At 42.4% G+C, this 131,247-nt stretch overlaps 5 protein-coding genes across 10 annotated transcripts in view; 3 read left to right on the forward strand and 2 right to left on the reverse strand.

Moving 5' to 3' along the window:
- Positions 1–28,345: 28,345 nt before the first annotated feature.
- Spink4 (serine peptidase inhibitor Kazal type 4) lies at positions 28,346–36,313 on the forward strand. Its single transcript, XM_090330107.1, has 4 exons — positions 28,346–28,452; positions 33,372–33,412; positions 33,960–34,072; positions 35,694–36,313. The coding sequence occupies exons 1-4, from the start codon at positions 28,392–28,394 to the stop codon at positions 35,737–35,739; spliced, it is 261 nt and encodes an 86-aa protein (XP_090186233.1). The 5' UTR covers positions 28,346–28,391; the 3' UTR covers positions 35,740–36,313.
- A 1,579-nt stretch (positions 36,314–37,892) lies between these two features.
- On the reverse strand, positions 37,893–52,093 carry Bag1 (BAG cochaperone 1). The gene is made up of 8 exons (XM_090329371.1): positions 52,012–52,093; positions 51,078–51,929; positions 48,156–48,284; positions 46,847–46,929; positions 46,335–46,448; positions 40,744–40,851; positions 39,619–39,681; positions 37,893–38,863 (listed from the first exon to the last, which is right to left on the reverse strand). Exons 1-8 carry the CDS (start codon positions 52,091–52,093, stop codon positions 38,774–38,776), a joined length of 1,521 nt encoding a protein of 506 aa, XP_090185497.1. The 3' UTR covers positions 37,893–38,773.
- Positions 52,094–52,096: 3 nt separating this feature from the next.
- On the forward strand, positions 52,097–69,734 carry Chmp5 (charged multivesicular body protein 5). The gene is made up of 8 exons (XM_090330108.1): positions 52,097–52,401; positions 53,395–53,499; positions 55,266–55,312; positions 59,394–59,487; positions 59,596–59,667; positions 62,848–62,956; positions 64,897–65,009; positions 68,804–69,734. The coding sequence occupies exons 1-8, from the start codon at positions 52,243–52,245 to the stop codon at positions 68,852–68,854; spliced, it is 750 nt and encodes a 249-aa protein (XP_090186234.1). The 5' UTR covers positions 52,097–52,242; the 3' UTR covers positions 68,855–69,734.
- Positions 69,735–71,330: 1,596 nt separating this feature from the next.
- Nfx1 (nuclear transcription factor, X-box binding 1) lies at positions 71,331–118,694 on the forward strand. 5 transcript variants are annotated; one of them, XM_090330111.1, is made up of 24 exons: positions 71,331–71,500; positions 74,758–75,756; positions 78,979–79,137; positions 81,518–81,595; positions 83,483–83,588; positions 88,058–88,129; positions 90,605–90,744; positions 91,149–91,248; positions 91,327–91,544; positions 93,916–94,013; positions 96,531–96,561; positions 99,856–99,938; positions 101,367–101,475; positions 103,955–104,074; positions 104,869–104,948; positions 107,565–107,795; positions 107,980–108,053; positions 109,635–109,736; positions 110,586–110,627; positions 112,889–112,987; positions 113,521–113,587; positions 114,901–115,046; positions 115,765–115,869; positions 118,193–118,694. In XM_090330111.1, exons 1-24 carry the CDS (start codon positions 71,476–71,478, stop codon positions 118,263–118,265), a joined length of 3,357 nt encoding a protein of 1,118 aa, XP_090186237.1. In that variant the 5' UTR covers positions 71,331–71,475; the 3' UTR covers positions 118,266–118,694. The 5 variants fall into 5 exon arrangements, with proteins under 5 accessions (XP_090186237.1, XP_090186238.1, XP_090186239.1 ...); XM_090330112.1 differs by having other exon boundaries at positions 99,859–99,938; XM_090330109.1 differs by lacking the exon at positions 71,331–71,500 and adding an exon at positions 74,573–74,662.
- An 11,597-nt stretch (positions 118,695–130,291) lies between these two features.
- Positions 130,292–131,247, reverse strand: part of Aqp7 (aquaporin 7) — a 12,015-nt gene continuing 11,059 nt past the window's right edge. For both annotated transcript variants that reach the window (XM_090330115.1, XM_090330114.1), the window contains exon 8: positions 130,292–131,031. In XM_090330115.1, the coding sequence (XP_090186241.1) occupies positions 130,764–131,031 (268 nt within the window). In that variant the 3' untranslated portion in view covers positions 130,292–130,763. The remainder of the gene's footprint in view (positions 131,032–131,247) is intronic.

A 131,247-nucleotide genomic window follows, 5' to 3' on the forward strand; every position in this document is an offset into this window, starting at 1 on the left:
CTCTCCACTGCATTTCCTCAGCCCTACTGTCATCTAAGCAGAGCAGCACTCCTCTTTGTTACCTGTGCTCAGTTGGGTGACTCTTCCTTCCTTTCACATCCCTTGGATCATCCTCTGAACACATTCATTGCTTACATTCTCTCTCTCTCTCTCCCTTTCTGCCTCTGTCTTTCTTTCTCCAGTCTCTCTCTGTCTCTGTCTCTGTCTGTCTGGCTCTTTCTCTGTCTCTTTCTGTCTCTCTGTCTCTCTCTGTGCCTCTTTCTGTGCCTGTCTCTGTCTGTACTGGTCCTGGGGCTTGAACTCAGAGCTTGGGTACTGTCCTTTAGTTTTTTCACTCAAGACTGGCACTCTACCACTTAAGCTACACCTCCATTTCCAGTTTTTTGCTAGTTAAATGGAGATACGAGTCTCAGAGACTTTCCTGCCCTGTCTGGCTTTGAACTGCAATCCTCAGATTGCAGCTTCTTGAGAGCTAGGATTACAGGTGGAAGCCACCAGACCCAGCCCACCTCTTTCTCTTTAACTTTCTGCCCTTTCTGATACAATTGCCTTGTTAGGCCTTTGCCTGATTTACTGTACTGAAAATCCTCCCATCTCCCCAAGGTGGTGAAATTACACAGAGGCTGCTCACACATGAGAAAGTGAAGAAGGAACTGGCTCGGATTTATACCAGAGCTACAGGAATACAATGGCAGGCTACGCCTGTTGCAAAAGATATCCCTCCAAAGGCCAACTGTTTGTGTGGACACAAAGTGCCCCATTTATCTCCTATCATAAAAGGAAGTGAGGGTCCTATTGGAGCCTGGCACTTGTCAGTTAGCTAATCACTAGACCAAATCATGAGGTTTTGAGCTTCACAGAGGTCTTAGGCATTCTTGGAGACAGAACAGGGATCCCATATGGGAGTCTGAATGGCCTTTGCTTTCACCTCAGCTGCTTGCAAGGCGCAGGACAATATTGATATAAATCAAAAGCAGCCTCCAGAGAGGAGACTGGACTTCATGGCGAAAACATGTTGCTGGGGGTGGAGCTCAGTGATGACAGCTTGCTCAGCCTGTGGAAAGCCCTGGATTCCTTCCCCAGGATCATAAGAAAATAAGAATTGGGGGGGGGGGGTAAATAAGCAAATTCTCATCTGTGAAAAGTACCCACAGAACTTACAAACATCCCGCCATTATACCTTTCGCTCCCAAACACCATTAAAACCCAACTTGAAATGTTTGAAAACAAAACGCAATGCCACAGAAAGCCTTTAGGTAGTTAAAAGCTGAACCAAGTATATTCATATACTGGTAGGCCTGCTTTCCTAGAGTAGCCTCCTCCAGCTTCTCAACCAATATGTCCCTGTTGAGAGGGTATAACTTAGCACAAAGAGCAAGCTTCCCTCTGGAAATGTAGTGTTTAGAAAAATCAAATGCCCACCCTGAAGACGGAAAGATCTGCATGTTAGTCTTTTCCCTGACACACTTTAGCCTATCTTTTCTCTACTTTCTCAATTTTAAAGTAAGAAGTATAATTCCTTTTACATATAGTTGTTCAAAATTAAATGAAGTCATGTGTGTGCATGGTTCTGGGTGTTGATCGAATTATGAATCCACCTGAAAAGGGGCCTTAAAATAACGTCTTGCTGCCTATCTTCAGTCACTCCTCTCTCTCTCTGGGCTCAACTTACCTTACTCTACACTCATTATTTCCTTCCTTAGTCCAAGGTCTCCTAGGTTCCTGCCACTCAAAATGTGTAAGCACACAGTATCACCCTGGGCTCGGTTTAGAAATGCAGAGGGAGGGAGGAAAGGGGAAAGACAGGGAGGAGAAAGAAGGGAAGGAAGAAAAACAAAGGACAAGCAAGGCAAAGCAAAACAAAAAGAAAAGAAAAGTTGGATCTCAGGTCCAATCCTTTGAATAGGAATCTGAATTTTGTATGGGTGTGTGAGAGAGAAACAGGTGGTCCTAGAGCTTGAACTCACCTCGGCAGTAGTATTGGCCTTAGACTGAAGGATCCAGCCAAGGTAAATAAATATCCAATCTCCCTTTCTTCCCCTACTTCATCTTTTGTCAGGGCTCTCATTGGCCAAATCCAACAGGAAACCACAGAGCATGCACGTGATTGGTGGATGAGGTTCCTAGGTGAGAGCTGAGCAGAAAAGGAGCATGTATGTGGAAAGGCAACAAAACATAATAGTAGCTTGGTACCGGTGGCTCATACCTGAAATCCTAGCTACTCAGGAGGTTGAGATCTGAGGATGGCAGTTCAAAGCCAGCACAGAAGTCCAAGAGACACTTATCTCCAATTAACCACCAGAAAACCGGAAGTGGTGCTGTGGCTCAAGGGGTAAAGTGCCAATCTTGAGCATGAAGAGGCTCAAAAACAGTGCCCAGGCCCAGAGTTGAAGCCCCACAACCCACCAAAACCAAAAACATGACAGTACATGATGTAAAACTAGGGGACAATATACTACTTTAGTTTGCACTTTAGAAGGACAATTCTTCCCCGCAGAAAATCATCATCAAATGGCAATAGTAAACCAGGTGGTTTAGACTGGTGACTAGTGGCTCATGCCTGTAATCCCAACAGCTGAGTAGCTTCAGCTCAGTTTTGAAGCCAGTAGGATTGAACTCTTGTCTATAATTAACCAGAAAAAAAAAGTTGTGGCTCAAGTGGTATTGCACCAACCTTGAGCAGAAGAGCCAGGCAATGTGAGGTCCTGAGTTCAAGCTCCAAAACTGGAACAAAAAGAAAAAGGCAATAGTAATTAGACCAACTGTGTATCAGTCTGCATTTGCAACTGTTCTACACTCAGAAGGATTCTGTGTAAGGTGTAAGGTCATGACATCTCCCACGGGGATCTGAACACTTACACATGGATGTAAGCTGGTACTATAAATTACTTTCTGTTTCTTTTTTTATAGTAATTGTAACTTTTTTTTGTCTTTTCTTTGTTGGAGCTGGGGATGGATTCAGGGCATTGCACTTGCTTGGGAAAGCTATTTGCCACTGAGCTACATCCCAGCCAATTGTACCATTTTATGGTTTTATTTTTATGAGGAAGTGATGGGGATTGGTTACGTTATCTATGAATGCTGAAGATAGTGCTGCTAAATATTTATTATAAGAAAGGGGCACTGAGTTACACAATGGTGAAAACTACAGGTGTCCATGAGTCATATAGTGCCAGCATTCTATGTGCTCAGTCAATAGCACCTATTGTTATTAAGGCTGTTATCACAAACACACACCCCACTTCCAGGGAGTAAAGTTGTAGGTTATAAATCCTGGAGACCAGTCCTGCAGTATGCCACACTAGTGGAGAGGATTCAGGCCAGAGCCAGTTTCTCTGTGGGAGGTGACAATGAGTGACGCAAGTCTGGGTCCAGAGAAACCTGGGCTCTGACGCCATTGCCCTGTCTCTCAAAGTCCCCAAGGTCAGGAATTATCTGTAGAGCTCAAGAAGTCCCAAATGAACTTCCCTAGGTATACCTGCTAGGTTCACTTGGAACCCCAGCATCCTGAGCTTTCCCCTAGGTGGCCAGCCAGACTCCAAATCTGAAAAACAGACATGCACAGGCTGAGCTGACACTGATTGGTCTACCAGGTGTGGGAGGAGTGGGCCTGGCCAGGAGCCAGGCTGTCTCACCCATAGAGGGAAGAAGAAGACAGAAGGAAGAGAAGATAAAAGGAGGTAAAGAAGGCAGAGTTGGAGAAGGGATTCCAGTGGAAGCCAGACTCAGTTCTGGAGGGCCATAGCCATAGGGAGAAGGAGTGGAATGCATGTATCTTTCCTGCTTAACACATGTCACTCAAAAACATGGATTTCCATCTCTTGAGACTCTTCCCCTGGAACTACTTCGATCTAGATCTCCTCAAAGGACAGGTTAAGCTGGATACTGATGGCTCACGCCTGTAAGCCTAGCTACTCAGGAGGCTGAGATCTTAGGATCATTGTTCAAAGCTAGTCAAGACAAGAAAGTCCATGAGACTCTTATATCCAATTAACTACTCAAAAAAAAAAAGCCAGAAGTGGAGTTGTGGCTCAAGTGGTAGAGTGCTAGTCTTAAGCTCCAATACTTGCAAACACACACACACACACACACACACACTCATACACCTCCGGGCCTTTGCCTATATAGTTCTCAGCCTGGATTGCTTTAATATAATTTAGCTAGCTAGGAATTTCTTAGAAAAATATTACCTTTTCCATGAAATATTCCCCAACTCATACAGAATTATGATTGCCTCTGTGTTAAAATCTACAAGTATCTAAGATACAATATATGGCCATTTATTAATTTACTACAGTGTTCTTTATCTTTGGTGTGTACTGAACCATTAAAATGCTTGTGAAAGCAACTTTGCTGACATCCATCTCAGAGTTTCTGATCCTGGTCTAAAGTGAGGTCAACAAATTTTAGCAAATTCCCATATGTGGATCCTGTTGATCCCAGACCACTAATTTCAAGCAAGAGATTACTCTTCCTGTGTATGTGCAATTAGTTCATTCAACAATTGACTCCTGAGGTAAGACATGGACCAGGTGTTACGTATTCAGTAATAAGAACTTAGACATAGAATTTGTCCTCTGTGAGTCAGGCACCAGTGGCTCACGCCTATAATCCTAGCTACTCAGGAGGCTGAGATCTGAGAATCATGTTTCAAAGCCAGCCCAGGCACACAAGTCTGTGAGACTCCAATTAACCACCAAAAAACTGGAAGTGGCACTGTGGCTCTAGTGGTAGAGCAGTAGCCTTGAGCTGAAGAGCTCAGGGCCAGAGTTCAAGCCCCATGACGGACAAAAAAATAAAAAGTCCTCAGCCCACCCCCTGAAGTATCCAATCATCTGAAGAAGCAATGTTAAGAAAATTAACATACCATTCAGTATATAATGACAAATGGTGATCAATGCCGTGAAATGAAATAAAAATGATATTGTGGAGAAGAAGAATCAATTCCAGATTAGTTGGTTAGGGAAGTATGACCTTTAGAGAAGGGACACTGCTACATTTATACAGGTATGTATTGTATATGTTGTTGTTTGTTGTTTGAGTCAAGGTCCCATTATGTTGCAATACTGGCCTTCAACCCCTGGACTCAAGTGATCATCCTACCTCAGCCTAATTTACCTCAGGGTAAATTTGATCAAGGTATTATTATAGTCATGTTATAAATACCATAATGAAATCCCTTTGTGCAATTTATGCTAATATTTTTATTAAAGAATTTATTAACATTGATTTTTATATCATATTTCAAATGACGTATTTAACAAACAAGTATTCAAGAAAGGAATCTATATACAATCATAGGCACTTAGTTTTTAGAACATAATCAAAATTAGGCTACGGGTTTGTATATCATAGATACATATTAATCAATGTAATAATGAATAATCAGGACCGGGAGTTTGGCCTAGTGGTTAAAGTGCTTGCCTAGCATGCATGAAGACCCGGGTTCGATTCCTCGGTACCACATACATAGAAAAAAGCCGGAAGTGGTGCTGAGGCTCAAGTGGTAGAGCTCTAGCCTTGAGAAAGTCCAAGGACAATGCTCAGGCCCTGAGCTCAAGCCCAGGACTGGCAAAAAAAAAAAAAAAAAAAAAAAAAAAAGTTCACCTTAAAAAAAAAATGAATAATCAATGTCTATGGAGTCATAAGTTTTTATGTCCATGTAGTTATGTTTATATTTTCCGTACCATATCCATATCATTGGGTATGCAGATATTGAGTCCTTGCTCTTGCACTGTTTGGATCTAATAGCCACATATTAAGTTATGGGACTTGGATCTGGGCCTAAGCACTATCCCTGAGCATTCCAGCTCAAGGATACAGCCCTACCCCTGGAGCCACAGTGTCACTTCCTATGCTAATATTTTTTTAAAGACTCAATTTGAGTAACAAAGAATAGAAAACTAGGGTTGCTCTAGAGTGTTAATAGAGAGGAATTGGAATAGATCAAATGGTAGAGTAGCTGCTTAGCAAGCAAATGGCCCTGAGTTCAAATTCCAGTAGGAGGAGGAAGAGGAGCAGGGGGAAGAGGAGGTGGCCAGGGCAGCGGAGGAGAAGGAGAAGAAGAAGATTGCACAGACTTCTTCCTTGAAATAATCTACCTAAGGATGAAAGCTCATCTGATTGGTTGCTTCAGACTCCCATATACTTGTTTCCAGTTTCCTTCAAGCTTGAGCTACCCAAATCCAGACCTCCTATGACTTCCTCGGACTCAGTAGGGAATTTCCCAATTTAGAGGTAAGGGCAGAGCCCCTTCCACCCAAGAGAAGCAAAATAAAGAATCTAGGCCATGAAATTCCCCTAGAGATTGAAATAAAATACTTCTTAATTGTGAAGGACCTGAATAGAAGATCCTCAAAAGAAGACTAGAGAGTTAACAAATGTAGACAAATGAATGTCTATCCTCAACGGACTAGAGAAATGCAAATAAAGATTTCACATCCGCATCTCATCTGTGCGCTCTCTCTCTCTCTCTCTCTCTCTCTCTCTCTCTCTCTCTCTCTCTCTCTCTCTCTCTCTCTCATATACACACACACCCCCACACACACATAGATAATTCACTGTATATGCCAGAATATCATGAAATTCTGGATTGAATTGTTGCTACAAGTCTTCTATCATCATTGAACAATGGCTTCATTGGTCTATAAAATGTATTTTTTCCCCGTAAAAAGGGGTAGAGACCTATAATCTCTTCATTTTATTCCAAATCCTGATCACCTACAATGAAATACAAAACAGACAACACAATAGCACAGAAAACACTATTCACCAACACTAGCCACAAAGATGTTATATAATAGCACAAAACCATGTGCAGTACTGAAATAGCCTAAAAGTACACCAAACAGCTAATGGTTAGAGGTTAGACAATTATAAAACAAACAGTATGCCCAATTATGTGTTCTGCAGGGTTCTTCCTTGGGGAATGTGTTAACCATGATGTTGTCTAGGGTGCAGGCTCCAGACTTCTCAGGGGAATACTTCGATTGAGTCCCTTGAGTCCAAAGTCTACTTGTCAGCTTCTCAGGGTCAGAACTGGTTTTGCTAGCACACCAAATAAATGTGATCTTAAGCCCAGAGTTGGTGACGTTCATCTAGAATTCAAATGTTTAGTATTATAGTCCCAAGAAGATTGTAGTCCCAGGGGCCAGCCCAGACAAAACGAAGCTACTATATGAATAACTAAATAACTAAAGGAAAGGGAGCTGGTGGCATGGTTCAAGAGGAAGCAAGCGCAAGGTCCTAAGTTCAAACAACTAAAGGAAAGGGAGCTGGTGGCATGGTTCAAGAGGAAGCAAGCGCAAGGTCCTAAGTTCAAACAACTAAAGGAAAGGGAGCTGGTGGCATGGTTCAAGAGGAAGCAAGCGCAAGGTCCTAAGTTCAAACTTCAGTAGTGGAAGAAAAACAACAACATGGTCTTTTGGGGACAGACTTATTCAGTTGATACAACTACAGACTGGTTTATCAATTCACAATAGGTGACATCCCTTTCCAGACAGATGAACATGTTCATGTCATGTCCAAGTCCTGTCTTCCAGCAGGTGAGTGGCATGTTTAAAGAGAAGGAAATGAGCCGGGTGCTGGTGGCTCCTGCTTGTAATCCTAGCTACTCAGGAGGCTGAGATCTGAGGATCTCGGTTCAAAGCCAGCCAGGGCACAAAAGTCCATGAGACTCTTATCTCCAATTAACCACTAGAAAACTGGAAGTGGTGCTGTGGCTCAAGGGGTTGGGTGGTAGCCTTGAGCTGAAGAGCTCAGGGACAGCACCCAGGCCCAGAGTTCAAGCCCCAAGACTGATACTCCCCACCCTCCGGCCCAAGAAAAAGAGAGAGAAGGAAATGAATAGATTTGAGGAATATTTTTCTTTTTCTTTTTCTTTTTCTTTTCTTTTCTTTTTCTTTTGTCCGTTGTGGTTAATTGGAGATAAGAGTCTCATGGACTGACTTTAGTACCCAGGCCGGCTTTGAACTACAATCCTCAGATCTCAGCCCCCTGAGTAGCTAAGATTACAGGCATGAGGCACCTCGCCTGTCTTGATTTGAGGAATATTTTTCAAACTATAGTTAGGCCCGGTGGAATGAAAGTCTCTGACCTATGAGAGGCAAGTTCCCTAATGACTGAACCTTGTCTCTCTTGACCCAGTGTTTCTCCTCACTGGGAGGAACAGGTGGGTGGTCAGTTAGCTTTTCTGCACCTGCTTTCCCATGCTCACTGCTTCTCTTTTGATGAATATAGTTTCAGTCCAGGAGTAGCAAACGATAGTCCAATCATAATTCCTTCTCTGGGCATATGGGTTTGGAATTATGCTAGTTATTAAACTACTGCCATTCAGTTCCAAAGTCAACCTGACTGCTCTAGAGAAATATTGTGGGAAGAAATATTCTCTCCTCCTTTCCTTCCTTCCTTCTGACATGCCCTGATCTGCAGTGTCCTGCAGCCCTTAGCCATCCTACAGCACAGACAACTTCTCCAATATCTAACTTCTACAATCTAAGCAACTTCATCAGCATTAAGTTTCTACAAGACAAGTGGCTTCTTCAATGTCTAATTCATAGAGCTTATTATGTCCAGTATCATCCAAAGGCCAATGGCTTCTTCTGGTACTCTTTCTACCTGAAAGAATGACTAGCAGACACCTCCTGAACACTTACAAGGTAGATTTCCATCAGCTCAATAGTGTTGTATGACAGTGACTTCCCTACCACCCAAAGAACGCAGACTCACCCTCTCCAGCAAGGTAAAGCCTTCAGTCATGGAGCTGGAGAAAAGTCTATTTTCTGCTTTTTTTTGTGCTCAGTCTCAGCCCTAGAGCTAGTAGCTGATTCTTATAGATGCTATTCCAATATTTTTTGTGGTTGTTGTTTTTTGTCAGTCCTGGGCTTGAGCTCAGAGCTTGAGCACTGTCCTTGGACTTTCTCAAGGCTAGAGCTCTACCACTTGAGCCTCAGCACCATTTCTGGCTTTTTCTGTGTATGTGGAACTGAGGAATCGAACCTAGGCCTTCGTGCATGCTAGGCAAGCGTTCTACCACTAGGTGAAACTCCCGGCCCCGTATTCCTATGTTTTAAAAATTAATTTGCCTTATAATTATTGTAGAGGTGATATACAATTACATGAGTCAGATAATGAGTTCAATGCTAATAATGGTTTTTTTTTTTTTAGTTTCTTTACTTCTTTGCTGGTCAATTCATCCTTATCCCAATCCTTGATGTAATTCATAGTTCTTTATGTGAAACCTTCTCTATTCAAATTACCGTGTGGACCCTGACTATAGAGGAACTGAAAGGTAAGATTTAGGCTTTCTGAGTAACTAAATTATTTGGTAGTAAACTTGAGAGTTGCAGGTGGGCACTTTTCCTGCTGTATAGAAGAAATTTAAGCTGGTCTTTAGAGTACATAGAAGAAATGCTCTCTGGTATCCTACTACCTGAATAATGTTCCTCACGCTCCTCAATTTAAGCTAGCTCTAGTGTGATTCTATTATGTGCGCATGCACACACACACACACACACACACACACACACACACACACACCCCAGTACAGACCTGGACAGTGTCCCTGAGTTTTTTCACTCAAGGCTAGAGTTCTATTACTTAAGTTGTAGCTCCACTTCCAGTTTTCTGGTGGTTAATTGGAGATGAGATTCTCATGGGCTTTCCTGACCTGGATGGCTTTGAACTGCAATCATCAGATCTCAGCCTCCTGAGTAGCTAGGAAGGATTACAGGCTTAACCTACAGATGCCCAGCTTGATTCTATCATTTTTAACCAAAAGAGACTCTGAGAAATACTGGGCTTCCTTTTAGTATCTATTCATTTAATTAAGATATAAAGAGTTAGAGAGATGTAGCCAGGGGCGGTGGCTCACGCCTGTAATCCTAGCTACGCAGGAGGCTGAGATCTGAGGATCAAAGTTCAAAGCTAGCCTGAGACTCGTATCTCCAATTAAACACCAGGAAACCAGAAGTGGCACTGTGGCTCAAGAGGTAGAGAAGTAGCCTCGAGCAGAAGAGCTCAGGAACAATGCCCAGGCCCAGAGTTCAAGCCCCATGACCAACGAAAAAAAAAAGAAAAAAAAAAGGAATTTAAGAAATGTTCCCGTGTGGGATAATATTTATAACAGTGAAAAGGAAAAATGACTTAAAAAGTCCAATGATGGGTAAGTAAAAATGGCATAATAATTCTGGAAATGCTTAATGTACTTGTTTCTTTTGTCTTTTCCTCTTCAGCAGTGTTAGGCAAAAATTACGGAAGGCAAATACACTTCACAGAGCTCCTACACTAGGTGCCAACAGACCAGACCAAAGCAAAGGGGAGTTGCTCATGTTAAATGCCACATACTCCAACTAAAGCTTTAAGGAATCACATGGTTCCCCAAACAGACCAGTCTTTCTTGAAACAGGATATCAGCATTTGCCTCACATGAGAGAGGCCCTGGATTTTATTCCTAACACCACAAATGGGGGAGGGCGGGGCGGGGGTGGGTGAACATTCCAGTCTACCTGAGTCTCCATTATGAGAAAGACCCCCCTCTGCTCTAATCCTTGTAAAGAAGTAAGCTCCACATATCCTGACATTAACCCATCTGGTTGTTGCTTTGTTTTGTTTTAATTCTTCTATTTCTTTGTCCCACCTTAGAAACTCTACTGTTCTGCTGTCATCCAGTGGGAACTCATCATTCCATTTGATAGAAAGGAGCTTTCCCCCAACTCATGAGTCACAACTAAAGGTTAATTAGGTCAGGCATCTGTGGCTACTCAGAAAGCTGATATCTGAGGATGAAGTTCAAAGCCCACCCTGGCAGAAAAAGACAGGAGACTTTTATCTTCGAATAAGTAACAAAAAGCTGGAAGTGGAGTGGAGGCATGTCTCAAGTTGGTGAAATGCCAGCCTTGCGCCAAAGTGCTAAGGGAGAGTGCCTTTGCCCTGAATTTGAGACCCAGTAAGAAAAAAAAGTCAATCAGATGTATAACTAAATGTGCTGACATTTTGTCTTTTTATTTTTGTGGGACTGGGGACCAAACTCAGGGCCTTGATCTTGCTAGACCAGCACTCTACTACTGAGCCCCAACCAGTAATCTAATAATTTTTTCTTTGGTGTAGACTCAAACTTGCTATCCGATGCTTTCCAATCATTGGCAGATGCTCTGCCTCACTTCTAATGCCAAGAAGTTTGATCTTTTGAAAATACAAATGCTACGAGACGATTGGTTTTCATTTGCTCCTTCAGATTCATCACTCACTCTTTTCCACATGCTGCTTTGTGTGTGCAGGGGGAAGTTGGAAAGAGAAGGACACTTAGCTCATCGAGCTGGTTGCCTTCCACTTCTCTTCTGCTAACGAGGGACATTGGGAGGAGATGTGAGGTCCAGATAGAGATGTCGAAGTTTTTGTTGTTCCTGCTTCTTCCCTATCACCCCAGGTGAGCAATGGTGAATTCCACCACCTAAATTCTGGTAGGGCATCCCTCCTCATAGCTACAGCTTTAGTTGTTCCTTCAAGAGGGTATCACCATCCCAGGATGCTGGTTCCCGAGTACTCCACCATTTCCCATTTGTTTGTTACTTTAGTCTTGCCAGCGCCGTTGCAAATAGACCCTTTCTAAAACTCTTCAATGATTCTATTAAACCAGCCTATTTCTCTGCTGAGCCAAGCTAATACAGCATCTATACAGAGGAGGGAGGCAAGGATTAGACTTTATGATGGAGAAAACACAAAGAGAAAGAATAAGGTTCCTCACATGCAAAATGGGAACATATAAAAAAGACCAAAAGAAAAAAAAAAAAAAGCCAGGTGCCAGTGGCTCACGCCTGTAATCCTAGCTATTCAGGAGGCTGAGATCTGAGGATCTCAGTTCAAATCCAGCCCTGGCACAAATGTCCATTGAGACTCATCTCCAATTAACCACCAGAAAAAGTGGAAGTGGTGCTGTGGCTCAAGTGGTAGAGCATTAATCTTGAGTTGAAGAGCTCAGGGACAGCACCCAGGCTGAGTTCAAGCCTGACAAGTAAATAAATAAATATAAATAAATAAGCACAAAACTTTTAAATTAGTCTTCAGAATATTCTTTCATTCAGTTCTTTTTAATTTTCCCTATTAGCTAAGGAATCTAGGGAGTGGGGCACCGCAAAGGAGACTGCATCAATCACAGATGAAAATTTAAGAAATTTCAGTTTCTCTTTGCATTGCTAAAATGTGATATGTTTGTACCCATCACAGGGATGTAGCTATTTAGTGCAGAGAACCATGGGATGGAATGCTAATTATGTTCACTGCAATTATAGCAAATGCTGACAAGACCTTATAATTTACTGCTAAGTGAAAAAGTACCACACAAAATGTGTGGCTGAGCTAGGCACCAGTGGCTCACACCTGTAACCCTAGCTACTCAGAAGGCTAAGATCTGAGAATTGCAGTTCAAGATTACCCTTCACATTAAAAGTCCATTAGACTCTTATCCCCAACAAACTACTTGAGCACAAAAAGGCTCTGGGGGGCTGGGAGTTTGGCCTAGTTCAAGCACTAGGACTGGCAAAAAAGAAAGAAAAAAAGAAAAAGGTTCAGGGACAGAACCGAGGCCCTGAGTACAAGCCTCAGGACCCAGAAAAAAAAAAAAAGGATGGTCAACATGGCCTCAAGTATGCTAAATATGAACAAATACACAAGAAAACAATGGTGAGAAATTTATAGAGGCTGCTTTTAGATGATGGGTTTAGAGGCAAGATTTTTTTTCTTTCATTTAAAAAAATGTTCTGAATTTTCTAAAAGAAATACAAGTTACTTTTTATTTTTTGCCAGTCCTGAGGCTTGGGCTCAGGGTCTGAGCACTGTCCTTGAGCTTTCTCAAGGCTGGAGCTCTACCACTTGAGCCATAGCACCATTTCTGGCTTTTTCTATATATGTGGTATCAAGGAATTGAACCTGGGTCTTCGTCCATGCTAGGCAAGCACTCTGCCACTAGGCTAAAGCCCCAGCCCACAAGTTACTTTTTTAAGCCAGGGTTCTGTAAGAGTACATAGTGCATGCTTGCTTTTTTTGTCAGGGACAAGACTGACCTTGACAAGTCTCAGCTAAGGAATCTGCCTCTACACCTACCTTAGCCTGGCTATTGGCAAGAAGCTGAGCAAACTTTCAGAGTTCACTTTTCAGAAAGGAGTAAGATGTGGTAGTACATACCTAAAATCCCAGTACTATGGAAGTTTGAGTCCAGCCTGGGCAGAAGGAGAAGGATGAGGAAGAGAAAGAATAAGAAGGGCAGGAGAATGGGGAGGAAGAGCAGAAAGAGAAGGACTAGGGTCATAAATCAGAGTGGTAGAACACTAGGCTATGTGTTCAACACCCGGTATCAAAAAAAAAAAAAGCCTGGGGCCGGGAGTTTGGCCTAGTGGTATAGTGCTTGCCTAGCATGCACGCAGACCCAGGTTCAACTCCTCAGTACCACATACATAGAAAAAAGCTGGAAGTGGTGCTGAGGCTCAAGTGGTAGAGCTCTAGCCTTGAGAAAGTCCAAGGACAGTGCTTAGGCCCTGAGCTCAAGCCCAGGACTGACCCCACCCCCCCAAAAAAAAGCCTACTGTGTGTGGTGTTTTAGTGAGTATTTACTCTGCCTGTCCAGTGAGGTCAGGCTGGGCTACACTCTGGGCTGCTTGGAACTCCAGAATAAGGCTGGTTCTTGAGAAGCAAACATGGCACTCTGTCACCAGCGATATCCACAGGGTATGATCAGTATTCCCCAGAAGTGGAAATGACAATAGGGCCAGCTTAATCAGGGCTGCACAGAGACAGGCACATTGATGTCCTTCTTTCTCTCCACGTGAATACTGTCTTGCCTTGGGGCTTTTGCCCGGGGTTATCCTCTACCTGTAATGCTATCACCCGATCCCATCTCAGTCTATGGTTAGATTCCTGCCCAACTTTCCTTTGGCATAGCTAGGTAGAATAGCAAGAAGAATACTTCCTGGTGGCTTCTGGAAATGGGGGCAGGGATCACCTCATCTATTCTGGCTGTCTGTCTGGAGGTGTTCTGAGAAGAAGTCTTACATCCTAGACCTAGCAGTTCCCTGCCTCTGCCACTATTATATTCAGAGAGAGAGAGAGAGAGGGAGAGAGAGAGAGAGAGAGAGAGCGAGCGCACATATCTATGTTTGTGTATATACACACAGTGGTTACTGACATATTTTTTCCATTTCTTTTTCCCTTACTCTCCTTCTGATCTAGTTGCTCTTTACCTATCACAGGCCTAAACTAGAGAAAAGAAACTTCCCCTGTGTCCCTCTCAGGACCCAACCTGAATCCCAGTCAGCCTACATACACACTCTCCCTGCACCTCCTCCATCACCAATGTCACTGATCAGGAGAAAGAAGTCAATTTTTTTTTCATTTAGAGTCCTGGGCTCTGTGGCTCTGTGGCTGGTCATTGCCTGACTCTCTGGAGGCAGCTAAAGGGAAGCAACCCTTTCCCCCTGAGCCCTGCCCATTTGGTTTTCTCCTAGTATCTAGGCAGAGAGAACACAGATTTGGCCAACATGTCTTACTTTGTCCTTGCTTCCTGCATATCTTTATGCCTAATGGCCTAACTTGCTGAAGCAGTCATATCTAGGCAAGGGCCATTTTAGGTAAAGGCACTACTACCATCATTCTTCCATGTCATTCCTGTTCCACCTACATGGCCTGACTCAGAAGCCCTTAGGGTTAGCCTTTGACCAAGAAACCATAGAGAATTACATTTTGGTCAGTTTCCATTCTTGTCAGATGACAGGCTATTTGAAGGCAGTACATTAAAGCACAAAAGGATCACCAGGAGGGCTTTTAAAATATAGGTTCTAGTCAGACATGGTGGTGCCTCCCCCTTGGGAAGCAGGCATGGAGGGATCACAATTTGATGTTAGCTTGGGCACAAAAGTTAATGAGATTCCATCTCAGTGAATCACAGTAGCATTGATGGACCCACTAACACACATGGACGCTTCATTCCAATGACAGGAAAAGCACAATGGCTGCCACACCCAGTGACATGGGGGAAGCATAAATAGAAGGATTGCAGTCCAGGCTGGCCATGGCATACAGTAAGATTCTACCCCTCAAATACAACCAATGCCAGCCCGGTACCAATTGCTCATGCCTGCAGTCTTAGCTACTGAGAAGGCTGGAATCTGAGGATGGCTGCTTGAAGCCAGCCTGGAGCAGGAATGTTTGTGAGACTGTTATTTCTGATAATTGCCAAAAAGCTAAAAATGGAGGACAAATGGTAGAATGCTTGCCTTAAACAATAGATGCTTGAGGACAGTGCCTAGTCCCTGAGTTCAGGCCTCAGCATTGGCGCACACACACACACACACACCATTGCCTGAGAGTCTGCATTTCTGACAAGCTCCTTAAGCTCCTTACTTCTAGGCTCTAGTGAGGAATTGCCTGTTTCATAAAGATTATCAAAACCCTGGTGTCAGAATTAATAATCCCATCTCACTGTTTCCCAAACATCTGGTTCAGACTTGCCATATATTGTCATGGCCCTTGCCACAGCTGGACTTTTCTGAGTCTTCCCACATCTGTCTTTCTGCTTGTCCGGGGGCCACCAAGACACTCTTTGCAGACGTCATCTCAGCATGGTAGATGTTCAATAGTTTGTTGGAGAAATGAATGAATGACGTTTGAAGGGACTTACAAAAAGGTGTAGGTTGTTAGTTTGTTAATATCTAAGACAGCATTTCCTAAATTGTTCCATAGGCCATCAGTTCTGAAGGTTGATAAATATTTGTTAAATGAAGGAAGGGGTAGGGGTAAAGTTCTATAATCACTCAATCTTGGAAACATTAGAAGAAATTGGACCCCTAAGAGCTACTCAAAGCCTTTCATAGACTGATGGTTCTTTGCTAGTGTCCAAGGGGCTCTACACAGAAAGGGCTATAGTGAGACCAGAAAAGAGTGAGCTGTCTCTCCCCTTGCAGGGTGCCATCAGACTTGAAAGCTCTTTTCCAGGCCACTGGGGGAAGACAGCAGGGAGAAATTCTCTCTTCCTCCTCTGACCAAGAGAGAGGCTAGGAAACCTAAAGAGAGAAGAATTTGGAGAACTATTTGAGGCTCGCATATGGGCAGATACCTCCAGGAAGAGCTTTATTCCAGCTCAGAAGCAGAAGACCACTTAATTCAAGTCACTGACATCAGGACTGAAATAAATGGATTAAAGAAAAGGAAAAGTCTACCCAAAAAAGGCCCCCAAAGAATTCCAAGCTTCATGTACTTTAAAATAGTCATTTCCTGGGGTTGGGAGAGTGGCCTAGTGGTGCCTAGCATGCACAAAACCCTGTGCTTGATTCCTCTGTACCACATACACAGAAAAGGCCAGAAGTGGTGTTGCGGGCTCAAGTGGTAGAGGGCTAGCCTTGAGAAAGCCCAAAGATAGTGCTCAGGTTCTAAAGTCATGCACCAGGACTGGCAAAAAAAAAAAGTCATTCCTAACTAGAGATGGTTTTGTTTCTACCTTGAGTGGATATTTGACAATGTTTGGGGACATTTTTCTTTTAGGACTAGGGATGGAATCTAGGCCAGTGTCTGGGCAAGTGTTTCACCACTGAACCATATCTCTATGGAGATGCTTTCGTTGTCATAACCAGGAGGCAGGGGTGCATTTGGCATTGGCTTGATATTAGCCAGGGATGCTGCTAAACATCTATGCTGTTCAGGAGTCCCCCCTACAACAAGGAACCATCAAGTCCCAAATACCAAGACTGTTGAGAAACCCTACCTTAAAATTGTTCCAGCTGAGCACCAGTGGTTCACACCTGTAATCTCAGCTGCTCAGGAGACTCATATCTGAAGACTGGGCAGGAAAATCCTTGAGATTCTTAGCTCCAATTAACCACCAGAAAACCACCAGAACTGTGGCTCAAAATGGTAGAATGCTAGCCTTGAGTAAAAAATAGCCTAGGAACAGCACTCAGGCCCTGAGTTCAAGCCCCACAACTATTAAAAAAAAAAAAGTTGTTCTGGCTGGGCACCAAAAAAAAAAAAAAAAAAAAGTTCTGTCTGGATGCAGTGGCTCATACCTGTAATTCCAGCTATTTGGGAAGATCAGCTGATGTATGTAAACATCACAATCTTTTCCTTTTTATGCAATTCTTTTTCTCTTAGAGAGAGTCTCATTATATAGTCCAAGCTGGCCTCAAACTTGAGAACCATTGCTCAGCTTCCACAGTGCAGGTATTACAGACCTGCACAACCACACTTGACCTCGCAATTTCCTACTGTGTCAGTAGTTCATTAAAAAAAAGCCCTGTGTTCCATTCCTCAGTACTACATAAATAGAAAAAGCTGGAAGTGGAGCTGTGGCTCACTTGGTAGAGAGCTAGCCTTGAGCAAAAGAAGTTCAGTAGCAGTGCCCAGGCTCTGAGTTCAAGCCCCAGGATTGAAGGAAACTATCTATCTATCTATCTATCTATCTATCTATCTATCTATCTATCTATCATATATATATATATATATATATCCAAAGATAGTGTCTGCTACTTTTAAGAACTCTCACAGAATGATTTACAAATCTTAGTCCTCACACAATTGAGCAATTTCATGAAGAAGGCACCACTGCCACCTAGTGGTAGCAGATCCAAATTGAGGCCGGACACTGTTTACTTGTTTGTTTTTGAACCAGACATAAAATACATACAATAAAATACACAGATCTTACCAGGAGTTTGGCCTAGTGGTAGAGTGCTTGCCTAGCATGCACAAAGACCCAGGTTCGATTCCTTGGTACCACATACATAGAAAAGCGCTGTGGCTCAAGTGGTACAGCTCTAGCCTTGAGAAAGCCCAAAGACAATGCTCAGGCCCTGAGTTCAGTCCCCAGGACTGGCAAAAACAAAAACAAAAACAAAAAACCGCTCAGATCTTAAACTTAGTTGTACATTACATAATGGTCAGGATATTACAAAATATATCCCACAAATGAGATGAAAAGAAAACAAAAACAGCAACAGCAACAAAAAGAAATGTATCGTTAGGTAAATTCAAAGTTGTGTGAATATCTCAGAGTGTACTTATACCCACCTAATGGAAGAGGTAATCATGAGATGTGGCCTTACGGATCAATCAAGACATGTAGTGGTACACAGTAAATACCCTGTCTAAGAACAGAGAAGGAGGAGACAGAGAAAACACTGCTTTACAGTAGACATTTTTTTCAGAGGTAAGACATTCTAAAATAACAAAAGCATAGAATTATAAGCTCACAAATCACTTACCACTATTATCAAGTACTACATCCTACTTGTATGTGCTACATACAAGTGTGCTGTATGCAAACCCACTGTGACCCATCACAGTGGCAAGGTCCCATCTCTAGGTGACAGGAAGTTTTCAGCTCCATTATGATTTTACAGGATCACCAGTAAACATGTTACTATTGTTGACTGAAATATTGTTATGCAACCTAAAACTACATTTTTGCAATGCCTGGGAGTGGAGTTAATTAGCCAAGTACTTGCTAAGCACGTGCAAGTCCAGACAAGTACTGTGCTACTGAGCTACACTCTCCAGCACTGATTTGATTATTTTTGCTAACTGTATACATCTGTGAAATCACTACTCAAAACAGCATATATATAATATTATATATATATATGTGTGTGTGTGTGTGTGTGTGTGTGTGTGTGTGTGTGTGTGTGTATGTGTGTGTGTGCGCATGCGCTAAGGTACTAGTGGTTCACACCTATAATCCTAGCTATTCAGGAGGCTAAGATTTAAGAACCGCAATTCAAAGCCAGCCCAGGCAGAAAATATTAAACTCATGTTCCATTAAGCACCAGAAAACCAGAAGTAGAACTGTAGCTCAAAGTCTTAGAGCACTAGTCTTTAGCAAAACAGCTCAGGAATAGGACCCAGACCCTGAGTTCAAGCCCATTGCCTGCTAAAAATAATAAAAATAGATATTATAAACATTATATGTGTATATATATGTATATCCATCATTCCAGAAAATTCTCTTTTGTCCCATGCCCTGAAAGCAAACACAGATCTATTCTCATCAACTAACATTGCATATTGGAGCCCTTCAAATACACAAAATCATGCAATATGAACCCTGTCTTTGCTTTCTTTTGGGAGTCATACTTTCAAAACTCAATTATGCAGCACATATCAATTATACACTCCTTTTTATTGCTGAGTAGTATACTCCAGTGTATTCGTGCACCCACACAGACATTTGGGTTGTTGCCACTTTTTGACTATTACAAATAAAGCTAATATGTTAGTCTTTCTGTGGACAAATTTTTCTTATCATGGGTGGAATTATTGAAACATTTCAGCAAACCACTTGTATCATTTAATATACCCATCATCAGGTAATTTACATCAACAGGAGAAATGAAGATAAATAATCCAATTTGCATACATGGGATAGGGGGAACTTAACAGACACTAGAAGAGATACAAATGGTGAAAAAAGTGTTCCACCTCATAAAATTAAATTGTGAGTTTGAGCCACACCCATTAGAATGTTGGGAATGTAGAGAAATTGGAGGAAGAGGAATCTCTCTCTCTCTCTCTCTCTCTCTCTCTCTCTCTCTCTCTCTCTCTCTCTCTCTCTCTCTCCCTCTCTCTCTCTCTCCCACGCACATACACACACACACACACACACACACACACACACACACACACACTCACTCCAACACCAAACCAACATGAGTAGCAGCTGCCTAAAGTTCACAACTCAATTCCTTTCTATTTTATTTATTTTATTTTGTTGTCAGGATAATATAGAGAGAGGGGTTACAGTTACATTAGTCAGGTAGTAGGTGCATTACTTTTCACACACTGTCTAATTTTTTTCCAGTTCTGGGGCCTGAACTTAGGGCCTGAGCACTATCTTTGGGCTTTCTCAAGAGCTCCACCACTTGAGCCACTGCACCACTTCCAGCTTTTTCCATGTATGTGGTACCATGGAATGGAACCCGGACCGCTGTACATGCTAAGTAAGCACTCTATCATTAAGCTAAACTCCAGGCCCCCACAGCTCAATTCCTTTCTAAAAACAAGATCTCCTGTGGGATTTGTGATTTTCCCATCATACAGTGGTGATGTCAATCACACATGGAAAGTTGAGAGGTCAGAAACAGAGCTGGTGTTTTCCATCAATTGATTGGTGCCACACTAAGTTGTCAGAGACTTAGGGGGAAGGTCCTATACTCATTCTTTTTCTTCATTTTCCCTGACCCTTCTAAGGGAGATAAGACTATCCTGAAGTCAAGGTGAATTAATAGAGTAGATATGGTTAGGTTTTCATGAGACCTGGAACTACCTACACTATGTATTCCTCTGTAACTCCTAGCTTCTTTTCTCTTCTTATTTGCTTTCTACTCTTCCTTCCCCCCCCCTCCTCCTCCTTCTTCTTCTTTGCCAGTCTTGGGCCTTGAACTCAGGGCCTGGGCACTGTCCTTGAGTTTTCTCAGGGCTAGTGCTCTGCCACTTGAGCCACAGCACCACTTCTGGCTTTTCTGTGTATGTGGTATGGAGGAAGGAACGTAGGGCTTCATGTATGCTAGGCAACACTCTACCACCAGGCCAAACTCCTGGCCCTCTTCCTTCTTTTTTATAACCACGTCATTTAAGTTTTTCCAGGGATCACAACATCTATCTATCTATTGATCAATCAATGGATGGATGGGTGGATAGATAGATAATACACACTTTTTCTAATACAATGCTTCAAGGTAGACATTATTCTTGTTTCACAGATGCAGGAATTTGGGGTTCAGAAACTTGTTTGAAGTTACATGGCAAGTGGTCTGCTTTCCCATTGCTCCTATAAGAAACTACCACAAGAGCTGGACTCTGGTGGCTCACACCTATTATCCTAGCTACTCAGGATGCTAAGCTCTGAGGAGTATGGTTTAAAACCAGACCAGACAGGAAAGTCCATGAGACTCTTATCTCCAATGAACCACCAGAAACCAGAAGTGGAGCTGTGGCTCAAAATGGTAGGGTACTATCCTTGAGCAAAAGAATTCAAGGGCAGCACCCAGGCCCAGAGTTTAAACCACAGGGACCGGCACACACACAAAAAGAACCAAAGACTGGACACACCAGGAGGAGAAGCTGATGTGAGAGCACGAGGACTCCTCTGAAAATCTGAGAAGGAAGTGGAAGGGAAGACCTTCAAGTGCTAGGCATTCATCAGATAGGAAGAGCAGCAGGGAGAGGGGTGGCCCGCAGGCCTGGGAGGAAGGATTTCTGGAGGAGAGGGAATTGTCAACACTTCAAAACACCATACACAAGAAGCATTTTACCTCTCTCCTTGAGGAAACCTCCAAAGGCTGCTAATGCTCCTAGCTTTCTAGAGACAGGGCTATGCTGTCTCTGATCTTGGCTACCATCAAGATTCTTCACCTGGGGCCGAGAATTTGGGTCGATTCCTAGGTACCACATACATAGAAAAAAACAGAAGTGTCTCAAGTAGCAGAGCATTAGCCTTGAGCAAAAAGTGTCCAAGGACAGTGCCCAGGTCTTCAGTTCAAGCCCCAGGACTGGCAAAAAACCAACCAATCAAAACAAACAAAACAATAACAACAACAACAACAAAAACCACAGGAAAAAAAAAGATTCTTCACCTGTTCCCAAGGGGAGATTTCATTGTCTCACCTGTAAAGTGAGGGCTAATTGTACCTTTTCATAGAAATTGAATGAGTTTGTCTGTGGAAAAGGCTTAGAACAGTGTTCAGGATAATGTTAAGTGCTACATAAACAGAGGAGAAGGCACAGGTGGCTCTGTTGGGAGCAGTCCTTGAGGACCTCATTATCTGAACATATTCCGGCTAGCAGTGGTGCATGTACTTGTACCTGGGAAGGTGTGATGCTGGAGTGGCATGGACCATGCATATTTAACCTGTCAATGCTGCAGACCACAAGGAGTGTCTCCTTTAACATTTTGCCTAAATGACTGGAGAGATTGATACCTCTGGAAAGGCCCTACTTTCAAAGATTAGATAAGACCTGATCAGGGCCCATGCCTTGCTATTTTCTGCAGCTTTCTGCCAACGCTGGTCCATAGAGATTTTCTAAAAAATTCACTTCAAATTGTGTAGCTCTTCCTGCCGCTGCCATTTCAGTGATTGGCTGAGCCAGTGGTGTGTACGTTTGAAGACCGATCTTCTATGTATAGGCACCTGGTAAGGATCTATGATTTTTTATTATAATTATTTTCTATGCCTATATTGGGGTTTGAATTCAGGGCCTGAGCATTATTCCTTAGCTTTAGCACTCAGGGCTAGAACCACAACTCCACTTCCAGATTTTTTTTTTTTTTGGTGACTAATTGGAGATGAGTCTCATGGACTTTGTTGCCAAGGATGGCTTGGAATTGTGGTCTTCAGATCTCATCTTGACATGAGCAGATAGTGCCCAACAAGGATCTAAGTTTTAAAGACTGCGCACAGTCCTGGAAATGGTGAACATGCCATTTAATATCTCTGAGCCTTAATTATCTTCTCTGTTGAGTACATATAAGCATTTACTTCATAAGGTTTTTCTATTATACATGTAAAGCTTTTAACATAGTGCATAGAGCATATATCAATAAACTCCCAGCATGTAATTATCATTTCTTTTTGTGTGTGGGGGGGTCATGGGGTTTGAGCTTGGCCTGGGTGCTGTTCCTGGGCTCTTCAGCTCAAGACTACTGCCCTACCCCTGGATCTGGGCGATGTCCATGAGCTCTTCAGCTCAAGGCTATCACCCTACCCTTGAGCCAAGCCCCACTTCCCATTTTCTAGAGGTTAATTGGAGATAAGGGTCTCAGGTCCTTTTGTGCCTGGGCTGGCTCTGAACCTTGATCCTCAAATCTGAGCCTCCTGAGTAGCTAGGATTAGAGGCATGAGCCACTGCACCAGCTAGGATTATCCTTCCTTTCCTTCCTTCCTTCCTTTCTTTCTTTCTTTCTTTCTTTCTTTCTTTCTTTCTTTCTTTCTTTCTTTCTTTCTTTCTTTCTTTCTTTCTTTTTGCCAGTCCTAGGGCTAGAACTCAGGGCCTGGGCACTGTCATTGGACACTTTTTGCTCAAGGCTAGTGCTCTGCCACTTGAGCCACACCGCCACTTCTGGCTCTTTCTGTATATATAGTACTGAGGAATCAAACCCAGGGCTTCGTGCATGCTAGGTGAGCATTCTACCACTAGACTATGCTCCTGACCCATGACTATCATTTATTCTGGTCAAATTGCATGATATGGTTTTCCCATATCATTCCAGTGACATCAAGTGAAAAGGTTTCAGTCATCTGTCCCCAGCTCTCACAGAGACAAGAAGGCCCCATGGGAGACCAAAAGTGTCCATTCCATGATGTCAAGTCTGGGAAGGAGGCCAGATGTACAACAATACGGGACAGGGTCTCTGCTACTAGATCGGAGAGCCTCATAGGCAAGACAACAAGGGGAAAAGAACAGATAACAAATGAACCCCAAATACCCCCAAGAACCTTTGAATGTCTCTGATGGCCCTAGTGTTTGGTCCCTTATGATTACAGAAACCTCTGGTGCCATGCCACGCAACCAAGATCCTTCTTTTGATCTGAGGACATTTCTCAGGCTTGGCAGGAGGTGGTGCCACAGAAAGTCAGAGAGGAGTTGTGATTTGTGACTGATATGACAAGATCCAAGGAGAAACTCAAGGTCTCTCCCTTCTCCCAATCAGCTCCACAAAACATGGTAACTGCTATGGTCACCATAAAGATGTGCTCTCAGTATGCCAGAAATGTGGTTACAGCACTTGACTCCTGTCCAGCAGTTATTGATATCCCCCTATTATAAAAGAAGAAAGGGAAAGTATTTGTGTGTGGGGGGGTGGTATATGTGAACTCTGTCTGGCCAATCACAGAAGCCCAATTCCTTGACCACATTGATTGGTCTAAGTGATGAACACATGACTTTCACAGTCCAGTCCCCCACCCCCCCCCCCAGAGTTTTTATACATTGAAGGACGCCATGGGAAAAGAGAAGCCCTGTCTGGCCTTTCAGTCCATGAAACTTGGACTTGTGTAGGATCATGCCACCTTCCCCCTTAACAGGGTGGAATAAGTCGGTTTATAGAAGAGTATGATTATAGCCTCCAAAGAGAAGCATGGGTGTAGAAAACTAAGAACAATGACCTGGTGCTCCTAACACATGTCAGGATGCTTTGGGTATATTACATGGCCTATGGAGGTTGTTACTGGATACCCAACCTGCCACCAAATCAGGGAATATGATGTCTATAGCACTTCCCAGAAACAAACAGAACACATCCCATATAACCACATGTAGTAGCCCTAATTATAGATGAGGAACTGAGGCTCAGAAGACAGAGTCCAGGTTCTGATGGCACTGCTCTCTCCTGGTTCACTTGTATGAGAACACCACAGAGAGGAATCATTGCTCGGCACCTATATGACACCACTGTGCCAGCTCCTATGACTGCAGAAATTGACTGAGGCTCAGCATTTTAATATTAAACACATTCTCATGTGTCCACCCCTTGCTGCCACTGTGAAGTGCAAGCTCCTTAGGCACTGGGCTCTGAGCCTCAGTCATTCCTGCAGTGGAAGAAGCTGGCACAGTGGAGTCATACAGATGCTGAGCAACGTGTGTTGAGTGGAGAGGGGCTGCACCATGGGGAGCACGTCAGTCATTCTCATCAAGTCTCCTTAGAGTCAAGAGTGCAGACAAGTAGATGGAACCCCCTTATAGGGGAGATTTCTCCTACTGCCTCATGCAGGGGCCCTGCCAGGGAGGAGGCAAAATGAGTAGACCTTGGACATGAGGAACCCATGGCTGAGGAACACAGGACAAGACAAACTGTGGAGCTTGCTGAATCCAGACCAGGCCTCCCTGAGTAGACTGCTCACAGTAGACTGCTCACCTGAGAGCTACAGGTAAGGGCACTGCAGGAGGAAGGGTGGAGCAGGATGTAGGCTGGCAGGGAGAGGGGGGACAGGGAAGGTGACCCAAAGAGCAAGCTGGCCCTTGTTGGCCATGCCATCTGGCAGGCACAAGCTTCTTAAACTCAGTTAATCCACCTTAAGCCAGACAAGATAAACTGCTCCCTCCACCCATCACCAAACCTGGGCCTCATGGCTCCAACATTGTCGTCATCAAGGAGTGGCGGTACTACTACTGAAGGATCCCGGCCCAGTGCAAGGCTGAGCAGATGGCATGAGACTGCTGGGTGTGGCTAGAGGGATGGTGTATCTGTTCTTTGTCTGGTGCAAAAGATCTTAGGCAGGATGGGATGGTGGTAGCTTAGCACTCCATGAGCTGCCTTTGAACTTTATTCTGCATTTTGAAGGATTCAAAATTCAAGCTTCCTGATCCCTTACAGCAACTAGGAGCACAAGCAGCCAAATCTGCCACAGTGATAGAGATCTAAAGTCTAAAATAAGGGAGGAGACAAAACTCTTTGGCTCACCCTTTCTTGTTTATTGTGGGATGGTGACAGATAAGCCAGGGGACTGGATGAAAAGAGACAAAGGAGCCTCATTGTATGTAAGCTTCATATATGTACACACACACACACACACACACACACACACACACACACACACACATATGGGGGAAGCAGGTAAAGAGCTGGGCTTGTTCAAGCTGCAGGTATTCCCCCTGGGATTCATGCAGGTACAGGAGGTCTGAAAAAGCTGCCACCCTCAAGGAGGGATGTTCTCTGTTCAAAGCCTTCCAACAATGAACCTGGTGGTAGGTAGTAAACTCCCCATTCCTAGAGGAGGAATGGCTTCCTTATAGGGCTGCTGTAGATAGATAACCTTTCAAGTTCTCTTCTCTTTACAAGGGAATTCTCTTGCTTTAAGGACAGGAAATCATCATTAAATATTTGCCTGGATTAGTGAAAAAGGTATTTGCCACCTGCCTCAGAGATATCTGCGGGCCTGTTCAGATACCTAAGGAGGGGCAGGATTTTGAAGCTGAGTCAAGAACCACTGGGGACCTGAGGGTAAGCTCAGGTTCAGATCCAGGCACCATCCAGGATATCTGGTTGCCTGCTATTCTCAATGGGGCTGTTCTTAGACTAGAGTCCTCCTATTGACTATTAGTCTCACCACTTCTCCAGAGGCTTAAAAATCTCTCAGAATAAATAGATGTTCACACTAAACAATTTTTTTTGTCAGTCGTGGGGCTTGAATTCTGGACTTGGGTGCTAGCTCTGAGCTCTTCGGTTCAAAGCTACTGCTCTACCACTTGAACCACACAGCCACTTCTCTATAGACATAATTTTTTATTACATAGATTAATATGTATATATGACATACAAACCCTCAGCTTAATTTTAGTTTTGTTCTAAAACCTAAGTGCTAGTGATTGTATACAGAGATTCTCTTCTTGAATACTTATTTGTTAAACATGACATGTGAAATATATATAAAAATCAATGTTAATAAATTCTTTAATAAAAAACCCAAAACACTATTTTATGTTTTATTTTGTGTGATGCTGGGGATAGAACCAGGGCCTGTAAGTGCTAGGCAAGCCCTCTATGCCTGAGCTACATCCCCAGGCCTTTCTTTTTTTTCTTTTCTTTTTTTCCCACCATTCCTAGGCTTGAGCTCAGGGCCTGAGCACTGTCCTTAGGTTTTTGCTCAAGGTTAGAACCCTACCACTTGAGCCACAGTACCACTGCTGGCTTTTTCTATGTATATGGTACTGAAGAATAGAACCTGGGTCTCCATGTACGCTAGGCAAGCACCCTACCACTAGGCCACACTCCTGGCCTGGGCCTTTAATTTTGAGGAAGGGTCTTGCTAATATTTCAGGCTGCTCTCAGACTTTCATTTCTCCTGCCTTGGTCTCCAGTAGCTGAAATTCCAGGAATGGGCCACTGTGACCACCTAGTTTCTATACTTTTAAATTTTCCACAGGAAAATCTAATCTGCCACACAGTTGACCATCCTTGGTCTAAGTTAGAGAAACGTGTATGTCAGTATAAGTTTTTTATTCTTTTTATAAATCAGAACTTTTTTCAAGGCAGGTAATCAAATTATATGTATTATGAAATAATCCATTCATATATATATAGTTCCATTTACATATATTATATAGGAATGGGAAAGATTGAGATATTGCTTTTTCTGGAAAAGAATCTTGTGAATACTAAACATTAAACACAAATGAACATATAACATGTGCAAAGGAGAAGAGCATCTTCCTTTCATATGTTTTATTTGGCAGTCAGAGATTGACATGACTAGGTCATGTGAAGCATGTTTCAAATAAAAGTTTCATTTTTTTTCTTTTTCTTTTTGCTGTTCCTTTAACTCTGGGCCTGGGCACTGTCCCTGAGCTTCTTTTGCTCAGGGCTAGCCCTCTACCACTTGAACTAAAGCATTCTTTCTGGCATTTTCTCTGATTTAATTGGAGATAAGAGTCTCACACTTTCCTGTCCAGGCTGGCTTCAAATGATCCTCAAATCTCAGTTTCCTGAGTAGCTAGGATTACAAGCGTGTCCTGGTGCCTAGCTTCATTTTTCCTTTGTTCTCGCTGTTGTGTCTACTTCATGTAATTAGGATAAAACAAAAAGAAACAAAAAAAATCAATTCTATTTACATTACTTCAGTTTGTACTCTGTAAAATATCTTCTCCTGGGCTGGGAGTTTGGCCTAGTGCTAAAGTGCTTGTTTAGCATGCACGAAGACCTGGGTTCGATTCCTCAGTACCACATACATAAAAAAGCCGAAAATGGTGCTGTGGCTCAAGTGGTAGAGTGCTAGCCTTGAGGAAAAAGCCCAAGGACAGTGCTCAGGCCCTGAGTTCAAACCCCAGGACTGGCAAAAATACACACACACACACACACACACACACACACACAACACACACACACTCCCATATGTTCTTACCATGAGGTAGAACCAGAACTTTTCATCTCCATCTTGTACGTGGGTAAACTGAGGCCTGGTTAAGAGAAATGGTTTGTCCAAGATCACAGTGTTGGCTGGGCAAGGCACTGGCAGAGGCACACATGGCTCCACCTTCTTTCTGTGCCTCTTGTTCCCTGCCACTTGCTGCTTTGTCTTTTTTTTTTCCCCTGCTGCCTTCATCTGTTTTTCTCCTTTTACTTCAACTTTCCTTTCTTTGCTCCAACCCACAGACTGAAGTCAGCTTTGCAAGTTGTCCAAACCTTTGTTCCCTCTGGAAACTTGCCAGTCCAACAGCCACAGCCCCGTATCATTACCAACTCAACATCTTTGCCCTAAGCAAGCCCTTCCCAGATGCCAGGATGCAAGGATTAACTTGGGTGACGCTCAGAACTCCAACTGGCCCCAGATAAAACAAAGGTGGGGATCAGCACTATAAACAGGACCCATCCTCCCCCCTGACCCAGTCCCCAGCTAGTTCAGGCACACCAGCTCAGGACCAGCATGGCTGTCCGTCTGTGGGAGGTTGTGTTGGCCTTGACTGTCCTCCTCACTGTGGACAGGGGTGAGTGAACAGAACCTGGACCCTGAGGGTTGGTGTTGGAGGAGAGCACAGGGTGGGGACAGAGGTAAAGCTGGAGTTCTTTATGAGGCCTTAGCCTTCCTTTTATACAGGCCCCCTCAATTGGGGTGGGCCCAGAATTGCTAAAATTCCCCTCCTCCCTCTTTGGAGCCTCATTTTCTCCAATTTCCAGAGGTTAGGAGGTAGAAGGAGCAAATGGGTCTCGGGCCTCAGGAAGACAGGTAAGCATGCTGGCTATGGGATGGTAGGTATTAAAGGCAATCTGGCCTGTGTGATTGAGCTCCTGTCCACTGTGACAAGCTATGGTTTGGGATGCAGGATAGTCATAGGAGCATGTAGGAGCCCTTTTACTAAACACGCACTTCAAAGGTGTGTCTTCCTTGGGCTTGGAGCACCTTGACAACATCACAGCTTCTGTGTCAGGCACTTGTCTAGACTCTTAACCTCATGATGACCAAAAGAGTAAAAGCAGAGCTTAAATACCATTGGTGGAGGAGAAGGGGAACAGAACAGACAATAAAGTAAACAAGTTCCATGTATGCTAAACAATGTTAGAATAAAGTTAGTAACAAAGGCTAAGGAAAAACAAAAGACTTGTTCATGGGAACTGCGAAGAGATTGCAGTTTCTGGTCACGGAAGACCACTGTGAGAAGCTCATGTTTGAGTAAAGCCAGAAGGAGGCAAAGAAGTGAGCCAAGTAGATATTTGGGAGAGGAGGGATCCAGGCAGAGGGAACAGGTGGGGCAAAGGCCACGAGGTAGAAGCATGCCTGCAGTGTTTGGGGTACTACAAGGAGGTCAGTGTGGCTAGAGAGGAGGCCATGGGGGAAAGATGGTAGGAGAGAGAGGAGGCAGGTGACTGAAAATGATACTGGGTAAGGCCTGTGGGCTAGTATGAGGACTTGACTTTTCTCTGAGTGAAATGAAATCTATTAAAGGGTTTTGAGTAGTTATATCTTTAAAGAATTGCTCCAAGTGGAGCATCGGTGGCCACATCTGTAATCCTAACTAGTCAAGAGGCTGAGATCTGAGGATAGAGATTCAAATTCAGCCAACATAGGAAAGTCTATAAGACTCATCTCCAGTTAATCACCAAAAAGCCAGAACTTGAGCTCTGTGGTTCAAGTGGTAAGCAACCCCCCCCCACCAAAAAAACAAAAAACAACCAACTAAGGGACAACACCCAGGTCCTGAGTTCAAGCCCCAGTATGAGTACAAACAAACAATAAAAAAGAAAAAGAATTGCTCTAGTTGGGTCATTGAGCTGGAACTATCTGGACAAAAGTTATGATGTTATAAGGAAAGCCAGCAGGACGCCAGGGCCACTAACTGACCTCAGGTCCAGTTCTTCACCCATTACTCTTGCTGGGGTCACAGATAGGGGAGGGGCTGGAACAGTAAGGGATGGGTTTGGGGTTCTGGACAGAATCAGGCTGCTCTCAGCCTGGCCCCCATTCCCTGAGCAGTTCTTCAGTTGGAAACATTAAGTAATCTGCCTTCAAGAAAACCTTTGTGCACATTTCAGATTCCCACCTGGGAGAAACAAGAAGGGGCTCCTTGAGTCAAAGAAGCCTAAGTGTAAATACAACTCCCTGCTCCGCCCACCCCCCCCCCCCGCATACCCCTAGAAGAAATCCACACATAGGGTAGTTCAGAACTGGTTTCTGAACTCTCTCTTCCCTCAAGGAACTGCAGTGATTAGCTTGTGAATGCTCACTGTGGGGCAAGGACCTAGCTGTAACATGAGAGGCAGAGAGGCGCCAGGTACTAGTGGCAATACATGGTTTCCTCACAGAGGTTGTCAGTCTCTTGAGAAACTGGGGGTGGGGGGGGAGAAGAGTAACAACAGAGAGGCTTCCAAGCCTTGAAATCATGGTATTATTCAATATAAATGGAAACAGGGAAACAGCTAAAAAGTAAGCCAAGGAAGCCAGGAGCTGGTGGTTTCCACCTGTAGTCATAGCTACTCAGGAGGCTGAGATCTGAGGATCATGGTTCAAACCCAGCCCAGAGAGGAAAGTCCGTGAGACTCCAATTAACCAGTCTATGGGTCAAGTGGTAGAGTGCTGCTAGCCTGGAGCACAAAAGCTCAAGAATAGTACCCAGGCCCTGAGTTCAAGCTCCAAAACACACACACACACACACACACACACACACACACACACACACACACACACATGCAGGCGCACAAAGATGCAGAATAGAACCAGGCATGGAGATACACACCTTGTAATCCTAGTATTTGGAAGGCCATGGAGGAGGAGGATAGAGCATTTGAGGTCAGCCTGGGATACACAGCAAATTCAAGGCCATTGAGCTACCTCATGAGACCTTGCCTCAAAGCAAAATAAATTCTTTCCAGTACCCCAGAAATTTTCCTTACACAAGTCTGTCCTGACCTCACTCTCTACTCAGAGGCAGCCAAGCAGTGCTCAGAGTCTAGCTCAGTGCCCAGAGGCAACTGCTGCTGTATTTTTTTTTTTTACCACAGATTAATTGGTCTGTGCTAGAATTGCACACAAGTGCAATCCTGTTGTATAGTCTTTTGTGTCTGTTTTCCTTCACTCAGCAAAATGTTTTGGAGATTCAGTTGAGTTGTGTTGTCTTTATTGCTGAGTACTGCCCCACTGTGGGAAAGTATCACAGTTATTCACTGTCCTGTGGAAGTACATTTGGGTTAATTGTCAGTTTGGGCAATTATGACATGGAACAATTTGTGCAGAACACTGACAAGGCTAGATTGGCATGACAATGCCCCACTGCCAGCCTCAAACAGTACATCAGAGGTGACACCCAGCTCCCTTCTCCTCTGTCTTGGAAATCTCTTGTAAGAGCACCTGTAGAACAAGAGACAACTATACAACCTTGTATACTTCCAGCGATGGAGAACTCTACTTCTGGAGATAGTCTCCTTCAGGATAGTGTAGCTCCCACTGAAAGAAAAATTCTGCTTCACATGGAACCCAACCCAATTCCTTGCAGAATCTGCATAGATGGGTTCTTCTCTAAGAGGGTTAAGAACAGCCCCAGACAACCCTTCAGAAGCCACAGGAAGTGCCACACACCCTGTGGCTCACACCTGTAATCCTAGTTACTCAGGAGTCTGAGATTTGAGGATTGCAGTTAAAAGCCAGGCTGGGTATCAAGTCTGTAAGGCTCATCCACAGTTAATCATCAGAAAACCAGAAATGGCACTGTGGCTCAAAATGATAGAGTGCTAACCTTATGCAAAAGAGCTCAGGGACAGTGCCCAGGCCCTGAATTCAAGCCCCATGGTTAACCGAAGAAGAAGAAGAAGAAGAAAAAAAAAGAAGAAAGAAGAAGAAGAAAAAGAAGGAGAAGGAGGAGGGAGGAGGAGGAGAAAGAGAAGTAGAAGAGGAAGAAGAAGAAAGAAGAGGAAGAACCACATAAAGCATTCTGCCCTTCAACATACATACATACATACATACATACATACATGCCTACTCTGCTCCCACCTTGTCCCTTAGTTGTTCTAGCCCCCTTATTCACCTGTCATGCTTATAATGTATGTCCTATAAGTACTCAGTCAAAGCTTAAGGGTTACAATTGTGTAGAAAGAACCAGGCTCTTCAGATCTGTGTGCAAATCCTAGCTCTGCTTGAACCAAGTGCCACTTGACCTCTTTGAGCCTTTGGTAGGTCAAGTGTACAAGGAAAAGCCCCTTGAGACCTGCAGGCAGCTAACTGGGAAGTATGCCTAGAAGTAACACCCATAAGAAATAAAGGATGTTGACTGATATAGTGCAACTGAAGCATCAGATGACCCCCACAAGGAGATGTGGTGCTGAGTGGTTCCTCAGTACTGTTCCAAATAGGCAAGAGGGCTGGGCCTTTGAAGTCACATCTATGTGACATTGGGTTGGCCCTAGGTATGGAATGCAATGTTGGCTAATTCCTAGGATGGGAGTTGCTATGTGCAAGCAGCCAACACTCCTGCCCCAGCAGGAATAGGTAACTACAATATATACTGTACCATCTTTTTCTCCTCTGATACAGTGTAGTAAGAGGTATAAAAAGTAGTTCAAAACATGCATTATCAACAGGCACCGATGGCTCATGTCTAATCCTAGCTACATGGGAGGCTGAGAGATCTGAGGATCATGGTTCAAAGCCAGCCTAGGCAGGAAAGTCTATGAGACTCATCTTCAATTCAGCACCAAAAAGTCAGAAATAGAACTGTAGTTCAAGTGGTAGAGTGCTAGCTTTGAGCACAAAAGTACAGGGATAGCACCCAGACCGAGTTCAATCCTCAGGACCAACACACATGCACACACACACACATATACACACACAGAAAAAAACATGTATTCTCAGCCAAGTGTTGGTGGCTCTGTAATCCTACTCAGGAGGATCCATAATTTGAAGGATCCATGTTTGAAACCATATTAATCTAATTTCTAATTAAGTTATGGCTTAAGTAATAAAGCACCAGCCTTGAGTGAAAAATAAGGGACAGTGCCCTGGACCCTGCGTTCAAGCTCCAATACTGGCACACGCACACGCATACACGCGTGCACACATGCACACACAATGTTATCTTCAATGCCTGGACTGTAGTTATCTGCTGGATTGTTACCTACATTAACATTTTATAAGACAATAATTTCAGTGAGATCTGACTAAAGAGGAACAGACTGGACTATCATCTCCCTAATTCTAGACTTTCTGTCCCTATTCATGTAACCAAACATGACATCAGTCTTCTGGCAGCCCCATCATCTGATGACTCTTGAGGAATTCCAGCTGTTCTTGAGGAATTCCAGGTTGGGTAGTATCCCTGGGGAAAGGAGGCAAGTTCCCCAGAAAATGAAAGACAAATAGTCCTTGGACTCTAGAGTTAACATCATTTAATTTGTGCTTTGTTTTCTTTTTGTCCTGCAGAAGTGCCAGTGTCAGCAAGAAAGCCCATTTTCTCAAGAATGGTAAGGCAGTGTCTCTCTACAGAGCTGAGTCTTCTCACCCAGGCTGGGGTGCTAGCCTTACTCTTCTCCACATGCCTATGGTCACCTTCAATGACCTCATTTGTCCAGGGTGGTCTCCTGGCTTGTATGTTTCTCCGGAACACCTCACTCCAGGAAGAGAAGGCATAGTCCCCTTGAGAAAGGCCCCGGCCCTCAAAGCCCATTCAATCTGCTCCAACCTGGTCTCTAAGGTCCCTTTCTTCAGTGTGCTCTTTCCACCGGGCTGGGCAGGACAGGGTGCCTTTTCTACTTTGCATAGTGCAGGCAGCCCACAGTCAAATGCTTCTCATACATTATCTTAGTAAATCTTATGTGAGAACCTGCAATCTCTAGAGAAGGCTTTCGAGGCCACACACTGCCTCCTGCACCCTATATCCCTGCTTCCAGAACTGTCCCCCCCCATCCTCATCCTCAAGCATGGCCTGAAACCCTCACATCAAGGCAAATGAAGCTCTAAAGTCTGCCTTTGCATCCCCAAGTTCCCTCCCTCCTCTTTCCTTTTCCACAGCCCATATGTGAGCACATGGCGGAGCTTCCACATTGTGAGCAGACACCTAACCTGGTCTGTGGCACTGACGGGGTCACATACAACAATGAATGCCAACTCTGCGTGACCCGGATGTAAGTTCTCCCTTCCAACCCAGCTTGTGTGGATGGGCATCATCTTTGGTACATGCAGGTGTGAAAGGAGCTGAACTTTACCACTTCTTTCTTCACACACACTTGACCTAGGAAGAATCCTCTGACATGTCCCTAACCAAATAAGCACAAGTGAAATCCAAAGATGGCACATAGTTCCAAGCACAAAGCCAGAGATGGTTGGTGTAGGGGTGGATAGGTCTAGAGAACATGGGTTCTTTTGTTCTGTTCCCTAGGTGACCTCCCCCCAACCTCTAATTAATAGCTATTTATTGAGCATTTACTAAGTGCTGCACAGAAGACAGAACAGAACATAGTGTGTTAGCATTGCTGGCCTAACTGGAAAACAGGCTGATGGTCAACCAAAGCACAGAACGCTTGAGGCTCAGAAGGCACACACAGGGTACCATAGAACACTGAGGCAGGGACAAGAGAGCCTGCATGGAAGAGGAAATACCTGAGCTCAACCCCCTTCTTTTTCTAAAAAGAAAGGAAGATAATTCCAAGTAGAAGAGTATGGAAAGGTCTAGAAGGAAATACTTGCATTGAGAAAATGTAAGATGTTGGCTATGCAGAAGGGTAAAGTTAAAAGGGAAAATGGAGAGAAGACAATCGATGAAGTAATCAGGGGTCAGAACATAACATTGGCATATCGTATTACTTACTTGGTCTGCTTCTTCACCAAGAAAAAACCAAACCAAATCTGTCAGCCTAAGTACTAGAGTTCATGGAAAAAGGAATCCAATAGGAAAGTTTGGAGGAAATATGTGGACATTGTCATAAGCTTAGAAAAAAAAGTCATGATGAACTGAGTTTGGCCTTGTGGCACTTGCCTAGCATGCACGAAGATCCAGGTTCAATTCTCCAGTACCACATACACAGAAAAAGCCAGAAATGGTGCTGTGGCTGAAAGAGTAGAGCTCTAGCCTTGAGAAAGCCCAAGGACAGTGCTCAGTACCCAAGTTCAAGGCCCAGGACTGGCAAAAAGAAAGTCATGAAAATTAAAGATTCATGGATAAGAAATACACTGAGACTAAGTATGTGATTGGATAGGCTTGAGAGGAAAAAAAAACACATACTATTTTTTTGCGGGGGTGGGGGGGGCAGGGAAGAAACAGCATCTTGCTATGTTGTCCAAACTCAAGTGATTCTTCCCTTTAGCTTCCTGAGTGCTGGAATTATAGGCACCACATTTGGCTTTTAACACACTGGTTTCTAACATGTGGGGAACGGAGATGGGTTTTACAGGGTAGGGGCAAAGCAAGCTTAAGGGGACAATGGTGTCTATGAACATTATATCTTCTAATATACCCTGGTAGTGAAGTGCAGTGGTTATGAACAGATGGGAAAAAGATGTGGGCTAGAGATATTTGGGGCAGCTATCAGCATACAGTGTGTTGAAACTCCAGGTAGTTGACCTCTCTATGAGGGAGGTGTGTAAGATAGTTACCGAAGGATGTGCTGTACCTCCTGAGATCTGTCTTACATCTGTACACTGGAAGAAAGGGATCAATGTGGTGTTGGTGGACTGAATGGGGGCCTTAGGAAGATACGATTACAATTCCCATGGAGATGGCCTCATTCTTGTTTCCTGTGATCCTAGGGAAACAAAAAAGGACATCCAGATCTTGAAAGATGGCAAATGCTGACTCCAAAGCAGCTCTTCAAGCTATGAAGTTCCAGGCTGGAGAACACTAATAGACAAGAAGAGGATGTGACATGAAATAAAAGATGCAGCCCAACCGAAGTGAACTATTGTCTTTGGGTACTGTGGGAAGAAGTTAAGGGGTGGACTAGATCTTGCACTGTCCTCCTTGCTTTGAGTCTTGTGTCCAGCTCCTCTCCATCCCTCAGATACTCAACTTTGTCACGTCCCCTTAGAAGTCACAATTATTTTTAATCTGCTTGACAGGCCAGCCTCTGGTCCCAGGACACTGCCCAGTGTTTCTGCCTGCCCCATGATGAATTGTCAGGCCAAGCATCTAGGTAAAATCAGTATCTGCTGCTGTTATTGGATATATGGTTCAGGCAGTGTGTCAAAGGAACTGGTCAATGTGTGAAACTAGTTTGATTTTGCTTGTTTGAAACAGCGTCTCACTAGGTAATCCAGGCTAGTCTTCAGCTTGCAATCTTCTTGTTTGAGCCCCCTAAGTGCTAGGAATTACAGGTGTATACTACTGTACTCAGCTTCAAAGTAGGTGTTTAATAAACACTGAAAACTAAGCACTTCTCTAAGCCCTCTGAATTTACTCCTGCACCTTAGGCCACTCTGATTAACTCCTGATTTCTCAGTGTGTAGGGTTAAATTCTGGCACAGCAGGATGACTACTAGACCCAATTCTGTACTTTAGGTAAACATCTACTCTGACTGGCTGGTATCAGACACAATTCTAGGCACACACAGCACACATGCATTCACCCAGTGACTACAAATTCCACAAAAAACACTGATTTTACATACTGAATACTCTCTTTGTGGGTAATGGTGGCAAGAAACAGGAGTGTGGAGAGGGCCCTGGTCAAGCAGTGTCACACAGACCCAGATTTCTACTCTGTGGGAGTAAATATAGCATAAAGAGTCAAACATCCTAAGCTCACATTTACAATTGTAAATACTTAGGAGGCAAAGATCTGATACTCTCGATACAGAGCCAGCCTGGGTAGATAAATCCCAAGACTCTTATCTCCAAACACTAGTAGAGAGCCAGAAACAGAGGTGTGGCTCAAGTGGCACAGCACTAACAGTGGAGCAAGAAGAGCCAAGCGAGGGTGACATTGTCCAAAAAGAAATGTACTTCTTAAGCCAGATGCTTCTGGCTCACGCCTGCAATCCTAGTTACTCAAGAGGCTGACATCTTAGGATCGAGATTCAAAGCCAGCCCAGGTAGGAAAGTTTGTGAGATTCTTACCTCCAATTAACTACCAGACAACGGGAAGTAAAGGGCAGCTCAAAGTGGGAGAGTATTAGCCTTGAGCAAAAGAGCTCAGGGACAGCACCCAGGCCTTAAGTTCAAGCTCCACAACTGACCCAAAAAAAAAAAAAAAAAAAAGCCAAGCAAGAGAGCATGAGGTCCTGAGTTCAAGTGTTAATATAACCAAAAGAGAGGGAGGGAGGGAGAATGGGAATATATGTAACATTTGAGAGGAAAGCAAACTATGTAAAATGAAGCTCCAATACTCCTGGGAGAGGAACACAAAGGTGCAATGCCTATGTGTATCTGATCATATGAAGTAATTTTTGGGGGGGAAGGGATGTCACGGGGCCTGAACTCAGGCCTGGGCGCTGTCTCTGAGCTCCTCAGCTCAAGGCTACCATTCTACTCTTGAGCCACAGACCCATTTCCCATTTTCTAGTAGTTAATTGGAGATAAGAGTCTTATGGCTTTGTATTGTCCAGGCTAGCTTTGAACTGTGATCCTCAGATCTCAGCTAGGATTCTAGGTGTGAGCCACCATGCCCAGCTTAAAATAATATTTATTGAAATGAACTCCAGGAAATGGAAACAAGAAAACAACAAAACAAAACAAAACAAAAACAACTGATGCCCCAGGCTCTTTCTGTATTTAAACCCTGCCACCCTCATCAGTTTCTATCTGTTAAGAAAGGGGAATAGCAATGCATTCCTATATTCCCAGTAATCAGGAGATTGAGGTAAGCTCTATAGGCCAGATCTTGACTCAAACAACAACAGGAGAAGGCATGACACAAATGGTAGAGCATTTGCAAGGGCCTGGATTTTCAGTACTGAAAACAAAAAATGCTGTTAACAAGAGGGGAGAAACCAAAACACTCTTCTGACCAATGATGGGCACACAAACTGATTTTATTGCAATGGAAGTACACACATGGACAGGAACAGCCAGAGAGAAAGCACAGATCAAAGAAGAATTAAAAGAAAGATCTTTGAAATTTGTACATGACACTCGAGAATGTTTCCATCATCAATGCAGTCAGATGTTCTAGAAAACCTCACAACAAAGGACTGTGGATTGCCTATGTGACAAACTCAATTTTCCTAACTAGATGCAACCTACTAACAATCCTGGGACTCTGGGATTACCAGGTCAAGAAGGTCCTTCTTACATGTCTGAGACCAGGATGCTCTATAAGCCTAGGACTAGCTCAAGACAAGAACTCTCATCAAGCTGGATTGTGGTGGCTCATACCTATAACCCTAGCTACTCAGGAAGCTGAGAGCTGAGAATCACAGTTTGAAGTGCGCCCTGGCAACAACATATGAGAATCTTATCCTCACCAAACTACTAAACAAATCGAGCTGTGGCTCAAGTAGTAAAGTGCTAGCCTTGTGCAAAAGAAGCTCAGGGACAGTGCACAGGCCCTGAGTTCAAGCCACAGGACTGGCACCAAACAAAACCCTAAACCTCTCATTAGCCCCAAACAAAGTACCTGATTGTCAAAAAGCTGATAAAACATGGGCAAGAAGGAGCATTCTAGAAAAGGCAGCTGCTGGGTTATACAGCCACCTAGACATAGAATGAGAAAACAGATAAGCAACTCTACTTTAGACTGCAAAGACAGTACTTTTTCATTGAGAGCCCGTGTAGAAGTAGGAAAATTGGCAATTGACTAGTTGACTCTGGCAGCCCTGGAGAAAATAGGCAACTTCTGTTCCAGAGCGGTGGTGCTGCAATTCAGAACAGTACAGCCTTTCTCCACTGTACCTCACTCAGCAAGAGCCAAGTTTGTAGACTGTAGCCGCTCGGTCTCCTGGAAGATGTTCTGCTCCACCGTGTCACATTCAGCTAAGAATGCCTAAAAGTAAGACACAGGGCTGTGAGAGCTCTCCAAGGGCAAACTAATCATTGCCTACCTAAGGATCTTTTGTCATTATGGCAAAATGTACATAGATAGAAATGGGCACTCAGCATGGGTTCCCAGGTAAGGGGAGCAAGTGAAAAGGAAGCATGAGGTCAGAGTTTCAAACTGACCATTCCCTAGGCTTACAACTCCCTAAAAGGTAATACAGACAGTGGCACCTTTCTTCATAGCCAGGACTATACTACTACTCAAATGAAGGTAGCAATGCACACATTAACCAAGCCTTCTAGAACTGTATGATGTCCCCAGTAAATGTCTTTCCTAGATAGATTAAATTCAAATACAGAGACATAAAGTGGAACCTTCTCTGATATTCTCGGTTCATGCAGATAAACAGTAACAAAAACAAAATAGCCTGTGCTAACTATCATATTTCTATACTACCCTACTTTGAACAGCTAAACACACACACCAATACACTAACACATTATAGTTCATTTTTTTTTGTTTGTTTGTGTTGTTTTGCCAGTCCTGGTTTGAACTCAGGGCCTGAGTACTGTCCTTGGGCTTTCTCAAGGCCAGAGCACTACCATTTGTGCCACAGCACACATCCGGCCTTTTCTATGTATGTGGTACTAAGAAATCAAATCTGGGTCTTCATGCATGCAAGGTAAGCACTCTACCACTAGGCCAAATTCATACCCCCCTGACACATTATATATAATGTTGTATGCTACTACACAACTCACCTGAACCTTCTTCACCAAGCCTTTCCTTTTTAACCTACTGTCTTTAAATTTTTCTGGTAGGATCTATGGAAGAAAAAGATGACATACAATCTTTTAGTAATAAACAGAAGATACACTTTGAAAACATATTCTATATACCAAGCAAATCACAGGTCACCAATATGAATATGATTAGCCATTTTCAGGAATCATTTCTTTAGGTCTGGATCCAACATGGACATTTTCATAGCTTCCATCCTATAAAATCACCTGCTTTCCATATCTGGACCATCTAAACCCTAAGACTTTGGTTTTAGATTTTTGCTGCTTCCTAGGTATTAATACTACGTCCTGGCCAGATCATGAGTTCACCATGACAGAAAAAGTACTTCCTAGTTCTCCACACCCCACCCCCACAGCAGTTGTGAGGCTTGAACTCCCAGCCTGGGTGCTTTCTCTGAGCTCTTCAGCTCAAGGCTACTACTCTACCTCTGGGTCTGGGTGTTGTCCCTGAGCTCTTCAGCTAAGGATACTTCCCTACCCCTAGAGCCATAGTGCCACTTTCAGTTTTTTAGTAGTTAATTGGAGATAAGAGTCTCAAGGTCTTTAGTAGCTGGACTAGCTTTGAACCCTGATCCTCAGATCTCAGCCTCCGGAGTACCTAGGATTACAGGAGTGAGCCACAGTGCCCGGCTTCCTAGTTCTTTTTTTTACCACCTTGCCTAACTCCAGAGAATCCCAAACCCAAAACTTCACCCTCAAGAATGAAGCATCAAGCTACAGATATTATTACTGTCATTTGCAAAAGAGAACCTAACCCAGTCACACGAGATCTAGCTCTAGCTGAATTCTAGGAAATGAGCTCATAAGTAAAATGAGTATTATATTTGTTTGAAGATGAAATCATCATCCTCTTAATTCTTACCTTCATCACTTTAAATGCTGGTAGCATCCATTAGTAAGTGGCAAAATTCCTGTTGGTGAACTATGAATGCTTAGAGACCTGGAACCATCTAATTGTATTCACCTAGGACCCAGCACAGCATCCTCAAGTGATGGGCTTGCTCAGGCAACAGGGATGTTTCTGAATTAAACTGACTGAAATATTCTCATAAGATACTAGTTCTGAGCTGAAAATTTACTTACCATTGTGTCAATCTCCTCCAAGATCCTCATAAACTGCTCAATTGTACCCTTTACTCTCCTATCAAGTTTACAGAGAGCTTCGGCTTGTAAATCCTTAGCCAGAAAACCCTGTGGGGGGAATAATGCATTACTGAGACTGAAGGAAAACTCCATACCACAATACTGATAAAGTAACCAACATTTAGTTCACTATCACCCTAAGAAGCCATGATACTTCTCAGATCTATACCTGTATCTCTTTAAAAAAAAAAAAAAAAGTTGGGTGGTGGAGTTCAGACTGGCCTTAGATAAATCCAAAAATTCTACCATGCTGTAGTTTACTCTATCTCACATGGTCTCCTGGTGATTCAAATGTTTCCTTAGGTCTGGCTCCAGTGAAGCCCCTAGTTCCAAGTATATACCTAGACATGAGATAAATATTAAGAGCAGAGGCAGGGAAATGTAGCATAGAGGCAGAGTATTTGTCCTAGCAAGTAGGAAGTCCTGGGTTTGATCTTTAATAACATTTTTTTTTTCCCCAGTCCTGGGCTTGGGCTCAGGGCCTGAGCACTGCCCTTGGGTTTTCTCAAGGCTAGAGCTCCACCATTTGAACAACAGCACCACTTCTGGCTTTTTTCTATGTATGTGGGACTGAGGAATCAAACCTGGTTCTTCGTGCATGCTAGGCAAGCACTCTACCACTAGGCCAAACTCCCTGCTCCATTTTATTTTTTTAAAGGTAGGCTTTTGGTTCTGACAGACCTGAACTTGAATTCTGACTTTCACTTACTAGCTTTGTACTTGAACTAGTTACTTAAACTATTCATGCCACAGCAACCCCCTCCCTCCCACCCCGCTTCTTTTTTTGCCAGTCCTGGGACTTGAACTCAAGAGCCTGGGCACTATCCTTGAGCTTTCTCAAGGCTAGCACTCTACCACTTGAGGAATAGCCTCACTTCTGTTTTTTTTTTTTTCTGTGTATGTTGTACTGAGGGCTTCAAGCATACTAGGCAAGCACTCTACCACTAGGCCACGCTTCCAGCCCAAACAACCTCCCTCATTTTTTTTTTTCCAAACAACCTCATTTTTATAGAAGAGATTATAATGAAAAAAAAAGGGAGGGGAGAAAAATATATGTAGATACTTATCATAACTCAAGGCATAGATATATGCTAATGAATGGCAACAGTACTCACTTTACTAATAAATTTTCTTGTTGTTCATATTGACTTAACTAATGTCATTAGTGTATGAAAGCAGCTGGACACCAGTGGCTCAAGTCTGCAATCCTAGTTATTCTGGAGGCTGATATTAAGAGGAATGAAGTTTAGCCAGGCACGATGGCTCACATCTGTAATTGCAGTTACTCAGGAGGTTGAGATCTGAGGATTGAGATTCAAAGCCAGCCAGGGCACTAAAATGTCTGTGAGACTTTGATATCACCAGAAAACTGGAAGTGACACTGTGGCTCAAAGGGTAGGGTGCTAGGCTTGAGCTGAACAACACCCAGGCCCAGAGTTTAAGTCCCATGACTGACAAAAAAAAAAAAAAAAGAGGAATGAAGTTCAAGGCTACCCCAGGCACCAAGTCCAAATGAATTTATCTCCAAAATAACCAGCAAAAATCCGGATGAGGGTTGGAGTCATAACTCATGGAGTAGAGTGCCATCTCTGGCAAGAAAGCTGAGCATAAGAGTAGGAAGTCTTGAACTAAAGACTTCAGCTATACTGAAACAACACACACACACACACACAAAGTGGTAGAATACTAGCTGTGAGCAAAAAGCCAAGCAGGCAAGAGACCCTGGGTTCAAATCTCAGTAGAAAAAAAAAGAATAAAAGAATCAGAAAGCAGAAACAAAAAAAGAAGGGGCCGGGAGTTTGGCCTAGTGGTAGGGTGCTTGACTAGCATGCACAAAGACCTGAGTTCAATTCCTCAGTACCACATACATAGAAAAAGTTGAAAGTGGTGCTGTGACTCAAGTGGTAGAGCTCTAGTCTAGAGAAAGCCCACGTACATTGCTCAGGCCTTGAGTTCAAGCCTCAAGACTGGCAAAAAAAAAAAAAAGCAAGCATGTTTAGAGCTCATTTGATCCCTAGCACCAAGACAATAAACAAACAATAAGGCCTTTTGAAGATATTTATCAAGGCTGAGTGTTATATATATGCATATTTAAGTTACATATGTAACAAAGACATCAAACAGTACCTAGTGATTTTTTTTTTTTTTTTTGCCAGTCCCGGAGCTTGAATTCAGGGACTGAGCCACTGTCTTTGTGCTTTCTCAAAGCTAGAGCTCTACCACTTGAGCCACGGCAACATTTCTGGCTTTTTCTATGTATGTGGCACTGAGGAACTGAACCCAGTTCTCCTGCATGCTAGGCAAGCACTCTATCACTAGACCAAACTCCAGCCCCAGTACCTAGTGATTCTAACTCAAATAATCCTAACCCCACACAAAAAAATCAGAAGTACCCTCCAAAAAAGACCTATTTTCAAAATCATTCAAAGAAGCATTACATATAATCATAAAAAACTATATTAGGCTAGCAAGGCATTGTAGCACACATGTATATCCCTAGCATTTGGGAAATGAATGTAGGAGGATCTTGAGTTTCAGGTCAGCCTGGGAATTACTGGGAGACCTTTCTCCAAAGAGAGGCTCCAACGAGGTGCAGTGGCTCATATCTATAGGCCTAACAACTCAGGAGACTGAGATCTGAGGATTGAGATTTGAAGCCAGCCATAGGCAGGAAGATCCATGAGACTCTTATCTATAATAAATCATTAAAAAAAAAAAAAGAGGAAGTGGAGTTGTGGCTCAAATATTTAAGAGTACTATCCCTGGGCAAAAGAATAAGGGACAGCAGCACCCAGGCCCTGAGTTCAAGCACCAGGACCAGCACCAGAAGAAAGGGCTCCAAGACAGTAGGCATGGCCAAGTGGTAATGCCACTCGAAGTAAAAAAAGGCTCAGCTAGGAGTAGTGTTGTCCCCCTGCAATGTCAGTACGAAAGGTTAAGGTAAGAGGACCAGAAGTTCAAGGTCAGTCTGGGTACTACACAGTAGATAACTGGCTCAAAACAACAGCAGCAACAAAAATACTACCAGGGGCAGGAGGAGTTTGGCCTATCACTGATAGAGTGCTTGCCTAGTATGCACAAAGACTGGGGTTCAATTCCTCGATACCACATAAATAGAAAAAGCCAGAAGTGATGCTCTGGCTCAAGTAGTAGAGCTCTAGCCTTGAGAAAGTCTAAGGACAGTGCTCAAGCCCTGAGTTCAAGCCCTAGGACTGGCAAAAAGAAAAAAATTACTAGCATGCTCATGACCCCTTCCCATCACTACCAAAAAGAGACTATGTGACAAACACTGGAGAATAAGTTCAACCACTTTATATTCATACATGATGAAATATATAATCTTTGAAAAATATTCCAGACAGGTGCCAGTGACTCACACCCATAATCCTAGCTATTCAAGGAAGCTGCTGAGAATCACCAAGGATGATGAGCAAGTACTTAAACTACCTATGCTTCAGCAACCTCATTTTTATAGAAGGGATTATGATACCTACACCCAGAGAAGTCACTGTGAGAAAAAGGGGGAATATATGTAGATAATTGGCTGGGAATATGGCTTAGTGATAGAGGGCTTTCTTAGCATGCATGAAGCCCTGGGTTTGATCCCTCAGTACCACATACACAGAAGTTAGTGGTAGAGTATGAGCTTTAATCGCCCAGGCACTAAGTTCAAGCTCCAGGACTGGCCAAAAAAAAGGATATTCCTATATATCCATTCTCAATGACACAGAAAATGTTCAATTTGCTAGCTAGTAAAAGAACAATTTATAAAGTACATATAAAGGGATATTAGTTTAAACAAAAAACTTTCACGATGGTCATCTATGAGTCATTAGAGATAGATATTAAAAGCACAGACAGTAAGGTCTGAAAGTCTGGGCTTGAATCCTGACAGCCAGATACTGACTGGTGCTTTTTATCTTCCATATTAGTACCTATAACTTACTTTTAAAACTTTTGTACTACCATTACATATTATTACTATTTTTCTGGTACTGAGGGATTAACTCAGGGAGAGCCTAGCATTTGCTAAGGAGGTAGATTGGTGCTCTATCACTTGAACTGTAATTCCCTGCTATTTTTGCTTTATTATTGGAATAATCCTTTTTTTTTTTTTGTGGGGTGGGGGGAAGTAGTACTAGAACCTGAACTCACAGCCTCATGTTTTCCTTCCTTCCTTACTTCCTTTCTTCCTTCCTTCCTTCCCTTCTTTCTTCCTGCCCTGGGGGCTTGAATTCAGGGGCTGAGCACTGTCCTTGGGCTACAGTTCTACCGCTTGAGCCACAGCACTACTTCCAGCTTTTTCTATGTATGTGGTACCGAGGAATTCAACCTGGTCTTTGTGCATGCTAGGCAAGCACTCTACCACTAGGCCAAATTCTTGGCCCCTTCAGCCTCATATTCTTGCTTGTTTTTTTTGTTTTTTTTTTTTGTTGTTGTTGTTGTTTTTGTTGATCAAGGCTAGACTTCTAGCACTTGAGTGATACAACTTCCAATTTGGGTAACTGGAGATAACAGTGTCTCAAATTTATTGCCCGGTCTAGCTTCAAGCCTCAGTTCTCAGATCTCAGCCTCCTGAGTAGCTAGGATTACAGACATGAGCTACGGCAAATAGCAGAAGAGGTCTTTACCTACCCAAATGGTACAGAGCATTTTTGCCTGAGCTGATCTAGACACCATTTTCCTACTTATACTTCCTGTATAGCTGGAATGACAAATGCACACTACCATACACAGCTGAGATGGAATCTTGCTAACTCAATCTTTTTTGCCTCGGCTGGTCTCTAATCATAATCCTAATCTCCACCTTCCAACTATCTATGTTTATAGGTGGGAACCACCATGCCCAGCCTATATATTACTCTTACAATTAAAGCACAAACATGTACTCAATAGTGTTATAAAATGAAAGGGAAAATAGTCTTGGGCTATTCTTAATCTTCCTGGGTTGCAGTACCCATCTCTACTATGAAGATTTGACTAAGATAATCCCCATGTTACCAAGATCAAACTGAACTTGGACTCTTCTATGAATCAATAAAATGTTCTTCCCGGGTGAGGTTGTAGATCTATGTGAAACACTTGCCAACCATGCTCTAGGTCCAAGCTTCAACTACCAACACTGAAGAACAATTTTATTTATTTTGAGGTTATTTTTGCCTTGCTAAAAATACTTGGACTGTGAGAAGCCCATCTGTTTACACATGATCCTAACATGGTGGATACTTCACTATGAACATAAACGGATGAATCACTAAAGCTGACAGAGCATTTCCAAAGTACTCTCATAGCAGCTCTTACAGGGTGACAATATTATTCTTTTTGACAGATGAGACAAAGATAAACTTGACCGTAGTAAGAGAAAGGGTAAGGGGCTGAGAATGTAGCTTGTGGTGGTAAAACGCAGAGTATTCATGAGGTCCTGTATACTTGGCACATCATTAAAAACACAAAAACAGAAAGGTGGAGTCAGAATCTTAACCACACATATCCAACTCTTACAGGTGGTAGAAGTTTATGAAAGAAATTACCTGCTGGATTCCAGTAAATTCTTTATTCAACTCTTCTAGGTGGTCAGCTATTTTCTCCACAGACTTCTCCAAATGTTTCAACTTCTTTAGTTCAGCCTGTTCTTCTGGATTGCTCTAAAAAAGACAAATGTAGCAAATAGTCACCAAGATCTATAACTATTTGTCACAGTTCAAAGCCAGCTATGAGACTCTTACCTCCCAATTAACCAGCAAAAAGCCAGAAGTAGAGCTAGTTTTTGGCATAAAGCTCAGTGAGAGCACCTGAGCAGAGTCCAAGCAACAAGACACTGATTCTAATTCTGATTTTTTTCCCTCCCTCTCCCTCCCTCCCTCTCTCTCTCCCTCCCTCTCTCTCTCTCTCTCTCTCTCTCTCTCTCTCTCTCTCACACACACACACACACACACACACACACACACACAGGCCTATAAAACTTGGTCTTCTAAACAGAAATAAATGTAAAGGACTTTAGTCACTTGATTCTGACAAATTTTGGTTAAAAAAAGTGATTTACCTTTTCCCCAATTAACATAACCCGGCAACCATTTTGTATTCCAAGTTCTGACAAAGGTACCTCCATTTCCTTCAAAGATTTCCCTGAAAAGAAAAGTATGTCAAGTTATATCAACAGTGTAACACTGAAATAAATTCCAGAAAGAAAGAGAGAAAGAGAGAAAGAGAGAGAGAGAGAGAGAGAGAGAGAGAGAGAGAGAGAGAGAGAGAGAGAGAGAGAGAAGAGGAGGAAGAGGAGAGATGGAGTGAAGGAGGAAGGGAAGAAAGGAAGAAGGATAGAAGGAAGGGAGGGAAGGTTAGAACTGATTTCAGTAAATGTATAATTGTAATCATTAATGAAAAGAGCATAAATTTATATAGTCATTTTAGGAGATGTTTTCTGTTTGTTTTCATTTGGTACTACTGGAGTTTAAACTCAGGGCTTCATGCTTGAAAGACAGGTGCTTTATTTTTCTTATAGCATCTCTCAAGTTTTTCTGCTAGGACTTAATACGTACACAGATCCTCCAGCCTGTGGCTGAGATGACAGGTCTGTACTACTACACCTAGCTTATTGACTGAGATGTGAGAACTCACTAACATTTTGCTCAGGCTGGCCTCAAAACTGCAATCCTTCCAATCTCTGCCTTCAGAGTAGTTGAAATTATAAACATAAGCCTGTTACACCTTGTTTGGCTTTTGGTTTTTGTTTGTGTTTTGCTTTTGAGATAGGGACTATGTTGCACAGTTTTGCATGAAACTTGCGTTTGTCTCTAGAGTGCGTGGGATACAGACATGACATGATGATGCCCAGACTTGAAATGTCAAATTCCATTACTTGTATAATTTTTAATATATTTTTACATATATTTTGTATAAAATTTTATATATATTTTGTATAAAATGTTTTAAAAAGAAAAGAGAAAGGAGCTATAGTGTGAAATGTGAACCAAAATGCTTCCTATTACTAAGTTCCTTATAATGAGTGTCACCCAGTGAGATAAATCTAGCAGGTAAGAATAATGGGTGCCTATGGAAGTAGGAAAACAGGGAATCTAGGTAGAGGAGTTAGGTTCTAGAAGAATAAGCATTGCTTAGTGGACCTTTAGAACCAGGCCCCTATTAAATTGGTTTAATGAAGCAAATGGTGAAATCCCTGCCATCTTTATGTTACTTCAAATCTGACTCCTATTCAGATGTTTGAAGTTTAGTACACAGTAAGTCCTTAATAAAGATTTGTTAAAAGAATAAATGAACAAAACTGTTCCAGTTTGAAAACTGGTATAGGTAAGCACTAACTGCAGGGTCAAAACTAAGAGAGAAATGCATACCCTTAAATATAAGCTTCTGAAAAGGCTGTGGAACCCCTGTGGCCTCTTCAACAACCTGGGCCAGGTCTTGGACAACTGGTTCATTGCTGCCCTGCTGTGGGATAACATAAAGATCGTGCTTCTCATTGCCTAGGAAGAAAAAAAAAAGATTAACTTTTCCACATAACCAGATACCATCTCCAAAGTGCTCGCCACCATTTGTGTAGGTCTAGCTTTCCTTTGGTGACCTGCTCAAGGATTTTGTTTCCTTAAGAACTATTCTAATGGTTGCTAACATTTTAAATATTTATGCAAGAGAGGTTGTACTAGTCTAATTTCATGCATTACCTTATTTAATCCCCAGAACTCTCATAAAGGAAATACTATTTATTATTTCCTATTTCATTAATAATCAGTGAGCGCAGTATTCAGCAAATAAAAATTTATATCCAGAATACACAAATAACTCAAAAACTTAGAAAAGAGAATCCAATTAATAAAACGCACGCAAACTGAACAGACAGTTCTCGGGGGGAAAAAAAAAATACCTCGGGGCCAGGAGTTTGGCCTAGTGGAAGAGTGCTTGCCTAGCATGCACGAAGACCTGGGTTCAATTCCTCGTACCACATACATAGGAAAAAAGCTGGAGTGGTGCTGTGGCTCAAGTGGTAGAGCTCTAGCCTTGAGAAAGTCCAAGGACAGTGCCCAGGCCCTGAGTTCAAGACCCAGGACTGGCAAAAAAAAAAAAAGACTAATAGACATTTGAAGACACATTCATCATCCTTAGCCACAAACGAAATACAACCACACTAAGATTGAACTGCATCCCAATAAGAAGGTCATCCATGAAGGAAACAAATAACAACAAAGGCTGATGAGATAGAGGAAAAAGGAACCCTCATATACTGCTGGTGGGAATGTAAACTAGTATAATAAACACATGAAAATCAGTAAGAAAGTTGTTCAAAAAAGTAAAACAAGACCTTCCAGCAAGGTGCCAATGGCTCACACCTGCAATCCTAGCTACTCAGGAAGCTGAGATCTGAAGCTCACAGTTCAATGCCAGCCTGGGCAGAAAAGTCCTCACGCAACTCTTATCTCTAATTAACCACTTACAAACTAGAAGTTGCACTATGACTCAAGTGTGCTAGCCTTGAGCAGAAAGATGCTGAGGATCAGCACCCAGGCCCTGAGTTCAAGTACCACAATTAAAAAAAGATCTTCCTTATGATTCCACCTTACCACTATCAGATATATATCTGGAAAGTAAATTAATATACCAGCAAGAACCTGCACATTGTTTATTGCAGCACTGCTCACAATAGATAGTGAAATGCAAAACTGCAAAACAGGGTTATCTGAGTTAACCAACAACAGATGAATGGCTAAAGAAAATGTGGTCTATGGTACTGTAGAATATTATACAGACAAAGAAAACTGAGGGTGGCAGGGCTTCCAGGAAAATATGCACTTACAAACTCATAACTTCCTCCAAAAAAAGAAAACAAAATCATGTCATTTGTAGAAAAATAAATGCAACTGGAGGAAATGCATTAAGTAAGACAAACTAAGTTCAAACAACCAAAATGCTGTTATGTTTTCCACACACACACACACACACACACACGTGAAAGCAAGACCTGAAAGATTTTCATGAGCATGTTCATTTGCATATATGTGCATATACATACATACATACATACATACATACATACATGTACATATGCATGGAGAAGCAAAGAAGAAAAATAAGTATGGGCTGGGCACAGGCAGCTCATGCCTGTAATCCTAGCTACTCAGGACGCTGAGATCTGAGGATGGAGATTCAAAACCATCCTGGGCACTAAAGTCCATGAGACTCTTATCGCCAATTAAGCACCTGAAAAATGGAAGTGGCACTGTGTCTCAAAGGGGCAGAACACTAGCCTTGAGTGAAAAAGCAGGGACAGTGCCCAGGCCCAGAATTCAAGTTCCATGACCGCCCCCCCCAAAAAAGAAAAAACATGGATAATTTTGAAATACATAGCATATATATACGAAAAAACTCCAATGAACTGTTGGTCAACATAGAGATGGAAGAATGAAGAAAGAGAACTAGGCTGTGGGATTGGGGGAGTATGGAATATGAGTTGGGAGTGGGGGAGTGAGAGGTGGGAGAAGTGAGGGAAAGGGGGATGTACTAGTCGGAATGAATGTGATGGAAATAGATTGTTTTCAACTATGAAAATAGAATAATGTAACCTGTTGAAATTGTTTTGGGAAAGGAAGAAGAGAAAATGATAGAAGAAAGGCGACTGCTTAGAAAATACTGTAAACATATGGATCCTCCACAAGTCTTTCCCACTGGGCACACTTTAGTTGATGCTTAATACAAATAAAAATTTTTTTGGAAGGTACCAATTCTTTCCAGGTCGGTGACGTAAGGAGGTTGTCTCTATCACTAAGCCCCTCGATGTCTCCATGAGGTCACGGGGGTAAAATGTACCGATTTTGTTTAGTTGTTTTTTTTTTTTTTTGGTCAGGCCTAATGGGTGCCCAGAATGTAATGCTTGGACTCATGACACACTAAAAATGTGGATATTCATCATATTAATAAAAGAGAAGGCAGTAGGAACAGCCGGCCAACCACAGTTCAGGACACCTAGGTGTCCTGACACACAGAAGTTATATACCACATGGCCCAAAACAAGCGTCACACAAAAATCCACTACAAATGGGTGGCATATACATCCACACCACTAGACTCACGAAGTTCAGATAGGCTCTAACGTCGACAAGCCAACAAATAACCAGATAGAAAACACACTAAGCACAAGGAAAGGTGGGCTCACAGAAGGCCCACACCAGCCAGCCCCAGCGCCACCGCCAAGAACCTATGCTTCACGCTTCCAAAGCTCAGAACCCGACTTAAGAGCCCAATACTCCCGGCTGCCCCGCGCTCACTGTGGGTGACGGTCAGGTTGAGCCTGGCTGCCGCCATGTCCTCGGTCTCTGCCGCCTCCTCGATTGGAATCATGTATTCGCTCCGGGTCGGCTTGGCGGTGGTTAACTCCCAGGGCTGGGTCAACTCCGCGGGCTGGGTCAACTCCGCGGGCTGGGTCAACTCCTCGGGCTGGGTCACCACAGTGGCCTGGGTCACCACAGTGGCCTGGGTCACCTCCGGGGCCGGGATTTGCTGCGCGGTATGGGGCACATCCGCCGACTGGATCACTTCCGCCGTGTGGATCACCTCTCGGGGCTTAGGCACCTCTCGGGGCTTAGGCACCTCTCGGGGCCGGGGCACCTCTCTGGTTCGGACCACTTCTCTGGTCCGGGCCACCTCCTCGACCCGGACCACCTCCTCGGCCTTGGGCACCTCCTCGATCCCGGCTACTTCCTCAGTCTCCGCTACCTCCTTGGTCTCGGCCACCTCCTCCGCTGTGGTCACCTCCTTGTCCTTGCTCCGGGACACCTGCTTGCCCCGGGATGACTGCTTGCCCCGAGCCGTCTCGTCGACCTGGGTCGCCTCCTTGCGCCCGGTCACCTTCTCGCTCCGGGTCGAACGAGGACGGCCTTTCTTCTTCATCCGCGGCCTACCCGTGCCGGCGGCGGAGCCTCTGGCGGATCGCTCATGCCCGCTGGCTGCGCTCCGCAAGGAGGGACGCTGAGAGGGAGGCGGGCGGCGCTCGGCTGGGTGTTCCGACTGGCGCGACTCCCGGCCAGACCGAGGGCCGCGCCGCCGGGGGCCCAGCCGCTCCCGGTCGCCTCGCGTCTTCCGCGCGCCGCCCCGATCCGCCAGCCCGCGCTTGTTGACCGCTCAGCGATGGCAGCTGAGCGTCCGGCAATCTTGCGGAGCTACTTCCTGGCCCCGCCCCTGTCGACTGGCCCCGCCCCCTACGTTGGACCCTCTCCGGCCCCGCCCAATCCGCCAAGGCCGTCTTCAGGCCCCACCCACTCTGCCAGGGCTCCGCCTCACTCATTTGAATTCTCTCTGCTGCGCCAGGGCCCCGCCTCCGTCAGACCCTCTTTCCGCCCCTCCCAGTGCCTTGCGCCAGTTTCCCCGGAAGGCGGAGCTGGAAACCCGGAAAAGAGGGATGGGGAAACTAGAGCCATCACAGTGCGCTTGCGCATGGAGGGGCCGGAAGCTGGAGTGGCTGTGACTCTACTTCCGCTTCGGGATTTTTCTCCAGTGTTTGGGGTTTTTTGTCGGCTGCTCAAGATGAACCGATTCTTCGGGAAAGCGAAGCCCAAGGCTCCGCCGCCCAGCTTGACTGACTGCATTGGCACGGTGGGCCCCTGACTATGAGTAACTAGACCCAAAGCTTCCGATGCTCCCGACCCCGCCCATCCCCTGTTCCCGGCTCCCACTCTTTCACTCCAGTCCCCGGCTCTTTAAAACCTCGGCCTTCTCCATCTCCTCGCTTCATCCCTGTTTTCTAAATCATTCCTGACGCCACAAACCAGGGATCCCCCTCTTAGCCCCGTCACTGCTTCGCCCTACCTGCACCCACCCACTGTGATGGTCATTGCCCAGGCTTCTTGTTCTCAGCCTGACCTCCTCACTCCAACCTCAACTAGGCCTGTGCGCTCTACCTAACTCATCTTCTCCGACCTTTTTTCATGTCTCAACCATCGCCCGTGTCAGGGCTCTTTCTGTGACCTACTAGCTTAACACGTGTACCTCAGCCCTGAAGCTCTGAAACACAGAATTCAGAACCTTGCGCTCTCAGATTAGCATCCTCACCCCGTCGAGGGACTGGCGTTAGAAATAGCATAGCTGAACGCTGGTGGCTCACGCCTGTGATCCCCACTACTCAGGCGTTTGCTGTAGCTCAAGTGGTAAAATGCTAGTCTTGAGCAAAAGAGCTCAGGGACAGACCCAGACAGGGGACAGGCCCCGACTTCAAGCCCCACGATTGATCAAAAAAAAGTCTTAGCATATATCTCCTCTGGACAGAGGTTCATTTCCTGTGCCTCTTGTTGAATCCACAGCTTGACTTGTCCCCAAGGGAAATCCCAATCCAGTGATTCTCAAATTGTTTTCTACCCCAACACTTGAGGGGGGACTTTAGGTATCAGAAACGTGGAGATGGAGTATAGTTTACAAAGTGTTTCTGAGTGGAAATCTACGTGCATACGCACACCTATAACCTGAACTATTTCCCACCTTTCCTCATAAACTTCCCTTGTTTTGCTTCCATCGAATTCCTTACTCTCCTCTATTCCCTTTCATGTGAGTATATTGCAGTAACTACCACCTCGTTTGATATTTTTCCCCAAGGTGGATAGCAGAGCCGAATCCATTGATAAAAAGATTTCCCGGCTGGATGCTGAGCTAGTGAAGTATAAGGATCAAATCAAGAAGATGAGAGAGGGTCCTGCCAAGGTAAGATAGGTAGCTAGCGCTGTAGAATGGTACTGTGACAGCCTCATTTGAGCACCTATGAAAAAGGGCTGAGTGGTAGGGCCTGGTGAAGTATAGTGAAGAGATGTTCACAGTCTGGAAAAGAGGAATCATGTAGGTATATGCTTCACAGAGTAGAGTTTGAAGCTAAATATTTTGTTTATTATTAAGGTGTTGTGCAGTGGGGTTACTATTTCATAAGTCAGGTAATGAGTATATTTCTTTTTGGACAATGTCACCCCATCCTTTGTGAAGCTAGATATTTGAGGGAGATTGGGGTTAAATCTTGTGGAGGGAAGATGTCAATCACATGTCCTGAAGCATGTACATAGGGATTAGTACATTCTACTGGGAAAGTGGCACTCCGGAGAGAAGGACTGGGTCATACTTAGGTTTAAGGAGTTACCAGGCTGGTCAGGTTAATTAGACTGGTATACTGTGAAAAAGTACTAAATTAGATATATGGGACCAATGTTCTATTACTGTCACTACTGACTAGCTGTGATAGTCATTTATATTTAACTTCTGTTACATAGGAATGTAAAATGCCATGTTTATGTGCAGACTATCTATATGGAACTATCTTGATTTTTTTACAGCTCTCTTATTAACCACTATAAGCCAAGGTATCAGAGAATCTTGTTTTTTTTTTCTATGTACTGGGTATGACATGTGTTTAGAAGTGTGAAGATTAAGTCAATTTATGTGACCTGTATAGCATGTCTAGACCATAGTAATACTCAATAATGTCAATTATTATTATCTGTGAGGTAATAATATCTGCTTTCCTTCACTCATTGGAGGAGACAAAATCACCTATGGACCAATTTAGAAAGGGAAGGATTTTACCAGCCACTTTGATTTTTTTTTTTTTAATTGTTGCTGTTTTGTTTGGGCAGTGCTGGGGCATGAACTCAGGGCCTAGGTATTGTCCCTTAGATTTTTTGTTTCACTTGGTTTTGTTTTTTGCCAGTCCTGGGGCTTGAACTCAGGGCCTGAGCACTGTCCTTGGGCTTTCTCAAGGCTAGAGCTCTACCACTTGAGCTACAGTAACACTTCCAGCTTTTTCTATGTATGGGGTACCAAGGAAACAAACCTGGCTCTTCATGCATGCCAGGCAAGCACTCTATCACTAGGCCAAACTCCCAGCCCCAAAGCTGGTACTCTATCACTAGAGCCAGGACTCCACTTCTGTGTTTTGGTGGTTAAAGATAAGAATCCTATAGACTTTCCTGCCCAGACTGACTGCAAATTACCATCCTCGGATCTCAGCCTCTTAAGTAGCTAGGATGACAGATATGAGCCCATTGGTGCCTGGTGATGTAAAAAAAGCATTTTAGCTTCAGGAGTGAGAGGTTGGTGGGGCCATTGTTAGTTGTTTCCAAGGTGAAACCTATTTCACCTTGGAGTTTGTGCTTGTCAGGTTTGGATTTACAGTAGGTGTTCAATGAGTGACTTATCCAATTACCTTAGGGTAATTGGACATGTAAGATGGATACTGTTGCCACTGGAAGTAGAGGTAACATGCAGTAGGAAAAGGGAAAGTAGTTCAGGATGCTGTGATGTGGGATGCAAAAATAGACAAGACTACATATTAGTGATGTGCTTAGGGAGGAAACAAAATATAGGAACTACTATTCTTATCTGTTCCTTTGAAGAAGAGATATATGTGAATCTGTGGATATAGAAGATTTCTTTTACCATATATGTGTTTTCTACTTTTTATTAAACAAATTTTCTCTCCTCAGAATATGGTCAAGCAGAAAGCCCTGCGGGTTTTAAAACAAAAGCGAATGTAAGTTATATGCATGATTTCCTTCTCTGTAGCAGTTTTAACGAAAAGGAAAGTCTTTCATTCTACCAGTGTTTCATACTATTTTCTAAATGTTATTGATTTAGTGATAAATTTTCAAAGTTTTAGTTTAGTTTTGGAATTTAAGTAAAATTATCAGTTAAATGGGTCAGATCCAAAGGGTGGGGTTCTCCATTATTTATTCTCCATTATTTATTGGTATCTCTTGAATATATGGTTCCAAGGAGATTGCTGTTGGGGAAAAAAACCACAAATGCTCAGATGTGCAGGTTTCAGTGCTGTACTTGGAATGTTTGATTTCATATTTTCCATAATGCCATCCAGTGTTTCTATTTTTTTTTTTTTCCAGTCCTGGGGCTTGAACTCCGGGCCTGAGCACTGTCCTGGGACTTTCTCAAGGCTAGAGCTCTATCACTTGAGCCTCAGCACCACTTCTGCCTTTTTTCTATGTATGTGGTACTGAAGAATCAAACCTGGGTCTTCATGCATGCTAGGCAAGCACTCTTCCACTAGGTCAAACTCCCGACCCCACTCATAATAGATTTTTTGTATGTGTTCATATGAGATGCCGGGCCAGGGACTTGAAATTAAGGCTTGGGTGCTAGCCTTGAAATTTTTTTTTTGGTCAGTCATGGGACTTGAACTCTGGGCGTGGGCACTGTCCCTGAACTCTTCAGCTCAGGGCTACTGCTCTACCACTTCTCCAGTGATTAATTGTAGATAAGAGTCTCATGGTCTTGAGTATCCATAGCCCTGAGATTATTTGCTCAAGACCACTTCTCCAGCAATTTTGCTCAAGACCAGTACTCTTCAGCTTGAGTTATACCTCCATTTCTGGATTTTTTTTTGAAGTTAAGTGGAGATAAGAACCTGATAGACTCTCCTGCCCAAGTTGGCTTTGAACTTCAATCCTCAGATTTCAGCCTCCTAAGTAGCTGGACTTACAAGTGTAAGCCACCAGTGCCTGGCCATGACATTTATTAATTTATTAGTTTTTGTAGTAATAGTGATTACATCTAGGGCCTCATGCATGTTAAGCAAGTGCTTTTACCAAGTAAACTATGCTTCTAGTCATTTGATTGATTGATTGATTGATATAGGCCTTTGTTAACTTTTCCAGACTGGCCCTCTTCAAATCTTCAGTTTCCAGCTCAATTTATTTTAGGAGTGTGTGTGTGTGTGTGTGTGTGTGTGTGTGTGTGTGTGTGTGGTGCATCCTGGACTTGAACTCAGGGCCCGGGTACTGTCCTTTAGCTTTTCTGCTCAAGACCAGTATCCTACTTGAGCCATCATTCCACTTCTCCATTTGTGGCTTTTTTTTTTTTTTTTTTTTTTTTGTGGTTAATGGGAGATAAGCGTCTCACAGACTTTCTTGCCTAAGCTGGCTTCAAACCATGATCCTCTTATCTCAGCTTTCCTAGTAACTAGGATAATAGTTATGAACCACTGAAGCCTGGCTCTTCTATTCATTTTTGCATGACTTTATAACATATCAGGTGCGACCTTTCTTTTCTTTTAATTAGGCCATATTGGTGAAATAAATTATAATGCCTAAGATGATTAGTGTACATTAAGACTATCCTCAGATCTCAGCCCTGAAGTAGCTAGGATTATAGACATGAGCTACCTGTGCCTATCCTCTATTTGTTAACCAGTAACTTTTCAGTTTTATGTGTCTGTCTGTCTGTCTGTCTCATGGGGCTTGAACTCAGGGTCTGGGTGCTGTCCTTGAGCTCTTTTGCTCAAGGCTAGCACTCTACCACTTTGAGCCACAACTCTACTTCTAGTTTTCAGGTGGCATTTCCATTTTTGTTTTGACACAGAGTTTTGCTGTCTTGCCCAGGTTGGCCTCAAACTCTCCATCTTCCTACCTTAGCTTCCTGCGTGCTTATATCACAGATGTCATTACCCCCGCTCAAAAAAACCTTCCCTTCACCCCCCTCCATGCCAGGGATCAAAACCAGGGCCTCACAGATGCTGGACAGACATCCTACTATTGAGCCATATCCTGAGCTCAGCATTGCAATTGTTAAGCTTTTTTTTTTTTTTTTTTTTTTTTTTGTGCCAGTCCTGGGCTTGAGCTCAGGGTCTGAGCAATGTCCTTGGACTTTCTCAAGGCTAGAGCTCTATCACTTGAGCCTCAACACCACTTCTGGCTTTTTTCCATGTATGTGGTACCAAGGAATCGAACTCGGGTCTTCGTGCATGCTAGGCAGGCACACTACCACTAGGCCAAACTCCCGGCCTCCCTATTTTTTTTTTTTTTTTAATGTAGAGTCATTGTAAGCTGGGAGCAGTGGCTCACACCTATAATCCTAGCTACTCAGGAGGCCGAGATCTGAGGATCTTGATTCAAAGCCAGCTCAGGCACTAAAGTCCATGAGACTCTTATCTCTAATTAATCACTAGAAAGCCAGAAGTGGCAGTGGTGCTGTGGCTCAAGGGGTAGGGCGATATCCTTGAGTTGAAGAGCTCAGGGACAGGGCCCAGGCCCAGAGTTCAAGCCCCACGACCAACCAAAAAAAAAGATTCATTGTAGAAACTTGGGAAATATATAAACTTGAGCAGAAAAAAATTTATCTATTGTCTTACTATTGCAAATAATCACCTTTAAAGTGCTAAACTCTAGGCTAGGGTCATATGGGTGATCACCTACCTAGCCAGCATGAGGTCCTGACTTCAAACCTCAATACTACAAAAAAGAAAAAATCAGAGAAGTAAAATGCTAAAATTCTGGAGAGGCATTGTGGTGCATACTTACAATCTTAACACTAGGGGGGTTGAAGCAAGAGGATCACAGTTTATGTTAAAAAAAAAAATGTCAGGGCACTGGTGACTCATAACTATAGTCCTACCTACTCAGAAGGGTAAGGTCTAAGGATCATAACGTAAAGCCAGCCCGAGCAAAAAAGTCAATGAGACTCGTATTTCCAGTTAGTTACCAAAAAGCCAGAAGTAGAGCTTTGGCTCAAATAACAGAGCACTAGTTTTTAGCAAAAGAAGCTTAGGGACAGGGCTTAGGCCTTGAGTTTAAGACTTAGGACCAGCACGGGGGGGGGGGGGGGGGGCTATTTTTTTCCAGTGCTTTTTTCCTTCTGCTTATGTATAGCTACCATATTTGCATAAAATATTTTAGAATAAAAGTGAAATGATAATGTCTTTATAAATCATTTTCCATTTAGTATTACATCATGGATATTTTCTGGTCCTTTTAAATATTCCATCAAGAGTAAGGCACTGGTGGTAGCTGATGCCTGCTTTGAAGCCAGCTAGAGCAGGAAAGCCCATGAGACTCTTATCTCAAATATACTGCCAAGAAAGCCAAAAGTGGAGCTGTGGCTTAAGTGATAGCGCTCAAGCCTTGAGCAAAAAAAGCTAATGGATAGTGCCCAGGCCTTGAGTTCAAGCCTCAGGACCGACATCCTCCCAAAACTCCCTCCCCCCATACTAGAATTTGAACTCTACCATTTGAGCCATGCCCCATAGTCAAATAATTACAAAAACCCATTAAGATATGTAGCAAAGCAGCAAAATGCTTGAAATCCTAGTACTAGGAAAGCTAAGGCAAGATTACAAATTATAAGCCAGCCTTGGCTACATAACAAGACTATCTCAAGAAATATTTTAATTGGGCTGGGAGTTTGGCCTAGTGGTTAAAGTGCTTGCCTAGCATGCACGAAGACCCAGGTTCGATTCCTTGGTACCACATATATAGAAAAAGCCGGAAGTGGTGCTGAGGCTCAAGTGGTAGAGTTCTAGCCTTGAGAAAGTCCAAGGACAGTGCTCACGCTCTGAGCTCAAGCCCAGGACTGGCAAAAAAAAAAAAAAAAAAAAAAAAATATTTTAATTAAAAATAAAGCAATATATACAATTATAGAGAAAAATTTCTATAATGTTAAGTGGAAAATAGCATTGTAACTTGACATGCAAAGAGAAAAAATAGAGACATTGTATTTTTTTAAATATTTTGGCCTTTTTAACCTTAAAATTCTGATCCAGATACTTTGTTCCAGTGGATTTCTGTCTGACTCACATTTCCCATTCTCTCCTGATTCTATAAAAGGTATGAGCAGCAGCGGGACAACCTTGCCCAACAGTCCTTTAACATGGAACAAGCCAATTACACCATCCAGTCATTGAAAGACACCAAGACCACGGTATGCCCAAAGCACCTTTTCCTATTTTTTATTACTCTTGTTTTATATAGTCAAGTTTAGTTCAACATGACTTCTTAAGATACTATATTTTCTATTATTTTTTTAAAGGTGGATGCAATGAAACTGGGAGTAAAAGAAATGAAGAAGGCATATAAGCAAGTGAAAATCGACCAGATTGAGGTGAGATGGAAGCTAGTTTCTGGAAGAATGTGCACTAGTTTCTGGAAGATCCAAATATATGTGTGCTTGATAGGAAAAACAAAGAGGGATTGAATCTCAAGCCTACCACTTACTAGTGTTAAGAATTCCAAAGCTGGGGCCGGGAGTTTGGCCTAGTGGTTAAAGTGCTTGCCTAGCATGCATGAAGACCCGGGTTCGATTCCTCGGTACCACATACATAGAACAAAGCCGAAAGTGGTGCTGAGGCTCAAGTGGTAGAGCTCTAGCCTTGAGAAAGTCCAAGGACAGTGCTCAGGCCCTGAGCTCAAGCCCAGGACTGGCAAAAAAAAAAAAAAAAAAAAAAAAATCTGTCTAAAAATAACCAATGCAAAATGGGTCTGAATGTGTGTTCTTCACTATGTCATATAATTAATAAAGTCATTTTAAAAAAAAAAAAAAAGAATTCCAAAGCTGAGCCAGGTTGGTGGCTCATGCCTATAATCCTAACTACTCAGGAGGCTGAGATCTAAGGATCACGGTTCAAAGCCAGTCAGGGAAGAAAAGTCTGTAAGACTCTTATCTCCAATTAACCACTAGAAAACCAGAGTGGTGCTGTGGCTCAAGGGGTAGGGTGGTATACTTGAACTGAAATGCTCAGGACAGCGCCCAGGTCCAGAGTTTCAAGCACCAAGACCTACCAAAAATAAAAAAGAATTCCAAGGCTCTCAATTTCATTAGTGTTGACACAAAGTTCATAATACCACATACAGTTTTTTTTGTTGTTGTTGTTGGTTTTTTTTTTTTTTTGCCAGTCCTGGGGCTTGAACTCAGGGCCTATATCTTTGTGTATGCTAGGTGAACACTCTACCAGGAGGCCAAACTTCCAGCCCCCATGTGAATGGGATAAATGAACATCTTGACAGAATAAACACCCAATAGTTATTTCTCTCTTTTTTAGGTCATAGGGATTGACCTCAAGGCCTGGGCATTGTCCCTGTCTTTTTTCACTCTAGCCACAGCACCACTTCTGGTTTTCTGGTTGTTACTTGGAGATAAGAGCCTCATGGACTTGCTTGCCCTGGCTGGCTTTGAACTGCAGTCCTCAGATCTCAGCCTCCTGAGTAGCTAGGATTACAGGCATAAGCCAGCAGTGTCCAGCTCTCCAGGAGTTACTCTTTTTTTTTTTTTGGTGGGTCATGGGCTTTGAATTCCGCCTGGGCATTGTCCCTGAGCTCTTTACTCTAAGATACCACCCTACCCTTGAATCAAGCCCCATTTCCCTTTTCTAGAGGTTAATTGGAGATAAGAGTCTCAGGTCCTTTTGTGTCCAGGCTGGCTTTGAACCTTGATCCTCAGATATCAGTCTCCTGAGTAGTTAGGATTACAGGCATGAGTCACTTCGTACCACTCACTCTCACACTCGGCTTCCAGTAGTTATTCTCTTTTTTTTTTTTTGCCAGTCCTGGGTTTGGGCTCAGGGCCTAAGCACTGTCCTTGGACTTTCTCAAGAGTGTTAGGCTTGAGAAAGCACCACTTCCAGCTTTTTTTTTTCTATGTATGTGGTACTGAGGAATTGAACCCAGGTCTTGGTGCATGCTAGGCAAGCACTCTACCACTAGGCCAAACTCCCGGCCCTCCAGTAGTTATTCTTGACTCGGTATGTTTTAGTTTGTTCCCTTGATTGTAAAATAGTGAGATTACCGCTTATTTCCTAGTATGTCACAAATGTTACATGAGGATATGTATGTGAAGTGCTAAAACACAATTGGGCATAGATTCTGTCCCCTTTTTCAGTAATTCTTATATTTTAATAGTAAGTCATTAGTTTCTTAAAATTAGTACATCTATTAGGGGTTAGGTTTTCACCAGAAAAGTGAATCCAACAAGGAGGCTGAGACCTAGAGGAACATGGTTCAAAACTGGCTGGGGCAGAAAAGTCCTAGAGATTGAATCTCTAGTTAGCCAGCAAAATCCTGGAATGGAGGTCAAGTGGTAGAGTGTTAGTCATGAGAAGAAAGCTGAGGGAGAATGTGAAGCCAAGAGTTCAAACCTTAACAAAAAATAGGATTAAAGATTGTACCACTATACCTAGCTCCAAAATTTTTTTGTTTGTTTTTTTGTCCGTCATGGGGCTTGAATTTGGAACTTGTGTACTGTCTGTGAGGTCTCTTCCTCAAAGCTAATGCTTTACCACTTTGAGCCATAGCACCACTTCCATCCAGTTTTTTGGTTAATTGGAGATTAGAGTCTCATGGACTTTTCTGCCCTGGCTGGCTTTGAACATTTCTCAGATCTCAGTCTCCTGTATAGTTAGGATTACAGTCTATGAGCTACCTGTGCCAGACATCAAAGGTTTTTTTCTTTAAAAACAATTTTCCCCCATTTTACTTTTTACTCTTCCTACTTTTATATGGAAAAATACAATAAAAAGCTAGGGAGAAATTTTCAAAAATCTTGTATTGCTCTAGAAATTTTGAAGGAGGAGCCAGGAGTTTGGCCAGGAGTTTGGCTAGGATTACAGGTGTGAGCTACCAGGGCTCACATATATATTATTGCAACAAATCCTTGCAGTAGCCCTATGGAATGGCTCTTGATGCCATTGTTAAGTGAGTGACATTGTTAAGGTCTAGTGACATTTCTCCTCATTAAGTAATGCAAATTCTGTACTGGGGTAGTAGCAACATCAGAGTACATTTTATGATTTGTACATACCTTGAATTTAATCCCTAGCCAAAACAATAAGGAAAAGAAATTGAGAAAAGAATTATTGAAACCTATGTTTTAGAGGACTGTCTGCTCAGTTGCTGATCAAAACCACTCACAAGCCAAGGACAGATTAGGGAAGAGAGCTGACAGTTATACACTTGGCCTTCTATGTATATTATCTTTTTAAAAATTGCTCATTCGCCCGGAGTTTGGCCTAGTGGTAGAGTGCTTGCCTAGCATGCATGAAGACCCAGGTTTGATTCCTCGGTACCACATACATAGAAAAGGCCGGAAGTGGTACTGTGGCTCAAGTGCTGGAGCTCTATCCTTGAGAAAGTCCAAGGACAGTGCTCAGGCCCTGAGCTCAAACCCAGGACTGGCAAAAAAAAAAAAAAAAATTGCTCATTCTTAAAAGTCCAAAAGAAAATATAGAGGAAGAGGAAAATTAGAGGAAAAATGAAAAAAAGAAAAAGAAAATCCTGTATGTTTCTATAGGATTTACAAGACCAGCTAGAAGATATGATGGAAGATGCAAATGAAATCCAAGAAGCACTAAGTCGAAGCTATGGCACCCCAGAATTAGATGAAGATGACCTTGAAGCAGGTAGGTTATAAGACAAACAATTACAATGTATATTTAGTTTTAGAATCTGAGGCCTGGGGTCTTTTCTCAAATGTTAATGAGAATTTCTATCAAAGATTCCCTGAGAATTCACTAGATTTCCTCAGGATTCACTGAGGTAGAAAAACTAAAGGAAGATCCAGGAAAAGGCTGACCTAATGCTTGGCCCCAATTTGTCCTTTCTCTGCTATTTTTCTTTTGATTTCTTTTCTACTTTCCTCTCTCAGAATAGCAAAGCATCTTCTATTTGCTAGGCACTTACTATGTAATGGGGGCTCAGCACTGAAGAAACAAATGATTGTTTTAATATATGAAGCTTCTACTGTAGCAATAGAAATATAAACTGCCTGTTTCCCTGTCCTGTCCTGACCTTTTGCCAGTCTTTGGGCTTGGACTCAGGGTCTTGCCATTGTTCCTGAGCTTCTTTTACTCAAGGATAGCACTCTACCACTTGAGCCACAGCTCCATTTCCAGCCTTTTCTGTTTATGTGGTACTGAGGAATTGAACCTAGGGCTTTGTGCATGCTGTGCCACTTTCCTAGCCCCTCTTAGTTATAAAGACTCAGTGTTGGGAAGAGTGAGATACAGGAGCTTATCATACGGAATCTTACCTAGTTTGTAGTATGGGATAGGCATGGACATATACTAGGGGGCTGGAAAACAGCAACAAAAAAAGTGGGAAGGTTTGTTGAGTAGCCTCAGATAAAGTAGTTTCTTCTGATGGTACTAGAGCTTGGACACAGGGCCCATGTGCTTCCTAGGCGGATGCTATACCATTTGAGACCCACTAAAGAGAGCGTTTAGAAGCTATTACTAAGTCTGAAAAGACAAGAAAGAGAAATGGACAGATAAAAATGGATGAGATTTGATGATTTATGGGAAATGAGAGAAAATAAAGTATACCAAGGACGTTTTTTAGTTTCTATCATGAGTAACTGGGTATACAGAGAACCCTCCACACTGGATTTTCTATTAAGTAGTGCTTGTTTATGGTAGTTCTTCTTCCCTCTCCTGCTATCCTCTTTTTCTCTCCTTTCCTCTGCCTCTTTCTCTCCCTCTTGCCAACCCTCCTTTTTCTAACTTACTTCCCTTTCCTTCCCATTTTATAATTTTACCTAGAATCTTTCTTCTTTTTTTTTGTTAGTCGTGGGACTTGAACTCTGAGCCTGGGCATTGACCCGGAGCTCTTCAGCTCAAGGCTACTGCCCTATCCCTTGAGCCATAGTGCCACTCTAGTTTTCTGGTGAATAATTGGAGATAATAGTCTCAACTTTTTAGTGCCTAGGCTGGCTTTGAGTCTGATCCTCAGATCTCAGCCTACTGAGTAGCTAGGATTACAGGTGTGAGCCACCACATCTGGCTTTTTTTTTTGCCAGTCTGGGGACTGAACTCAGGGCCTGAGCACTGTCCTTGAGCTTTCCTCAAGGCTAGAGTCACAGCACCACTTCTGGCTTTTCTATGGATGTGCTACTGAGGAATGGAACCTGGGTCTTTGTGCATGCTAGGCAAGCACTCTACCACTAGGCTAAATTCCCAGCCCTATCTGTGTTGTTTCCTCTAATAAGTCTCTATCTGCTGTGAGTATTCTTCTTGTTTACCTCCACCTCACCAGTTACTCTTACATAATATCCAACAATCTCGTGCCTCCTTTCACTGCTTTCTTTTAAGTCAATCAATGAATGCGAGAGAATGCCTTACATTTATTATGGTCAGAATTTCCCAGTTTGAATTGTCCTACTCTTCTCATCAAAACTAGGAGCCTATAAACCTCCAAGTAATTAGTTTGTTTTATTATAACCATCTCTTATTTTAAAAGTAGAAAGTAATAATCCATTTCCCTTGTATTTAAATTTTTGACCTTTTAACATTAGGTGCCAGTTTTCTTGCTTATTTTTTTTAAATGATGCATATATTAATTTTAGAGTTAGATGCATTGGGTGATGAGCTTCTGGCTGATGAAGATAGTTCTTACTTGGATGAAGCAGCATCTGCACCTGCAATCCCAGAAGGCGTTCCTACTGACACAAAAAACAAGGTAAACATTTTTCTACTTATTTTTGCCTAGAACCTATTTTGAAATGTGGAAAAAATGTAATGCTCAACATTTTTCTACTTATTTTTACCTAGAACCTATTTTGAAATGTGGAAAAAATTTAATGCTCACCAGACTGAGAGTCCATTTTTTCCCCCATGAGACAGTTGTCTCTCTGTAACCCAGGCTGGCCCCATATTCATGATCCTTCTGCCTCAGCCTTTCAAGTGCTGTGATTATAAGTATGAACCTATAACCTGCTTTAAAAGATATTCTTGGAGCCAGGTGTGGTAGCTCAGGTAGCTACTCAGGAGGCTGAGACCTGAGGATCTTGGCTCAAACCAGCCCAGGTGCTAAAGTCCATGAGACTCTTTATTCCAATTAGCCACTAGAAAATGGGAAATGGAGCTATGGCTCCAGGGGTAGGGAAGTAGCTTTGAGCTGCAGAGCTCAGGGACAACGCCCAGGGACAGTGCCCAGGCTCAGAGTTCAAGTCCCATGACCAACAAAAAGAAGTTATTCTTGGGATTGGAGGCATGGCTCAGCTGGTGGGGTGCTAACTAATGAGCAAAAGTATCAGCTACCAAATTCAAGTCCCAATCTCAGACCTTAAAAGGGCAAGGAGTAAGAACAAGATAAGGCAGTCCTGGTTATTATTTTGGGAATTCTGAAAACCTTATTTGGCTGGGCTCCAGTGGCTCACGCCTATAATCCTAGCTTTTCAGGAAGCTGAGATCTGAGGATCATGAATTGAAGCTAACCTGGGAAGGAAAGTATTAGACTCTTAACTCCAATAAATCACAAAAAAGCTGGAAGTGGAGCTGTGGCTCAAGCTAACCTGGGGGGAATTTGGAGTGGGGGAGGGAGATAAGCTCAGGGACAGCACTCGGACCCTGGGTTCAAGTCCTTAGACCAGCATCAAAAAAAAAAAAAAAAAAAATGTGTGCTCAGGCTAGCTTTGAGCCACAGATCACAACCCCTTGAATATCTAGGATTATAAATGTGAGTCATAGGCATTTGATAGGATCAGTTTGTATAATCTACAAAATTACCCTTGAGAGTCAGCACTGAATATGATTATTGATTTTTACCATTTCCTAGGAAATCATCAATAATGTAACACATGCATAAATCTTAGCTGGGTGTGAGTAATGAATTTGTTTTTGAGATAGTCTTACATAGGTTGGCTTTGAACTCCTAGGCTCACATTATGCTCCTATCTCAGCTTCCCAAATAGCCAAGATTACATCATACCTGTTTTTTTGTTTTTTTTGGGTTTTTTTTGCCAGCATGGACTTGAGCTCAGGGCCTGAGCACTGTCCTTGGACTTTCTCAAGGCTAGAGCTCTACCACTTGAGCCACAGCACCATTTCCAGCTTTTTTTTTCTAGATATGTGGTACTGAGGAATTGAACCTGGGTCTTCGTGCATGCTAGGCAAGCACTCTACCACTAGGCCAAACTCCCAGCCCACTCCCAGCTTTTAAATGCCTTAAGTCCCCACTCTTCCTCCCTCCCTTTCCTCCCTTCCCCCAGGCCTGGGGCTTGAACTCAGGGCCTGGGCACTATCACTGACCTTCTTTTGCTTGTGCTCAAAACTAGCTCTATACCACTTGAACCACAATGCCACTTCTGGCCTTTTTTTTTTTTTTTTGTCGGTCCTGGCACTTGAACCCTGGGCCTGGGCAGTGTTCCTGAGCTCTTTAGCTCAAGGCTACCATCCTGCCCCTTGAGCCACAGCACCACTTCCAGTTTTCTAGTAGTTAGTTGGAGATAAGAGTCTTACCGACTTTAGTGCCTGGTCTGGCTTTGAACTGCGATCCTCAGATCTCAGCAGTAGCTAGGATGACAGGTATGACCGACCAGGCCCAGCACTTCTGGCTTTTTCTGTTTATGTGGTACTGAGGAATTGAATCTAGAGTGCTAAATAAGCACTCTACTACCAAGCTACATTCCCAGCCCCCAAATCCGCACTTTCTAGTAAGTATTTACTGAGTGAATTTGTATGTGTGGTATTCAGGGCCATTTCTTACCTCTTACACCACCCTTTTTGCCTTTGCCTGAGCACTGTCCTTGGACTTTCTCAAGGCTAGAGCTCTACCACTTGAGCCACAGCACCACTCTCGGCTTCCCCCCCCCCCCCCCCCCCCCCCCCCGCCCTCCCATGTATGTGGTACCAAGGAATGGAACCCTGGTATTCATGCATGCTAAGCAAGCACCCTACCACTAGGCCAAGCCCCTAGCTTTTATTTATTTATTTAATTTTTTTTTAAGCCAGTCCTGGGCTTGAGCTCAGGGCCTGAGCTCGTCCTTGGACTTTCTCAAGACTAGAGCTCTACCACTTGAGCCATAGCACCATTTCCAGCTTTTTTTTCTAGATATGTGGTACTGAGGAATCGAACCTGGGTCTTCTGCATGCTAGGCAAGCACTCTACCACTAGGCCAAACTCCCAGCCCCAAGTAATTTTTTTAATACCAGTTCATAATTTAAGTATAAAACTTAATGTGAAAGATTCTAATTTAAGAAAGTAAGAATTGGGATATTTTGCATTAATTGTGACAGATTAATTAGCTGTTTTGAGCTTTTTCCTTGCAAACATAAATTGCAAGACATTTACAATTAACTCACAGAACTGAATAGAGTAACTTAGAGGCTGATATGTAAAGGAATTTGCAAACTATTTGTTTGTTTGTTCATTTTGTAGATATGGGGCTTGAACTCTGGGCCTGGGCACTGTCCCTGAGCAAGAGCTCAGGGATCCTACTCCTAGAGCCAAAGCCCTACTTCCCATTTTCTAAAGGTTAATTGGAGGTTAAGAGTCTCATGGTCTATAGTACACTGGCTGGCCCTTGAAGCAAGATCTTCAGATCTCAGCCTCCTGAGTAGCTAGGGTTACAGGCATGAGCCACTGCCCAGCTAGTTGTCATTATTTTAAAGAGTATTTTATTGCTTACAGAAGTTCACTTGCTCCACTTTAGCTCCTCGTATAATATATTTTTTCCCTTTTGTCACTGGACATTTATAGACCTAGTTTTTCCTTATATACATTGAGTATACATTATAATTGAAAGATTTTTTTTTTTTTGGCCAGTTGGGGTGCTTGAACTCTGGACCTGAGCGCTGTCCCTGAGCTTTTCAGTTCAAGGCTAGGGGTCCAGCACTTTGAGCCATTAGTACCATTTCCAACAGAATTTTGAGTAGAAGCTACTCCTAATCTCTACTGTATAATTTTAAGCAGATTAGAAATTCATGGTTAGCTACCTGGAGGCTGAGATCTGAGGATCAAGGTTCAAATCCAGCCTGGCACAAAAGGACCTGAGACTCTTATCTCCAATTAACCTCTAGAAAACAGAAGTGGGGCTTGGCTCAAGGGTAGGGCAGTAGCCTTGAGCTGAAGAGCTCAGGAATAACAACCAGACCCAGGGTAGGGTGGTAGCCTTGAGCTGAAGAGCTTGGGGACAACAAGCTCCAAGGCCCACCAATTTTTTTTTAAAAAAAGGAAATTGATGTCTACTTTTAGAATACCAATTATTCCCACCTAGAAAATGCAGTAGCAAATGACAAGGAATTTGTCGTTTCTCAGGACCATTATAGTTGTTTTCTGTATGTGTTTATCCTGGTCTTCTTTCTCCCTTAAGCTTGGGATAGGTGGTCTTAACTTTCTCATTATTAACTGCTCATTAATATTGTCTTGAGATTTTGATTTTGATTGATTAAACACTTGGGAATTAATTTTTATCACTAAATATAGCTTTAAAAAAATTAAGATTGACATTAAACCTTGATTACTTTTCACAGGATGGAGTTCTGGTGGATGAATTTGGATTGCCACAGATCCCTGCTTCATAGACTTACATCATACATCATGTAAAATAAACATACATATTCTGGGATTAGGAAATATTCCAAATTTGCCATAACAAATATAGGTTTCTTTGCTTTCTTTGAAAGGTTAATTACATTGCTCCAATTCATTTGTTTCCGTTAAGAGACTTATTACTTGGGGGTAGCTTTCTTTGTACTAAAATGTGATCCTTTTTCTCTTAGGGAATACTAGCTTAAAAGTAACTTTGACTTTATATGATGGGTTTCACTCAATAATTTGAAATAAAACCATGGATAGTAGACTCTTAAGTACTATGACAGTGTTGAGTGGGTACTGGTAGCACACTCCTGTAAACCTACCTGCTCAGGAGCTAAGATCTCAGGATCACTGTTCAAAGCCAGACCACACAAGAGTTTGAGACTCTGACCTTCAATTAGCCAGCAAAAAGCCAAAAATAGAGCTGCTGCTCAAATGATTTAATGTCAGCCTTGAGCAACAAAGCTAAGCAAGCCAAGCCCAAGTTCAGGTCCCCAGTACTTGTACGCACACGCAAAATTGTGACAGTATAACTCTTAGTCTCAATGTGCCCAGATATTGATGAGATAGATGGTATAATTGAAACTATTTGTATTATGATTCAAAATCAATTTCTCTTGTATTAGAGGTGGGTTAAAGTGATGGCTTTTTGATAGGATTTGTTCAGTCTTGTGATTTGTGAACAAGTCATTATTTGTGTTCAATATTGGAATAATGAAATTAACACTACTATGTCATAAGTAGATATTTTGGTTCTGTAGTTGCCTCAGTAATACAGCTTGACTTGTAATCAGTAATGAATATTTCTTGATATTTAATGTATAGGACTTTATTTATACTCAATAAATATTTTTCAAATGGATATAATTTTAATAACACTTCAACCTAAAACTTCTACAGAAACCATTTTAAACTCAGTAGGATTGTGGTATGCATGAAAGAGCAAGCCCGGCACTAGTGGCACACATCTATAATCCTAGCTACTCAGAAGGCTGAGATCTAAGGATCATTGTCCAAAGCCACCTAGGCAAAAAAAAAAAAAAGGTCCATGCAACACTTATGTCGAATAAACTACTCAAAAAGAAAAAACAAAAACCAAGTGATGCTGAGGCTCAACTAGGTAGAATGCTAGCCTTGTGCAAAAGAGCTCAGGACAGCACCTAGGCCCCCACTTCAAGAAAGCCAGGAGCCAGTGCATCACACCTGTAGTTCTAGCTACTTGGGAGGCTGAGATCTGAAGATCACAGTTCAAAGCCAGGCTAGTCAGGAAAATTTGTGAGACTTTTATCTATAATTAACCACCAGAAAACTGGAAGTGGTGCTGTGGCTCAAAGTGGTAGAGCACTAGATTTGAACAAAAAAGCTCAGACAGTACCTAAACCCTGAATTCAAGCTCCACTACTGACTACAAAAACAGTAAACATTAAAAAAAATCATTTCTAAACTGCAGAGTGAAACACAGAAAAGTTTATATTAGTGAAATCTTTCTGTAATTTTTTTTTTTTTGCCAGTCCTGGGGCTTGAACTCAGGGCCTAGGCACTGTGCTTGGGCTTTCTCAAGGCTAGAGCTCTACCACTTGAGCCACAAGCCCCATTTCCAGGTTTTTATCTATGTATGTGGTAAGGAGGAATCGAACCCCGGTCTTCATGCATGCTAAGCAAGCATTCTACCACTAGGCCAAACTCCCAGCCCCCCTGTAATTTTTCTTGTTTTTGATTTTTAGCTTGTGAGAACTGATTCTAGGACCTTTTGCATGCAAGCTGGGCAAACATTCTACCACACTCTGAACCATACCTCCAGACCCCCTCTTCCCATTTTTCTTTTTATGTTTTTTGAGACCATTGCTATATATTTACTATGACCACCCTGCCCGTTTATTAGTTGATAATATACGTCTTTTATTCAACTTTACTGGCAAACAACACAAAGCATAGCTCCTTACATTCATTTTCAACATTTATTCATAAAAATTATTAGTAATAGCCAGACACCACTCACGCCTGCAATCCTAGCCATTCAGGAGGCTGAGATCTGAGGATTTCGGTTCAAAGCCAGTCGGGCAGAAAAATCATGTGAGATTATTGCTAATTAACCACTCAAAAAATCGGAAGTGGGTGGCTAGGAATGTGGCTTAGTAGTATAGTGCTTGCCTAGTATGCATGAGGCCCTAGGTTCAATTCCTCAGTACCACACCAACAGAAAAGGCCCAAAGTGGCGTTGTGATCAAATGGTAGCGCGCTAGCCTTGAGCAAAAGAAGTTCAGGAACAGAGTCCGGGCCCTGAGTTCAAGCCCCAGAACCGACAAAAACAAAACGGAAAAAACAAAAACAACCCATCGTTACTCAACTCCTCCCTAGCTGCCTGGACTTCCTTGCTACTTCCGGCCACTTCCACAACTTGTCTCCTTCCGGCCGGCGGCTGGCGCGTGTTCATGACGTCAGCAAGGCGCCGCCGCACAGTGGATTCGGGCCGCGCAACCTCTGTGGCTGTCGTCCCCCGCGCGCAGATGCGAATTTTTTTTTTTCTCGGTGCCGGAAGTCCGGGGCACGTGACCGGGTGACAGCGCTCGCTGGGCTGCAGAGCTGGTTTTAGGTGCTGCGGCACGGGATGGCGGAGGCGCCTCCCGTCTCAGGTACTGTCCTGGCCCTCGCGGGGCTGGTCCCCTCTCACAGGAGCGGCAGTTTGGTCAGGGATGAAGATATGGCTTCGGCCATTATGTATCGCGAGAGTGGCGCATGCCCGAGTGGAGGATCGTGGCTCTGAAGGGCCAAGCCACGCGCCTGGCGCGTACCGAGGTCCTCCACCATCTTCTAGGCGGTGAAGCCCAAGCAGCTGGGTTTCTGGGGGAAGGGGCTCGTCCTCGCGCGTTAGCGAGGCGATGTGGGTGTCCTGGCCTCCCTCCACAGGGGTCATCCGGCCTTCGGAGGACTGCATTGCCCCGGCCCTCGACGGGCGGGCGTAGGCCCCGTCGCCGCGACCTCAGCGGCCCTCGCGGTTCCGCTGAGTTGGTGCTTGGGGGTGTGGCGGCGCGCGCGGGAGCAGAACGCTAGTGACTTCGTGGTCGAGTCTCACTTTCCTCTTCTGTCAGCCGAGAGTAAAGGCTTCCACCCCGTACTTTTTACCTGTTTCGTAATGGTGAATTCTATTCCCCTTCTGCAATTGCCTCTGTAGAGGCTCATTTAACTTACATAACGTCCATTTCAGTTTTCCTTCAGGGTGGATGGGATGTTTCCCAAACTTGGTGGATGGCAACCAAAAAAACATTTTGCATTACTGTCTTAGTGCGACCTTACCTAACTATAAAAATAAGCCACATGTTTTTAAAAAGTACTGGTTTTTAGTACCAGCTATTTTGTTGTTTGCTTTGCCAGTTCTGGGACTTCAACTCAGATCCTGGTCACACTATCCCTTAGCTTCTTTTGCTGAGCCCAGCTCCACTTCTGACTCTGTTTATGTAGTACTGAGGAATCGAACGCAGGGCTTCATGCATGCTAGGCAAGCACAATGCCACTAACCCACATTCTCAGCCCCCAATATTATTTTTATTTTTCACTTTAAAAAGAGACATAACCCACTACATTGATTCCATTTTTACTACACTTTATGAAAATAAGCAAGTACAGCAACTTCCAGCAGGAAAACATTTATTGCCTTAAACATCATTTTGATACTGAACATTGGGACTCCAGTAAGTCTGTAGGTATTTGTGTACTGGTGGCAAGTAAGTTGTGTTATATGACTGTAGAACTCAAGTTTTACAAGTTGGAAAACATACATTATTGATCTAAGTATTAGGTCATCTTGGCTGTTGGAAAACTTTAAACTGTTTTCCTATCCTAACATTCACTTCTGATGCTTTCTTTCTTTTTTTTAAGAGCACAACCAGCCAAGGGCATTATTTTTTTTTTATTGTAATGTGTAGAGGGGTTGCAATTATATTCACCAGTTGGTAGGTGCATTACTTCTCACACACTGATACCCCTTCTCATGTTTTTGTCCCCATTTCCCTCCCTTTTCTTCCCCTTTTTTAATAGGATTTTGAACTGGACCTTCACTTGCTAGGCAAGTGCTTGACCATTTGAGCCAAGTCCCTGCTTTTTGCTTTTGTTTTTCTATAAGATCTTGCTTTTGCCTGAGGTTGGCCTCTTACAACAGTCCTCTTGCCTCTCTTCATGTAGCTGAAATTACAGGCACATACCTGCATGACTAGCTTGTTTGTTGAGATAAGGAAGTCTCACTTTTTGCCCCTGCTGGCCTCAAATTTCAATCCTACTGATCCCAAGTACTATGCACCACTATGCCCAGCTCCTTCTAACTCATTTCTGTAATCTTCATATTTGAAGTAGATGCCTTTGAGATCCTTAAAGAAATGACACTCTAGTCCCGGAGTCTCTCTGCATTGTCAGACTCTCCAATGCCACTTTTTCTCTGGACATAAACTACCCATTGGACTTCTTTTATTCTACTCTGTTGACCTGTGAGCCACCTGCTTGTTACCTTGGATGTCTGGACCCATTTATATTAATATCTATGCTTTGGTGAGGAAACTTCCTTTTAAAATAATGAAAGCAGTGTGTATTATTTTTGTCATGGCCCAGGTGTCTGATTCACATGTCCCTTTTCCCTTCCTCGTGTCTTTTAAAATGTCTTTCTGAGGGTTTTGCCTGTCGTGTCTCTTCTAGTGGAATATAAACTGTGACTAAGTACATCCCTGTTTGGGTCAATTCATTACTGTTCAACATGGAACACTCTTTTTGCTTATTTCCCAGACTGATCTGGACACGTTTACTGACCTTAAATCTGTCCCTCTCTCCAGTCTTGCTTCTTTATTTTTAAATCAGTTTACTTAATTGTTATTATAGAGGTGATGTACAGAAGGATTACAATTACATGAGTCTGGTAATGAGTACATTTCCTTTAGTACAATGTCTTCTGTTCCCTAGTTCTCTCCCAGTCCCTCCCTCCCACTCCACCTACAAGTTATATAGTTCACTTTGATCAGTGCAGCCTTGCTTCTTAAAGGAGAGAACTGTACCATTTACCCTTTCTCACTTAAATTATCTCATGTTTCTAGAGCATTTTGGCCACTTTCTGAATTTGTCTAATCCTTTTGCTCTCTACCCTACCAGGGTGGGGAGTGGCAGGGAGGGGAGGTGCTACTCCTGGGCTTGAACTTAGATTCTGGACACTGCCCCTGAACTTTTTTTTTTTTCCTTCCAATGTTAGCACTCTGCCACTTGAGCCACAGGTCCACTTCCTGCTTTTTGGCTAATTGGAGATGAGTCTTACAGGCTTTCCTTCCCTGACTAACTTCAAACCATGGTCCTTAGAGCTCAACCAACTGAGTGGCTGGGATTACATGCACAAGCCACTAGTTTACTGCCTTCCTCTTGTTTGAGGCCCACCACTCTACTCCCAGAACTCTGCCTCTGTGAAAGTATTCAGGACAAATCCTGAATTAAGTTAGAGGTTACTCTGTGACCTTTATGATCTCGTCTAGTTCTTTATTGTGTTTCTATGGTATCTATTGCCCTGCCTCTGTCGATGTAGTAAGTGTAAAAGCCACATATTCTAAGAATTCTGAGTCTGTCTTGGAATACCTCTAAGATCTTGAGTAATTTACTCTGTGTGCCACTTCTCATTAGGAATGTAAAGACTAAATGAGTTAAAAACAAAGTATAATGTATGGCACATATTGATGTGACTGTTCAACTTGAGATTATCAGTCCAAGTGTGCCTTGAACCCATCACATTCACATGAAACAGTTTTTACTAACAGCCTGCATTATACAAGGTCTAGAAAAATAATTTGTAGTCATGTCTTTGTCTTATGGATTTCATGGGTAACGCAGTAAATTCTTTACTGAAAGTCTATTTCTTATGCCCTAGGTACTTTTAAATTCAATACAGATGCTGCTGAGTTCATTCCTCAGGACAGAAAAAATTCTGGTCTAAATTGTGGGACTCAAAGACGACTAGACTCTAGTAGAATTGGCAGAAGAAATCATAGTTCATCACCTCCCTGTCATCTCTCCAGACAAGTCCCTTATGATGACATCTCTGCTGTTCATCAGCACAGTTATCCTTCTGGAAGCAAACCTAAGAGTCAGCAGGCTTTTTTCCATTCTCCTTTAAATAAATCACTCAAGAATCATGGTCTTCAGAATCAACCTTGGCAGAAATCGAGGAATGAAAAACATCATATCAAAGTCAAGAAAGCACAGGGACTTACCGATCAGACCTCAGATACAGCTAGCTTAGAAAGTGTGGCCAAATCTGAGAGTGGGACAAACCCCAGAGAGCACAGCCCTTCTGAGAGTGAGAAGGAAGTTGTCAGCGCAGATCCCAGGGGAGCAAAGCCCAAAAAAGCAGCACAGTTTATGTATAGCTATGGTAGAGGACCAAAAGTCAAGGGGAAACTTAAATGTGAGTGGAGTCATAGAGTGACTCCAAAACCTGAGGATGCTGGACCTGAAAATATGAAACCTGTGGGAATTTCCCATTCTGACTCTTCAGATATATCCAGTAGAAAGGGAGTGTTGGATGGGTATGGGGCCAAACGAAATGAGCAGAGAAGATACCCCCAGAAGAGGCCTCCTTGGGAAGTAGAAGGGGCCAGGCCAAGACCAGGCAGGAATCCATCAAAACAGGAGGGTCAACGACATACAAATGCAGGATCCAAACACATGACTTCCATTGCAAAGGATAATCTTAGTGAAAGACCAAAACAGTCTGCCTGTGACAGTGGGAGTTTGGCAGTCATCAATAAGTCTTCCAGAAGGGTTGACCAAGAGAAAAATGTTATAAAGAGGCAAGATCCTAAAGTGGTATCTCCTTTTCCTCGGGGAAAACAGAACCTTGTGCTCAAGAATGTGGAAACACATACAGGTAAATGCATCTAGGTGTGTTAAAAATATACTTTTAAATATTAAGTGATATGCTTATGTAATTGAAAAAATAGGAAATATAAGAAGGTGCACAGTGTAAATAATTAGCATAATTAAAAGTTTATTTCCACCTTAATCCACTATCTATCTGGGTCCTGCTACTATCCATTGCCTTTCCCCCCAGGAAACAACCATTCATTGGTTTTATATGAATCAAAAGCAGATACAAATAGAATTTTTCCCCAAATATGGAAAGTGTTTTTTTCTTTTGTTTTTGTTCAATATAGATAAACACTGTAGATATCTGGTTACATGATTCTTCTGAGTTGTGAAAGTAAAATGGGTGTAATAATATCTATGCCTCTACTAGATCTAGCCTTCCTCATCTCATCTGTTTGCTCAGGTGTAACAATTCAGTTTCACCATCTCTTAATCTCTCTCCTAGCTCAGCTCAAACATATCTTGAGAATTCTGTCCTTGTTCTGCTTACTTCCCTCCAAAGTTAGCAGCACATGTATGTTCTGTTTTCTGATTTCCCCACCAGTTACATCTTCTACCATGCAGCTTGCTTCACTGATGAATTCTTTTTCCGTTGTATATTTCTTTTTTTTTTTTTTTTGCCAGTCTTGGGGCTGGCCCTACACTGGTTAGTTATTACTTATGTTTCACAAGTTCAATTACATTCAAGAACCTATTCTCACCCTTATAAATTGCATTCATTTTTTCTAGCCAATTACACACATACATTTCTGTTCAAAGATTAACACTGGAAACCATTGTTATGCATATTATTCTGTAATTTTCCCCTGGACTATAAGCCACTTAAATGTGAATATTATACTTTTCATTTTGTTGTACTACTGCTGCTCTTAGAACATATTTATTGTGTAATTCTGATTATTTAGACAGTTTATTCCTGACATTGAACTGAAAACTTCCTTATAAAAGAGCAGTATACTAAACTGGGCACAGTAGCTCACGCCTGTAATCCTAGTTACTCAGGATGCTGAGATCTGATGATCAAGGTTCAAAGCCAGCTGGGACACACAAGGACCTGAGACTCTTATCTCCAGTTAACCTCTAGAAAATGGGAAGTGGGGCTTGGCTCAAGAGTAGGTCATAGCAGAGCTGAAGAGCTCAGAGACAATGCCCAGGCTGAGTTCAAGCTCTAAGACCCACAAAAAAAAAAAAAAAAAAAAAAAAAGCAGCATACTAAGTCTTTTTGTTTTTTGCCAGTCCTGGGCCTTGAACTCAGGGCCTGAGCACTGTCCTTTACCACCTGAGCCACAGCACCACTTCCAGCTTTTTTCTATGTATGTGGTACCGAGGAATCCAATCCTGGTTTTTGTGCATGCTAGGCAAGCATTCTACCACTAGGCCAAACTCCGGGCCCCCATACTAAGTCAAAGACTTTTTTTTTTCTTTCTTTCTTTAAAACCAGGGCTCGGGGCCAGGGGTTTGCCCTAGAAATAAGAGTACTTGCCAAGCATGCCTGTTATCCTAGCTACTGAGCAAAGGATCTTGGTTCAAAGCCACTCTCAGCAGACAAGTCTGAGAAGTTGGGTTTTTTGTTTTTATTTGCCAGTCCTGGGCTTGAACTCAGGGCCTGAGCACTGTCCTTGGGCTTTTTCAAGGCTAGAGCTCTACCATTTGAACCATAGCACCACTTCCAGCCTTTTCTATTTATGTGGTACAGAAGAATCTTACCTGGGTCTTTGTGCATGCTATGCAAGTATTCTACCACTAGGCCAAACTTTGGACCATGTCGGAGAAAATTTTATATGCACTAAACCAGCAGCACAAAGCTGAAAGTGAAGGAAGAGCAGCTCAAGTGGTAGCTTACCAGCCTTGAGCGAAAAAGCAAAGTGAGAGGCCCTAAGTTCAAACCCTAATGCTGGCACAAAGAAAGAAGAATGGGCTGGGAATGTGGCTTAGTAGTAGAGTGCTTTCCTAGTGATAGAGTGCTTGCTAAAATACATACTCAAAAAAAGGCGGGGGGGGAGGGGGGGAAGTGCGGAGCACTTTGAGTTTAGATAACTATATTAGGAGCTAGGAAAACTACTTGAACTATGTTTGACTTACAATCTGGAAACCCGGGGCCAGGAGTGTAGCCTAGTGTAGATTGCTTGCCTCGCATGCACATAGCCCTGGGTTCAATTCCTTAGTACCACATATATAGAAAAAGCTGAAAGTGGTGCAATGGCTCAAGTGGTAGAGCACTAGCCTTGAGCAAAAGAAGTTCAGGGACAGTGTCCAGGCCGGGTTCAACCCCCAGGACTGGCAAGGTAAAAAAAAATCTGGAAATGCCTACCTACCTAGCAAGCACTACACACACACACACACACACACACACACACACACACACACACACACACACAAAATTAGCGTGTAACATGTTATTATTAATAATACTAATATTAAACGTACTGACAAATAACAAAAAATTTATGTATGGAAGTGAGTAAAGGTATATATTCAGGAGATAATCTAGGAGGTTTTTGTTGGTTTTTTTTTTCCTTCCTTCTCTGGACATATCTTGCCATGAGCTCATAAGCTCAAGTAATCCTCTGCCTCAGCTTCCTGAGTAGCTGGGACTGCCAGCATGTGCAGTGTACCCAACTTAACCTGAGGTCTTATGTTGTATACCCATCTCTCACTAAATAGTGAATTTCTTCCATCAAAGAGCTGTCTTCTTCAGTCTATAACCACACTACAAGGCTGTGGTAGGTGTCAAATATATATCTTCGCTGAATGTTACCAATTTTTAGAACAACTGTCAGAAGTACCACACTGCCCACAGGTTACTAGAGGCTTACAGTTGACCACTGTAATTTAATGAGCCTTAACCATAGTTTTAGTGACTTCAGAGAATGCAAGGCAAGATCCCCCAGCACAGTGCTCAGAAGATGCTCAAGCTGTGTTGTAAATGCTGTAAGTAGCATTTCGCTACTGTGCTATCTTCCAAGGCAGCTTCTGGGAAATTTTCCTGAATTACAAGATTCTTCATGTAAATATCTCCTTTGTAAATTTTCTACCTTCGCATATTTCTGCCCTATCTTTGCCTCAAAATCTAACTAACGATCCTACACTCAGATAACCTTTTCAATATGTCTTTGTGTAGATTCTCCTCTTAAGTGACTTAAGTGAAGAACAGTTAACTAAAGAACACTTGCTTAACTAAAGTGAACAATTTTCTGATTATCTTGCTTTATTTTTAAAATAGGTTCTCTAGTTGAACAGCTAACTGCAGAAAAATATGAGTGCATGGTGTGCTGTGAATTGGTTCGAGTCACAGCTCCAGTGTGGAATTGTCAGAGCTGTTACCATGTTTTTCATCTGAACTGCATAAAGAAATGGGCAAGGTCTCCAGCATCTCAAGCAGGTCAGTTATTTCTCTCTTCTCAGCAGTTTTAATCTCAGCCATTAGGTATATTTAGGTTATGAATCTATTTGGTAGATATTATATAATTACTTGAAAATGGACTTGGGAGTTTAGCCTAGTGGTAGAGTGCTTACCTAGCATGCACGAACACCCAGGTTCAATTCCTTGGTACCACATACATAGAAAAGAGCCGGTAGTGGTGCTGAAGCTCAAATGGTAGAGCTCTAGCCTTGAGAAAGTCCAAGGACCGTGCTCAAGCCCAGGACTGGCAAAAAAAAAAGAAAAGAAAAGAAAAAAGAATTTGTCTGCAAATAAAGTGTGTTGCCATGATCACATGTTTAAGATAACCAGCTAAACTAAAAAATTGAGAATATGGCCACGTACCAGTGGCTTGGTCTGGAATCCTAGCTACTCAGGAGGCCGAGTTCTGAAGATCACAGTTCAAAGCCAGCCCAAGCTAATGTCCATTAGACTCTTATCTCCAATTAACTACCTGAAAACTGGAAGTGGCATTGTAGCTCATTGTGGTAGAGCGGTAGCCTTGAGCTGAAGAGCTCAGGAATAGCGCCCAGGCCCAGAGTTCAAGCCCCATGACTGACAAAAAAATAAAAATTTGAATTTGGTAATCTGGGCACCAGTGCTTATACCTATAATCCTAGCCACTCCAAAGGCTAAGATCTGAAGATGGGGATTCAGTGCCAATCCAGGGAAGAAAAGTCCTCAGGATTCTCTTATCTTCAATTAACCACTCAAAAAGAAGTGGAGCTGTGGCTTAAAGTGGTAGAGCACTAGTTTTGAGCAAAACAGCTCAGAGGCAGCATTCTGGCTCTGAGTTCAAACCCCAAGATGGACCAAAACAAGAAAGTATGACCAGGCACAATGGCTCACCCCTGTAATCCTAACTACTCAGGAGGCTGAGATCTGAGGATTATAGCTCAAAACCAGCCTGGGCATTAAAGTCCATGAGACTCTTATCTCTAGTTTAACTACCAGGAAACTGGAAGTGGTGTTGTTGCTCAAGGGGTGGGTTGGTAGCCTTGAGCTGAAGAGCTCAGGGACAGTGCCCAGGCCCAGAGTTTTAAGTCCCACAACCACCCCCACCCCCACCCCCACAAAGTATGGTAAAATCAGTCAGTTAGTGAAAATGAATGCTTGAAAATACCAACTATAGAAAGTACTACTTATATAATTTGCTTTAGGAATGTGTATGGACCCATTGTTTAATTTACTCTCAGGATATTAAACTTGTTTTGGCCTTTCACTGATCCGCATAGTATATTGTAGGCTCTTCTTAAAGTATACTAGTATTAGCCAAATGCTGGTTGTACCTGCTGTAATTCTAGCTACTTCAGAGACTAAGATCTGAGGATTAAGGTTTGAAGCCATCTAAGGCAGGGAGGTCCTTGAGATCTTATGTCCAATCAGCCATCAATATGCTAGAAGTAGAGCTGTGGCTCAAATGCTAGAACACTAGCTGAGCAAAAAAGCTATGGGACATTACCGAGGTCCTGAGTTTCTAGCCATACTACTAGCACAAATAATAAAGTAAGGAAGATACTCGTAGGAGAGGAATAGAAAGGCACAATGGCTATATGCATCTGATTATACAAAGTAATATTTATTAAAGAACTCCAAGAACGGGCTGGGGCACTCTACCACTAGGCCAAACTCCCAGCCAGATTTGCTTCTTAAATGTCTGATATAGACAACTTTGAAATTAGTACCTTTGATTGTGTAGCTCATGCCTGTAATCCTAGTTATGCAGGAGCCTGTGAGCTGAGGATAGTTCAGAGCCAGCTTGGGCAGGAGAGGCTGTACAACACTTATTTTTAATAAACTGCCAAACAGCTGGAAGTAGAGCTGTGGCTCAAGTGGTAGAACATCATCAGCTTTGAGCACAAAATTTCAGGGACAGTGCTCAGGCTCTGAGTTTTAAGTCCCAGGAGGCATGCACGAACAAATAAATGAATGAATGAATCTGTAGAAAGCTACACTATTGAAACAAAAGTAGTGATTTTTTTTTTCCCTGGTCCTGGGGCTTGAAATCAGGGTCTTGAGGCACTGTCACTACCACTTGAGCCACAGCTTCACTTCCAGCTTTTTGGTGGTCAGTTGGAGATAAGAGTCTCACAGAGTTTCCTGCCTGGGGTAGCTTTGAACTGAGATTCTAGGATTACACGTGTGAATCACCAGTGCCCAGCTATAGCTTTAAATTTTAAAAATATACTTGTGCTTTTTTGTAATGGGGGTGCTGACGACTAACCTTGGGCCTTATACATGCTAAGTATTCACTCTTACTACTGAGTTACATTCCTAACCATCCGTGTATTTCTGAAAGAAAATTTATTTAATATACTCTTGTTTTTTTTTTTAATGACAGATGGCCAGAGTGGTTGGCGGTGCCCTGCCTGTCAGAATGTTTCTGCACATGTTCCTAATATCTACACTTGTTTCTGTGGTAAGTGTGTTTGTATACATGTTTGTATATGCCTCATGCATCGTACCTTAGTTCTCATTCCAGGAGAGGTAGTCTGCTGGTCTTGTTTTACTTGAAAGATGTAAGTCTGTATGAACTTATGCTTGTAGTCTATCACATAGCTAGTATTGGCATTGCTACTCTTGGCAGGCTGTTAGAAAGATGGACTTTCTCTTTGTGACAACCAGACTCATGCTGCTTCTGAGTTGTGAAGCTTGTCTCCTTGATCTTAGCTTGATACCAGATCTAACAAGGAGACAGAGGCAGGTCTTAATTAATATGGGCTCCTCAGCCCCAACTATAGCTGAGGATCTCAGGACACTCATATACTCTGCCAGTTCTCTTTTTCTTTAAATTCTCATCCACTTACCATTCAAGGTTGAACCCTAAATACTCTCTTCTCAAGGAAGTTTCAGTTTGTTATTCTTTTTCTGTTTTGACTTCCTTTTTATTTGGAATCTACTGATTTTATATGTCTTTTGCCAAAATCTAAGCCTAGTAGATATTAAATTGTTATTAGTTGCAGGAATAAATATTCTTGAATATACTACTCAATATCATGACACTGGAATCAGAAGTCATTGGAAAATTAGGCAAATAGAAGAAAACTAAGAATTATCTTAAAGAGACTTAAAACATAAAATTCCATAATATAGTTAAAATTTTTGTTAAAGGCTTCTCTGGCGAGTTAGATAAGAGACTCTAAGAAGGCATGAGAATTTGAGATAAAGGGCGGAGTTAAGGAAACTGGTTCTCTGCTTCCTCTAGATAATTGATTCTTGATTTCCCCTGATTATTTCCTTAGATGGTTTGCTTTTATTTAACAATTGCCTTAAGTTTAAGTGTCCTCCTCTGATTTGCTTTGCTTACATTTAACACTTTATTAAGTTTACGTGTCCTTATTTGGTTTTCTTTGCTTATGTATAACATTTTTGTTAGGTTTAATTTCCTTACACTTTATGTGATTTTTGTTTATATAAGCTTTTTCCTAGCTGCACTGGTGGCTAGCTGGTCTTTGAGACAAGAGTCTACCAGCAATTCTTCAAATCTTCGATAAAGACTCACAATTTGGCCTCTTAAGTGGTGACTTCTCTGTTTCTTGCCAACTGAGTTTCCTTACAATAGCTGTCATTTTTGAATGTGTGAATATTCCTCAAGAACAAGAAGTGTGCCACAATTTTACTCTTCCCACCTCTGTGCTGAGTTCAAGGAAGACCTCAATAAAGATTCATACAATGACACTGACTATGAAATTATAGTCCTTTTGCCTACTTTTTAGCTTTAGAATAGGCAAGTTTTTAATATATAGGGAATTTATTTTTTCATCTTAGATACTACCTCTTCTCCTTTACCTCAGTACTATCTTTCCTTCCCTCCTTTTCCTTTCTCTCACTTTTCCCCCTCCCCCTTCTCCTTTTCCCTTCCTCCCTTCCTGTTCTGGAAATCAAGCCCAGGACATAGTTCTCTACCACTGAGCTATATCTCCCAGCCTTCTTCACTTATTTCTTCTTTTTCATCTTTACCAAATATTTTTCTTTATCAGTCCAGGGATACATTTATAGAATGTTTATCTAATATTCATCATAGCTTTATCATATCAAAGATGGGTTGTCTTCATTAGACAGAAAGCATTTACATAAGTAAAAATTTCTATTTTTAAGTAACTAGAATTTAATATTTATCGTGCTTGGTGAAATTTTGGTAACTAATATTCAGCCATTTTTTTAAAATTTAGGATATAAAATAATTTATTTGTTAAACTAGTAAAAACTACACTTAAGGTTTATTCTGTCTAGATATATAGTACTGTTTAGAGATGTCTAGAGATAGTTGCAATTTGTAGCATTGACTGTCTAATATGTTTTTTAGGCAAGGTCAAGAATCCTGAATGGAGCAGAAATGAAATTCCACATAGTTGTGGTGAGGTTTGTAGAAAGAAGCAGCCTGGCCAGGATTGCCCACATTCCTGTAACCTGTAAGTTGGAATGCTAGATCTCTGGGGATTCTTGGTATACATGCTTTGCTGACTGCTTTGAGTACACATAACTGGTTAGCACATAGTGGGAGGTAAAGAGTAATAGAGTACTATATACTGAACAGTTACTGTATACTGAGCACACTATGTAAGTTAACTTGTTGTTACAGATGCTCAGAAAAGCATCTTGCCGTGTGTCACAGTTATAGAACATAATGGTGCTAGATTTCTTTTTCAATCCAGTGCTTCTTCAACTGTATTACATTGCTGACTCTGTGTGTGTGTGTGTGTGTGTGTGTGTGTGTGTGTGTGTGTGTACTAATACTCGGTCTTGAATTCAGGACCTTTCACTCTTCTCACTTGTCCTGGGCTTAAGCTCAGGGCCTGAGCACTGTCCTTGGATTTTTCTCAAGGCTAAAATTACCACTTGAGCCTTAGCACCACTTCCGGCTTTTTCTAAGTATGTAGTACCAAGGAATTGAACCCAGGTCTTTGTATATGCTAGGCAAGAATTCTACCACTAGTCCAAACTCCCGGCCCTCACTTGGCTTTTTTGCTCAAGGATGGTATTCTACTACTTCAGTTGTGCTTTCAGTTCCACATTGCTTCTAAAAAGAATTGAGTCTCATATTTTATCCCTCAGTGATCTCCACATTCAAAAAGGAGTATAGGACAGCCAGGAGAAAAAAAGCATTATGTAGTATCTTGTCTGACAATGTTTTTAGATTGTGAGTCCTTCCCTACAGTAAATAACCAGCTATAGAATGTATCCCATTAAGCATCTAAAAATAAGTAGTAGTAGTAGTAGTAGAGAAACTCAGAGGTGATCAGTTTCAAAAGAAAACAGTTCTGTAGGCTCTTCCCTTGGACAAGTCAAATTCCCTAAGCCTGAGTTTCTTTTCTTTACTTTTTCTTTTTCTTTTTTTTTTTTTTTTTTTCCAGTCCTGGGCCTTGAGCTCAGGGCCTGAGCACTGTCGTTCGACTTTCTCAAACCTAGAGCTCTACCACTTGAGCTACAGTACCATTTCTGGCTTTTCTCAATGTTTGTGGTACCAAGGAATCAAACGCCCATCTTCGTGCATGCTAGGCAAAGCACTATACCACTAGGCCAAACTCCCAGCCCCTAAGCCTGAGTTTCTGCATCTGTAAAATAATGTTGCTATGAGTAATACTCACATGATCCTATAAAAATGGAAGAAATTAATGCACCTAAGAGGCCTGGTACAGAGTCTGTCAAGTGGTTAAAAAAAAATAGTATTGTTTATTTATATACGTGAATTTGTTTATTTGAAATAGGGAATGGAAGGGGGGGAAAAGATGATTGGGGGGTGGGGGGAGGGAACTGGGGACAAAAATATGAGAAGGGGTATCAGTGTGAAAGAAGTAATGCACCTAGTACCTAATTGTAACCCCTCTATGTATTATCCCGACAATAAAATTTTTAAAAAGTAATGTTTATTTACAAAATCTAAGAACTGGGTACCTATGGCTCATGCCTATAATCCCAGCTACTCTGGAGGCTGAAATCTGAGGATTACATTTCAAAGCCAGCCTGGGCAGGAAAGTCTATAAGACTGTTATCTGCAATTAACCACCAGAAAACCAAAAGTGGTGCTGTGGCTCAAAGTGGTAGAGTGCTAGCTTGGAGCATAAGAGCTCAGAGACACAGCACCTAGACCCAGAGTTCAAGTCCTACAACTGATAACACAACAAAAAAAGGCAAAACAGGCACAGGAGGGTTATTGCACAACTGCTGCATGGAGCTGGGGTAGATATTAAACGAGGGCCTCGTGATCAAGTGAAGATGATGGTGGTGCCCAGGAATCATCTGGGGGTTAGAGCTGTTTTAGGCTTGGCTTAAACAGCATGACCCACAACCTATTGGGCAGATAGAAACTGAATGCTTCCCAGGTATCTTCTCCCTTAAGAACTTATTTATTTAGATTGTTCTTTTCTCTAGCCAATCAGTCAGTACTGTGGCTGAAGAGAACTAATGTCATAGAAGTACTTGTTTATACTTACTAGGACTCAGAAGGGACACTGACCTCTTTCTCCACTTTGTTGTTCCAATTGGTAAAAAAAAAAAAAAAAAAAAAAAAAGTTTTCTATATTGGCCAGACACGGTGGCTCACACCTTTAATCCCAGTTACTCAGGAAGCTGAAATGGGAGGATCATGGTTCACAGCTAGTTCTGGGCACTAAGATCCCAGAGACTCTTATCTCCAATCAGCCCCTAGAAATGGAGCTGTGGCTCATGGGGTAGGGTGGTAGCCTTCAGCTGAAGAGCTCGGGGGGGACAATGACCAGGCCCAGAGTTCAAGTCCCATGACCCACCCCCCAAAAAAAGTTCTCCAGAGGAGTGTTTATTACCCCGACTATGTAAAATGATCATTTAAAACTACCATTCTCTATCTCAGAGCAATTAAATCAGAATCTCTGTGGGTCGTTTCAAGACACTTTTCAAGTGTCAGTGTGTGTTATGGTGATGCTATTGATGTGGATCTCTCAAGACCTTGCATAAAATATTCTAAGTGGTATTCTACCACTTTTATATTCACAGCCACCTCTGTAGTTTCATAAGCTCTTTAGGCAATTTCAGTTTATAATCAAGATGCAAAACACTTTTAAGATTAAGAAAATCAAGAATTGAGCTTAGGTCTTGACTTTTATTTAAAATTTTATTGTGGATTTTTTTTTTTTTGCCAGTTCTAGGCCTTGAACTCAGGGCCTGAGCACTGTCCTTGCGTTTTCTCAACGATAGAGCTCTGCCACTTGAGCCACAGCACCATTTCTGGCTTTTTCTATGTATATGTGGCACTGAGGAATCGAATCCAGGTCTTCATGCATGCTAGAAGCACTCTTACCACTAGGCCAAATTCCTGGTTTCTTATTGTTGATTTTTGTTTGTGTATGTTGTACTGGATACTACCCTGAGCTGATTTTTGCATAAGGCTAGAGTACTCTACCATTTGAGCCACAGTTCTACTTCTGGCTTTTTGGTAGTCAGTGCAGTGGCTCACACTTATAATCCTAGCCACTCAGGAGGCTGAGATCTGAGGAGGAGGATCTTGGTTCAAAGCCATCCACAAAAGGACCTGAGACTCTTATCTCCAGTTAACCTCTAGAAAATGGGAAGTGGGGCTTGGCTCAAGAGTAGGTGGTAACCTTGAGCTGAAGAGCTCAGGGACAACACCTAGACCCTGGGATAGGGCAGTAGTCTTGAGCTGAAAAGCTCAAGAACAGTTCCTAGGCCGAGTTCAAGCCCTATGACCCACCAAAAAATAATAATAATAATAACTCATAAACTTTCCTGCTAAGCTAGATTTGAAGACCAAAATCCTCTGATCTCAGCCACCTGACTAGCTAAAATTACAATGATGAGTCACTAGCGCCCAGCTAGTGTGGATTTCTTAATTTTTTGTTTTGTTTTGTTTTTGATTGTGGGGCCAGGGTACTCTTTTGCTCAAAGCGAGTGCTCTACCACTTTGAGCCATAGCACTACTTCCTGTTTTCTGGTGGCTAATTGGAGGTGGTAAGAGTCCCACTTTTGTGCCCACATTGGCTTTAAACCATTGCCTTTGAGATCCTCAGATCTCAGCCTTCTGAATAGCTAGAGCCACCAGCGCCCAGCTGGTCATGAGGATTTTTTAAATTACCTAGAGTAATTCTTTTTTTTTTTTTCTCTTTTTCTTTTTTTTTTTTTTTTTGAGTCATGGGGCTTGAACTCTGTCCCTGAGCTCTTCAGCTCAAGGCTACCACCCTACCCTTTGAGCTGCAGCCCCACTTCCAGTTTTCTAGTATTCAATTCAAGAGACTTTTAAGGCGTTTGGTCTTTAGTGCCCAGGCTGCTTTTCTGGCTTAATTTTGTCTGTCTGTCTTGGATAAAAATATAATTGGTAACTGTGTGCCAGTGGCTCATACATCCTAGCTACTCAGGAGGCTAAGATTCAGAAGATCATGATTTTAGAGCCAGCCTCGGTAGAGTCCAAGAGTTCTAACTCCAAAAAATAAGCAGCAAGGTCAGGAGTTTGGCCTAGTGGTAGAGTGCTTGCCTAGTATGCACGAAGACCCGGGTTCGATTCCTTGGTACTACATACATAGGAAAAAAAAAAAGCTAGAAGTGGTACTGTGGCTCAAATGGTAGAGCTCTGGCCTTGAGAAAGTCCAAGGACAGTGCTCAGGCCCTAGCTCAAGGCCCAGGACTAGCAAAAAAAAAAAAAAAAAAAAAAAAAAGCAGCAAAAGGTTGGTTTAGAGGCATGACTCAAGTGGTCAGCCAAGCAAGTGTATGACTGGTTCTGTCAAAAAGAAAATAATAATTGCTTTATTTAGTTTAACCAAGTTTAGAGATATACTAAGATATTTCATGATAGGTTTATTGTTGCCATGTTTACAAGGATCTGCTTGAGGCAGCTTTATTTTGGTTCAGGTTCATAGGTATGACTTACTCATTGAAGCCTTTCTTTTTTAGTCTCTGCCATCCTGGACCATGCCCACCCTGCCCTGCTTTTATGACTAAGACATGTGAATGTGGACGGACCAGGTAAAGATGCAATTGCACACCAAAGAAGACCTCAGTTTTTACATGAATGATTTATGTGATAATTTTTAAAGTAAAAAAAATATAATAATTAGATTTTTAATGGTCGGTATAAAGAAAGTTATCCCTTGGTGTCCATGGGGAATTTTTTATAGGACATTTAAGGAGTAAAAATTCACAGATGCTCCATCCTTTAATCATTTTTATGTATTTTGTGTTACTTAATACAGTATAGTTAGCTTTTTATCTACTGGGGAAGCTGAGGTCTGAAGATCATGATTCAAAGTTAGCTTAGACCGGAAAGTCTGTGGGACTCTACAATTAACCACCAAAAAGCTGGAAGTGGAACTGTGGCTCAAGAGATACAATGCTAGTCTTGAGCAAAGAAATAGAGACAGAACCTAGACTTTGAGTTCAAGCTGCCAGACAAGCACAAAAATAAAAGTCTAGGGAACAGGAGTAGTTTGGCCTAGTTGTAGAGTGTTTGCCTAGCATGCACAAAGAGCTAGGAACGATTCCTCAGTACCACATACATAGAAAAAAGCCAGAAGTGGTGCTGAGGCTCAAGTGGTAGAGCACTAGTCTTGAAAAAGTCCAAGGACAGTGTTCAGGCTCTGAGCTCAAGTCCAGGACTGGCAATAAATAAATAAATAAATAAATAAATAAATAAATAAATAAATATAAAAGTCTATACACATTCAGTATAGACAATTAAAAAAAAAAAATACCAGAGCTGGCAGGGTGGCTTACACTTGCAATCCTAGCTGTTCAGGAGGCTGAGATCTGAGGATCAGGGTTCAAAGCCAGCCTGGGCACAAAAGAACCTGAAACTCTTATCTCCAGTTAACCACTAGAAAATTGAGAAGTGAGGCTTGGCTCAAGGGTAGGTTGCAGCCTTGAGCTAAAGTGCTCAGGGACAACACTCAGGCCCAGGGGTAGGCTGTATGTAGCTTTGAGCTGAAGAGCTCAGGGATAGGACCCAAGCTGAGATCTAGCCCCATGAATTCCCACCCCCCCCCAAAAAAACAAAAACAAAAACAAAACAACAGACCAGGCACTGGTAGCTTATGCCTAAATCCTAGCTAAATAGGGAGTTAGAGATTTGGGGACCAAGACTCAAAGTCAGCCTAGGCAGGAAAGCCCATGAGATCCTTATCTCCAATTAATCACAGAAAAAAGCTGCAAATGGTACTGTGGCTCAAGTGGTAGAGTACTAACCTTGAGCAAAAGGAGCCCATGGATAGTGCCCAGGCCCAGAGTTCAAGCCCCCAGACCAGAAAAAAAAAAAAAAAAAGTTAATATATATATATATGCATATATTATTGATCTGCTTTTGTTGAATCTGTGTATTAAGAAATCTTAGATGTGCAGAGCTAGCTTTAATACTTTTCTGTATGTAATTTCCTGTGATCTCTTGATTCTGTTTTGCAGTCTTATAAGTGATGAAGTTATATGCACAGCAAAGTTGTAAGATGACTCACTTCAGGGGCTGGTGTGGCTTAGTAATCAGAGTGCTTGCCTGGCATACATTGAAGCCATATATTTGATTCCTCAGTGTCAAATAAGCAAAAAAAAAAAAGCATGAAGTGGTGCTGTGGCTCAAGTGGTAGAGTGCTAGCCTTGAGAAAGCACAAGGACAGTATCCAAGTCCTGAGTTCAAGTGCCAGGACTGGCATTTCCTCCCCCCTCCCCCCCCCGTGGGTCATGGGGCTTGAACTCTGCCTCGACACTGTCCCTGAGCTCTTCAGCTCAAGGCTACAGCCCTACCCTTGAGCCAAGCCCCACTTCCTGTTTTCTAGATGTTAATTGGAAATAAGAGTCTCAGGTCCTTTTGTGCCAGGGCTGGCTTTGAACCTTGATCCTCAGATCTCAGCCTCCTGTATAGCTAGGATTACAGGCATGAACCACCATGCCCAGCTTTGGCAATAAATAAATAATTTTAAGTGCGAAGGTTTGCTTGAATTTCTTTGTTGCTTCAAAGACAGGTCTCTTTGTATCCCAGCCTGGCAGGAAAATCTGTAAGACTCTTATCTCCAATAAGCTACCAGAAAAAACTGGAAGTAGCTCTGTGGCTCAAGTTGCTAGAGTGCTAGCTTTGAGCAAAAAAGGCTCAGGGCCAGTGCACAGGCCCTGAGTTCATGATCCAAGACTGGCAAAAATTAAAATTAAAAAAAATCCAATTCAGATGAAATGTCAAAGTGGCAGGATTTTTTTTTTTTTTCTGGTCATGTATGGGCTTGAACTCAGGGCCTGGGTACTGTCACTGAACTTTTGTACTCTGCCACTTGAGCCACAGTTACCACTTCTTTTTTTCTGGTAGCTTATTCAAGATAAGAGTCCCACAGACTTTCCTGCCTAGGCTGGCTTCCAACTATGATCATCAGATCTCAGCTTCCTCAGTAGCTAGTATTACAAGCATGAGCCAGAGGTGCCCAGCAGGAATTTTAGACTAATATATTTTATGTCTGCTCTCTATAGGCACACAGTTCGTTGTGGCCAGGCTGTGTCAGTCCACTGTTCTAACCCATGTGAAAATATTTTGAACTGTGGTCAACACCACTGTGCAGAGCTGTGCCATGGGGGTCAATGCCAGCCTTGTCGGATCATACTGAACCAGGGTAAGCAATCTTGGAGACTTTTCTGGAATTACATGGTATGTGAATTGCACTGCCAACAAAACAGTACAGGGACAATGCTTAGACCCTGAGTTCAACTACCACACGATCCATGGTGTCACCATCATGGGCTTAGAAACCAGATAGTAGTATCCTCTTAGTCCAGAGGTGTTCACCGTAATGCTGTTCTTGGGATATGCTGCAGAGGCATGATGAGATACTGGCAGAGTGATGACTCTTTATTCCTGTGTAAAACTTTTATGTGTATAAATCACATTAATTTCTGTATCAAGTCTGATCACCATTCAACGGAAGAGTATTTTTTGTGTTATCTTATAGATTGTTGGGAGTATTTTAAGAACACATTCAGGCTGCTAATCTGTTGTTTGTGTAATGATCTCTTCTAGTATGTTACTGTGGCACCACCTCCCGAGATATATTATGTGGAACAGATACTGGAAAGTCTGATGGGTTTGGAGAGTTTGGCTGCTTAAAGATATGTGGCAAGTAAGGTTTTATATTTTCCTCAGAATGCAACAGTTATTTTATGCAACTGTTAGGTAACAGTCTTGTTTTTCTTATTAGAGACTTGAAATGTGGAAGCCATACCTGTTCTCAAGTGTGCCACCCTCAGCCTTGTCAGCCTTGCCCACGGCTTCCCTATCTAGTGCGCTGCTGCCCTTGTGGCCAGACTCCTCTCAGCCAGTTGCTAGAACTTGGAAGCAGTGGTCGGAAAACATGTATGGATCCTGTTCCTTCATGTGGAAAAGTGTGTGGCAAGCCTCTGCCTTGTGGTTCTTCAGGTAACTAGTCAGCATAAAGTAGCTTTAAAAATATTCATGTAGTGCTGGGCAGCAATTAAACACTCACAAAGGGGTATTAAGTACCACTTGTGGGATAGGGGGCTCTTATAAATATTGCTATCAAATTTTGTAGGTACTTTTTCATCCTCAAAACATACTTGAGAAAATAACATTTCTCCAATTCAGTTATTTTATTTTCTTGGTAATTGGTAAGATGCTATTTCTTGGGGTAAGTATGATTTCTCTTATCAGCCTACTCTATTGTAAACACACTCTATACTCCAGGGTTCAGCAAGTACTCAAATACTTTTTTCTATAATAGGAACATGCTAAAACAACTGGATCGGATGTTTGAGAACTGTTAAGGTTCTAATAAAATAAAATTTCAGCCAGTTAGACCATTCATAGGTGAAATTTCCATATAGCTGAGAATAAATTCTTTTAAAGATCATTTTGAGGGCTGGGAGTTTAGCCTAGTGGTAGAGTGCTTGCCTAGTATGCATAAAGACCCGGATTTGATTCCTCAGAACCACTTACAATAGAAAAAGCCAGAGGTGGTGCTGTGGCTCAAGGGGTCGAACTCTCTAACCTTGAGAAGCTGAAGGACAGAGTGCTCAGGCCCTGGTTTCAAGCCCCAGGACTGGCACCCTCCCCCCCAAAAAAAATCATTTTGGATGAACATGGTTCAAAAATTCTCTACTTATGGGCTCAGATTAATCATTTTCATGACCTTCTTACCCTGAATAAATACAGTTATGTTGTCAGGGGCTGCTCTGGTGTCTCAGATACATGCAGTTTGAATTACTTGTTAATAATTGTCAAAGATTTTTGTTGTTGTGAACCGGTCCTTGAACTTGATACCTGGTGGTTGTTTATCGGTTGCCATTTTTAACAACTGAGCTACTCCCTTTGCCAATACTTTTTGTATGCCTCTTTGCCAATATTTGGATAAGGCAACCAGAAAAGTTTTACTAGAATTAAGTATATGTTACTAATATAGTTTTGTGAGTTTCCAACTGAAGAATATATGTGGGAAATTTTTTGTTGTTGTTGTTGGTGGTGGTGGTGGTGGTGGTGGTGGTGGTGGTGGTGGTGTGTGTGTGTGTGTGTGTGTGTGTGTGTGAGCTTGGGCACTGTCCCTGAGCTCTTCAGCTCAAGGCTATTGCTCTATCACTTGAGCCAAAACACTACTTCCTGTTTGGTTAATTGAAGATAACCTCCTGAGTAGCTAGGATTACAGTCGTGAGCTACCAGTGCTGGCTACATAGGTGATTTTAGAGTGACTTGACAACTTCTTGTGAGTAAATGTTTAAATTAATTGGAAAAAAGAAAAGGTCTGTGAAGCCAGGCACAGTAGCTCACGCCTGTAATCCTAGCAACTCAAAAGGTTGAGATCTGAGGATCGTGGTTCAAAGCCAGCCAGGGCACTAAAGTCCATTGAGACTCTTATCTCCAATTAATCACTAGAAAACCAGAAGTGCTGCGATGGCTCAAGGGGTAGGGCAGTAGTCTTGAGCTGAAAAGCTCAGGGACAGCACCCAGGTCCAGCGTCCAAGCCCCACAACTGACCAAAAAAAAAAATCTGTGAGACTCTTATCTCCAGGTAACCACCAGTAAACCAGAAGTAGAGCTGTGGCTCAAAGTGGTAGAGCACTAACCTTGAGCAAAAGAGCTCAAAGACAGCACCCAGGTCTTAAGACCAACCCCCCACAAGTGACCAAAAAAAGACTAAGTGATCCATAAGGAGTCCTTGAAAGAGACTTTTCCTTAACCTAATACGGATCCCAACTTTAGAGTTATCCCTAAATAACTTTCTGAGTCAAAAGAATTTCAATGGAGTCATTCTTAAATACAATTTTAGGAGCTCTGAATCTAATCTGGAAACTTGAGGCCTAAAAACATCAAAAGATCTATTTTACTTACACAAAGCAAGATGCATGCAGAGCATATTCCTGTAACTAATGGAATAATCAGTCTGTAAGGACCATCCTGCTGGGTAAAGAAAAAATAGAAGAAGCAATCACTACATCCTTTTTTTCCTCAACTCTGATTGGAGTTTCATGGAGCCAAAGTAGAAGACCAGAAGGGCTAGTGAATTTGCCAGTGTAAAAATAAGTACTTGGGGCCAGGAGTTTGGCGTAGTGGTAGAGTGCTTGCCTAGCATGCACAAAGACCCGGGTTCGATTCCTCGATACCACATACATTGAAAAAAGCTGGAAGTGGTGCTGAGGCTCAAGTGGTAGAGTGCTAAGCCTTGAGAAAGTCCAAGGACAGTGCTCAGGCCCTGAGCCCAAGCCCAGGACTGGCAAAAAAAAAAAAAAAAAAAAGTAGTGACCATTTTCATACTTAGTTCTTTTTATTTTTATTAAAGATTTCATTCATACTTGTGAAAAGCTCTGCCATGAAGGAGACTGTGGACCATGCTCTCGCACATCCGTTATTTCCTGCAGATGCTCTTTCAGAACAAAGGTAAATCTTAAACAATGCTACAACTGTTGCCTTTTAAGTAGTAATTAGGGAAGGAAAGGAACCAAAAAATTTGTTTTATTCTTTATGTATGATTCATTGAATCTAGTCATGTATGTGGACACTTAGTAAACCTACTATGAGCCAGTTGTAGGATAGATGTGCAACATTCAAGGCTCAAAGATAGAGGGATCCAGTCCAGAAGACTGTCCTTATTTCTGACATCCACTATAAGAATTTAGATAATTAGAAAAATCCATATGACCATTTCCTTCTGAATAGCAACTTACAAATTCAGTGGTTTTCATGGCTTGATAATTTAGTAGAATGCCTCACTGAACTCAATGAAAACTTATATAGTCATTGTTTGCATTATTTATTTTACTTTATTTTTGTGCTAGTACAGGCCTTGAACTCAGGGCTTCTTGCTGTTGGTTATGTCTTCCACTCAAGGCTGGTGTACTACTACTTAAGCCACAGCTCCTCTTCTGGCTTTGTTAATTAGAAATAAGAGTTAGAAATAAGAGTCTCTCGGGTTTGGTGCTGGGAGTTTGGCCTAATGGTAGACTGCTTGCCTAGCATGCATGAGACCCGGGTTCGATTCCTTGGTACCACATACATAGAAAAGGCCCAAAATGGTACTGTTGCTCAAGGACAAGCTGGGCACAGTGGCTTATGCCTGTAATCATAGCTACTCAGGAGACTGAGATCTGAGGATCAAGGTTCAAAGCCACCCCAGGCACAAAAGGACCTGAGACTCTTATCTCCAATAAACCTCTAGAAAACAGAAGTGGGGCTTGCCTCAAGAGTAAGGTGGTAGCCTTGAGCTAAAGAGCTCAGGGACAATGCCCAGGCCCAGTTCAAGCCCCATGACCCTTCCCCCCCCCCAAAAAAAAAAAAAACAGAACTCTGTTAATAAGATAACTTTCTAGCCAGGCACCTGTGGCTCACACCTTACAAGCTTAGCTACTTAGGGGGCTTAGATCTGAAGATGGATAATTTTCCACTGTAAAACTGTCAATTTCAGCTTTCTGCCATAGGTAGTTATGACTGGACTTAGTATTATAAAAGGGATATCTTAAAGGCTAGCAATGTGAGCAGTTGCCTGCCTGCCTAGCAAGTGTGAGGCCTACTGCCATAAATGAATGTATAAATAAATGAACCACCTATAGACCTCCATAGAGTTTTCTGTCTCAGAAAAGGGAGGAAGCCTTCTTATAGAAGTCTTCAGTGATGAGCTGTCTTCTTCTTTGACATGCTTCAGTACATGTCAGCACTATTCTAGCAGACCACAAGGTAGGGTAGAAACTGAATTCTGAACACTTGGTTCTCTTCAAGTCTGGGCAACAAGTATTTCTGAGGCTATAGTCCACAGATTAGAAGCTAGCTTAATAGGTAAGCTGCTTAATAAAAGAAAGGAAAAGAAGGGGGAAAAAAAGAGCAAACAATAGTTTATTAAGACAAAAGTTACGTGAGTATGTCTGTTGTTTGTGGGGCTTGACCTCAGAGCCTGGACATTTATGCCCAAGGCTAACGCTTTTCCACACAGGGCTTTGTGCATGCTAGGCAAGCACTCTACCACTAAGCCACGCTCCTGGCCCTGTGTTGTTGGTTTCTAAGGAGTAGTGGGCAACCTGCAAATAAGATCAAAGTCAAATTCAGATATAGAATGCTAGGCAACTAGTTGGCTTAACTGCCCTAAATGACTGACTCACTCAATTCCCCATACATTCAAAATCCTGTCTCAGCAAATACCATATGATAAACCTTTGATCTGTTTAGGCATAATGAAACCATAGTATTAAGACTGAGGTCTTAAAGTCTAAATTCTAAAGTCCATGAGACTCTTATCTCCAGTTAACTGTCAGAAAGCTAGAGTGGTGCTGTGGCTCAAGAGGTAGAGTGGTAGCTTTGAGCTGAAGAGCTCAGAGACAGCATGCAGGCCCAGAGTTCAAGCCCCACAACTGACCAAAAAAATAAAATAAGTCTCATGGACTTTACTGCCTGGGCTGGCTTTGAACCATGATCCTCACATCTCAGCCTCCTGAGTCATTAGGATTGCAGGGGTGAGCCACCAGCATCTGGCTAATTTTCTCTTTTTGAAACAGGGTCTCATATATAGCCCAGACTGGCCTCAAATCCATAATCCTCCTGCCTTTGCCTCCCAAGTGATGGGATGTTAGGTATGTGCCACCATCCTAGCCTCTATTTTCAGTTCTTGTATCTGCATTTTATTTGCACACTCTTAGACAAATACTTCTCTTCACTTTGCTTATCCTTAGCAACTTCTCTTTCCATTCAGATTCATAATCTTTGAAGTTGGAAACCAGATCACAAAGATTATAAGAATTGTATTTGTACAAAGAAACAAACCAGGGTTTATTTGTGAGTAAAGCACTTTAATAGGATCAAGCTAGCTCTAGGCAGGTGAAGCTGTTGAAAAATGTTAGTTGGCATTTTTCTATAGGCTATTTTATTTGTTCCTAAAGTAGATACTGTTTCTTTTTCTTTCTTCTACAGGAGCTTCCATGTACCAGTCTCAAAAGTGAAGGTATGACAAGGAAAGGGTGTGGGGTAAATCCTTTAGCATGAGAATAATAATGTCCTACATATTAATAGAGAATTGAGTTGCATATTGGTCAAAATTCAGTTAAGATAAATTTAAATTTTGTGCCTTAGATTGTACTACGTTTACCTCTTTGGGGAAAAAAAAATCATTAATTGAATTCTAGTTTAATTACTAAAAAATTCACTGAAGTCTTTTACAAAATGTATTTTAAAAAGTTTTTGCAAAATTTACTTGAATAAATTAAGCGGAGCATAATCATGTCAGTGTCTTATTTATTTCAAAATACATTTAAATAAATTAGCAGGTGAGTAGAAAAATGGATAGATACATGGGAAAAGTAATTAAGTTAATGGTAGAATCTAGGTATTATATGGATGTTCACTGTGAAATTGTTTCAACTTCTTTATAAATTTGAAATTTTAATAGTAAAAGATTAGAGAGCATATAATACCTTTTTACATACCAGCGCTGATACTTGGCCTTCTTAGGGCTTATTTCAACTGCTAAATATCAGGAGCAAAAGAAGATCCAGATGCAACCAGCCTTAAGTCACTTTAAAACCTTTTTGGAAAAGTATTAGAACACAGCATATGCAAAATAAAAGCTTTTATTCGAGTTAGGAAGAAAGCAGCATCGGTTAGGGAGATTCTGAATCTCTTTTTGTTTTTATTTTTGAGACAGAATCTTGCAGTATAGACCAGGCTGGCCTGGACAGCTCATGATTCTCCTGCCTCAGCCTCCCGAGTGCTGGGATTACAGGTGTGTACCATCACATCTGGTTTTCCTTCTTCCTTTTTTTTTTTTTTTTTTTTTTTTGGTGTGTGTGTGCTGGTACTGGGGCTTGAACTCAGGGCCTGTGCTGTTGCTTAGCCTTTTTCAATTAAAACTGGTTTTCTCCCATTTGAGCTACTCCTGCAGTTCCTGCTGTTTGCTGGTTAACTGGAGATAAGAATCTCATAGAATTTGTCTGCTGGGCTGGCTTTGAACAAAGGTCCTCAAATCTCAGGCTCCTAAGGAACTAGGATCATAGGCAGGAGCCACAGGCACCCAGCTTATTCTCTTTTATTGCTAAATATTCCATTTTATTTAGATACCACATTCACTTGCCATTCATTTAGTCATTTAGTTGTTTCTACCTTTTGATTATAGTGAATATTACTGCTTGAATGTTTATACACACGTTTTTATTTGAATGCATATTTTCATTTCTTGTGTACATAGCTAGGAATTGGAGCCTGTGATATTTTTCTTTCTCTTTTTTTTTTTCCCCTCTGATCACAGCTAGTATTCTACTACCTTGAGCCATACTTTCAGCTTTTTCCTCATTAATTGGAGATAAATGTCTCAAATTTTGTCTGCCTAGGCTGGCTTTGAGCTACAGTCATCCAAATCTCAACTTCCTGAGTGGCTGAGATTATAGGTGTCAACTACCATGATGGCCCAGCCCTATGCTATTTCTGAATGTTTTGTTTTGTTTTGTTTTACCTTTGAGGATCAAACGTGTGCCTTGAACATGTTTAGCCATCCTCTACTATTGACCTACATTTCCATCCCTGTGTTTAATTTTCTGTTTTCCATATTGGATGTACCATTTTACATTCCCATCAGAAATGTATAAGGGTTTTCATTTCTCCCCATCCTTACCAAACTTATTTTCTGGGTTTAAAAAAATTAAGCCTTCAAAAAAAAAAAAAAATTAAGCCTTCCTAGCTAGGCACCAGTGGCTCATGCCTGTAATCCTAGCTACTCAGGAGGCTGAGATCTGAGGATCGTAGTTCAAAGCTCGCCCGGCACAGAAGTCTAAGAGTCCAATTAGCCACCAGAAAACTGGAAGTGGCACTGTGGCTCTAGTAGTAGAGCTCTGGCCTTGAGCTGAAGACCTCAGGGACAGCACCCAGGCCCAGAGTTCAAGCCCCACGACTAGCAAAAAACAAAACAAAGCAAAAAACACTCTACCACTTGAACCACAGCACCACTTCTGGCTTTTTTTGTGACTAAGAGTCTCATGGACTTTCCTGCCTAGGCTGGCTTCAGGCCTCAATCTTTAGATCTCAGCCTCTTGAATAACTAGGATTGTAGGCATCAGCCACCAATGCCTGAACTTTTTTTTTTTTTAATGCCAGTCCTGGGACTTAAGGTTTTGTGCTCAAGGATAGTAGTCTACTATTTGAGCCACAGCTCCATTTCATGCTTTTTGGTGTTTAATTGAAGGTAAGAGTCTCACAGAGTTTGCTGCCCAGGCTGGCTTGAAACGTGATCCTTAAATCTCAGCTTCCTGAGTAGCTAGGATTATAGGCATGAGGCACTCCCACCTAGCTTGAGACTGGGCATTTTTTCATGTTGTTGATGGCCACTTGTATCGTCTTTGGAAAAAGATCTCTTCAAGTCTTTTGTCCATTTTTTAATTAAGAATGTTGGCCTTTTTATCTTATTTCCTAAACTCTTATGAGATATAAGATTTATAAATACTTTTGCCGTTATGTAGGTTGATTTATGGTATATTTTGATACACAAAAGCTTTTAAATGTTTGCAATTAAATTTATACATTTTTTCTCATATTGCCTTGTTCTCTTAGCCAATTTTTCCCCTGCAGATTGAACCCTGGTCCTCACATATTACTAGGCAACTATTCTACTAATTTTAATCTCTACCACTTGAGCCATAGCAACACTTCCAGCTTTTTCTGTATATGTGGTACTGAGGAATCGAACCCAGGTCTTTATGCATGCTAGGCAATCATTTTACCACTAGGCTACACTCCTACCCTTAGATTTTTTTTTTTTCTTTCTTTCTTTCTTTTTTTTTCTTTTTCTTTTCTTTTTTTTTTTTTTTATGTACTGGGGCTTGAATTTAGAACCTTGTGCTTGCTGGGCAAATGTTTTACCATTAACCAAAAAAATAATGTTTTCTTTTTTGTTTTTGTTGGTTTTGGTTTTTGTTTTCTGGTCCTGGAGTTTCAACTTAGGGCCTGGGCTCTGTCCCTGAGCCTGTCTGTGCTCAAGGCTAGCATTTTACCACTTGAGCCACAGTGTTGTTTCTGGCTTTTTCTATTTATGTGGTATTGAGGAATTGAACCCAGAGCTTCATGCAGAATAGGCAAGCACTTTACTCTAAGGCATATTCCCAATCCCCCAATAAAGTTGTAATATGCATTTTCATCATATTTTTGTATTTACATTATTTTTTTCAGCCTGTAGTCATTCATGTGTGTTGAATGAATGTTTACATCCTTTGCATGTTTGTTTTCTTTTTCTTTTTTTTTTAATTGGCCACAGCAGATGCTACATTTATGTGTGACAAGCGGTGTAACAAGAAGCGGTTATGTGGACGGCATAAATGTAACGAGATATGCTGTGTGGTAAGTGGACTTACCAATATACAACCTGAATCATTCCATTCATCCAAAAGCCTTTGCCATTTGAAATGTGGCCCAGATTTAGAAATCAGTGGAAAGGACCTTAATGATCAGAGTAATCTCATTATCCTCAGCAGAAATAAGGAGACTTAGCCTTTTTTTTTTAGACTGAGTCTTTTTTTTTTTTTGCCAGTTCTGGGGCTTGAACTCAGGGCCTGAGCACTGTCCTTGGGCTTTCTCAAGGCCAGAGCTCTACTACTTGAGCCACAGAACCTCTTCTGGCTTTTTTCTATGTATATGGTACCAAAGAATGGAAACCAGGTCTTTGTGCATGCTAGGCAAGCACTCTACCACTAGGCCAAACTCCTGGCCCCTTTTTTTTTTTTTTTTTTTTTTGAGATTGAGTCTTTTTAGGCCTCAGGTAAGTCAGGACAATAACATCTAGGCGCAATATGGAAGAAGAGAAAGAGGAAAGACCCCAAAGCCCAAGAACTCTATATGAGCATTCCACCTGCTGCAAATAAGTTGTGTGTTATCCAACAAAAACCTGGACTTAGCAACTGGAGCTTTGGGCTTCATATACTTGATGGACAAAATTACAGTGGCATTTTCTAAAGGGACAGGATTCACTTATTTGAGTTACTGCAATAAAACTATCAAGAAGCACATCCTGACTGTTGATAATGTTTTCTTGTGTTGCTTATACATACGTCTATATAAAAATTATATTTGGGTTGGGAGCATAGCCTAGTGGTAGAATGTTCGCCTAGCATGCATAAAGCCCTGGGTTCAATTCCTTAGTACCACATACCCAGGAAAGGCCAGAAGTGGTACTGTGGCTCAAATGGCAGAGCACTAGCCTTGAGTAAAAAAGTGTCCAAGGACAGTGCCCAGGCCCTGAGTTCAAGCTCCAGGACTGGCAAAAAAAAAAATGTATATGTTTATGTGTATATGATAGGATAACATATATATATATATAACCAAATATGCATATATCTACAGATAAGACAGCACAATAGCAATATTTAATTAATGCATATTTATATATGCATTAATTTTTAGTTTCTATATTGACAAGGTGAAGAGTGGTAAAATTATGTTATATATGGAGATTGTTAAATCAGTGTTTGAGGGCCTAAAGATACTTATTATCAAATATGTTTGATAATAATTTCAAACGTGCACAAAAGCAAAGAGACTAATGTAATAAGTCCCATATACACAACATTTAGCCTCAGAAGTGACCAACTCATGTTTATCTTTTCTCTTCCATATCTCTACCTAGTCGCTTTTCCTGTTATTTTGAATCTGTTCTCTAACATCATTCTATCCATAAATGTGTTGAACTTTGTTTTTATGGAGAAAAAATTATCTATATATACATATGTAGATATGTATTCTATTTGAATGAATAGAAATTTCTTCTTGTAGGATAAAGAGCACAAGTGTCCTTTGATTTGTGGGAGAAAACTCCGTTGTGGCCTTCATAGATGTGAAGAACCTTGTCACAGAGGGAACTGCCAGACATGTTGGCAAGCCAGTGAGTATCATCACTCTCTAATTCCTCCTCCTCCTCTTCCTCTTCCTTTTTCATCTTTTCTTTCTACTAGGAATTGAACCTCATGCTTGATAGGACAAGAGGTCTACTACTTGAGTTATGTCCCCAACCCCACTGTACATTTTTACAAAAGTTTTCTAAGCCTCATGTAATAACACACTTATATAATCCCAACACTAAGGAGGCAGAGTCAAGAAGATTGTGGGTTTGAGGCCTATCTGACCAACAGATTGGCCTGCCTGTCCCAAATCCTACCTACCCTACCCCACTTCCCCCCCACAAAAAACACAAGTTTTCTAGAAATTGAAGCATATTGTATTTTGAAGGATTAATTTGCTAAGGTTGATTTGGATTGCTGAACTAAGTATTTAAAATAGATTGAGACTTGGAGGTATAAACCTTTAATTCCAGCATTTGGACGGCAAAAGGAACAATGAGGAATTCAAAGCTAGCTGAGCTACATAGTAGGACCCTGTCTCAAACAAGCAGAAATCACCCCCTTTCCTATGCCCTTTTAAGGCTGTAAAACTCTTGTTTGGATCTTGTCTGGAGTCACAGCTAAATTTTAAAAAAATAAATAAATAAAGGTTAGTGTACAAAACTTAAGATATGGACCAGGAGTTTGGCCTAGTGGTAGAGTGCTTGCCTAGCATGCACAAAGACTGGGTTCACTTCCTCAGTACCACACACATAGAAAATGCTGGAAGTGGTGCTGTGGCTCCAAAGGGTAGAGCTCTAGCCTTGAGCCCTGAGTTCAAGCTAGGACTGGAAAAAAAAAATAATAATAAGATATGTGCAGTAAACTTGAGAAAAAGCTTAATTTATTAATGGGATCCTTCTATGGTACCTATCTTTAATATATTCATTACATGTTAACATAAATCATATTTTTTAAAGCTATTAAAAAATAATGAATGTCTGGATTCCCCTCTGCCTTCAATCTGTTGCAGTATAGTTGAGACGTATGATAAAATCCAGCCTCATACAGATATTTGGAAAATAGGGGGAAATTTTAGACCTTTTCAAATAATTGTGAGTTGGGCTGGGAGTTTGGCCTAATGGTAGAGTGCTTGCCTAGCATGCACAAAGACCCAGGTTCGATTCCTCGGTACATACATAGAAAAAAGGCGGAAGTAGTGCTGAGGCTCAAGTGGTAGGGCTCAAGTGCTTAGGCCCTGAGCTCAAGCCCAGGACTGGCAAAATAATAATAATAATAATGATGATGATGATTGTGAGTACTCTTTGATGCTACACAAAACTCTATTTTAGAAAGTACAAGTCAGTGTTCACTTTCTCATTGCAATACATTGATCTTTCTTATACTTTCTTTGGGAGGAGGAACATGGGGAGGCTGGTCCTGGGGCTTAAACTTTGGGGGCATTGTTCTTGAACCTTTGTGTTAGTACTCAGGTTGGTGCTTTACAATATGAAATACAGCTCCGTGTGTGTGTGTGTGTGTGTGTGTGTGTGTGTGTGTGTGTGTGTGTAGTGAATTGAAGATGAGTCTCACAGAGCTACTTGGGAGGCTAAGATCTGAGGATCATGGCTCAAAGCCAGTCCAGGCACTAAAGTTTGTGAGACTCTTTATCTCCAATTAACCACCAGAAAATTAGAAGTAGCTCTGTGGCTCAAGAGGTAGGGAGGTAACCTTGAGCTGAAGAGCTCAAGGACAGCACCCAGGCCCAGAATTCAAGTCTCACTACCAACACACACACATACACACACACACACACACACGCACGCGCGCACACACATACACACACACACACACACACCAAAAACAAATCATAGTCTTTTCTGCCTGTCTGGCTTTGAACTATGATCATTAGATCTTCGCCTCCTGAGTAGCTATGATTACAGGTGTGAGCCAAAGGCAGCCAAGCCAACCTGTTTTATACTTCGAATGAATTTTTTTACTCATGCATGATTTTTGGTTACATTTGGCTTTTTTTTTTTTTTTTGCCAGCCCTGGGGCTAGAACTCAGGGCCTGGACACTGTCCTTGGACACTTTTGCTCAAGGCTAGTGCTCTGCCACTTAAGCCACAGTGCCACATCTGGCTTTTTCTGAGTATGTAGTATCACAGAATCGAACCTAGGGCTTTGTGCATGCTAGGCCAGCACTCTGCCTCTAGTCTATGCTCCTGGCGCAGGTTTTGAAACAGTCTTGTTCTGTGATCCAGATTGGCCTGACACCTGCAATTGTACTGCCCCAGCCTCCCGAGTGCTGGATTACAAATATGTTGCACATCTTTCATGCCTATTTGGACAACAGTGTACATTATTCATTTGGAAAATAAACGTTGACTGTGTTGTGTAGATCTTTAAAGTGTTAACAGATTTTTTTAATTGTAATTCTCAAATTCACTTCAAATACACACCTATCTGTGCATATTAACATATGTATGTTCCAAACTCATGAATTCTTCTGTTTCATCTACTTATTGTTTTTTGTTTCACCAGGTTTTGATGAGTTAACTTGCCACTGTGGTGCATCAGTCATCTATCCTCCAGTTCCCTGTGGAACTAAGCCCCCTGAGTGCACCCAGACCTGTGCCAGAATTCATGAATGTGACCATCCAGGTGAGTCCCACCTCAGCCTCCACACCTCACAGCCTGTTCAAGATGTTTCCATTTAACTGCTATGAGGTCATGCTGGGAAAACTGGCCTTCTTCCTTTGTCTCCAAGTAGCTGTGATTACAGGTATGCATCCCTATGCTTGGCTGTAGAAGCATTTTAGAATAAGTGGCAGATACCTGATTATTATTGAGCAGATACAGCATAAGGAAGGCCAAAATGATTGATGTTATGAAATGGACAGACCAAGTGAACATCTGCAGGAGATGGTGTGAAAGCTGCCTCATGCACACCTAGGATTTGGCATGTCCCTTTTCATCTCATTTTGGACTTCTTATTCCACTTGTGCTCATTCTTCACTACTTTTACTTTCCTATGATCATTTAGAAAAAGTATTCTGAGGCTGGAAGTTTAGCCTAATGGTAGAGTACTTTCCTCTCATGCACGCAGAGACTCAGGTTCAATTCCTCAGTACCACATACATAGAAAAAGGCCAGAAATGGTGCTGTGCCTCAAGTGGCAGAGCACTAGGCTTGAGAAAACCCAAGGACAGTGTTCAGGCCAGAGTTAAGCCCCAGACTACCCCCCCAAAAAAAATTTCAGCTCCAGAATTCCTTTCTTTATTTTTTTTATTTAGGTTTTTGTAATACTCTGGGCCTTGCTATTGCTAAACAAGTTATCCCTCTAGTTTCAAGCTCCACAATTTGAACATTCGTATCATACATCATTTTAATGTTTCATATAGTTTATGTGGCTTTACTTGGAGATTATTCCTAATGTGACCTTTCTCTTCCTGCAGTGTATCACTCTTGTCATAGTGAGGAAAAGTGTCCCCCTTGTACTTTCCTGACTCAGAAGTGGTGCATGGGCAAACATGAGGTAAGTTTTCTCTCTGAGCTGTTCTTTATCCCAGCTTCTACAAGAGTTGTTAGTCTCATTATTTCTCAAAATAAACATATTCTTAAGAATCACATAAAAGGGGCCAGGAGTTTGGCCTAGTGGTTAAAGTGCTTGCCTAGCATGCATGAAAACCCGGGTTCGATTCCTCGGTACCACATACATAGAAAAAAGTCGGAAGTGGTGCTGAGGCTCAAATGGTAGAGCTCTATCCTTGAGAAAGTCCAAGGACAGTGCTCAGGCCCTGAGCTCAAGCCCAGGACTGGCAAAAAAAAAAAAGAATCACATAAAAATGTTTATACAATAAAATAGCCTTTTTTTTTTTTTTCCCAGTTCAGGGGCTTGAACTCAGGGCCTCAACACTGTCCTTGGGCTTTCTCAAGGCTAGAGCTCTATCACTTGAGATTTGAGCCACAGTACCAATTTTTTTTTTTTTTTTTTTTGGCAGTCCTGTGCTTGAGCTCAAGGCCTGAACACTGTCCTTGGGTCTTTGTGCATGCTAGGCAAGCACTCTACCACTAGGCCAAACTCCCAGCCCCAGAATAGTCTTTTTAAATGTAACCATCTGTGGAGTGTTTTTGTTTGTTTTTAACAAAAGCATCCATCTGTACAGTCTTGTAGCCACCATCACAGTCAAGATATGCAAGAGTTTATGTTTAAATATTCCTTCATGCTCTTTAGAGTCACTGTCACCACCTCTAGGCCCTAGCAACCACAGGAGATAGAATTTCGTGAACTTTTTCTTCCAGTTGGTTTTGATATTTGATCGTCCTGATCTCTGCCTCTTTAGTAGCTGAGGTTTGTAGGCATGTACCATCACTTGGCATGCTTCTATTTTTGCTTCATGCTTCTTGTAGCCTCATAGGCAACAACATCATTTCTTCATTTTTACTTTAAGTTCAGCCTGTCATCTCCAAATACCTGTGATCCCAGCTACTTAGGAGGCTAAGATAGAAGATTGTTGAGGCCAACTCTGAACAAAACAAAACAAAACAAAAAAAACAACAAGACTTTATCTGTCTTAGTTTCTTAACAATATCACCCAAAAGGGATAGGCCAGAATATTCTTTATTTTTTAAGTGTTATTATTTTATTTATATATTACAAAAGCAAAGTTTCATTCACAATATGAACTACATACCATAGTAATTTTAGCAAAACTGCTTTCTGGACCCCTAAAGAATAAAGTGTATTTTATAACCATAATGCAAGATTTATGCATTGCATACAAAATATGTTCTTTACTTAAAGTACATATAAATGAAAAAAATTTTAGAAAGGATATACCCTCTAATACTAATGAAAAAGTCTTTAGCAGGGAATTTAATTTTTTAATAACATTTAATTTTTAATAACAGAATATTCTTATATGTATGTATGTATATGGTTACAATTCTGAGAACAGAACAAGAAGACTGGAAAAAAGTCTCTTGGGTACATTGGGATGCTTGAACGCTTTTTTTTTTTTTCCCCTTTAGGACGGATATGGTTTTTCATTTATGATTTGTTTGTTTGCCTTTGTTTTTTATTTTTACTGGTCTTGTTCTTGAACTAGGTTCTGTCCCTGAGCTTCTCTATACTCGAGTAGTGTTGTACTGCTTGAGCCACAACTCCACTTCCATTTATGTGGTACTAAGGAATAGAACCCAGGGCTTCATGCATACTAGGCAAGTACTCTACCACTAAGCTACATTCCCAGCCCTCACTTATCTTTGATAATGAACCTTGTATACCCTGCTGAGTCTTCAGATTTTCCTTTTTTGTTTTTGTGGAGCATCTAGGTGCTTGTGTTCCTAGGAAATTTACATGAAGGTTGCATACAATGGCTTTTGCCTCTTGGCTTCTTGGGGTCTCCTTTGCCCATGTCTAGTCACTTTTTCTTAGCAAAGCAGACTCTCAGGGTGGCTATCCAGCTCCCTTGCCCTAGCACCGCCCTTGTGAAACTCCATGTGTTCCAGTGGCTGTGAGTGGAAATGAGGCACGGCTTCCTCACTGTCCACTCAAAACATCTCTTTCCCGTTAGCTTAGCTCCTACATTGGCTACTACTAACTTACTGAGACAGTTGAAGAATTTGTAAGTATTCCTAGTTATGTGGTTTCCTTTCTTGTTGCTTACCTCAGAAAATTTGCCTTGGGGGGCCAGGAATGTAGCCTAGTGGTAGAGTGCTTGCCTAGCATGCATGAAGCCCTGAGTTTGATTCCTTGGTACCACATAACATAGAGCGCTAGCCTTGAGGAAAGCCCAAGGACAGTGTCCAGGCCCTGAGTCCAAGTCCTGAGACTGGCAAAAATAAAGAAAATTTGTCTGAGGTCACATGTGGTTGCTACCCAGATCTTTCTTTATTATAAAAGCATTATTGCAACACAAACAGAAGGCGAAATCAAGAAAATGATCCCGTTTGCAATAGCCTCCAAAAGAATAAAATACTTAGGAATTAACTTAACCAAAAATGTAAAGGAATTATTTAATGAAAATTATAAAAGCCTAATGAAAGAAATTAAAGGGGATACCAGAAAATGGAGGCCCAGAGTCCAAACTCCATGACCCACAAGGAAAAGAAAAAGGAATGAGAATTTCACTACTTCCTTCTCTCCTAGTTACGAAGCAACATTCCTTGTCACCTGGTTGATATCTCTTGCGGATTACCCTGCAATGCCACACTACCATGTGGGATGCACAAGTGCCAGAGACTTTGTCACAAAGGAGAATGTCTACTGGATGAGACCTGTAAGCAGTCCTGCACCATCCCCAGAGCTAACTGTGGCCACCCATGTATGGCATCCTGCCACCCCAGCTTACCCTGCCCTGTGACTGCTTGTAAATCCAAGGTTTGTATTCTAAGCCGTGCCGCACTTATAGATCAATTACCATGTTACCAGTTTGTACATGTGGTCACTTTCTTCTCTCAAAAAAGGACACTCACTGACTCTATTCTCTGCTGTGGTTTGAGAAGCTTGTTGATTCTTATGGTTCCCATACGCTAACAGTAACTCCAGGCAAATCATATTTCAGGTAGAGCTACAGTGTGAATGTGGACGAAGAAAAGAGATGATGATTTGCTCTGAAGCATCCAGTACTTATCAAAGGTTAGTGCTACTGAACGTTTTTTTTTAGGCAATATTTGATTTCATGCTTTTTTTTTTTTTTTTTTTTTTCTTTCTGGCCCTGGGGCTTGAACTCAGGGTCTGAGCCCTGTCCTGGGGCTTTTCTCAAGGCTAGCACTCTACCACTTGAGCCACAGCACCACTTCCAGCTTTTTCTATGTACGTGGTACCAAGGAATCGAACTCGAATCTTTGTGCATGCTACGCAAGCACCCTACAACTAGGCCATGCTCCTGGCCCTTGATTTCATGCTTTATGACAAGAATTTTTTTTCTGGACGTTGGTGACTCATGCCTATAATGCTGGGTACTCAGGAAGCTAAAAATCTGAGGATTGTAGTTTGAAGCCATCCTAGGTAGATATCTACAATTAACCAGCAAAAGCCCAAAATGCAGTTGTGGCTCAAGTGGTAGAACACCAATCTTGAGCAAAAATGTTGAGTGAGCTTACAAGGCCCTGAATTCAAGCTCAGGTACAGACATGCACACACATATACACCCACAGAAATTATGATAACTAGGGAATGTTAATAGCTTGTAAGTCTAGATGAAGAAAGTTAGTGTATATACAATCTCTTTTTTGTTGTTGTTGTTTTTTTGTTTTTTGTTTTTTATGGGTCATGGGGCTAGAACTCTGGGCTGTCCCTGAGCTCTTCAGCTCAAGGCTACCACCCTACCCTTGAGCTACAGCCCCATTTCCTGTTTTTTGGAGGTTAATTAGAGATGAATCTCATGTTCTTTAGTGCTCGGACTAGCTTTGAACATTGATCCTTAGATCTCAGCCTCCTGTGTACCTAGGATTACAGGCTTGAGACCTTGCGCCAGGCTATATATATACATTCTTGTCCAGTCAACTTTCTTGTTCCTTTTTTTAAATTTTAGTTTCTGATGCTAAGAGATCAAATGCATAGGCTAGCACTCTACCCACAGTACTTGATCCCCAGCACTAGAAAGTTTTAAATAAATTTTTAAAAGTTGAATTTTTTCATGTTGAAAGGAAAGGTGCTTCCTTAAAGTTGTTTTCTTCCCTGGCTTTAATTTGAGGAATATTTTTTTTATTTTTCTTCCTCTTTTTTCCCCTTTCATTCCACTCCACCTCCTCCTCTTATTATAGAATGAAATAAGAAAAGAAGATATCCTGAATTCTCTTTCCCAGCACAGACTTCTAATTGTTCTTGGAATCTTGTGGTCATACAGAGATCAACATATCTGAGTGAAGGGATTAGGGAAAGGCTTGTTGTTTGTATCTCTGATTATATGTAGAGGTGTGCCTTGGATGTAGGATCTTAAGCTTGAAGAGACATCAGGCTATTTAAATACCTAGGATGATGGCCTTTGACCTGGATGTTCAAGGAGGTACTGAGAAATTATTACCTCTTCACTTCCTATGTAGCTGCTTGAAATGTAATTGAGGACATATGCCATACATGTGGAGGTAGCTGGTAATAGGCTTGTCAGACCATACAAATTTTCCTTTGATAGTTTGGATTAGAAAGTGGTCTTCTACATCCCTTCCCTGGAATGGTTCTTGTGAAAGTACAATGTCTCTTACTTTTTTGTTTCAGAATAGCTGCTATCTCTATGGCCTCTAAAATAACAGACATGCAGCTTGGAGATTCAGTGGAGATCAGCAAGTTAATTACCAAGAAGGAAGTTCAACAAGCCAGGTAAATTTGCATTTTGGGGGGTGGGGGGATGGGTGAGTGGTAGGGCTTGAACTCTGGGCCTGGACACTGTCCCTGAGCTCTTTAACTCAAGGCTATTGCTCTACAACTTGAGCCACAGTGCCACTTCCAGTTTTCTGGTGGTTAATTAGAGATAAGAGTCTCACAAAGTCTTTTGCCTGGGCTGGCTTTGAACTGTAATCCTCAGATCTCAGCCTCCTGAGTATCTAGGATTACAGACCGGTGCCCAGCTAAGTCAGGTAAATTTGAGAGTGTATTAATATAACTTCTTTCTCCAGTGAGATTTAATTTGTAGAGAGTAGAACATTTACCTCAGTTTCCCACAGTGGTGCCTCATATATAAAGCAAATCTTCACCACACTTGCATGTTGAGGCCACACATACTCTAACCTGACATACTCAGGACATAGCTAAGACCAGAGGACATTATACAGGCCTTATTCAGATAGTTGGCAGGAATGTGTGCAACCTAACATGCAAGAAAACAGAACCAGAGTAATAACTGTACCTAGAAGGGGGAGGGACACTGTAGAATATTTGTGAAGCACTTTAGACACTGAGGATCCAGGGAACATCCTGAAGCCCACCAACTAAACTTCATGTATTCCTGTGTACTACCAGTCAGCCCTGGTTTAGGGACTGAAGGAGTAATGAGATTTGTGGGATAGAAGGTGCTAGAAACCTAGAAGGTAGTGGCTTCTGTGGCTGGCCTGAAGGAAAGTCCTTTGAAAGGAGTCTGTTGTGTTTTCAGGTGGTCTACCTAAGATTTTCTTGCTGGATAGGAGCTATAGAGCCTGTGTCTTGACTTTTTTTTTCCATTTGCTTTTCAAGGCTAGAATGTGATGAGGAGTGTTCAGCCTTGGAAAGGAAAAAGTAAGTACTTTCAACAGCTTGTTATCGACTTCTCCTTGAGTCCAGTGTAATTACCGGGAGGGAGTAATCTTAGTCATTTAATGCTATCAGATAGCAACTGTAATGTGATCACCAAGAACTGAATTGTCTAAGAATAAACCACTCAAATAACTTCAGTGTGCTTCAGAAACATAAGCTTTGTGGTTTAGAGTGTAATATAAACATCACATGCCACAGCATGCTGTGCCTATTTAGTGACTAACCAACTTAAAAAATGTCTGACTTATTTATTGAAGTATAATATGTAAGTGTACAGATCAGTGGATAAGCAAAAAAATACAGTGGTGGAAACAGCACCAGGGTTTTAAAAAAATAGAAAATTACTAAATTCCACCAAATTGTAATATCTCTCGTGCGTGTGCACGTCTGTGCATGCACATTGGTCCTAGTACTTGAACTCAGGGCCTGGGCACTGTCACTGAGCTTTTTTGCTCAAGGCTAATAGACCATGCCACTTGAGCCAAAGTTCTTTTTTTTTTTTTTTTTTTTGCCAGTCCTGGGCTTGAGCTCAGGGCCTAAGCACTGTCCTTGGACTTTCTCAAGGCTAGTGCTCTACCACTTGAGCCTCAGCTCCACTTCCGGCTTTTTTCTATGTATGTGGTACCAAGGAATCGAACCCGGGTCTTCATGCATGCTAGGCAAGCACTTTAACCACTAGGCCAAACTCCCAGCCCCTTGAGCCAAAGTTCTACTTCTGGCTTTTTAGTGGGTAATTGGAAATAAAAGTCTCACAGATTTTACTGCCCTGGCTGGCTTCAAATCATGATCCTCAGATCTCAGCTTCCTGAATAGTAAAGATACCAGTAGATGGCTTAAATAACATAGTCTGTTTCATGACATGTGTGACCCTCACTATTGTTCCATGCAGCAGTACCTTACTCATTTTCACTTCTACATGATATTTTGCTGCATTAATATATTGAACTAGTCTTACCATTTATGGACATGTGTATTATAAATAATACTGTTAAGAACTTTCTTTTCTTTTCTTTTCTTTTCTTTTCTTTCTTTCTTTCTTTCTTTCTTTCTTTCTTTCTTTCTTTCTTTCTTTCTTTCTTTCTTTCTTTCTTTCTTTCTTGCTAGTCCTGGGGTTTGAACTCAGGGCCTGGGCACTGTCCTTGAACTTTCTCAAGGCTAGTGCACTACTGCTTGAGCCTCTTTTCTATGTACCAATGAATTGAACCTCAGGATTTTGTGCTTGCTAAGCAAGCACTCCACCAATAGGCCATACTCCTAGCCCTTTTTGTCTTTTTAACTTTAACCATTTTCCTGGGTTTATAGTAGAACATGTAGGCCTATTTTGAATGTCTGAATGTGTAGAAGGTGATGGGATACCTGGTGGTACTGTCCATATTTCCCTTGGCTAGATTCTCACGACAGCTTTTAGCGAATACTATCAAACTTCCTGCCCCTTTAGAACCATTAGTTACAGTGCAATTAGTTACAAAATTTGAACCTGAGAAAAGTTCTTGCTGTTCTGAAATACATTAAAGTGCTCCAAAATGTGAGACTACCTTTCTGTAGTTGAGAAACAGTATTGAGCTGTCTTTAAAGCTCAAAAGTCAAATCGGGGATTGTAAATAGAGATTCCCTCCTTGAACACTTGTATGTTAAACTTGTCATTTAAAATATGATGTAAAAATCAACGTTAATAAATTCTTTAAAAAAAATAAACAAAACAAAAAAAGTCAAATCGTCTGCATTTCAATCTACTTTCACAAAATTCATAACCTTGACTTAGTCATATTTTCTTTTTAAGAATCTGTCATTGGTGGTGATAATAATTTCTACTTTCCACAGCTATTACAAGGATTGATATGAGTACCTCAGGTTTGCCTGCCCAGGCTGGCTTTGATCCATGATCGTCAGATTTCAGCCTCCTGAGTAGCTAGGATTAAGAGCTATTGGTACCTGACTTACTTATCTTGCTCTTGATTTAAACCTCTGAGAAAGTGATCATGGAAACCCAGCCTTCTCTTGCCCTAAACAATCCAAGTCTCCAGTAGTCAGCTCACTTAAATCCAAATAGATCTATCTTATGTATTTCTTCAGTGAAGACTGTACTACATTTATCCCAAATTGTTCTTTCTTTAGTAATCTAGTTTACTGAAATGAGACAATACATAAAGAACTTAGGACTTCATAACTGTTTTATTTTCCTGCACAGTAGAAAATAATTTCCCTCCTTTCCTTGTATTTACATACTTCTCTCTCACTTCTAGGAGATTGGCAGAGGCATTTGATATCAGTGATGATTCTGATCCTTTTAATGTACGATCTTCAGGCTCAAAATTCAGTGATAGTTTGAAAGATGATGCCAGGTATGTAACTTTTAAATAGTGATTTATTACAGTGTTTAGTATAAACTAGGATATGCTCCTTTTGGGATTAAGTCAGATAAGCCAATTTACTTACTATAATAAATTACATGTTGTTTCATAAAGCCCATCTCTAGTTTCTCAAAGCTGATCTCTCAAAAGAACTGAATTTAGGGTTGAGATTATGGTAGGATTATGAGCCTGCCAAGAGCTGGACCAGGCTGAAGTAAAGGATCTCTGGGTCACATTCCACCTCCCTATACCCAGGTCTCATAATCACATATTCTTCACTTGGGACAATAACTCTTATTCTTCTGTTTCCTGGTCCTCTGGTGACTGTTTTTCCTTCCTTCTTCTTTTGTCATATTTGATTTTTCTTTTTCTGTTTCATGACTCAGTTATCTTACAATTCTAATCCTTACTGTTTTCCTGCCAATATTGTTTTTTGTCTGTACTTCATAGGCAGAGGGTGGATAGAAGGGGTTCCCAAAAGGGCTGGAACAGATGGAATTAACTATGATGGTTTCTCATTTCAGGAAGGACTTAAAGTTTGTCAGTGACGTTGAGAAGGAAATGGAAACCCTTGTGGAGGCTGTGAATAAGGTTGAAAAACAAAAATCCAAATAGATATTCTCCAGGGTCAACCTAATTTAAAAAAAAAAAAATCATGTCCCTGAAACACATTCAGGCTAGTTATAGGAAAAAGCCACAGCTTCCTTTCCAAAAATCCATGTGAGAAGAGAACACACTCTTCCTTTGTTACCTCAAAGACAGGACATAACAGCTGGAGGAGGATGACTATGACCATTGCTGAAGAACAGTGGAGATAAGATTGCTTAAAGAAAGTGAGGCCCATGTCATGGAGCCAGTCTTGAGTGCAAGGAAGTAGACGTAACTGAAAAGTCTTGATTTAGTTAGAAGCAGCCAGCACAACATTGGTTCCCTCTATGATCAGTGAGACTGAAAGATGGCTGCTTTAGCTCCCTGTCCAGATCCTTCTCATTGTTTTCCTCACTCTCTTCCCATTCACTACCTTCCCCCTTCTTTTTTTTTTTTTTGCCAGTCCTGGGCTTGGGCTCAGGGCCTGAGCACTGTCCCTGGATTTTCTCAAGGATAGAGCTCTACCACTTGAGCCACAGCACCACTTCTTGTTTTTTTCTATGTATGTGGTACCGAGGAATCGAACTGAGGTCTTCGTGCATGCTAGGCAAGCACTCTACCACTAGGCCAAACTCTTCCCCCTTCTTGTTACCACTTTCCTGCAGAAGAAAATGGAATATATGCTCCACTCCTAATTACAGCTGGAGCATGTCTGTCACATACTTCCGTTTTGGTTTCTGTTGATGTTTGTACCAGTGTAGGGCCTCATCAGCCTGAGCACTGTCCTTGAACTTCTTTGCTCAAGACTAGCACTACTACTTGAACCACAGCTCCATTTATGGCTTTTTTGGGAGTAGTTGATTAGAGATAAAAGTCTCAGGGACTTCTTGCCTAAGGTGGCTTCAAACCAAGATCCTCAGATCTCAGCCTCCTCAGTAGTTAGGATTATAGGCGTGAGCAACCAGTGCCTACCTCATATTTGTATTTTTAGGTTTTCAGCTTATTTTGTCATTTCATGGGGATCATTTACTCCCCAGCTTTCTCAAAAGAATAATTAACCTAGCTACAAAAGTCTCAATTCCCTTACCTTTTAGTCCCAAACCTTTTCCCTCTGCTCATGAAAGCATAGAAGTATATCAGCTCCCATCCTCCCAAATCTCTCTGGGATTACATGGCAGGTAGGAAAGTACTATATAATATGAACCTCTAAAATTCAGTCACTTCTAGTTGGCCATACTGTTCTATGATCAGCATAGTTGTGTTTTCTGTTTTCAGAATGATGTTACCAATCAGTCATTTATCTTCCCTCAATACAGGGAAAGAACAGTAGGAAAAGCCACTGCTTCCCTCCCATGAACAGAGATCACCGTCGGATCATACATGACCTGGCCCAAGTTTATGGCCTAGAGAGTGTGAGCTATGATAATGAACCAAAGCGCAACGTCGTGATCACCGCCATCAGGTGGGTTGATCTCACTGTCCCAAGAGGAGCTCCTTAGCATAGCCGACTGAACCCAAGAGACAGGGTGTGTCAATTTTTGCTTCCCTTGCTTCCTGTCTCTACTGGAAGAATAAAAAGGAAAATCTTATCTAGGACGCCCATTTTACCATGATCTAAAGCCCCTGCCCTATTCCACAGGACAGATATACCTAAGGTCCGCATGCCACATGTCTGCCCTGTTTCATGGCAAATGCCAAAAGGCAACATATCTGGAAGTAGAGGGAACAACCTTGGGAGGCTGAATAGGGTGCCTGCTCATCAAAGCATAGAAGTGTATAAACTCCCTTTCCCTTTTCTGCCCTCCAGGCATAATGAAAGCAAAAAGAATGCTGAGCTCTATCTCTAGGCATTCACTCTGTAAATAATGTTTTGCCATCAGGAGAAACAAGTAGTAGTGTGAGTCAGAAGAGAACAGGAAGAAGCAGGGCTCATTTTCAGAAGTTGAGGTTATCAGAAGAATTTCTAGTGAAGAAAAGTTTAGCGTGGGAGGAAGCAGGCAACACAACAGTCAGTCAGGGGTAAGTAGAAGGGTAAATGCAAGTGACCATGTCTGAGAGAAGAGACAGATTATGTGAGGAATTGCTCAGCAGCATCACAGTGCCCAAGTCAAGTGCTGAGTTCCTAGTCATTTGCCTCTCTGTAGCAATTCTCACTTGAGTATTGTGTTTTCTCTTATCAGAGGGAAGTCAATTTGTCCTCCCACTACACTGACAGGTGTGGTTGAAAGGGAGATGCAGACACGGCCTCCACCACCAATTCCTCATCACAGACATCAGGCAGACAAGTAAGATTTCTTCAGTTACTTTCCTAAGAGACCATCTGGTAATCAGTGCCAACAGGTGAACTGACCTGGGCTACATCAGCCATTGGTGACCTCCTTGGGCTTGGCCTTAGGATGTAACATTAATTAGGGTTAAGTAAGGTGTCGTATGTTTGTTCATTCCAGAGAGTCCTCAAGTTTGATGTTTGTAATTCCAGTTCTACTCCAGGGAAGCCATGTCTGGACATATTTTCCATAGTGTAGATTGTGGTCTTGGGAAGTAGATTCACTCTGTCCCCGAATAAGAACTGGAACATTATGTAATTAACGATAGTCACTGTGGGTATGGAATTTGGCTTAAGGTAAGAGTTGGCAGTGTACAACTGGGCAAAAGAGAACTGGCATTGTAGGGAGTATATGGAGACAATGTTTTGTTTACATCCATATGGTGTGAATGTTTTTATTGTTGTTGTTATTGTTATTTTGATACCAGTCCTGAGGCTTGAACTCAGAACCTGGGCATTGTTCCTGAGCTTTTTCACTCAAGGCTAGCACTCTACCACACGTCACAGTTTCACTTTTATCGTTTGATGGTTAATTGGAGATAAAAATCTCACTGACTTTTTTGCCCAGGCTGACTTTGAACCATGATCCTTAGATCTCAAGACTTCTGAGTAGCTAGAATTACAAGCATGAGCCTCTAGTGCTGGGCTTTAACTCTGGTCCTGGGCACTATCCCCAAGCTTTTCAGCTCAAGGCTACCACTCTCATCACTTTGAGCCACAGTGCCACTTCCAGTTTTCTGGTGGTTAATTGGAAATAAGAGTCTCACAAACTTTTGTGCTTGAACTGCCTTTGAACTGTGATCCTTAGATCTCAGCCTCCTGAGTAGCTAGGATTACAGGCATGAGCTACCTGCACCTGGCCATGCTTGACTTGTATGTAAAATTTTATTGTGGATTTTTACCGGTTCTGGGGCTTGAACTCAGGGCCAGAGCACTGTCCTTGGGCTTTCTCAAGGCTAGAGCTCTGCCACTTGAGCCACAGCACCACTTTTGGCTTTTTCTATGTATGTGGTACCAAGGAGTTGAACCCAAGGCTTTGTGTATGCTATGCAAGCACTCTACCTCTAGGCTAAACTCGCAGCCCCTATTGTCTGTGTACGTATGTGTGCATGTGCGTGTGAGCAAGCTCTGCTACCTGAGCCACAGCACCACTTTTGGCTTTTTCTATGTGTAGTACCAAGGAATTGAACCTAGGTCTTTGTGCATGCTTAGTAAGCACTCTACCACTAGGCTAAACTCCTAGCCCCTTTGTGTGTGTGTGTGTGTGTGTGTGTGTGTGTGTGTGTGTGTGTGTGTTTGAACCTAGGTCTTTGTGCATGCTTGGTAAGCACTCTACCACTAGGCTAAACTCCTAGCCCCTTAGTGTGTGTGTGTGTGTGTGTGTGTGTGTGTGTGTGTGTGTGTGTGTGTGTGTGTGTGTGTGTGTGTGTGTAGGGTGGGGGTGAGAGGAGAGTACAGGATATTAACCTGAACTTCTTTTTGCTTAAGGTTAGAGAATTTGAGCTTCAGTTCCACTTTCAGCTTTTTGGTAGTTTATCAGAGACAAGAGTCTCACAGACTTTTCTGCTAAGCTGGCTTCAAAGACAGAGATCCTCAAATCTCAGCCTCCTAAGTAGCTAGAATTACAGGCATGGGCCACCAGCTCCTGTTAGTATGGATTTTTTTTTTTTTTTTTTTTTGCTATGGGCCCTGAGTATTGTCCAGGCTCTTTTGCTGAAGCCTAGTGCTCTGCCACCTTGAGCGAAAGCTGGTTAATTATAGATAAGAACCTCAGGGACTTTCTCTGCCCAGGGTGGCTTTGAACTACGATCCTCAGATCTCATTCTCCAGAGTAGCTCAGATTAAATGGGTGAACCCTTAGCATCTGTCTTATTATGGATGTTCTTTAGAGTAGAAATAATAGTACCAGTGAAAATGTGTGTCCATCGCTAAATTTCAGCAATAACCATTTGTATTTGCTATTCTGTCTTTTTTTTTTACCAGTCCTAGGGCTTGAACTCAGGGCCTAGGCACTGTCCTTGGGGCTTTCTCAAGGCTAGAGCTGTACCACTTGAACCACAGCATCACTTCTGGCTTTTCCTGTGTCTGTGGTACCAAGGAATCGAACCTGGGTCTTCATGTGTACTAGGCAAGCGCTCTACCACTAGGCCACACTCCCAGCCCCTGCTTTTCTGTCTTATAAAAGTTTCACGAAGTGGTTAATTAAGTCAGTTCTTGACTTTTTGAAGATTTGTGTCTGTTTCTCCCAGAGAAGAAAAGATGGGTCATTCTTTGTTTTTCAGGAATTCTGGGAGCAATCATTTACAGAAGATAATCAAGGAACCAGTAATCGACTACTTCGATGTTCAGGACTGAGAAGAGGAGGATGCACTTAGACGATGATTAGGTGTAGTAGATGGAGACTCTCTTACCAGCAGATTAATCATACTTGTTTCTCAATGCCTGAGAGAATCAGTCTTACACTGATACATCCAAAGCATGAATGTGTCAGAAATCCCCTTGTCCATTTCTATCTGTATAAAGTGTTTCACTCTGGCCAGATCTCTTGATTATATGGTCACTAGGTTTTAGTCATATATTTTAAGAAGCTCCATCACTGTGATTGCTCTGAGGATTGTAGGAATATTGAACTTTATTTGAACAAACCAGAACTTTATCCCTCAAACTGACTTCATAGCACCTTAATTATAGTCTCAGTTATTCCATTTATTCATTCTCCTGAAATTACCTACATCAGATGGACCTCACATGGAATCACATGACATCTTAAATGCTTCCATCTTTTTTGTTTGTTTGTTTTTTGTTTTTTGTTGGTAGTAGGACTTGGACTCAGGGCCTGGGTCCTTCATCTCAAGGGCTCTTCATCTCAAGGCTACCACCCTAACCCTTGAGCCACAGCGCCACTTCCAGTTTTCTAGTGGTTAGTTGGATATAAAGAGTCTCATGGACTTTAGTGCCCAGACTGGCTTTGAACTGCAATCCTCAGATCTCAACCTTCTGAGTAGCTAGGATTACAGGCGTGAGCCACTGTGCCTGGTGTAATTGCTGCCATCTTATGTAAGTCTTCTGCCAAATACCTCTTTCTAGCCCAATTTCTTTTAGTATTTTTTTCATTTTAGAACAGTGTCAGGTTGCTTTATATAATTCCATTTTCCCAAGTCCCTACATCTCTTGATACTACATCACCAGTTTGGCCCTCCCTCATTTGTGGAGGATATAGAGCAAGTTTTTCCTCTACCAGATTCACAGTGAGCCCTAATTCCTCTCTGATAAAGAGTCTTAGAAAAGTGTTCTGTGTTGCTTTTTTCTGGGCCTTCACCAGCCATACTGGCTCCCCTTGTCTCTGATTCTGGATCTCTTGTTTTCTTGTTTATTTGCTTGGTTTTGGTGCTATTGAGGTTTAAACTCGGGATCTTGTTTGTACTTACTCAGTTAGCTTGCTCAACTGCCGTTCAATTACTTGAGCCACACTTCCAGCCCAGTTTTTTATTATTCTGGAGATAGAATATTACAGAATTTTCTTCCCTGGCTGGTTTCTTTTCTTTTCTTTTAATTGTAATGTATAGAGGGGTTACAGTTACAGTCTCCAAATAGTAGGTGCATTACTTCTCACACATTGATACCCCTTCTCATGTTTTTGTCCCCATTTCCCTCCTCCCACCCCCTCCCAATCATCTTGTTTCCCCCATTCCCTTTCCTATTTCAAATAATCAAATAAACATATATACAGTATATCAGGTAACAAAGTCAGGTACAGTAACAATATGAGATTAGCCAAAGGCAACAAAAGAGAAGAGAAATAACATAGTACATTAAGAACAACAATCACACAAGATAATGCTCTTGTTTCTATATCCTGAAGATACTTTCATTTAGCCTCATCCTATATGACTTTATGTATCTAGGTTTTACACTATTGTAATCCTCTGCTAGGAGAGTCCTAGATATGTACTAATTATTACAAATGAGGGAAACCATTGAGCCTATGTTCTTTGTGTCTGGCTTACTTCACTTAATATGATTTTTTTCCAGGTTTTTCCATTTCCTTCCAAATGGGGCGATGTCATTCTTTCTGATGGCAGCATAGAATTCCATTGTGTATAAATACCACATCTTGATCCACTACTGAGGGGCATTTAGGTTGGTTCTGTATCTTCGCTATGGTAAATAGTGCTGCGGTGAACATCATTGTGCTAGTGGCTTTAGTATGTCTTTGTTTTTGGACGTTTGGGTAAATTTCCCTGGCTGGTTTCTTTTTTTTTTTTCCCCTGACTGGTCTTGAACTGTCTTCCCTTGAATCTCAGCCTCCTAAGTAACTAGGACAATGACTGCATTGGGCTGCAATAGGCTGCATTGAACCTCTATTTCAAAGAAGTATGTCCAGAGCTTATGCCAAAACAGTCCACTGAAAGCTAACCTCAGGCTCCTCTGAGACAGGTACATTGATAGCTACATAGCTTTGACCTTTTTGTATTAGTATTTGTCAGTTATGGAGCCAGACTTCTACCAGACTTTTAGCAACTTCCTTCTACTACATAACAAACCTGGAAGCTGAGTGCTATTGGCTTCTATCTGTAATCTCAGGTGTCTGAGATCCAGTGGATCATGATTTAAATCTAACCCAGGCAGAAAGGTCCACAGACTCTATCTCCAGAATAATTAGCAAAAAGCTAGAGGCATGGTAGAACATTGTCAGCTGAGCAAGCTGCTGGAGTTCAAAACTGTCATGGCCAGATTTGAAAACAGACCAAACCAGGGAAAGAAGAATGGGGGGAGTGCCACATTCTGTTGTTCCTATAGACTTAGGTTTGAAGGGTCCTTATGGTGCTGGCCATCTTACTGCTTGTGGAAAATCTGGATATCTTATCTCTTAAGAAGAGCCTGCTTGAATTCCCCCTCTTCTAAAAGGAGAGACACTACTCCTTGCTTTCCTCATCAGTCACCCTCAACCTTCATGCATAGTGGGGAAAGTTCTGCCTCTCAGACTTCACATGATCTTGACACAGATTTCCCCATACCATCCCACATGGCCTTTTAGAGCTCAAGGATCCCCAAGGGTTATGGAAGGGAAACTGACCCCTCCACCTACAAAGACTGAACCCCAAAGGAATAGATCCCTTAGGATCACAGTATGGAATCCAGGATCATTTCCAAACCTGAGTGTCCTGTACCAGCAGGAGCTAAGCCTTTAAGAAAAAGCGATGTTCCCTTGTGACTCATATAGTTCACTTGGAAGACTAGCCCAGTGGCTCAGGCAATCATCAACTCCAGGCTACTTCCATAATGTTGCTCTTGGTATTACACAGACTCTTGGAAAATCTGTATCTGTCTTGCTACTTCCTCTTGCTTATAATAGGCATTGGTTGGGCTGGGAGTTTAGCCTAGTGGTAGAGTGTCTGGCTAGCATGCACGAAGACCCAGGTTGGATTCCTCTGTACCACATACATAGAAAAAAGCCAGAAGTGGTGCTGAGGCTCAAGTGGTAGAGCTCTAGCCTTGAGAAAGTCCAGGGACAGTGCTCAGGCCCTGAGCTCAGACCCAGGACTGGCAAAAGATAAAAAATGGGCATTGGTTCTACATGGGCATGGTTCAAGTTGGGTTCCTGCCTGTGTGCTGCCCTGAGCTATTATGGAGGTAGCAGACAGCATCATAGAAATCGGAGGAGGCTCCCTGAGTCGTATCAGTACTGTGGAGCCTTGAACTCATATCAGGACAGCCTCAGTAACTCTTGGGGGCAGACAAGGACAGGAGTGTCACTGCCCCTTACCTGGTCACCCAATACCAGTGAGGGAGTCAAAAAGCCATCTACTCACTTACCAGGAAAGAACAGGTACTGAGCAGAGCAGAGTGTTCAAATTTTACTCCTCAAGGCCCCAGGAAGCATGAATTATCACCCCCATTTTACCAGTAGAGAAACAGAATGAGAGAAGTCCAGTCACTTGCCTAAAATCACTCAGTGAAGAACAGGGAATCTGAAGTCCCTACTGGGTCTGTAGCATGTACAGCTCAGCAGGAATCCCTGAGTCAGGGTGGTTTTGCAGGTCAGATCAAGTGGGATGGAAGAAGTCCCTAGGCAGAATACACACCAGTAAACCAATGAAAATGCCTTTTTCAGAAATAGCCACTAGAGTGCAGTATGGATCCTAAACCATAAAGGGAGAGTGCTCTTTCTTGGCCTCAAGAAAGTTCTCCATTTCAAACTTTCAGAAGCAAATATATATAACCAGTATTGGTGGCGGCGGGGGCGCCAGGGTGGCAGGGCAGGTCTCCTGGGGCTTGAGTGGTTTTTTTTTTTTTTTTTGCTAAAGCCTAGCCCTCTACCACTAGAGCCACAGTTCTATTTCCAGATGTTTGATAGTTATTGGAGATAAAAAGTCTCTGCCCGCCGGGAGTTTGGCCTAGTGGTTAAAGTGCTTGCCTAGCATGCATGAAGACCCAGGTTCAATTCCTCGGTATCACATATAGAAAAAAGCCAGAAGTGGTGCTGAGGCTCAAGTGGTAGAGCTCTAGCCTTGAGAAAGTCCAAGGACAGTGCTCAGGCGCTGAGCTCAAGCCCAGGACTGGCAAAAAAAAAAAAAAGTCTCTGCCCACTGTGGCTTCAAATCACAATTGCTAAGATGTACAGAGTTAAGCCACTGACATTCAGTTACAGCCAACATTTTAAGTTTGTCATATTTTCATTTGTGTTTTAATAGCTTCTTGATAATACACAGAGTATAAGCACAGGAAGAAAACATGTGAAGGAGGGCTATTCCAGGCAGAGAGAATAGCCATTGCAAAGGCGTTTCAGAGGAAATGCTTTGCACCATAAACAGGAAAGCCATCATTCTGCAGGAGGCAAATGACCAATAAGAAACAGAAACTCAGTTCTGCAGAGCCTTGAAGGCCAGTAAGAGATAAGGGCAAGGGGAAAAAGGAGGAGACCTAGTCCATTTTCAGAAAATCCCCCACCTTCTGTTTTTGAGACTAGATTACAGAATGAATAGAGGCAGTGGAGGAGGCTGGGAAATCAGAAGACCACTGCTTATAATCCAAGAAACCAGTGACTTGAAGCACGATTGGCATGGTGGGGTGGTGAGGGGTGGCTGGACTCTGGATACATTTTGCAGATATTACCTAAGGGACTTGCTGACAGGTGGGGTGTGGGATGTGAGGAATGAGGAAGTCAGGAATGACTTGCAAGTTTTTGGTTCTAGCAATTAAAAGATTGAGGTAGGGAGGAGTGGGAGGGACAAGCTTGGTGGAAGGAAATATGGTTAGTAGGTGGTTGAACATAAGCATCTGAAGTCTAGAGACACGCCAGGGCTAGGGATCTAATTTGGGGAGCTGTAGCATCTAATGGTATTTGAAAGCTAGTAATAGTGTGTTGGGAGGGCTAGTGAGAAAGCAGAGTTATCAGGATTAGGCCATGGACACTCCATCGGGGGACACAGAGTGAAGGAGGGGAACAGTAGCAGCTTCAGCTTCTTCCTGCCTTGCTTCCTCTGTCCACATTGAGCAGCCTGAACCTCTGCTCCTGCTGTTTTCCTGAGCTAGACCACTCCCAGACATGTTCCTAGTAGAACATCCATAGCCAGAGATGGTGATTGGCTCTGAAGGTTCATGTTGTGAAGGTACCTGGGGGTTTCCTCCATGTTACCTTGAAGAATATGGGCTTCTTTTGCTTGTCCTAACCAACCTGAATGAAGCTCTGAGAGGAAGGATTGGGCCCAAGGCACTTCAAGCTCCCCAAATCAGGGGAATTACTCCTTTCCTTTTCCTGTTCCTGGAAAATGGGTTCTCCCTAGGGATCCATAATCTCCTGGGACCCCCTTATCCTGTGAACTACTATCTGCCAGTCCTAGGCTCAAAGACTGTACCTCTAGCCCAGATCTGTCTTTGTCTAGACATCTTATAGAATCTCCACCTCAGCATGTCTAACATCAAACCCATCATTTCTTCCCAAAGTATCTTCTGGTGACTCTACCACATACTCAGACTCTGGGCTAAGAGCCCTGGGCAGCCCCATCACACATAACTCAAGGTCCCTAGCTTCCAGCTTCTATATTCTTCTCTGCCAACCTCTCCCCCATCCTGTGCCTCACCAGCGGCCTCTCGTTTCAATCTTTTCCCATCCCTCCCCCTCCAAGCCAACCTCCACATCGGTCAAAGGACACTGTCACAAGTCATCAGTCTTGCTCTTCTGTTACTTAGCTAACATGCTTCGAATTTCTCCAGGAAAAAAGTTCCACTGCCTCTCTGGCCTTAGGCATTTCAAGCCACTGTCTGCCTTGTCTCTTCTACCCAACTGAATACCTAGTGGTTCTCACACAACCCTGTATCTATGTTGCTGCTGTTCCTTCTAATGGGAGCACTCTCGTATAGTGTTCCGATTAAACAAGATTGCTGAGGAAGAAGACAATCTGCCAGGCACTGGTGAGCATCTTGGGCTGCGCCCAAGACAAGTTCAAGCTCCAGGACTAGTTTAAAAAACAAAAACAAAAAAAAAACGCAGCTGGGTGAGGTGGCTCACACCTGTAATGCTAGCTACTCAGGAGGGTGAGATCTGAGGATCAGGTTCAAAGCCAGCCCAGGCAATACAAAGTCATGAGTCTTTTATCTCCAATTAACCTCTAGAAAATGGGAAGTGAGGCTGTGGCTCTCAAGGGTAGGGCAATAACCTTGAGCTGAAGAGTTCAGGGACAGCACCCAGGCCCAGAGTTCAAGCCCCATGACCCCCCCTCCCCCCCAAAAAAAAACCACCAGAAGTGGAACTGTGGTTCGAGTGCTAGGGCACCTGCCTTGAGCAGAAAAGCCCAGAAACAGCATTTGAACCCCAGGATAATCGTCCAGTAAGGATCTATAGCAAGCCTCCCAAAGCAGATGCCCCCTTCCCAGACAAGGACTGCTGGGCTCAGCGAGGCACTTTCAACATACATCCCCACCCCTCATTCCACATAGTGAATCTTCCTTAGTTTTAAGGGAGTCTGACCTGAAGCCAAGTGTGAAGGAATGGCAGAATGGGAGCAGGAACACATTTTGAGTAGAAGAGTGTGGGTATTGAACCCATTGTCTGCATGTTCTCCCACTGAGCTACATGACCAGCCCCAGGGAGACATCATTGCTGGCAAGACTCAAGAAATCTGTCAGCCGCTGAGGATTTGGTTGGGTCTGCGGAGATTTCAACAACTTGGTCCAGGTGTCTGTATGCTTGAGTGTACCTGACTCCCTAGACCCAGAGCATCCTCTCCAGATCCCCCTCACATACCTCCAGCACCCTCACCTTGGCTCCTAGTCATAGACAAGGATCTCTACATGAGCTCTTGAAAACTCTACTTTGTCCAAAGTTCAGTGTGTGGTCAGAGGGGTGTGGTTCTGTTTTATTTAAGGGGTTTTGTTTTATTTTCAAACAGATCTCCCTATGTTACCCTGATTGGCCTCAAATTCATGAACTCAAATGAACTTTCCTATTTCAGCCCCTGGGCATGGGCACCTGGCTGGTTTAGGGATTTTTTTTGTTGTTTTGTTGGTTGTGGGGTTTGAACTCAGAGTCATGACACTCTCTGAGCTTTTTCACTCATAGCTATAACTCTACCACTTTGAACCATAGCTCCGCTTCTGGTTTTCTGGTGGTTAATTAAAGACGAGTCTCATGGACTTCCCTAACCTGGCCTTAGTTGTTAGAATTACATTATAAGCTACCTGTGCCCAGCTACATTTAGCTGCTTTGAATACTTAAGTGTACCTTTATGTTAGTCACACCAACTGCAGAGCATATTTCATGACTAAAATGTAAGATTACATTTTTGGGTGCATAGCTAATGCAAGGCTTCAGAAGCACACTAATGGCTACAATCCCTCCTGCCTGTACAGAGCCCTTCTCCTTGGCCTTAGTTTCCTTGTGTGCCAGATGTGGGTGATGATGTGTTGTTGCCATAGTGATAAAACATGCCTGTATATTCCCAAGTACAGGTGTTACCCTGTCATCATAGCAGCTCTGTGGGGTGGAGTCTTTAGCCTATCTTACCATACTTTACACAGCCAGGAAGTAGCAGAGCAGGTGTTTAGCTTCATTGCACTCTTAGGGTCCATGTTGCATACAGGTTGGCTGGAATGACTAATATCCACCTGAGGTCAGGTCAGAGGTAGAGTCGATCCAAGATCCAGCTGCACTGCTGGGAAGTATCCACAGCCTCCTAATGCTGACGATGTCAACACAGGGCTGGATCTGAGGTGCAGGGGCCCATCTGAGGGACAACAAGAGTGCTGCCATGTCCCTTGGATATCTGTGGAACGAGGCCTCTTCTCAAAGTGGGACCAACAGGTGAAGAACCAAACCTGCCTTGCTCTACTTGCAAAGGGCTTACAGAAAAGCCCTGGAAGAGCCTGGGAGTTGTTCCTGTCCAGGCTCTGTGTTCATCTTAATTTCAGCCTCAGCTACAGAGAATAGGAAAGTGGGCCTCTAAAAGGAAGCCTCAAAATACTGGAAGAAGCTAGGAGGCCTACAGATATCAACAAGGCAAATCTCACTGTGGAGAGGGGAAACCAAGGCCCAGAGAAGGGAGGGTTACTCTCTATATCACATAGCCAGCCTGTGCTAGGAGAACAGGAATGTGTGTGCGTGCATACACATGAATGTGCCTGCATGTGTTGGCCAATAATGGGGCCCCACAAGGGGCTGTGATGCCCACCCCACCCATCCTGCTTCCTTCCTGCCCTAGGATCTGCCTTTCCCCTCCAGAGACTCTCACCTCTGCCCCAATCTTTGTCCTCACCTCTCCCCTGGGCCTGGCCTCAGTCCACCCATACTTCCCACTTCTCTGATCTCATCTTTTTTCCCTTCCTGCTCATGGCTCCTCCAGGTCCCACCACCTGAGCTCTGCACTGGCTGTTCTTCAGCCTGGCATGCTCTTCCCCTACCCAAAGTGTACCCATAGCTCATTCTGTCTCCCCCTTCAGGCCTTCCCTTAATTAGTCAGGTTCTCAGCAAGACTATCTGTTGTTTACAACTCTGTTTATCTTTCTTGGCATCACTAACACACCATATATTTTGCACAGTGTAAACTCCATAGAAACAGGGATATGTTTTCCTCATTCCCATATCCTTAGTGCTAGAATGATGGCTGCAACATTACATTGTAGGCTTTCAACCAATGTCTCCTGAGAGAATATGTGGGGTCAGAGCCCCTCTGAGCCTATCACTGGGACTGGAACCTGCAAGTTATGACAGAATACATCAAAGGCAAATTGGTGGCAGGACAGACAGTAGGCAGGGGTTCTAAAACATACTCTTAGGAACATGAGGAGGTGAAAGGCAGATAGATAGATGACAAGGCTGGTGTTTAGTGAGGGGCAGTGGAGAGTTAGATGCAGAGCCTGGGTCCTATACATGCTTCTCAGCTATCACTGAAGCCTTGAGATCCTGTTCCCCTGGAATGCCAGGAATGAAAGGATACCTCCTCATGCTGCAAGGCTGCCGAGGCTGGGAGAGGGGAAGGAGCTTGCCTAGGGTCAAATGGGGGCCACAGGAGACTTTCAGATACCAGCCCTTCCCCAGTTACTCCCAGACCTGGTTCCCCTGGCTCAGTGCCTGCCTCTTGGCCCCCCACCACCCACCCCCGAGATCTTGGCAGAGTAACCTGCTTGTCAACCTCTCCTATTCTCATACTATTTGTTCTTGCTGATTTTTTAAATCAGGGTGATGTATTAGAGGCATTACAATTACAAAAGTAAGGTAGTAGTGAGTACCTTTCTTCTCAAACATTACCTCTCATTTTCTTCTTGATTTTAGATTCATCACATACACATCATATTTATATATGTTGTCAGCACAATCATATAACAAATTTACCTACAACTCTAGAACTTTGAAAAATATGAAAATGTTTACATTACCCATATGTTCTGGCATCTGAAGGAATCCTCCCTTGAAAAATTATCATATGCACATATATGTTCAAAAAATATGGTTTTAGGACTGGGAGTTTGGCATAGTGGTAGAATGCTTGCCTAGCATGCACGAAGACCCAGGTTTGATTCCTCAATCCATTCATAGAAAAGCCAGAAGTGATGCTGTGGCTCAAATGGTAGAGCACTAGCATTGAGGAAAGCCCGAGGACAGTGCTCAGGCCCTGAATTCAAGACCCAGGACTAGCAAATATATATTTTTTATTTTATTTTTCAGCTGTAAAACTGATATCATACTATATCAAACCTATTATTTTTTTTTCTATCAGTTGTGGGGCTTGAATTCAGGGCTTAGGCACTGTCCCAGAGCTCTTTAGCTTAAAGGCTAGCACTATACCACTTTGAGCCACAGCTCCATTTTTGGTTATTGAATGGTTGGTTAGATAAGAGTCTCAGGGCCAGGAGTCTGTTCTAATAGTAGAATGCTTGCCTAACATACACGAAGACCTGGGTTCGATTCCTCGGTACCACCATCCATAGAAAAAGCCAGAAGTGGTGCTGTGGTTCAAGTGGTAGGGATCTAGCCTTGAGGGAAAAAAAAACAACCCAAGGGCACTGCTCAGGCTCTGACCTCAAATCTAGGACTGGCAAAAAAATAGTCTCACAGACTGTTTTGCCTGTGCTGGCTTTGAACCATGATACTCTACTCTCAGCCTCCTCAGTAGCTAAGATTATAGTCATGAGCCACCACATCCAGCTTTTTCCATGTTGTTGCAGTACCTGTTATACCCTAATTTTTCCCCACAATATGATATTGCACAGTAGGCCACTGTACAGATAGTGTCTCCTGCTTATGGACATGGGGTTTCTAGTGCCTCCTGTTACCTTGTGCCTTGTTCCCTGTCCCTCCTCCTTTCACATTTCCACAGCCCACCAGTATTCACAAAACTGGGATTTCTGTATCTGCCAATAGCTCTCATCTGCTCTCCAGACTACACAAAAGACTTAACTGCATGATTTACTGAGCACTTACCTTGGGCTAAGCACTACTCTGCATTTTACATGTTTTACCATACTTAATATTTAGTATACTTATATAGTATATGTTTTTTTTCCTGGTTCTGGGATTTGAGTTTAGGGTCTGTGCTCTGTCCCTGAGCCTGTTTTGCTCAAGGCTAGTACTCTACCACTTGAACCACAGCTCTATTTCTGAGTTTTTTGGTGATTAATTGGAAATAAGAGTCTCATGGACTTTCTTGCCCCAACTGACTTCGAACTGTGATCCTCAGGTCTCAGCTTCCTGAGTAGCTAGGACTACAGGCATGAGCCCCAGATGCCTGTGGTAGGTTATCTTCTTAACTCCATTTCAAAAGTGAAAAGACCAAAAAGATGAAGACCAAGAGTTTGAATGACTGCCCAAAGCTATCTATCTCTCATCCCCCTTCCCACAGTCCCATAGGAACTCAAATAAAATATATCCAGAACTTAATTTTCCTCTCCAAACCAAATCCTGTTAGTGGTGATTCTCAGCCCCTCACATCCAAGCCAGAGACTAGAAGTCACACCTCACTCCTCCCATCCTTTACCAACTACTTTATGCAAACCGAGCCCAAATCCTACCTAGTATAGCTCCCAAGTGTTATCAAATTCCATCTCTTCTCTCCCTGCACATAGCACTGTCTACTAGGCACTTCCTAAATTACCTCACCTCCAAAAGGAGGACCACGCCCGATTTCCTCTGCCCCTGTCCTCTAAAGTGAGCATCTTAGCCACATTCTTTCACCTCCACTCTCATGTGTCTCCTCTGGGAAGACATCCGAGCCTTAGCCTTGAAACTGGCTATGAGTCCCCCTGCAAACCCCACCATTTCCAAGCCTCCGACTCTCCATCACTTCCTTTATTACTGGATTGTACTCTTCTTCACCACAGAGAGCCAGCCTCATCCATTATACATGTCTAGCCTGTACATAGTTGGTACTCAGTAATGACAGATGACTCTCCCAAACCAAAATGACCCCTTCCTGGCCCTGCCATCATTGATCTTAGCTATCCCCTTGAGCTAGGGTGTGTGTGTGTGTGTGTGTGTGCTCCCAAACTGGGAGTTGGTTGGTTTTGCCTGTAATCCTGGCTACTCAAAAGATTGAGATCTGATCTTGGAGGTTCCAAGCCAAACAGGCAGGAAAAGTCCCATGAACTCATCTCCAACTAACCACACACCAAAAAATAGCCAGAAGTGGAGCTGTGGCTCAAGTGGTAGAGCATTAGCTCTGAGCAAAATAACTGAGACAGCACTCAGGCCCCAAATTCAAAGCCCAGGACCAGCACTAACAAAAAATATAAGGATGTAATTGCCTCATTACATCCTCCCTCCTAATGTTGGAGTTGAACCTTCACATGAGAAAGCTCTAGTGTCAGGAAAGAAGAGCAAGAGCGTGCCCCTTAAAAATGTTCCATCCATACCTAATATTCCTGTGGAAATGAAAATAAATTCAGGGAACGGGTGGAAAAGTCTTAATCTTTAATGTATGAAGCACAGACACAGTACAAAAACAGATTACAGTATATAGGTAGCACTAATATGTGTAATTAAGTAAAAATTGCTGAGAAGGTACCAATTGGGGAAGAAGGTTGAAAAATTCTGATCTAAATGTGTGGGCCTTGCCTGTTCCTAAGAACCTCAAGTTGTCCCCAAAACTGGCCCTCACCAGCTCTTTCTCAACCCCCCCCCCTCACATAACCCCATGCCCGAAAGAAAGCCATTCTGTGTGAACTAAAATCAGAGGACCCCAGCTTTGCTCTCCCCCCATTCTTTGTTCTGACCTGCTAAGAAAGACCCAAAGGAATAACCCTGAAGCTTCTGAAAGAACTCCAGAGGGAAGCTCCCCCTGCGAAGCCCTTAGGAAGTAAAGACGCTGATGCGGGACAAGGCTTTATTGCAGTAGGGTTGGGATCACTAACAATCTCTACTTAGAAACGCTCTGTAAGACTAAGGCTGCCTGAGGGCTTGGCAGGCTGGACAGAAGCAGGGTTCACAGAGACAGGGATAAGAGCAGGCTTGGTTGGGCTGTTCTTGGACAATATGGTTATCTTGTGGTCTTCAAATGTCACAGAATTCTCCATTCTCTGGGGTTCTTGTGAGCTGTCACAGCCAGTGAAGATCAAGTACACGATGCCACCTATGTAAGCGCCCAGAGGCGGTGCCACCACTGGCACCCACCACCAGTTGTCCCCAGCACTGTAGGCAAAAAAGAGGATGCCAGTGAGGGTGATGATCCCCAGGATGGCATTCATGCTCATGTGCGGCCTAGATGGAGTGAGCAGAGAAGCCACCCTCCCTCTCCATCTACCCACCTGGAGTCCTGGCCAGCCCAGCCCAATTTAAGGACGGAATTGATGGTCTCACAGCAGTATTCACATCTTCCCTGGAGACCTCAGAACCCCTTCTGCTCCC

This window comes from Megascapheus bottae, chromosome 3 (assembly GCF_031878675.1).
Source record: "Megascapheus bottae isolate mThoBot1 chromosome 3, mThoBot2.hap1, whole genome shotgun sequence".
NCBI classification, from domain to species: domain Eukaryota; kingdom Metazoa; phylum Chordata; class Mammalia; order Rodentia; family Geomyidae; genus Megascapheus; species Megascapheus bottae.

Coding starts and splice junctions, on each gene's coding strand:
- Spink4 (XM_090330107.1), top strand. CDS start 28,392: ATGGCTGTCCGTCTGTGGGAGGTTGTGTTGGCCTTGACTGTCCTCCTC. Junction 28,453..33,371: donor CCTCCTCACTGTGGACAGGG/GTGAGTGAACAG, acceptor TTTGTCCTGCAG/AAGTGCCAGTGTCAGCAAGA. Junction 34,073..35,693: donor CAACTCTGCGTGACCCGGAT/GTAAGTTCTCCC, acceptor CTGTGATCCTAG/GGAAACAAAAAAGGACATCC.
- Bag1 (XM_090329371.1), bottom strand. CDS start 52,093: ATGAGTGAGGCGGAGCCCTGGCAGAGTGGGTGGGGCCTGAAGACGGCC. Junction 46,449..46,846: donor TTATGTTAATTGGGGAAAAG/GTAAATCACTTT, acceptor TGTCTTTTTTAG/AGCAATCCAGAAGAACAGGC. Junction 40,852..46,334: donor AATTTACTGGAATCCAGCAG/GTAATTTCTTTC, acceptor TTCCCCCCACAG/GGTTTTCTGGCTAAGGATTT.
- Chmp5 (XM_090330108.1), top strand. CDS start 52,243: ATGGAGGGGCCGGAAGCTGGAGTGGCTGTGACTCTACTTCCGCTTCGG. Junction 52,402..53,394: donor TGACTGACTGCATTGGCACG/GTGGGCCCCTGA, acceptor TTTTTCCCCAAG/GTGGATAGCAGAGCCGAATC. Junction 53,500..55,265: donor TGAGAGAGGGTCCTGCCAAG/GTAAGATAGGTA, acceptor TTCTCTCCTCAG/AATATGGTCAAGCAGAAAGC.
- Nfx1 (XM_090330109.1), top strand. CDS start 74,626: ATGAAACAGTTTTTACTAACAGCCTGCATTATACAAG. Junction 91,249..91,326: donor TGCTTAAAGATATGTGGCAA/GTAAGGTTTTAT, acceptor TTTTCTTATTAG/AGACTTGAAATGTGGAAGCC. Junction 109,737..110,585: donor AAGGAAGTTCAACAAGCCAG/GTAAATTTGCAT, acceptor TTGCTTTTCAAG/GCTAGAATGTGATGAGGAGT.